Source organism: Dipodomys merriami, unplaced genomic scaffold (genome assembly GCF_024711535.1).
Source record: "Dipodomys merriami isolate MVZ:Mamm:240054 unplaced genomic scaffold, mDipMer1.0.p SCAF_106, whole genome shotgun sequence".
Classification (NCBI taxonomy): domain Eukaryota; kingdom Metazoa; phylum Chordata; class Mammalia; order Rodentia; family Heteromyidae; genus Dipodomys; species Dipodomys merriami.
The window spans coordinates 2926807-3059496 of NW_027202338.1; the positions used below are offsets into that span (position 1 = coordinate 2926807).

Sequence of the window (132690 nt, forward strand, 5' to 3'; positions counted from 1 at the left end):
TCAGGGTCACTCAGCCCACCGGTGGAGACCCACTGCCCCCCCCCTCCGTCCCTCTCTCCCTGGCATCCTCGCAGGAATCCAAGCTTGCAGCCATGGGAAGATACATAGTAGCTAATGAAAACTTACGCAATTCATGTAAGGAGCGGCCGGGGTCCAGGACTTGGAGGTAAGCTGGGGAGTCAAAATAGAAGGGGAAGAAGGGGGGTGGGGGGAAAGGAGTCAGGAACGCGCATGCGCATTAAACCAGGGTACCCACTAGCTCCGAGAGGGGGCTGACAAGGTCTCGTCCCAAGGTAGGGGCCCCGTGCCAAGCTTCAAAGAGTTACTTTGTGCTCCCGGCTGTAATCCTAGCTACTCAGGAGGCTGAGATTTGAGGATCGCGGTTCAAAGCCAGCCCGGGCAGGAAAGTTTCTGAGACTCGATTTCCAATAAACCACCAGAAAACCAGAAGTGGCGCTGTGGCTCAAGTGGTAGAGCGCTTAGCCTTGAGCTGAAGAGCTGAAGAACAGTGTCCAGGCCCAGAGTTCAGGACCCACGACCGACAAAGAAATGTCAGTTTGTGACTAGGTGCGTTGGGAGGGAGGGAGGAAGGGAGGGCGAGAGAGACACAGACACACACAGACTACAAACCAGCACGGTCTGTCCGCGCACGCGCAGCCTGCAAACCAGCACGGTCTGTCCGCGCACGCGCAGACGGCGGCCGGCGAGGTTCGTGGCGCGCGGAGGGCGTGGCCTGGACAGGACGGGTGGGCGGAGCGACGGTGGCTGGGAAGGCTCAAGAGTCATGGAAACGGACCTCAAACAAGAACAAAGACACCCAAAGAACCGGCGGGCCAACAACCCCGGCGCCATGCGGGTAGAGACCGATCACCCACGCGAACAGGCGGCTTCGTTTTCCTGGGGAGCAATTTTGTGAGGAGAGCCCCCCCTCCCCTCCCCAATGGCGCGGAAAGTGACGGGATTTCGCAGTACGCGTTTTCTTCTACCAACGCGCTACGGTGGCCCGGCGGGGGCCAGCGCCACCGGAAGTGGCCTTTCCGGAAGGCGTGGCTAAGCCTCTTTATTTTCTCTCTCTCTCTCCGGCCGGATATAGGCCGTGAAATCTCGCGCGATCGCGCTGGCGCGGTCGGGGACGGGGCGGGACTGGCGGCGGGGGCGGGGACCCGGAGCGGGAAGATGGCGGCGGCGCAGGAGGCGGACGGGGCCGGCAGCGCCGTGGTGGCAGCCGGGGGAGGCTCCGGCTCCGGTCAGGTACGGAGGCCGAGAGGGGACTGAGGGGGGGTTCTTCCTCACCCGGGGGGGAGCCTCGCGTGGGGCGTGTCCCGGTCCCCCTTTCCTCGTCGTCCGGTGCATTGTGTCTGGGGGGGAGCCCTTGCCCGGGGACGGGAGGACGAGGACCTTGAGTGGTGGGGCCCAGACGCGGCCGTGGGGGTACGGGGAGGCCCGGACAGTGGCGGAAACGGGGCTCTGTTGAGCTCTCGGGGTCGCGGACGCTCGCGCCTGGTGGCCTCAGGCCCTTTGCTCGAGCCGGGGAGCCTGGCGCGGAGGGGACGTCGACCCCGTCCGTCCCCCGGTGTCCGGGGTTCCGGACTCTCTGCGATGCTCGGCGCCCCCCAGACCATTGGGTTGAGTGGCTTGGCGCCTCGCTGGGGTGGGGGGTTGGGGTGTCGCTCTGGGCCCCTGCGATGTGAGGCTGGGGCCCAGCGGGGAGTTGTAGTTATTGGGAGTAGCGGGGGATGGGGAAGGGGATGAAATCAGATGAACTCCCCCCCCCCCCCACAGACCCATTTTACAGACTGGCAGCCGAGTCCAAGCCACCCCCAGGCGCTTGCAGAAGAAGGTCGCTGAGTTTGGCATCCATTTCATGTGGAAGCTGACACCCTTGGGTGGTCTGCACCGGAAGAGGGGGGGTGATAGGAATTTCTAGCCTAAAGTGGTCCTGGTACTGATGACTTCTGACCCCCTCTCCCCCCTAAAATAATCAGAGACACTTTCACCCCCCCCCCCCGGCCTCTCTCCAAGAGCTTGCCGACTGAGGTACCCAGACACCATGCAGGCATCTGGGGAATTGATGGGGTGACAGCAAGGTGCTGTGGGACCTGCCCACTGAGCTGTCACTGACATGTGGGAGTCTGCTCCAGGGAGGGGAATGCGGGCTGGGAAGAGGAGCATGAAGTGATTCTGTGTGTGTGTGTGTGTGTGTGTGTGTGTGTGTGTGTGTGTGTGTGTGTGTGTGTGTGTGTGTGTGTGTGTGTGTGTGTGTGTGTGTGTGTGTGTGTGTGTGACCTTGGGTAAATTTCTTCCTGGGGTTCTCCCTCCACGGGAGGGGGGGGAGGGAGGGGGAGGCGGGTGAACAGAAGAGTGCATAGGAGAGCCAACCCTGTGATGAATGGGCCCCTAAGATGGCTTCAGTCACAGCATGTCCTAGCCGGAAAGGAGAGTGAGTGGGATAAGGAGACATCCTTGTAAACAGAGTTATGATCTTGGAATACTGGAGTTGTAAGAAAAGTCTGGATGCAGGGATTCTGGGAGCCTAAGGAGGGGCATATGGAATCATCTTTGAAGGGCAGGAAGGTGGAAATTGTGTGTGAGGAACCCCAGGGCAAGTGACCTGGATGGTCTGGGCTGTAGAAATGTTGGTTAATGTTGTTTTGGTATGAACTCACCTTGTAGGCCTTGTCATCAGGGGCTTTGCATTCTCTCTGAAGGGAGATCTTTTCCTTCTGTGAGTTTCTGTTGATTATGGGGTGGGGGTGGTGGGAGAGAGCAGGTAGGGTTTTGGATTGGCTTGATAGGCCTCACATATCCCATCATCCCTTGTCCCAGCTCTGTGCTTGAAACCTTTCCTTGCTCATCCTTTGGCCTTCAGGATAAAGTACAAGTTTTTTTTTTTCCCCCCCTCAAGCAGATCAAGGTCTTGCATGAGCTGACTCTTGTCTAGAGAGGATTTGTCAAGCTGGACACTATTGACATTTTGAACTGGCTGGTTCTTTGTTGGGGAGCTGTCCTGTGCATCCTAGGATGTCTAGTAGCACCCTGGTCTCTATACATTACATGTGAGCATACACAGCCCTTCTCCAGAAGTTGCCAAGTGTGCCCTGCTGGGCACAATCACCCTGCACAAGAAATAGTGGAGTAAAGTAGGCTCAGCCACTCTGAGCCTGCCTCCTTTGTTTTGTTTTGTTTTGTTTTTCTGCCAGTCCTGGGACTTAAATTCTGGGGCCTGGCTCTACCCCTGAGCTTCTTTTTGCCCAAGGCTAGAGCTCTACCACTTGAGCTACAACACTACTTCCAGCTTTTTTCTGAGTAGTTTATAGGAGATAAGAGTCTCTCAGACTTTCCTGCCCCAGAAAACTGAGATCCTCAGATCTCAGCTTCCTGAGTAGCTAGGATTACGGGCATGAGCCACTGGCACTTGGCCTCTCCCTTTTTTAGTTTCTTTGTTGGTGGTAAAATTGGGCTTTGAACGCAGTGAGCCATGCCTCCAGCACTTTTCTTTTTCTTTTCCTTTCTTTTTTTTTTTTTTTAAGTTTTGTGCTGATCCTGGGTCTCTAACCAGCCTGGGCTCTGTCCCTGAGCTTTTGTGCTCAAGACTAGCACTTTACCAGTTGAGCCATAGCTCCACTTCTGGCCTTTGGGGTGTTTAATTAGAGATAAGAGTCTCAAGGACTTTTCTGCCTAAGCTAGCTTTGAACTTCGATCCTCAGATGTTAGCCTCCTGGGTAGCTAAGCTTACACATGTGAGCCACTGGCACCCAGCAAGCCCCTGGTTTTGATGTTCTGAGAGGGTATTGACTCTGTTCAGGTTTCCTTGAGTTTTCTACGTAGTCTAGGCTGGCCTCAACCTCTCCATCCTCCCATCGCAGACTCCTGAGTGCTAGTATTGCAGGTGTGCACCACCATGTCTGATTACATGTCCTGAGGGAAAGGGCTGGCCCACAGTGTTGCATCTTCATTGCAGTATAACTTAGGATGCTGGCCTTTCTTCCGTTGTTGCCTATGTGGGGTGGTGCATGTCATTGGGCTCTGTGGTAAAGACCAAGGTCCACCGACCTCAGTGGAGTCTCCACAGGTCCCTCGGGCCTCTCCTCCTCAGGACCTGAGTCTTAGCGCTCCTGTTCCTGCTGGATCCACAGCTCCCTGACTTGGGCTATTGAGGCCTGGGACCACTGTGGCAATGGCTGCCACATGGCTGTACCTGCTCACCACACATCAGTTTGAATCCTGGGGTGAAGGCCCCACAGGCCCAGCCACTGTCCATCTCTCCCCTTCATTTTCTTTTGCAGTCACTGTCTGCATTACAAGTTTTGTTTCTTCCGAAAGTGTCGTGTGTGTGTGTGTGTGTGTGTGTGTGTGTGTGTGTGTGTGTGTGTGTGTGTGTGTGTGTGTGTGTGTGTGTGTGTGTGTGTGTGTGTGTGTGTGTGTGTGTGTTGGGGTTGAACTCAGGAGCCTGGACATGCTGCAATTTCTCTATAACCACCATTAGCCCTTGGTCATTCCTCACTCATCCCTGAGCTAGGTTGGAGTCAGGGCCTCCTGTGTGCTAGTGCTCTACATGTTGGTTTGGGGTGCCTCAGCCTGAGTGCTGTCCCTGACCTTTTGTTCTCAAGGCTAGTGCTCTACCACTTGAGCACCACTTCAAGCTTGGTGGTTTATTGGACATAAGAGTCTCATGGACTTTCCTTACCCTGCTGTCTTTGAACTGTGCTCCTCAGATCTCAGCCTTCTGAGTAGCTAGGATTAGAGACGTGAGCCACAAGTATCTTTGTATATTGTTTTTGAGATGGTCTGCTACCCACACTGGCCACCTTGAACTTTCAGTCCTATCTCCATATTACAAGTAGGGTCACCATGCTTGGTTCAAAGACTTTCTTTTTTTCTTTCGGGGGGGGGGGTCCAGTCGTGGGGCCTGAACTCTGGGTCTGGGCGCTATCCCTCAGCTCTTCAGCTCAAGGCTAGCGCTCTACCACTTGAGCCACAGCACCACTTCTGGCTTTTTTCTTATGTGGTGCTGAGGAATTGAACCCACGGCCTCATGCGTGCAAGGCAAGTGCTCTACCACTGAGCCACCTTCCCAGCCCCGGTTCTAAGACTTTCTTACAACACACATATCTTTTTTGTGTCTGGGCAAAAGATCGTGAGACCTGCTGTTCCCTTCTGTGGCTGAGCAGTTTTCTTTGGGCACTGGTTTATTTGCCATTCAATTCAGGATTTTGGCTGGTTGTAGCTTTTGGTCACTACTGTGAACATTTGTGCGGGAGCTTTATTATGGATCTGTTTTGCTGTGAGGGATTGGCTTGCTGGTTTGTATGGTAAGTGGAGTTTAACTTGGGAAGAAGTAACTGCTGCTGGATGCTGGTGGCTCATCCCTGTAATTCTAGCTACTGATGAGGCTGAGATCTGAGGATTGTGGTTCAAAGCCAGCCTGGGCAAGAAAGTCCATGAGACTTCTTTTTGGCAGCTGGGGGCTTGAACTCAGGGTATGGGCCCTATCATTGAGCTCTTTTGCTCAAGGCTAGCATTCTACCAGTTTTCTTTTTTGTCAGTTGTGGTGCCTGAACTCTGGGCCTGGGCGCTGTCCCTCAGCTCTTCAACTCAAGGCTAGTGCTATACTACTTGAGCCACAGTTCCACTTCTGGTTTTTTCTGCTTATGTGGTACTGAGGAATCAAACCCAGGGCCTCATGCATGCAAGGCAAGCACTCTACCACTGAGCCATCTTCCCAGCCCTCTACCAAATTAATTTTTTTTAATTTTTTATTTTTTGTCAGTTGTGGAGTTTGAACTCAGCCTGGGAGCTATCCCTGAGCTCTTCAGCTCAACACCAGCACTCTACCACTTGAGCCACAGAGTGACTTCCAGTTTTGGGGGGTTAATTGGAGATAAGAGTATCAATGGATTTTCCTGCCTGGCTGTCTTTGAACTTCGATCCTCAGATCTCAGCCTCCTGAGTAGCTAGGATGAGATGACAGGCATGAGCCACTAGTGCCCAGCGTGCTCTACCAATTTTAAGCCACAGTGCCACTTGCAATTTTCTAGTGGTTCATTGGAGATAAGAGTCCTATGGCAGGGTGCTAGTGGCTCACTCCTGTAATCCTAGCTACTAAGGAGGCTGAGATCTGAGGATCATGGTTCAAAGCCAGCCCGGGCAAGAAAGTCTGTGAGACTCTTTATCTCTAGTTAACCACCAGAAAACTGGGAGTGGCGCTGTGGCTCAAGCGGTAGAGTGCTTGCCTTGAGCTGAAGAGCACAGGGAAAACACCCAGGCCCAGAGTTCAAGCCTCACAACCAACAACAAAAAAAAAGTCTTCTGGACTTTCCTGCCTTCGCTGGCTTTGAACCACAATCCTCAGATCTCAGTCTCCTGTGTAGCTAGGATTACAGGCGTGACCCACCAGTACCTGGCTCCTTAAGACTCTTATCTCTAATGAACTACCAGAAAACTAGAAGTGGAGCTGTGTCTCAAAGTGGTAGTGCACTACCCTTGAGCAAAAGAGCTCAAAGACAGTGCCTAGGCCCTGAATTCAAGGCCCACAACTGACCAAAAAACAAAAAAGTAACTACCATGTTTTCCAAAACACCTGACATTCCCCCTTCCCCCTCCCTCTTTTTGTTTTTGGTGTGGAAGCTGTCCCTGACCTCTTGCTCAAGGCTAGTACCACTTTGAGCCACAGCTCAGTGGTTAATTGGAGAGAAGAGTCTCATAGACTTTCCTGCTCGGGCTGGCTTTGAACCGTGATCCTCAGATCTCAGCCTCCTTAGTAGCTAGAGTGATAGATATGAGCCACCAGTGCCCAGCTTTATTTTTTTTTAATCATAGGATCTTGCTATGTTGTGGGCCATAGTGCCTGGCTCTGTTACCCCCCTCCCTTTTCTTTTTTCTTTTTTCTTTTTTTTTTTTTTTTGCATAGCCCAGGCTGGCCTGGAACTTCAGGTCCTCCTGACTGAACCACCTGAGTTCTGAGACTACAGGTGTACACCACTGAGCCCAGCTACATTGCTCTATTTTTTCAAATGGACTTTCCTGCCCAGGCTGACTTCAAACCACAGTCCTCAGATGTCAGCATCCTGAGTAGCTAGGATTTCAGGTGTAAGCTAACATTGCCTGGCTCGTTGCTCTTTTTCGTGTGTGTGTGTGTGTGTGTGTGTGTGTGTGTGTGTGTGTGTGTGTGTGTGTGTGTGTGTGTGTGTGTGTGTGTGTGTGTGTGTGTGTGTGTGTGCCAGTCCTGTTGCTTGAACTCAGGCCCAAGTGCTGTCTCTGAGCTGCTTTTTCTCAAGGCTAGCACTCTACCACTTGAGCCACAGTTTCACTTCTAGCCTTCTCTGAGTAGTCTCACAGACTTTCCTGCTTGGGCTTGTTTCGAACCATGATCCTTAGATCTCAGACTTCTGACTAGCTGGGATGACAGATGTGAGCCACTGGCCTGGCTTCATTTCTCATCTTTTTTTTTTTTTTTCTTCTGTTGATCATGGGGCTTGAACTCTGGGCCTGGACGCTGTCACTCAGCTCCTTAGCTCAAGGCTAGCATTCTCTACCACTTGAGCCACAGCGCCACTTCCGGCTTTTTCTGCTTATGTGGTACTGAGGGATTGAACCCAGGGCCTCATGCATGCAAGGCAAGCACTCTACCACTGAGCCACCTTCCCAGCCCCATTTCTCTTCTTTTAATGACCCTGTTTTCTGCTGTGCAGCTTTGCTTCCCTCTAGACTCCGCGCTGGGGCCTGGAGCCCAGCAGGTGTGCGGGAAAGCGGGTTTTGGATGTGTGAAGGACAGGTTTCCAGTGCACGTGGTTCCAATGTTTTCCTAACCTGGGCCAAGTTGCTGTGCCGCCAGGGCTTGTGGGCACAGGACTGGTATGGTCTGATTCACCTGGTCCCTCGCTGTCCTCCATGGCCGTGCGTTTCAGAAAGTAGCAGGACAGAGCTCTCTGGTGGTGGGGTGGGATGATGGCTAGGCTCAGCAGGGCAGCAGGGTGGTGGCCTGGCATCCTGGGCAGAGCCTCGGGAGCAGCCAGGTGCTATGTGCTGTGGACTCCAGAGGAAGCCCCCCTCTCCTCCCACACCTGGCCTCTCCAAGTTGCATGTACTAGGCTGTGAATGGAGCTGGTATGGCCAAGGTGTGGGTGTGGCAGAGCATGGGCACCGCCCACTGTGTTGCTCTGCCCCTGTCCCTTGTGTCTGTCCCACCTACTGGACTAGCAGCCTCTGTGGGCCCTGGCCAGGGACCCTTTGGTTGTCCCCGGTTGCCACCTCTGCTAGGCCCCAGCCCTGGGGAGCAGTGGCTGAGTGTGCACAGCCCATCAGCGAGCTGTGATTCACACTCCATGCTGGCCAGGTGCTGCTCAGGCTCTTGCCTCTGGCCTGCCAGTTCTCGGTCTGTCCAGAAGGGCGGTGCAGGACTGGGTGGGTGCTCCATGTCCCCAGCAGAGGTGCTGTAACTGCTTTTCCCTGAGGGAAGACGTAAGCACTCAGCTTCCTCCTTGTCAGCTGCTGATCTTGCTCTGTATGGGCCCTGCCTGGCAGGCCCTTGGGGGTGCCTAGGGCAGCTCCCAGGTCCCCTTGCCCTCCTCACCCTGTCCTTGTCCACCCCCCCCCAGGTGACCAGCAATGGCAGCATTGGGAGGGACCCGCCGGCGGAGACCCAGCCCCAGAATCCCCCACCACAGCCAGCACCCAATGCCTGGCAGGTTATCAAAGGCGTGCTGTTCAGGTGAGTGGGTGCCCTGGCCTTGAGGAAATGGGGACAAAGGGGGGGCACCTGCTCGCTTGTTCTATGATGAATTAATCTCTGGCTTGTGTGCGTGTGTCAGTCCTGGGCCTGAACTCTGGGCCTGGGCACTGTTGCTCAGCTCTTCAGCTCAAGGCTAGCGCTCTACCACTTGAGCCACAGCGCCACTTCTAGCTTCTGCTTATGTGGTGCTGAGGAATGGAACCCAGGGTCTCATGCATACAAGACAAGCACTCTACCACTGAGCCACCTTCCCAGCCCTGTAGCCTCAAATTCTTGATCCTCCTGCCTCAGCTTCCTTCCTCTAGGATTATAGGCACGTACTACTACAACATGGAACTTAATTAAATGTGATTGTGTGGTGCTGGAGAAAAGTCCTTACACCCTGTCCCCTGGTCCCCAGCTTCTAGCACCCGCTGTTCACGCTCCCTGTGACTCCCAACCACTGCAAGGTAGAGTTCCCGAATTTACCTAGAAAATGTAGCTCCCCATCACGTTCAGGTGTGGGCTGCACCCTCTGTCCCTGGGCCTCCAAGTGTCGTGCAGGAGCCCCAGAGCACAGCTCCCCGCTGTGTTCAGCCCCAGAAGCTGCGTGTCTTCTTTCCCTGTGTGCCCCAAGCTTCTCAGCTGTGGAGCCCGCAGCCCACAGAATGCTGGGATCACACTTCGCTTTTACCATCTCCAAGCAGCTCTGCGTGCCCACCTTTGACCTCTTGTTGCTCCTCACAGTCTTCTTTTTTTTTTTTTTTTTTGGTCCGTCATGGGGCTTGAACTCTGGGCCTGGGCGCTGTCCCTCAGCTCTTCAGCTCAAGGCAAGTGCTCTACCACTTGAGCTACAGCGCCACTTCCGGTTTTTCTGGTGGTTTATTGGAGATAGGAGTCTCACGGTCTCTCCTGCCCGGGCTGGCTTTGAACTGCGATCCTCAGATCTCAGCCTCCTGAGTAGCTAGGATTACAGGCGTGAGCCACCAGCTCCCGGCTCTTTTTTTTTTTGGGTTGGTGGTCGTGGGGCTTGAACTCTGGGCCTGGGTGCTGACCCTGTGCTCTTCAGCTCAAGGCGAGTGTCTACCACTTGAGCCACAGCGCCACTTCCAGTTTTCTGAGTGGTTTATTGGAGATAAGAGTCTCACGGACTTTCTTGCCCCGGGCTGGCGCCCGGCTCTGACAGTCTTCTTTAGCCGTATAGCTGGGGAATCTCTGCAGTATCAGAGCCCTGCCTTACCTCACCTTGTAGGCCCAGGCCACCAAGTGGGTGTGAGGTGGGTACTCACTGCCCATAGCGCTAGAGGTCTTGTCTGTTGGAGACGATCTCCCTGCATAGCCCTCGAACTTGTTATATAGCTCAAGTTGGCTCAGAACTCCTGATCCTCCTGCTTCAGCCTCCTTCGTGCTGGGATGTCCGTTGTGCACTACCAGGTGCAGCAGCGTGTGAAGGAGGGTTTGTGTCTTTGTTGGCTCAAAGAAGTCAAAACCTACCAGACACTGATTGCTGGACGCTTATCATCCTAGCTACTGAGGAGGCTGTGATCTGAGGATTGTGGTTTGAGGCCAGCCCAGGCAGGCAAGCCCATAAGACTCTTATCTCCGGTTAACCAGCAAAAGGTCAGAAGTGGAGATGTGGCTTAAGTAGTAGAGTGCCAGCCTTGAGTGAAAAAGTTCAGGGGTAGTGCTCAGGCTTGAGTTCAAGCCTCACAACTGGCACAATGAGAACAAAAAAAAAAAAGGAAAAGAAATTGGAAAGGCTTAAAGGAGGGTGTGCCTCCTTCAGGCACGCAGGAAGCGAGTGTCCCTGGGCCCTCTGTGTGGTTCCCCAAGCAAGGACAGGCAGGGCCCCCTTCTCCAGAGGACTGGCCCCTGGGAGTCCTGGAGGGCCCCTGTCAGGGACGTTGCTACAAGCACAGCGCCACCTGTGGGCGCCCCGCTCCCAGCGCTCCCTTGGAGTTTTTAATAAATTGGGAGGTGCTGAGCTGTAGGCACCGCTGGCTCCAGCCCTTTGACAGCCACCCTCATCAGGGGCACGTTGGGGAAGCAGCAGATGGCTCAGCTGGCCATGGCCCTTGAGACCCCGGACCCCAGGGCTTCAACAGGCCGAGGCATGTCCCCATGCCTCATTCTGCCTCAACCAATTCGGGCACAGGCAGGAGCCCCTACCCACCTGGGCATTCACTCCTGGTACTTTTCCATTCCAGAGCATTTTTGTTTTTATTTCTGTTCTGCAGTGCTAGGGGAGCCATGCCCAGGCCCTGGGGTGAGATGAGAACCGTGGTTAACACGGGTAAAGCACGTGCTACTCATGTCCCTTCCGGCAGCGATGTCCCCCATGTGTGTGCAAGGGGGCATTTCCTGCTGACAGACAACTGGGGGAAGGGGGCACTGCCGGCAAAAGCAGGAACAGCATGAATTTGAGGCCAGCCTGGGCTCTGTAGTGAACTCGGGGCCCTGAGTTCAAAGCCCAGTGGCAGACAAAAAGCACTAAACCCAGAAGCTCAAACCTAGCCCTTGGTGACTCACTGCTGTCCTCCCAACAGCTCAGCTTCAGCTGAGCTTGGAAGGTTTGTTTTTGTTTTTTTTCTTTTTCTTTTTTGTTTTTGCCCATCCTAGGGCTAGAACTTGATCTGGGCACTGTCCCTGAGCTGCTTTTTGCTCTCTACCACTACTTGAGCCACAACACCACTTTCAGCTTTTTGGAGTAGTTTATTGAAGACTAGTTTCACGGACTTTTCCTGCCCAGGCTGGCTTTGAACCATGATCCTCAGATCTCAGCCTCCTGAGTAGCTAGGCTGACAGGTGTAAGCTATGGGCGCCCGGCTTGAAATTAACCAGCATCAGCTTTGCCCTGAGGACCCTGGAAAAGAGGGCTCAAGCTGGGACCTGCATGCGGCTCCGTGATATCAGGGTCTCTCCTGGACACCCCATGTCAGGCCTGGGGAGAGGAAGGGGAGGCCTGACCACTTCGCTCTTTCCTTCTCAGGATCTTTATCATCTGGGCCATTAGCAGCTGGTTCCGCCGAGGGCCGGCCCCTCAGGACCACACGGGCCCCGGAGGAGCCCCACGTGTCGCCAGCCGCAACCTGTTCCCCAAAGACACTTTAATGGTACTGCAGTGGGGAGGCCAGGGGAGGGCGGTGAGGGTGGTCAGGACAGCGTCCAGCTTGGGGATCAATGAGGAGCCCCAATTGTCATAGCTTGTGATGTGACTACTGCAGGGACGCCAGCAGGAAATGGGCACCTCCTTGGGGGGGCGGTGAGGAGGGTGCAAAAGCTTTGCCTTGTTTAAAAACGGTTACAACGGGGTCCAGGGGTGCTTGCTTGCAAAGCATGCTGGGTCTTTGCAGGTAGGGGGTCCCAGCCTTGGCTGCTCCCAGCAATGGAGGCCAGGTCAGGGCACCTTGCTCCATTCCCCCTGCATTCTGCCTGGCGGGCAGCTCTACTCTAGGTGTTTTTTGAGAGAAGGATGGTGGTGTTCTGAGGTTTGAACTCAGGGCTTCATGCTCGAGCCACGTCTCTAATCCTTATGGGCTTGGTTTTGTTTATGCTGGTATTGGGACTTAAATTCTGAGCATTCAGATTCGTCTCGGGCTGGTCTCAGCTGTGATCCCCTACCTCAGTCTCCTGAGTAGTTAGGATGACAGGTGTGAGCCATGGCGCCTGACTCTGAAGGTATTTTTTTTTCCTCAGTGCTTTTTTGGGGGGGTGAATCCCAGGGTCACATGCTAGACAGGCATTGTGCCCTTGAGCCCCACCCTGTCCCTTCTTTGCTCTTTGATGGCAAGGCAAATAGTGGGCGAGAGTAGAAGAAGGCCAGGGTCCTCTTCCCGGCAGCCCTGAGCCCCCACCTTCACCCCCCCCAACCCCCCCCCCCCCCCCCAGAACCTGCACGTGTACATCTCGGAGCACGAGCACTTTACGGACTTCAATGCCACATCGGCGCTGTTCTGGGAGCAGCACGACCTGGTGTACGGCGACTGGACGAGCGGCGAAAATGCGGACGGCTGCTACGAGCACTTTGCTGAGCTGGACATCCCACAGGTGGGGTGGGGTGCCCCCCCGCGGGCCACCAGCTCAGTAACCCCGGGGAGCCCCCTGCGTCACCCGGGACGCTCCTTCGCGTTGCTTGTGTGCTGCCAGTGGGCTGACCACAAGGAAGCCAATGGGAGGGTGGGGGGCGTGGCCACCTTTCCCAAGGTCTAAGGCCTCACACGCAGTTCTCTGGCTGCGGGCCTGCTAGCTTCAGCTTTAATCCCTGCCTCCCCCAGGAAGCCCTCCACCTGTGGCTTGCCTGAGTGTCATCTCCCTGCCCTCACAGTTGTCAGGGGTCCCCAGCATGGCTCCGTCCACACTGGAACCCCAGTTTTCGGTGGCAGTCTTGTCCCCAAAAGAGCTTGACGCTGGGCTGCATGGTCCCCACTGCTGCCCAGCTGGGGCCTGGCAGAAATCAGTTGACAGGGGAGAGGGGCATTTTCTGGGAGCTCCCCTGGGTTAAGCCCCCATCTCTTGTCCTTAGCTTGTTGGGAATGAGGCCGCCACTTCCTTCTGTCTTTGTGGTCATAGAGAGCACAGTTGGGGGGGCGGTTAAATCAGGCCAGGCCACAGCTGGAGCTGCTCCCTGGAACTGGGAAGCACTCCGTTCAAGCTGGGGGTCTGTGTGGATGTCACAGGCAGGGTCTAGGCCTTGCAGCGCCGCTGGCAGTGGCAAAACACACCAGGAGGGCTTGGGTTCTCCTGTGCCTTCCACACATGCCCAGGGCAGCTTGGCACCTCCCTGTCCCCTCCATGTCTGTGAGCGTGGCGCTCCTGGAGGCAGGCCGAGCTGATGAGCTGCCTGGGACGGCTGGAGTGCGAGGTAGCCTAGGAGAGAGCCCAGTGCATCAGCAGCAAAATGGGGGTCCCACCCAACCCACCCCCTTGCCAGATGACACATGCGTTCTGTGACCTTAGCTCACTGGGATGGGTGAGGCTGCCCTGAGAGCTCAGAGCATCTGCTGAACAACGGGGGACTGCGGGGACCACACTTGGGGCTCTGGATGGCCCTGGCCACAGTGGGGCGGTCTTGAAGCCTGCCCAATCCCTCCCCCCCCCCCCCCCACAGCCGGCCCCGGGCTGCCTCCCACCCACTGCCGCCTGTCCCCACAGAGTGTCCAGCAGAATGGCTCCATCTACATCCACGTCTACTTCACCAAGAGCGGCTTCCACCCAGACCCCCGGCAAAAGGCCCTGTACCGCCGGCTCGCTACAGTCCACATGTCTCGGAGTAAGTCATTCTCATGGGGACCTGGGCCAGAGGGGTGAACAGGTCAGAGCTGGGATGGTTAGAGGGACGCCACATTGTAACTGGGCCTTCACCACCGCGTCTGCTTGAGTGTCTGGTAAATCTTGTGTTTCATGTGAGGGCTGACAGTGCAAACACCCTGCCAGGTCAGCAAAGCCCACGTGTTGGCTCCTGAGTTTCCTAACCCACAGGAATTTCTATGAGTTGAACTCTTGAGTGTTTAGGCCATGTGTGCTCATATATGTAATCCTAGCTATTCAACAAGTAGAGATTGGGAGGACAAGCTTCCAGACCAACCCAAATAAAAACCTGGTGAGAACTGGGCGCTGGTGGCTCACACCTGTAATCCTAGCTACTCAGGAGGCTGAGAGCTGAGGATCACGGTTCAAAGCCAGCCCAGGCAGGAAAGACTGTGAGACTCCTATCTCCAATAAACCACCAGAAAACTGGAAGTGGCGCTGTAGCTCAAGTGGTAGAGCACTCGCCTTGAGCTGAAGAGCTGAGGGACAGTGCCCAGGCCTAGAGTTTAAGCCCCACGACCGACAAAAAAAAAAAACAACTACTGAGATCCCATCTCAGCTAACTGGCTGTACATCGTAGCATATGTCTGTGGTCCCTGTTATACTTAAGGTTGAAGAGATTGTAAGCTGAAGCCATAACCAGGCAAAAACTCAAGACCCTACCTGAGGGCTGGGAAGGTGGCTTAGTGGTAGAGTGCTTGTCTAGCATACATGAAGCCCTGAGTTTGATTACTCAGTACCACATACACAGAAAAAACCAGAAGTGGCACTGTAACTCAAATGATAAGAGTGCTAGCCTTGAGCAAAAGAAGCTCAGGGACAGTGCCCAAGTCCTGAGTTCAAGACCCAGGACTGGTTTAAAAACAAAAAAACACCCTACCTGATAAATAATAGCACAGAAGTAGAAAAGGCTTAAGTCAATGGTAAAGCACAAGGCCTTGCTGGGAAGGTGGCTCAGTGGTAGAGCGCTTGCCTTGTATGCCTGAAGCCCTGGGTTCGATTCCTCAGCACCACATAAGAAAAAAGTAAAGCACAAGGCCTTGAGTTAAAACCCTATACTGGTTTTTAAAAAATTCAAACAAAGCGAGGTGCCGGTGGCTCACATCTGTAATCCTAGCTACTCAGGAGAGTGAGATCTGAGGATCACGGTTCAAAGCCAGCCCGGGCAGGAAACTCCGTGAGACTCTTATCTCCAATAAACCACTAGAAAGCTGGAAGTGGTGCTGTGGCTCAAGCGGTAGAGTGCTTGCCTTGAGCTGAAGAGTACATGGACAGCACCCAAGCCCAGAGATTGACCAAAAAAAAAAAAAAAATTCAAACAAGTCAGGCACTGGTGGCTCACACCTGTAATCCTAGCCACTCAGGAGGCTGAGATCTGAGGATCACGGTTCAAAGCCCACTTGGGCTGGAAAGGCCATGAAGCTTTTTTTTTTTGGTCCGGTCGTGGGGCCTGAACTCTGGGCCTGGGTGCTGTCCTTCAGCTAGCTCTTCAGCTCAAGGCTAGCGTTCTACCACCTGAGCCACAGCGCCACTTCCAGTTTTTTTCTTTTTTGCTTATATGGTGCTGAGGAATCGAACCCAGGGCCTTGAGCATGCAAGGCAAGCGCTCTACCACTGAGCCACCTTCCCAGCCCACCATGAAACTCTTTACCTCCAATAAACCACCGGAAAACCAGAAATGGCACTGTTGCTTAAGTGGTAGAGCACTAGCCTTGAGCTGAAGAGCTGAGGGACAGCACCCAGGCCCAGAGTTCAAGTCCCATGACCAGCAAACAAAAAATTCAAACAATGTTTAAATGTTTTATTTATTGAGTGTCTCACTGTGTAGGCTAGGCTGACCTAGAACTCAAGATCCTCTTGTTTTTAGCCTCACGAGTTTTGGGATTTCAGATATTCACTATACCTTGCTTTTTTCTTTTTCTTTTTTCTTTTTTTCTTTCTGGGTTGGTAGTAGGGCTTGAACTCAGGGCCTGGGGGCTGTCACTGAGCTTTTTTGCTCACTACCACTTTGAGCCACAGTTCCACTTCTGATTTTTCTGGTAGCTAGAGATAAGAGTTTTACATATTTTCCTGCACAGACAGGCTTTGAACCACCACCCTCAGATCTCAGATTCCTGGGTAGCTGGGATTATAGACGTGAGCCACTGGGCGCCCTTCTTTGTTCCTTTTTTCCTCTCTGGTATGGAAGGTTGAATGAACCCATGGTTTGTGTCTCTCCCTCCCCCTCCCCAGGCTACACTTGAAGTCTCCTTAGTGTTTTTTTGTTTGTTTGTTTGTTTGTTTGTTTTTTGTCAGTCATGGGGCTTGAACTCTGGGCCTGGGCGCTGTCCCTCAGCTCAAGGCGAGCGCTCTACCACTTGAGCTACAGCTCCACTTCCGGTTTTCTGGTGGTTTATTGGAGATAGGAGTCTCACGGTCTCTCCTGCCCGGGCTGGCTTTGAACCGCGATCCTCAGATCTCAGCCTCCTGAGTAGCTAGGATTACAGGCGTGAGCCACCAGTGCCCGGCTTTTTCCTCAGTGTTTTTTGTAGAAGTTTTGGGGCCGGTACTGGCAGGGCATCAAGTGCTCACTAGCCTTTCTTGCTCATAGCTGGCACTTCCACTTGAGATGTACTTCTGTCCAGCTTTTTTTGCTGGTTAATGGGAAATAAGAGTCTTATGGCAGGGTTGGGAATCTAGCTTAGTGGTAAAGTGCTTGCCTTTCATACATGAGGCCCTGGGTTCGATTTCTCAGCACCACAAACACAGAAAAAGCCGGAAGTGGCACTGTGGCACAAGTGGTGGAGCACTAGCCTTGGGCTGGAACTGAGAGACAGCGCCCAGGCCCAGAGTTCAAGCCCCATAACTTAACAACAACAACAACAAAAAAGGCGGGGGGGAGCGGGGGACCAAAAGAGTCTTACGAGGCTGGGAATGTGGCTTAGTGGTAGAGTGCTTGCCTTGGATACATGAAGTCCTGGATTTGATTCCTCAGTACCACATACACAGAAAAAGCCAGAAATGACACTGTGGCTCAAGTAGTAGAATATTAGCCTTGAGCAAAAAAAGCTCATGGACAGAGCCTAGGCCCTGAGTTCAAGCCCCAGGACTGGCAAAAAAAGTCTCATGGACTTTGATGTCCACGCTGGCTTTGAACTGTGATCCTCAGATCTCAGCCTCCTGAATGGCTGGGATAACAGGTGTGAGCTGATGCCCAGCAAGCGGTGTTTGGCTCTTGAGTGCTGTTGCGTATATGGCTGTTGGGCATGTCTGACCCACACAGTGAAGCAGATTACTTTCTTTTCCCACCCAACTTCCCAGTTTTCATAAGGTTAATTGTCATCTCTGTACTTGCCTGGCCTTTTGTGACATTTCCTTGAGTCCCTCTGGGTGACAGGTGGCAGTGTGGTCTGTAAGAAGGTTGGGCCTGTGAACCTGGAAAGGTCACAGCCTCAAAGTGGAGCCCTAGGCGCAGCAGGGGGGTAGCGAGAGTGATCAGATGCAGCCCCTCCCTGCAGGCGGTCAGTAGGCGGTGAGGACCCTGCTGGGAGACAGTCCAGGGGCCTCTGTGGGCAGCGCCGTCCTAGGCAGTGTGCAGGGACGGCTGTGGGCTGCTCTGAGCTCAGCTGTGCTTCCATTCCACATGGTTCCAGACACGGGTGAATGTGCTTCCTTCCCTTCCCCCTTCTCCCTTCCCCCTTCCCCCTTTCCTTTTTAGGCTCAGGATTCAGAGTTGTGTGTGTGTCCCACTCCAGCATGCTTCTGCTTGCACCAGCCACGATTTTAGTAGGGCTGGAGGTGGGGCTTGGTGATAGAACACTTCCTAGTGAGTACAAGGTCCTGAGTTCAATCCCCAGTGCTGTCTGAATGAGTGAATTAAAAAAAAAAAAAAAAAGTGAGTAGCCAGCCACCAGTAGCTCACACCTGTAATCCTAGCTACTTAGGAGGCTGAGATCTGAGGATCGCAGTTCAAAGCCAGCCCAGGCGGGAAGTTCCATGAGACTCTTTTTTGTGGGGGGAGGGCGGTTGTGGGGCCTGAACTCTGGGCCTGGGCACTGTCCCTCAGCTCTTCAGCTCAAGGCTAGCGCTCTACCATTTGAGCCACAGCGCCACTGCCGGCTTTTTTCTTTTTGCTTATGTAGTGTTGAGGAATCAAACCCAGGGCCTCAGGCATGCAAGGCAAGCGCTCTACCACTGAGCCACCTTCCCAGGCGCCCCCCTCCCCCATGAGACTCTTATCTCATCTCCTGGAAACCACTAGAAAACTGGAAGTGGTGCTATGGCTCAAGTGGTAGAGTGCTAGCCTTGAGCTGAAGAGCTGAGGGACAGCACCCAGGCCCAGAGTTCAAGACCCACAACAGACCCACCCCCCCCCAAAAAAAAAGAATAAATAAATAAGAAAATGGGGGGCTGGGAAGGTGGCTTAGTGGTAGAGCGCTTGCCTTGCATGCATGAGGCCCTGGGTTTGATTCCTCAGCACCACATAAGCAAAAAGAAAAAAGCCGGAAGTGGTGTTGTGGCTCAGGTGGTAGAGCGCTAGCCTTGTGCTGAAGAGCTGAGGGACAGCGCCCAGGCCCAGAGTTCAGGCCCCATGACCAGACCCCCCCAAAAAAAAAGAAAAAGAAAAAGGGGCTGTGACCTGCAAGGGAGCCAGACCCATCTCAGTCCCACCCACCCCCACATGAGTCAGGACCCCCTCTTCCTCTCCTGAGCCTCCGCAGAACAGGTCCCTGGTGTTGATTCTCAAAGGGTGCTGGTTACAAACAAGCTCATAGTAAGAGAAACAGTGGAGTCCGATGCTCGTGGCTCATGCCTATAATCCTGTACTCAAGAGGCTGAGATCTGAGGATCCCAGTTCAAAGCCAGCTGGGGTAGGAAAGGCTGAGGCTCTTATCTCCAGTTAGCTACCAGAAAACTACACGTGGCTCAAAGTGAGAGAGCACTAGCCTTGAGTGGAAGAGCCCAGGGACAGCAACCAGGCCCTGAGATAAAGCCCCACAGCTGATCAGAAGAAAGAAAAAGTAACAGCAGGGTGGGGTTGGCAGCAGGCGCAGGGCAGTGATGTTACCACTGTCCTTTAGCTTGTGGGAGACCCCTTAGGACTTGAGCCTCGCTCCTGGCTAGCTCTCTATCCCCCATCTCCTGTGCATGGCCAGGCAGTTTTCCTCCCAGCATCACAGACTGGGAGAAGCGCAGGGGCTGGGGCTGTGGGCAGCCCGGCCTTTCCCAGAGGAAGTGAGCTGCATTTGTGGTTGGGGGTTTTCTCATGGCGGTGGTGGCTCTAGGCCCTATCCAGAACCCCACCGTGGTCTTGTGTTGGATGGGCTGTGTGTGAACCTGTGCTCGCATTGCTCAATGCTAATGATAGGCTCCCTCCTGCCACTGGCCGAGGAGACCGTGGCTGAGTAGCCAGTGCCCAGGGCTGGGGTGGCAGGACTTACAGCTGGCGAGCAGGAGGGCTGGCAGCATGTGGCAGAAGGGGCAGCTGACTGGGAACCTGCAGGCAGGTGGCAATGGCAGGGGATGTGTGACGGGGGGCCAGGGTCGCCTGACTGGAGGCCCAGGGTGAGCGGATGAGAGAAGAGGGAGGGAGGGGATGTGTGGGACATGGGGAGTAGAAGATGTTCGCATAAAAAGAATTCTTTGAGGGCTGGGAAGGTGGCTCAGTGGTAGAGCGTTTGCCTTGCATGCCTGAGGCCCTGGGTTCCATTCCTCAGTTCCACATAAGCAGAAAAAAAAAGCCGGAAGTGGCACTGTGGCTCAAGTGGTAGAGTGCTAGCCTTGAGCTGAAGAGCTGAGGGACAGCGCCCAGGCCCAGAGTTCAGGCCCACGACTGGACCCCCCCCCCAAAAAAAAAAAAAGAATTCTTTGAGCTACGTGCAGCAGTATACACCTGTAATCCCAGCATTCAGGAGGCTGAAGCTGGGAGATCATGAGTTCCAGACCAGTCTGGAACTGTATTGCCAGATCTCAAAAAACAAAAAAAAACCCAAAACAAAAGCAAATGGGTAGTGGGAGGCCAGTAAGGAGGTAAGCGCAGTCATCAGGGGAGACCGGAGTTGGGAGGGGTGGCGCCCTCCTTTGGGCTGCTGAGATGGGTTTACTTGTTGTGGCTGGGTGGGTGGTGGCATCCAGTAGAGACAGGGAATGGGTGGCAAGGGTTGGGGTCGGGGAGGAGGCCAGGGGACCTGCTGGTGGCCTCACCCCATCCCCGCCCTTGCCCCTTCCTCAGTGATCAACAAATACAAGCGCCGGCGGTTCCAGAAGACCAAGAACCTGCTCACAGGAGAGACTGAGGCTGACCCAGAAATGATCAAGGTGAGCTGCTGTGGGATGCAAGGATCCTGGGCTGGCAGGCACAGGTGCCATGGAGCCCTGAATGGGCCTGGTCAAGTGAGGTGGCTATGGGAAAGGTCAGGCCAGGCTCTGGATCAGCCAGCCCTGAGATGTGGGTCTTACCCCCATCCCATTGAAAGATGTCCCCTAGCAGGAAGTGGTGGGGCGGGCCCATGCCCAGGGAGCCAGCCCATTGGAGGCCCAGGGAAGGCTTCCAAGCATGGGCTGCTTTCCTGGTGAGCATCACGGAGACTGGAGGCCCCTTCCTTCTTGGGTGTCCCCATGTAGGGCACCAACCCTACCCTGTCCTCCCTGGTCCTCCCCCTCCTGCTCTGTGTGGAGAGGAGAGCCCTGGCTGGTGGAGTGAAGACACATTGGGCCAGCCAGGTGCTGGGCTCAGGGCCGAGCCCTACCCGTGGTGTCCTGAGCGCCATCAGGAGTGCGCGAACACCCAAGGTATGTATATCTGCCCCTGAGACCCAACGTGTGCCCTGTCTCCCCACAGAGGGCCGAGGACTATGGGCCCGTGGAAGTCATCTCCCATTGGCACCCCAACATCACCATCAACATCGTGGATGACCACACGCCCTGGGTGAAGGGCAATGTGCCCCCACCGCTGGACCAGTGTAAGCCCAGCCCTGTGCAGCTTCTGGGGACCCCGTCTCTCCCTGCGAGGCCTTGTGAGGTCTCCACCCTCCTGCGCCCCTACCCTGTCCCACTCCGTCTGTTCTTGGGTGGGTCCTTTGTCCCCGTTGGTGTGCAGGCAGGGGTCACTGAGCTCCGGGTCACTGGCATTCTCTGAGGAGGCCGAGCCACTGTGGCCTCCTGCGGTCCCCTGGGCCCCTGTACTGAGCTCCAGCCCTTCTGCGGGCCGTGGCCCAGCCCAGTGCCTGGTGGGCTGACCGCTGCCCCGCCCGCTGCCCTGCAGACGTGAAGTTCGACGCAGTAAGTGGCGATTACTACCCCATCATCTACTTCAACGACTACTGGAACCTGCAGAAGGACTACTACCCCATCAACGAGAGCCTGGCCAGCCTGCCGCTGCGCGTGTCCTTCTGCCCACTCTCGCTGTGGCGCTGGCAGCTCTATGCTGCGCAGAGCACCAAGTCGCCCTGGAACTTCCTGGGTGACGAACTGTACGAGCAGTCTGATGAGGAGCAGGATTCAGTGAAGGTGGGCGCTGCCTGACACCGTGTGAACTTGGTGCCTCCACCACCCCTTCGTCCCTGAGCCGTGCATGCGGGCGCACACGTGCACGCTCTCTGCACACGTCTCCCTTCTGTCCTGTCCACCTTCCCCATCGTGGGGGAGAGGGGGTCCAAGCTGGCTGACCGTGCTTGTGCCCCTCCTCCAGGTTGCCCTCCTGGAGACCAACCCCTACCTGCTGGCGCTCACCATCATCGTGTCCATCGTGCACAGCGTCTTCGAGTTCCTGGCCTTCAAGAATGGTAAGTTTGGGACCTTGGGGATGGGGAGAGGCCTCACGGCCCCCCCCCAACATGCCCACCCCCTACGTGGGGTCTTGGCTTTATTCTCTGGAGGCCTGGTGAGCGGGGCGGGTGGGGACAGTGGTTCCCAACTTCTCAACCCCACACTGCCCGGCACCGGGTACGGAGGTGAGAAGGGCTGGGCCCGCAGCTGGGGCCGAGGCCAGGGTGGCACCACCAGGAAACTGGGCCGGGGAACTCCAGGGCCAGGAGCAGGGAAGCCCCGGAGCGGTTCCTGCACCCCGCCTGGCAGGCTGCCTGTTGGGGAGGCCCCTGCAGGCCAGCTCTGTCCCCTGAAGGGCCCACCATGCTGGGGGTGAGTGGCCCAGGCCAGGGACTGCGCAGGGCCCTCAGCGGTGCCTGCAAACCTCAGCCACAGCCTGAGGAGCCGGAGGCAGAGGTCAGGGAGGGAGGCCGTGTGCCTTGCAGGAGCCCCCAGCCAGGCATCATCCTGATCGCCGAGCACGCACATGCGAACCAAGGGGTCACGAAAGCCCTCTGCAGCCAGGTCTCTGTTCTGATGAAAGCGAGGCCCCAGGAGCCATTTGGCCAGGGTCACACCCTCCACCTCCCCAGGCGCCGTCTCAGTCCTTTCTTTCTCATCAGGACTAGGGGTGCATCAAGTGGGGGTTGGGGTGGGGGATGGGATGCCAAGCGCTGGGATTAGAGGGCGGCCATGTGTCACCTGCCCAGCTTTGCCTCTGGAGGCCAGGCCCTGTGTGTGGGCCTCCTGGTAGTCCTGGCCCACCGCCCGCCAGCACATCAGATGGCTGTGGCCTTGGGTCTGTTGCCCAGGCTGTCTGAGTGGTAGTCAGAGCATAGGGCTCATCCCATGGAGGTCCGAGGGTTAGTTTCCTCCATGTCAGGAGTGGCGGGGGTAGGGAGGGCATGCTGTGACACAGACCCAGCGTGTCTGGGCTATGCCAGCCCAGGCCACAGGGCCATGGAGACCGCTTCTGTGGTAGGCACTGGCTGTGGACTGCCAAGCTCATCCCTAGATGTGGGGTGCTGGGTGTCCCAGTCCCGCGCGGGGACTGCAGGGGTCCTGCCTGGCTAACATCTGACCCCTCTGCAGACATCCAGTTCTGGAACAGCCGGCAGTCCCTGGAGGGGCTGTCGGTGCGCTCCGTCTTCTTCGGCGTGTTCCAGTCCTTCGTGGTTCTCCTCTACATCCTGGACAACGAGACCAACTTTGTGGTCCAGGTCAGCGTCTTTATCGGAGTCCTCATCGACCTCTGGAAGATCACCAAGGTCATGGACGTGCGGGTGAGTGCGCTCTGGGGGGCAGGGGCGGTGGGGAAGGGTCGTCTGGCCAGCTGCACCCCTGGGGTTTCCCGACGCCGGCCTCGCCCCAAGCCCTAGGGGATTTCACACCAGGGGATTTTTTGGGTCATGCATAGGGCAGGGAACTGGGAAGAGCAGGCAGGCGCAGGGCGGGGCTGGCACAGGGGAAGGGGGTTGTTCAGGCAGGGTCTCGTGTCCCCTCTACCGCCCGCCCCCCTTCCTGCCAGCTGACCTCCATCCCTTTCACAGCTTGACCGGGAGCACCGGTTGGCGGGCATCTTCCCCTGCCCAACCTTTAAGGACAAGTCCACCTACATCGAGTCCTCCACCAAAGTGTACGATGACGTGAGTGTCTGCATGCCCCCCGCCCCACTCCCCCTGCACCCCCGGCACCCCGCTGGGCCCTCTGCCTGCCAGTACCCAGGCTTCCCCTCTAGGGCCCATGTCACACCCTCTGTCCCCTCCCTGCCATGTCTACCTCCTGGCCAAGTCCAGAGTTCCCAGGGCCACCGGGAAATTCCCCTACCGTGGCGTACCAGGTGTGGCGGGTGAAGGTGGGGAGCAGAGTGCCGGGCAGGCCTGTGGAGCTGGTCCCAGCCTGCCCCGCGGCCCCGCAGATGGCGTTCCGGTACCTGTCGTGGATCCTCTTCCCGCTGCTGGGCTGCTACGCCGTCTACAGCCTGCTGTACCTGGAGCACAAGGGCTGGTACTCGTGGGTGCTCAGCATGCTCTACGGCTTCCTGCTGACCTTCGGTGCGCCCTGCAGCCGCGGGGACCAGGGGAGCCAGGAGGGGCGCCTGGCCCCGACGGGGGTCAGGAAGGGCTTGCAGGAGGAGCAGGGCACGTTCCTGTCCCCAGAGGAGCAGTGTACCTGCAGGGGAGCCAGCAAACACAGCCAGGTGGTCAGAGCAAGGGAGGAGGGCAGTGAGTGGCCACGCGTGGGGTGTCTGAGAGGGGCTGGGCGGCATCTCCTAAGAGGACCTTTCAGCTGAGGCTCAGCGTCAGAGGGCAGAGCACATGCAAAGGCCCTGAGGTAGGCAGGGTATGGGTGGGGGGAGGGAAGCTCAGGGCTCAGGGATTCCTCCCTTGTGTCTTCCATCATGGCAGGCTTCATCACCATGACACCCCAGCTCTTCATCAACTACAAGCTCAAGTCTGTGGCCCATTTGCCATGGCGCATGCTCACCTATAAAGCCCTCAACACCTTCATTGATGACCTGTTTGCCTTCGTCATCAAGATGCCCGTCATGTACCGGATCGGCTGCCTGCGGGACGGTGAGACCCCCCGCATCCCGGGTGGGAAGACAGGTGGACTCGGGCCCCAGTGGGCAAGGGGCTTGCACGCTCACACGTGCGTTCGTGGGTGCCTCCCGCAGACGTGGTCTTCTTCATCTACCTCTACCAACGGTGGATCTACCGCGTCGACCCCACCCGCGTGAACGAGTTTGGCATGAGTGGAGAGGACGTAGCCCAGGCCTCCACGGCAGCAGGTGCCCTCACCCCTGTCCCCAGCACGGCCACCACTGCCAGTGCCAGGGAGGAGGCCACAGCCCTGCCTGCCAAGCCCACTCCAGGGGCCGGCTCTGCCAGCGAGCCCCAGGACACCCCTCCAAAGCCAGCAGAGGACAAGAAAAAGGATTAGCCGCTCCGTCCTCGTCCTCTGCAGCTCCTGGTGACACCACCCGCCTCCCGGCCCCTCGCCTCTCTTCCCTACCGCCCTCTCCCCGGACAGATCAGGCCGGGCCAGTGGGAGGCCCCTTAGGCCAGGGCCCAGCACGCGAGGTGGGGCCGGGGAGGCCAGGGTTTGGCTGTGTGCGGAGGCGCCGTCTGTCTGTCTGTCTGTCCTGTGTGTTTCCAGCCGTCGCCCTGCCAGCCCAGTACCATCTGAAATCATGGGGAAGCTGACAGGCGCTGCCGAGGGGGGGGCCGTCGGGGGAGGGGCCGGGCCGGCTGTGGGCCACCTGCGGTCATCCATCGTCTTGTCCCTCGTCCCCACCACCCCTCCTCCCAGACCGCCGCCCTTTAACAGTCTGGATTTAATAAATTCATATGGGTGTTTAACTTAAAACTTGACCTCTGCGCTCCTCCTCCTTCCTGCCGCCTGCATAGCAGTTTGGGGGCCGGGTGCAGGGACCACAGGCTCTCCTGGCCCTAGAGAAAGGACTGGTGGGGACCCCATGTAGGGTCAGATGGCCCGCTCGAGCCTCCTGGCCTGGCATCAGGCTTGGGCAGAGCCGCGCACGCGCACTGCTGCAGTGGGTTCCGCCCAGGCCTAGGACGCCCAAGACTCAGTGGGCCCTGCTGCCTTCCCACATGAATCCCCAGAGCCAGGGGACTTCCTGCGCTTGGCAGAGGGGAGAGGGGACACCCCGAGGGAAGAGACCCTGAGCTAGGACCACGCCAGGGGCTTCCAGGCTCCTCCCGCCATCCTCCCCCACCGCGTACAGCCGGAGGCCCTTGAGGGATGGTGGTCTCCCACGACCCCACTCTGCGCCAGCCTTTCCCAAAGCCCTTGGTGTCCCACAATCACTCGAGTCTTCCATTGGGGCAGGCTCCTCCCTTCTGGAGAGCCCAGCCCAACTTCCTCCATGGCTCTCTCTATCTGTAAAGTATAAGCTTAGCCCTCCTAAACTTGGGGTACCTCAGAAGTGCCCAAGCTCCTAAGGGATGGGAAGCTAGAAGCTTCTTTTTTTGTTTTTTGTTTTTTTGTCGGTCATGGGGCTTGAACTCTGGGCCTGAGCACTGTTCCTTAGCTCTTCAGCTCAAGGCGAGCACTCTACCACTTGAGCTACAACGCCAATTCCGGTTTTTTGATGGTTTATTGGAGATAAGAGTTTTGTGGCCTTTCCTGCACAGTCTGGCTTTGAATCACGTGATCCTCAGATCTCATCCACCTGAGTAGCTAGGATGACAGACGTGAGCCACCAGTGCCGTGCGTGGAGGCTTCTTAACTCCTACAACTTGCTGTCTCACCTCTGTGCCAGCCATGCTGTTCCTTTCTGGACCATGCTGAGTGCACATGCTCAGCTCCTCGTACCTGAGGTCCTTCCCCCATGCCCCATGCCCTCCCTGACCCCCTTAGTCCTCTGTGCACTTGCTCATGACAATGCTGCCCATTCTGGGTTCTCACTGCCTCTAACGGTCCTAGGCCTGTCTTGTTGGCTACCTTGTCCCCAGTACCTGTAAAGCATGTTTACAAAGTGCTTACAATGGCTGACATCAGTGGTGTGGCCCTCCGTAAATAGCCTGCACTTGTGCACCTGCAGACTGACTGAGATGCAGACAACAAAGACGTCTAGGTAGGGGGAAGCACTCCATGTGGTTCAGTATGTTGAACTTCATGTGACTCAATGTCCCCTTCACCCTACAGGCCTGGAACTCTGGCTTTTATTTATTTGTTTGTTTTTGTTGGTTTTGGGGCTTGAACTCAGCCTGGGCGCTGTTTGTGAGCTCTTCAGCTCAAAGCAAGCACTCTACCACTTGAGCCACTTGATTTCTGGTGGTTTACTAAAGAAGAGAGTTTCATGGACTTTCTGGCCTGGGCTGGCTTTGAACTGCAGTCCTCAGATCTCAGCCTCAGAGTAGCTAGGATTACAGGCCACCAGTGCCTGGCTTGGAACTCTGGCTTTATCTCTGCCTCTTCTCTATCAGTCTACCCCAGCTTGCTGTCTGTCCTCCAACATATGATGCTTGAACTGGGTGTGGCAGTGTATGCCTGCCTGTAACCCAGGTCTCAAAAGGCTGAGATAGGGGGATCTTGAGTTCAGGCCAGCCTGGGCTACATAAACTTAAAACTAGAAACAAGCAATCATGAGATGCATGTGATACACAGTTTTCTTTTCCTTTTTCTTTCTTTTTAGTCATTCTCGGGGCTTGAACTCTGGGCCTGGGCACTGTCGCTCAGCTCTTCAGCTCAAGGCCAGTACTCTACCACTTGAGCCATAGTGCCACTTCCGGTTTTCTGAGTGGTTTATTGGAGATAAGAGTTTCATGATCTTTCTCGATCTTTCCCTGCCCTGCTGGCTTTGAGTGCTATCCTCAGATCCCAGCCTCCTGAGTAGGATTACAGGCGTGAACCACCAGTACCCAGCCAGAGTTTTATTTTCTACCTCAGAGCTTTTGCATTCCCTGTACCTGTGCCTGAGTGTGACCCCTGCCTTCAGGTCTCTTCAAATGTTACCTCTTTCAGACCTTCACCAGCCTTCCCTGCACAACCTGCATTGCAAACTTGGGGCACATTGCCTGCTTTGCCCATCGGCTGACACATATTTGTGAAATATTTTCCCCAGTCTTTCACTTGGATTTCTGCTTGATGGCAAAAGCTTTTGTCCTTGAGTTCCCTAGTAGGTCCCCAGCTTTTACACTAAGTGTAAGATGACTGCTGTTAACCTATTTTATTTGTTGGTCGTGGGGCTTGAACTCTGCCTGGGCGCTGTCCCTGCGCTCTTCAGCTCAAGGCGAGTGCTCTACCACTTGAGCTACAGCACCACTTCAGGTTTTCTGGTGGTTCATTGGAGATAAGGATCTCACTGACATTCCTGCTCAGGCTGGCTTTGAACCGTGATCCTCAGATCTCAGCCTCCTGAGGAGCTAGGATGACAGGCGCCCGGCATGTGTTTACCTATTTAGACAATGAATTCTAAAAAGACCCCAGGAGTGCAGCTAGGTGGCAGGGGTGTGGCTAGCGACTTACTCCATGGACTGGGCATCAGTGGCCCCGGGTTTCAATGGTCTCGGCCAGCGCAATGAGCAGCGGGCGCCCGCCCGGCCCCTCCAACGGGGCCCAACCTTCCCTTCCCGGCCGGCCCCGCCCCCTCCATCACGTGACGCGCGGGGGTTTTCCCGTTTCTCTGCCGTGATGTCACGGCGGGGTGTGAGCCAATGAGCGCGCAGGCTGGCGGCGCCGGGGAATTCCGCCGCCCCGCCCCCGCCCGTCGCCCGCCCGGCCCGGCCCGGCGCCCCCCGCAGCCCGGGGCGCCCTGCGTCCAGCCCGGCCCGCGGTTCCCAGTCCCTGCACGGCTCGCGCGACCCGCCATTCCTCCGCGGGCTGTGCTGCCCGGCCAGCCGCGTGCGAGCCTTGGTTTGGGCCGGTCTCCGAGCTGTCCGTCCCCACCGGTCGGGCCATGCCGAGTCGCCGCGTCGTCAGACCGCCCCCTGCGCCCGAGCTGGGGGCCTTGGGTAAGCGGAGCTGAGGTTCCCGGGAGAAGCCTGGGGCGGGGCCGGAGATGTGGGAGCTCCGGGGGTCTCCAGGAGCAAGGCGGGGGTTTCTAAAGGCGCCCAAGGGATCTGGCGCGGGGACACCGTGCTAGGAGGAAGCCGGCGGACGGTACGGGCGAAGGGTCCGGACGAGGTACCGCCGAGGCGTCCCGCGGGAGAGTGGGGAGGGGGCGGGGCCTGCCCCAGAGGCAGCGGAGGGGGCGGGGCCTGGAGACCGGGGGTGGGGCGTGTACTGCTCCGAGGGGGACGGGGCGGGGCCTGCCCTGAGAAGAGGCGGGGCCTTGGCCCTGAGGAACGAGGGGCGTGGCTAGCGGGCATGGAGATAGAAGGAGGGTTCGGAAAACAGGAGAGCCAGGCCTGATGCTGAGAAGGATCCGGTCTGCCAGGACAGTTTGTGAAGGAGTCCCTCAGGCCCATGCCTTAAAGAGGGACAGAGCAGATCTGCAGTGAGGAAGGATGGGACGAAAGGGCGAAACAATGAAGTCTGAAATGTCTGGTCAGGGGAAGAACCTGACCCTAGGGGAGGGACCAAGGGAAGAAAGGAAGTGGGAGCTTGGGAGATTGTCTGGTCTTCTGATGGCCTTTCTGTGAGACCTGCCTCCTTCTTGCAGGGTCCAGTGGTGACCCCTCCTCGCTCTCCCTGGGCATTTCCAGGACCACAGGTGAGCAGTCCTGTCCACCTGTTTGTGGGAGATGGAGTTGGGGGAGCCTCTGTGGAGATGGGTTGGGCACATCTCTGGGGGATTCACCCACGTTCACCTTTCCTTTGATGGGCTGTGACCCTCTATGCCCTGTTGAGCTAGCTTGGTTATCCCTACTTTCTGGAGGTTAGGAACTTCAACTACTTATACTCTTCAGAGGATAATTAATTTAGAAATTCACCTCAGATTATAGCAGACTGACAACCACCACCTTGGGTGTTGAAGCAGGAGTTTATATTCCTCATCCAAGAATGTCTGCAGGTTGCTTTCCCATACCTCAGTTGGCCTGTCTTTACAATGGACTGATATCAGTTCCTTCCTTTTGCTGGTGGGGGATTTTCAATAAGTCCATAATAGACAAACATGGGAGGCAGAAATAGGAAGATCACTGTTCAAAGCTTTGGGAGCCCTACCTGAAAAACAAACTAAAAACTAGAGGACTAACTGGGCGTGTGGCTCAAGTAGTATAAACACTTGTCTAGTAAGTATAAAGGCTCTTTCAAACCCAAGTAGTACCAAAAAAATGGTGGTGGTAATAATTATTACAGTGACTATAACATTTGCATCAGATTCATTAATTAAACCATATGCGTTGGAATCACCAGAAGGCTCATTAAGACAGATTAGTAGGCATTCTATCTAGAGTTTCTGACCCTGTAGGTTTGTGACTGGCCCTGAGAATTTGCATTTTGAGGAAGTTCCCAAGATCTACATGCCTATGTTTAGCTACTCTGGAAGCTGGACCTGAGAATTGAGATTGAAAGCCAATCTGGGCAGGCAAATCCATAGGACTGTTATCTCCAATTAGCCAGCAAAATGCTGGACTAGAGATGTGGTTCAAGTGATAGAGCATCAGCTGTGAGTGAACAAAGTCCAGCAGAATTTGTAGGGCTTGAGGTCAAGTCCTAGTACTGGCATAAGATGAAAAAAAAAAAAAGTAATGTGGGTCAGGCATACTAGTCCATGCCTGTAATCCCAGCTAATCAGGAACAGAGGTAAGGAATTACAGTCCCAAACCAGCTGGGATCCTATCTGAAACTAAAAATGAATAGATTATGGTGTGCCTCAAGTGGTAGGTCAAGGGCCTAGCAAGCACTAGGCCTTGAGTTCACTCTCCAGTACTGTCTGCCACCCCACTTCTCAATTAAAAAAAAAAAAAATTAAGATAGGTAATGGCTGAAGCCAAAGAACTAGCAAGTCAGCAAAGACAAGATTGTAACCAAGGTGTCCATTCTGAGCTACAGCTACTGCTGCCCACGACTTAAGCTTCCTCTGTAATCTGGCAGCCTCTTGAGCACTCTCCCCGCCCCCCCCCCCAAAAAAAATCTATGCCTTTGAGTCCCTTGGTGTGTATAGTACAGATCTTCAAGGACAGTATTCCAGCCAGGTGTGGTAGTGAGCACACCTGTATGTAGTCTCTTCATTCAGGAGTCTAAAGTAAAAGGATTCAGGCCAGCCTGGACAACATAGCCCTGATGAATAGTTTCTGTCTTAATTTTATTTAAAAAATGGTTTTTCCAAGCTGAAGTGACTTGATGTCCCTGCCAGCACCCTCCAGGCATTCTCCCCCAGCCTCAGTATCTCCTCTGCCAGGTGGGAACCTTGCCACCTGCTCATTTCCCCAGATCCATAAGATAAGGGGTGTAAGGAAAGCTGCCTTGCAGGGGGCAAAGTTCTGGCTGTTTGAAGCCACTCCCCGAAGCAGGTAGAGGACAGAGCCGGCCCAGATCAGCCCCCAGCCAGTGGCCTTCAAAGCCCTGGGTGGGGCATAGGCTCAGGCTGCCAGCCAGGCTGTGTGACTCCAGGACCTGCCGGCTCCCTCTGGGCTCGTGGTCTTGACTGTGGAATGATGGGAGGTTGGTTTTGATTTCTGGCCCCCTCTGATATTGCTGTGACACTCTGCCTTCCTGGAAACAAGTGCGGATCCAGGATGTGAGAATGTGCAGGCAGCCTTCTGGACGTAAGAGAGGTTGGCCCAGAAGGGGAAATGGGGACTGGATGGCATCCCAGGGAGTTGCCCTCAGATTTCCCAGGATGGAGGAAGGGGGAAGGGTTATGGGATAGATTGGGTGGGGAACTTCCTTGGAAGATGACTGGTGATGGCCACTCTGAACTCATCTCTCTCTTTCCCTTCTCTGTCTCTCTTTCTCCGTCTCTCTCTCCTTCCACAGATGAATTGGGTGAGTATCTAGAGGCAGGTGGATGGGACGCTTAGGGGGTGCTGATAGAGGGGAGTCTAGGACTTGCCCCTCCAGTGAAGGTCACTGTGATGATGGGTCATTCAGCCACTTGGCAGACTCATTACACCCTCCAGAGTGCCAGGCACGGTTTTCTGAACATTGGGAAACCAGACTTCCCAGAGCAGTGGTCTCTGAGAAGCCCCAGGACTGCAAACACTGAAAGGCCAAGAAATGAATGAACAGGATACAGTTACGTTAGAGCTTGAGAAGGAAAAGAAAAAAAGAAACTGAAGAGGTCAGATGTGGTAGTGCACGCCTATAATCTCAGCACTTGAGAGGCTGACACAGGAGGATCTTGTGCTCAAGACCACCTGGACAAAAGAAATGCCTGAAAACCAAAGTCGGCTGAGCGTGGGGTGGCACATACCTGTGATCTGATGGGAGCTACTGGGGACTGGGGAGGCAGAGATAGGAGAATCAAGGTTCAAGGCCAGCCCAGACCAAAGTTAGTAACATCTTAAAAACAAACAAGCTGGATGTGATGTGTCCAGTCCTGGAATCCCAGATAAGGAGGCAGAGCTGGGCTATTGAAAGAAGAAAGAGAAAAACAAAAACCAAATGCCAAGCTCTATCTGACAAACCAACTAAAAGCAAAAGAGCTTCGGGGGAGATGGGGTGTCTCAAGTTCATAAGCACTTGCCTAGCCAGCAAGAGGCTCTTGAGTTCAAATCTCAGTACTGCTAAAGCAGCAGCAACAACAAAAAAACAACACAAAACCAGAAATGATGATTTCCTAGCCCTGAATTGAGCAAGGGCAGGGTCACGAAGCAATGCAGCCAAACCCTTCCAGATGGTGGCAGGGGGTCCGCAGGTACCCTGTAGGGGTCTAGGCCAAGCAGAGCTTTCCAGCTGAGGCGCTGGGCCTCCGTCCTTACAGCCTTAGGATCAGGGCCCTTCCTGCCTGCAGGTGGAGGGGGGGGGGGTTGGTGGATTCAGGAGCACTAGGGAGGGGAGGGCAGTGAAAAAGGGGGGCGGTTGGAGGAGGAAAGGAATCCGACGACCCTCGGCTTCCAAGCTGTGCGGAGGGGGGAGCTGCGGCCCCGTCCGCAGGAAACACCTCTGGCCGGCGGGGCTGGGAGCCGGTGTGACCCCCGCCTGGGGTTTCAGCCCGCATCCCCGCCGCCCGCGTCGGCTTCTCCCGCAGAGATCATCGACGAGTACATCAAGGAGAACGGCTTCGGCCTGGACGGGGCGCAGCTGGTGCCCCGCGGGGCGGCGGCGCTGAGCACCGTGACCCTGGGCCCCGCCCCGCCGCCCAGCCCGGCCACGCCGCCGCCTTGGGGCTGCGCCCTCAGCCGCCTGGGCCCGCCCGGGCCCGGCCCGCGGCCGCACCTGGTCATCACCGAGCAGCCGAAGCAGCGCGGGATGCGCTTCCGCTACGAGTGCGAGGGCCGCTCGGCCGGCAGCATCCTGGGCGAGAGCAGCACCGAGGCCAGCAAGACGCTGCCCGCCATCGAGGTGGGCGGGGCTGGGGCGGGGCTATGCGCGGGGGCGGGCTGGAGGCGGGGCATCGATGATGGGCGGGCGAGGGGACCTTAGATACGGGGAGGTGGGCGGGGTGGTGGGCGGAGCTTGAAGAGGGGGAGCTGTGGGCGGGCGTAGATGGTAGGGTGGTGGATCGGGAAGGACCTTAGTAGAGTGGGCGGGGCGGAGGGCGGGACTATGGCTGATGGGCGGGTGTGGGGGGGAACCTTAGATGCGGAGAACAGGGACTCCCGGGTGATGGGCAGCATGTGGGCGTGGCAGTGGGCGGGCCTTGTCGGTGGTGGGTGTTGCTGCTGTGGGCCGCGTTTGGAGCTAGGACATTGTAGAGCTGGGCTTTATCATTCTTGCTGTCCTTGCGCCAGGACATAGAGTACCACCTATTTCCAAACCCCAAAAGTAGTAATGAGCTGGGCATGGTGGGGCACCTGTGTAATCTTAGCATATAGGAGGAAGATGAAGCAGGAGGACTAGAGTTCAAGGCCAACCTGGGCTACTTAGCAAGTTCAAGGCCGGCCTGAGATACAAAGGAAGTTCAAGGTCAGCCTGGGCTGTGTAAGAAGTTCAATGGAGTGGTGCCCACAGCTGGGTAAAGATGGAGGGCTGAGGCTGTCTACTGCATCCCTGTTAGCCTGGGCAACAGTGAGGGAGATGCTTCCAGGTTAAACACTGGAAAGCTGGTGAAATAAACCACATGTGCGTGGCACAGCACTGCCCAGAAACAGCAGAGCCCGGGAATGTGTGTCCATACATACGCAGACCCAAAATTCAGAAATGAAGGTGTGCCCCAGGTATTGATGGGAAGGTGTGAACATGCCTGTAATCCCTGCTCTTAGGAGACAGAGACGGAAGAAGAGTTTTAAGCCAACCTGGACTACATAGTGAGACCCTGACTGAGAAAGAAAAAAATAGTAACTACTTCCATTAATTAGTACCCGCAGGGCTAGAGGTGTAGCTCAAGTGGTAAGAACATCAGTTTAGCAAACATGAGTCCCTGAGTTCAAACCCCAGGACTAAGAGAATAAAAACTTCCCTGGAAATCGAATTGTAGACTCCTACACAAGTACTATATTGTTCTTCTGCAGCTGGAAAAGGCCTAGCATATGGTAGGAAGTGGTCTAGCACTGAGTTATAATCCCAGCTCCTATGTTAAAGGGTTTTTTGTTTTTGTTTTTTGTTGGTCATGGGGCTTGAACTCTGGGTCTGGGTGCTGTCACTGTCTATAAGCTCTTTAGCTCACAGAGAGCACTGTACCAGTTGAGCCATAGCACCACTTCCTGTTAAAGGTTTTTTATTTTGTGTGCATGCATGTGTGTGTGCTCATTCGAGCGTGTATACACATGTGCATATACTAGTATTAGGGCTTTAACTCAGAGCCCGGCTTTCACTTGGCTTTTCCCTTACCATTTCTGGCTTTTTGGTGGTTAACTGAAGATAAGAGATTCACAAACTTTTTCTTCCCGGGCTGGTTTTGAACCATAATTCTGAGCCTCCTGAGCAGTTAGGATTACAGGCATGAACCACCAGCACCTGGCTTCCCTGATCTTGAATTCAGGCTTGAATTCAGGGCCTGGGCGCTTTCCCTGAACTTTTCTGCTCAAGGTTAGCGCTCTATCCCTTTGAGTCATAGCTCCACTTCTGGTTTTCTGGCTTTGAACCATGATCCTCAGATCTCAGCCTCCTGAATAGCTAGGATTACAGGCGTGAGCCACCAGAGCCCAGCAACCTGATCTTTTTTTTTTTTTTTTTTGGTCGGTCATGGGGCTTGAACTCTGGGCCTAGGCGCTGTCACTCAGCTCTTCAGCTCAAGGTGAGCACTCTACCACTTGAGCCACAGCGCCACTTCCGGTTTTCTGGTGGTTTATTGGAGATAGGAGTCTGACGATCTCTCCTGCCCGGGCTGGCTTTGAACCGCGATCCTCAGATCTCAGCCACCTGAGTAGCTAGGATGACAGGCGTGAGCCACCAGCGCCCGGCAACCTGATCATTTTTAACAACGCATTTAGAAGTTTTGGATGACACCAACTAGTCATCTGGAACTGCCCCTAATATTAGGAAATGGCAGCTGGGGTCCTAGATACAACCTGTCCCCCAGGAACCTTATCATCCAACACCATCCTCGGTACCCTCTCCAGCCCCTAGAGGGAAGCACTGTACCACAGAGACTCAGATGAATTACCTCTAGTTCCACACTGCCCAAGCTGGCCTTGAACCCTTGAGCTGCCCATCTAGAAATCTGAAATCATATAGTGTCAAATAATTTTAAATTGTAGACTCCAAATTCCTCCAACTTATTTATTTAGGCAGTGCTGAGGATAGAACCCAGGGCTTTGTCCTGAGTTCACAAGCTCTCACAATTTTTATTTATGTTCTTTTATTTTTTTTCTTCCTCTCCAATTCAAGAGCTGATAAAGGGTCATATGGTATGTGCTAATATTGGGGCTTTAACTCACAGTTTTGTACTGTCACTTGACTTTTTTTTTTTTTTTTTTTTTGGTCATGGTGAACTCTGGGCCTGGGCACTGTCCCTCAGCTCTTTAGATCAAGGCTAGTGTGCTCTACCACTTGAGCCACGGCACCACTTCCAGTTTTCTGAGTGGTATTTATTTATTTATTTATTTTTGGGTCTGGTCATGGGGCCTGAACTCTGGGCCTGGGCGCTGTCCCTCAGCTCTTCTGCTCAAAGCTAGCGCTCTACTGAGTGGTTTATTGGAGATAAGAATCACAGACTTGCCGGGAGCTGGTGGCTCACGCCTGTAATCCTAGCTACTCAGGAGGCTGAGATCTGAGGATCTCAGTTCAAAGCCAGCCCGCGCAGGAGAGACCGTGAGACTCCTATTTCCAATAAACCACCAGAAAACCGGAAGTGGCTCTGTAGCTCAAGTGGTAGAGCGCTAGCCTTGAGCTGAAGAGCTGAGGGACAGCGCCCAGGCCCAGAGTTCAAGCCCCACGGCCGACCAAAAAAAAAAAAAAAAAAAAAAGAGTCACAGACTTTCCTGCCCAAGCCCACTTTGGACCTGGATCCTCAGATCTCAGCCTCCTGAGCAGCTAGGATTACAGGCATGAGCCACCAGCACCCAGTTTGGCTGTTTTTTTTTCCTACTCAAGGCTAGCACTGTACCACTTGAGCCCTACACTTCCACTGCCACAGTCATTTGTTATATTTGGTTGTAACTCTTCTGTCTCAGGATTGTTTTTTGAGACAAGATCTCACTGTGTAGCACAGGCTGGCCTTGAACTGTCCATTCTGCCTGAGCCACCTGAGTGCTGGGATTATAGTCTTGTACTACCATACCTGGCCAGTAGAGGGGACTCAACCAGATACCTTTCCATCATCTTGAGGGAGAAGGTCAGGATGCTACAAGGGAGTCCCTGAGAGTTTGATGGAGTTAGGGGATCTGGTATAGGCCACCTGACCAAAAAAAGCTTATTTATCTTTGCGCAGCTCCGGGACTATGGCGGGCTGCGGGAAGTGGAGGTGACTGCATGCCTGGTATGGAAAGACTGGCCGCACCGGGTTCACCCACACAGCCTTGTGGGGAAAGACTGTACGGACGGTGTGTGTAGGGTGCGGCTAAGGCCTCACGTCAGTCCTCGACACAGGTATTTGACTCCCTGGACCTCTGACCCCTCACCCCTAGGCCCTGACCCCTCACCTCTGGTCATAGAGACTCTGAAGGTAAAGATAAACCCAGGGAAATGCAAGGCAGGGGCAAATTGGCCAAACCCTCCCTACAGCATCCATCTTGTGGGTGAGGAAACAGGTCTAGGTGGCAGAGGGCCCCATGTCCCACATTCTCTGTGGGGAGACTGAGGCATGGAGGGAGGTAAGGCACAGATGGTTCACAGCAGAGCTGGGCTTTGACTCCAGATCAGGCTTTTTTTTTTCTTTGCTTGAACTCAGGGCCTGGGCGCTGTCTCTGAGTGTCTTTTTCTCAAGGCTAGCACTCTACCACTTAAGCCACAGCACCACTCCAGGATTTTTTGGTAGTTTATTGGAGATAAGAGTCTCATGAACTTTCCTGCTTAGGTTAGCTTTGAACCAGGATCCTCAGACCTCAGTCTCTTAAATGGCTAGGATGACAGGCATGAGCCACTGGTGCCTGGGTTCTAGACGAGACTTAACTACAAGACCTGATCTTATACTCACTTTGCACTTTATGTACTTTTCGTAAGTAAAAAAATGAAAGGTTCAAGCCAGGTGCATGTAGCTCACACCTGTAATCTTCACTTCCCAGGAAACTAAGATGTAAGGATCATGGTTTAAAACCAGCCCAGGCAGGAAAGTCTGTGAGACTCTTATCTCCAATGAACTACCAAAAAGCCAGGAATGGCATTATGGCTCAGAGTGGTAGAGCGCTAGTCGTTAGCACAAAAGCTCAGAGACATCTCCAGAGTTCAAGCCCCAGGACAGGCACACACAAAGAAAGAGAGAGAGGGGCTGGGACTGTGGCTTAGTAGTAGAGGGCTCGCCTAGCATGCATAAAGCCCTAGATTAGATTCCTCAGTACCACATAAACAGAAAAAGCCAGAAGTGGTGCTGTGGCTCAAGTGGTAGAGTGCTAGCCTTGCACAAAAGCAGCTCAGGGACAGTGCCCAGGCCTGGAGTTCAAGCCCCAAGACCTCCCCCCCCCCAAAAAAAGTCCATTTTTCTAAAATAGTATCCCCCAAATAGCTAGCTTACTCTGGCCTAGAACTCTCCATCTTCCTGCCTCAGCTTCCCAAAGTGCTGGGGTTTCAGGCCTCATTTGCAGTTTTCTGATTATTAGCAACACTGCTTACTCTTTTTATATGGCAAACATACAGTGGGTTTGCCAGGTCTCCTCCAGATTCCTGGTGACACCAAGTACTTGTGGCTCACACCTATAACCTTAGCTATTCAGGTTGCTGAGCTACCAGGATCACAGTTGGAAGCCAGCTCAGGGAAGAAAGTCTGTGAGACTCTTATCTCCAGGTAACCACTAGTGGCGCTGTGTGGCTCAAAGTGGTAGAGCGCTAGCCTTGAGTGAAGTTTAGGGACAGTGCCCAGGCTGTGAGTTCAAGCCCCATGACCAAGAAAAAAAGAAAATCTTGGTAAGCACTGTCAGATGTTTCAACCCCAGGCCCTTTGCTGGGATCTGGGAGGCTGGGGTGTCTGAGCCATCCTGCTGGCCCTCATAAGCAGCTGTCTCTGTCCCCACTCAGCTTTAACAACCTGGGCATCCAGTGTGTCAGGAAAAAGGAGATTGAAGCTGCCATTGAGCGCAAGATTCAGCTGGGCATTGACCCCTACAATGGTGAGCACTTTGCCCTACTCTTTGTCCACCTACTGCATCTCCTGTTGGCCCACTGTCCCCTTCCCTTCCCACCCCCCTTCCTCAGCCATCATGTCTCCCAACAGCGGGCTCCCTGAAGAACCATCAGGAAGTGGACATGAATGTGGTGAGGATCTGTTTTCAGGCGTCATACCGGGACCAGCAAGGACAGATGCGCCGCCTGGACCCTGTGCTCTCTGAGCCTGTCTATGACAAGAGTGAGTGTGCGTGTGTTGGGGAGAGGCAGGGTTCACTAGGACCGTCCTGGGCCTTCCACTTACAAACAGGAAGTCATTTCTCTTATTTTTGTGTGTGTGCTAATACTGGGGCTTGAACTCAGGGCCTGGGTGCCATTCTCGAGCTTTTTTGCTCAAGGCTGATGCTCTGATCACTAGAGGCAGAGATCTACTTTTGGCTTATTGGTAGTTAATTGGAGATGAGTCTCACAGCTTTTTCTGCCTGAGCTGGCTTTGAACTCAGTGGTACCGGTGCCTTATGTGAGGAGTTCATTGTTTGCAGGCACCTGCTCTTACCACTACAGCTCCACTGTTTTTAGCCCAAAGTCTCACAGCTGTCTCTCATTGGTTATTTGCATCTCTCTGACCAGTCAGCTGTGACTAAAGGGAGGTGATGCTCTGATTGGTCAGATGGAGGGTCACATGATCAGTGAGCTAGAGCATGGTTTCAGCCCTGCCCACTCCCCAAGATTGATGTGAGTGTTGGTCCCTTAAAAGAAGTGGGGACTCTTTACAGAATAGTTAGGACCGGCAAACAAATGTCCAGGAAGTGGCACTGTGGCTCAAGTGGTAGAGTGCTAGCTTTGAGCAAAAGAGCTCAGGGATAGCACCTAGGACCTGAGTTCAAGCCCCACAACAGGAAGGAAGGAAAGAAGGAAGGGAAGGAGGAAGTGAGGGAGGGAGGGGAAAAAGAAAAACAAGTGTCCACTAGTTTAGCCATACACCCTCACTCTGGGCCTTCTCTGACCCCTAGTCCCACTAGCTCTCCTGAGCATGACATACACTCAGCTGACCTGAATGGAAGCATGGAAGAGCTGAATGTCATCTTGGCTCCACCAGGACTGTGGGGGCCAGACTGAGCCTTTCTCCATCTCCCACATGACCATAGAATGCCCCTCAAGGTTTGATGACTGAATTCTCGTTTTCCTTCCCAGAGTCCACAAACACATCAGAGCTTCGGATTTGTAGGATTAACAAGGAGAGTGGGCCGTGCACGGGTGGGGAGGAGCTCTACCTGCTGTGCGACAAGGTGCAGAAAGGTGAGGGGTGCCACAGGCTGGGTGGGGCTCAGGAGAACCCACCACCTTGACGCGGATGATTGGTTCACACACCTGCCTGTTACCTGCATAAGGATGGAGGTGGGGCTTATACCTCCCCCCCTCCTCCCCAGGTTCTACACACTTTCATGCCAGAGGCACAAGTGCATAGATGGTTTAGGAGGGGCTGGGGAGCAGCTCAGGCCCTGGATTCTGTCCTCATTACTGGAAAAAAAAACAGATTAATAAAAGCCTGGCACTACTGGCTCATGTTTAAAATCCTAGCTTCTCAGGAGGCTGAGATCTGAGGATCATGGTTTGAAGCCAGCCTGGGCAATTAAGTCCATGAGAAGCTTATCTCCAATTAACCACAAAAAAGCCACAAGTAGAGCCGTGGCGCAAGTGGTAGAGCACCAGCCTTGAGTGAAAAAGCTCAGGGACAGCACCTAGGCCCTGAGTTCAAGTCCCAGGACAGGCACACATACACACAAATCTTAAAAATAAAGGGCTGGGAAGGTGGCTCAGTGGTAGAGCGCTTGCCTTGCATGCATGAGACCCTGGGTTCAATTCCTCAGCACCACATAAGCAGAAAAAAAAAGCCGGATGTGGCGCTGTGGCTCAAGTGGTAGAGCGCTAGCCTTAAGCTGAAGAGCTGAGGGACAGCGCCCAGGCCCAGAGTTCAGGCCCCAAGACCAAACCCAGAAAAACAACAAAAAACTTAAAAAATAAAAAAGATTCTGACAGTGGCTTTAAGGAGTAGGAAAGGTACAAAGGGCGTGGGACAAATGTCTTCAGCTCATCTGCATCTGTCTAAATGTCCTCACATAGGTTTCATAACCAAAACGGAAGAACAACTTCCCTCTAAACAAACAAAAACCTCCAGCCAGGTGCCAGTAGTTCATGCCAGTAAGCTGTAGCTACTCAGGAGGCTGAAATCTGGGGGCTAGTGGCTCCAAGTCAAGCCTGGGCAGCAAAATCCATGAGACTCTTGTTATGTCCCATTAAATAGCAAAAAGCTGGGCTGGAGGTGTGGTTCAAGTGGTGGAGCCCCAGCTGGGATTGAGCCAGTATGAGGATCTCAGTTAAAGTTCTGGTACCAAGACAAAAAAAAAAAAAAAAAAAAACCACATAAATATACAAAATACTTGAGTGATCAGTGTATGATAGAATGTAGGGTTGTTTTTTGGTTCCGTTTTTTTTTTTTTTTTTTTAGGTTGTAGAGTATGAAGTGTAGGTTTGTTTTTTGTTTTGCTTTTTGCTGGTCATAGGGCTTGAATTTAGGGTCTGGGTACTGTTCCTGAGCTCTTTTTGCTTAAGGGTAGTGCTCTACCACTTTGAGCCACAGCACTACTTGTGGTTTTCTAGTGGTTCATTGGACATAAGCATCTCATAGACTTTCCTGCCCGAGCTGGCTTTGAACCTCCATTCTCAGATCAGGTGCCAGTGCCCGGCAAGAGTGTAGTTTTATCCTCAGGAACAGTGGGGTCTGTTTGGAGGATGCTGAGTGGGGTTCGGGCTGGCTGAGGACCCCCCCTCAGCCACTGCCCTGTCCTCCCACAGAGGACATTTCTGTGGTGTTCAGCACGGTTTCCTGGGAGGGCCGGGCCGACTTCTCCCAAGCCGACGTGCACCGGCAGATCGCCATTGTGTTCAAGACCCCTCCCTACGAGGACCTGGAGATCTCAGAGCCCGTCACAGTCAATGTCTTCCTGCAGCGGCTCACAGATGGCGTCTGCAGTGAGCCTCTGCCCTTCACCTACCTGCCTCGGGACCACGGTAACCATGACAACCAGCCCACCAGCCCCAACCAGGTCTTCAGGCTCACTGAAGAAATTCAGCTCGAGTCATTTGATCCTGGGTGCAAATCAGGGAGGCTACTGGTAGAGGGGACAGCTGAGCTGAAGAAAGGAGAATGACTAAGAGGTCTAGTGAGAGTTGAAGGAGGGTATTTTAAGTAGCTTGAAAAGCAAGTGCGAGTGTCCTGAGATAGTATTGTGCTCAGGTGTGTCTGGAAGGGAATTTGGTTTTATCTGATATGGACCATCAACATCTGTTTATTTGCATCGGTTGGTTAGGTACAAGCGCAGTTGGGGTATAGTGGTACCCACCTGTAATCCCAGCACTCTTGAAGTTATGGAAGGAGAGAGGGTCTTTGGTTCCAAGGCCAGCTTGGGCTACATAGCAAAATCTTGACTAAAAGAAAAAAGGCAGCCGGGCACCAATGGCTCATGCCTGTAATCCTAGGTACTCAGGAGGCTGAGACCTGAGGATCCAGGCTTAAAGCCAGCCCAAGAAGGAAAGTCTATGAGACTCTTACCTCCAGTAAACCACTATAAAACCGGAATTGGTGCTGTGGCTCAAGTGGTAAAGTGCTTTCCTTGAGCTGAAAAGCTCAAGGGACAGTGCCCAGGTCCAGAGTTCAAGCCCCATAATGAGAGAGAGAGAAAAAGCTCAGCCACTTTCTAGATGGCTGTATGATTAACCATCAGTTACTGACTGTGATAAATGGTTAAGTGATCATTATTTTGTTGGCTGTATGGCTTGAATTCAGGGCCTGGACTCTGTCCCTGAGCTCTTTTGCTCAAGATGAGCGCTCTACCATTTGAGCCAGAGCACCACTTCTGGTTTTCTGATGGTTTATAGGAGATAAGAGTCTTACATTTTCCTGCCTGGGCTGGCTTTGAACTGTGATCCTCAGATCTCAGCTTCCTGAGTAGCTAGGATGACAGGCCTAGCTGATTAATTACTTTTTTGTATGCTTCTGGTATCTTCCAACAGACAGTTATGGCGTGGACAAAAAGCGGAAACGGGGAATGCCAGATGTCCTTGGGGAGCTGAGCAGTTCTGGTCTGTCCCCTGGACCCCTTTCCACACTTAAGTCCCTGGGAGTGTGTGTGGGAACCCCCCCCCTTTAATACCAGCTCATGGAGGGGGAGCTCTGGGAGTTAAGGGGTCATCTACTCTGCCTCCCTTAGACCCCCATGGCATTGAGAGTAAACGGAGGAAGAAGAAGCCAGCCTTCCTGGACCACTTCCTGCCTGGCCATAGCTCAGGTAGGTCCCAATCCCCTGCCATGAGCTGAGACTAAGTGGCAGCCCTGCTTTGTTGGTCTCTTTACAATGTGTTAAGGATGGCTCCCAGGGGCTGGGAAGGTGGCTCAGTGGTAGAGCACTTGCCTTGCATGCTCGAGGCCCTGGGTTCAATTCCTCAGCACCACATAAGAAAAAAGCCGGAAGTGGCGCTGTGGCTCAAGTGGTAGAGTGCTAGCCTTGAGCTGAAGAGCTGCGGGACAGCACCTAAGCCCAGAGTTCAGGCCCCACAACCGGACCCAAAAAAAAAAAAAAAAAAGGATGGCTCCCAGCTCCGCAGAGTAGGAAGATATGTGTGTGATCTCTGCTGGGCTGTCCACTTGCAGTGTAACCTTTGTCAACCTGGTCTACCACTCTGAGCCTCAGGGACAACTTGGGGAAATCTCAGTGTATACCTACCTGTGTCCTGGGCTTTTACAGTTGAGTGCCCATACCATCCCCATCAGACATCCTGATCTTACGTGATTTCAGGAACTAAGTAGGGTCATGCCTGACTAGTACATGAATGGGAGACTGCTCAGGAATACTGGGTGATACATGCTTTTTGTTGTTGTTCTACCACTTGAGCCACACTTCCAGCCTTTACTTTTCTTTCTTTTTTACTTTCTCTCTTTTTGCAGTTGGCTTAAATTTTTTCTTTTGCCAGTCTTGGTGCTTGAACTCGGGGCCCAGGTACTGTCTCTGAGCTTTTTTGTTCAACGCTGGTGCTTTACTACTTGAGAGCCACAGCTCTACTTACAATTTTTTCTTTTTGTTTTGGTAGTTAATTGGAGATGAGGGTCTCATGGGCTTCCCTGTCCAGACTGGCTCCAAACTTCAATCCTCAAGATCCCAGCCTCTTGAGCAGCTAGGATCATAGGTGTGAGCTATTGATACCTGGCTCCAGAAACTTTTTTTTTTTTTTTTTGCCAGTCCTGGGGCTTGAACTCAGGGACTGGGCACTGTCCCTGAGCTTCTTTTTGTTTAAGGCTAGCACTCCACCACTTGAGCCACAACGCCACTTCTGGTTTTTTCTGTGTATGTGGTACTGAGGAATCAAACTCAGGGCTTCACACATGCTAGGCAAACACTCTATCACTAAGTCATATTCTCAGCTCCCAAAACTTTTTTTTTGGTCGGTCATGGGGCTTGAACTCTGGGCCTGGTGCTGTCCCTGAGCTCTTCAGCTCAAGGCGGGTGCTCTACCACTAAAGCCACAGTGCCACTTCCCGCTTTTTCTGCTTATGTGGTGCTGAGGAATCAAACCCAGGGCCTCATGCATGCACAACAAGCACTCTACCACTGAGCCACCTTCCCAGCCCCCCAAAATATTTTTTAATAAATGTGATGCTAGCGGGGCACTAGTGGCTCATGCTTTAATCCTAGCTACTCAGGAGGCTGAGATCTGAGGATGGGGGTTTGGAACCAGCCCGGGCAGAAAAGTCCCTGAGATACTCTTTTTCTCCAATTAACCACTCAAAAAAAAAAAAAAACAAAACCCCGAAGCCCGGAAGTGGAGCCGTGGGTCCAAATGATAGAGCATGTGCACACACGTTTCCCTCCTGGTTCCACATTAGGACAGCTGTGTGCAGTTATTTTCTCCACTGCCTCCTTCCACTTACGTAGTAGGAATGGTAGGATGACAGTCCTCAGCTGGAACGGAAGGAGATGATCTGATGAGGCCTTTAGCCTGAGGCGAGAGAGGGCCGGGCTGGAAGTTGCTCCAGAAACCAGAGCTAGCTTTCTCTCCCCTTCTCCCCGCAGGCCTGTTCCTCCCTCCCTCCATCCTGCAGACTGACAACGACTTCTTCCCCGGCTCCGTGTCCTTGCCAGGCCTGGAGCCCCCCGGGGGTCCTGACCTCATGGAAGACTTCACCTACGACCCCACAGCCCCCACCCTCTTCACCATGCTGGACCTGCTGCCCCCAGCGCCGCCCCTGGCCAGCGCCGTGTCCAGCAGCGCGGGTGCCGGGCCCTCGGTGGCCGAGTCCCCGGATCCCGAGCCTCTGACCCTGGACTCGTACCCGGCCCCGGGCCTCGGGGACGGAGGCACCGCCAGCCTTGTGGGCAGCAATATGTTTCCCAACCAGTACCGCGAGGCAGCCTTCGGGGGTGGCCTCCTGTCCCCGGGGCCCGAGGCCACGTAGCCCTGGCGATGCCGGGAGGGATGGGGGGTCAGACCTGGGCCCCCTTCGGGTCAGTCTTCCGGTCTCCTCTCCCTGTGCTTCGGACGGACATCTGCAGCGCTGGCGACAGTCTCGGGAACACGGGCTCCCCTCGGGCCTCCGTTTTATATGAGAAATCGGGTTGGAGGAGAGGCTAAGGGGGGGGGAGGCATGGCTCCCCTAGCGGCCCCCACACACGTGGCCACCTTTGGGAGGGGCCCCCGGATTGTGATTGTTCCTAGGGGAGGAGAGGGAAACTCCTTGGCACCCTTGCGGGTGAGAGGAGGTTGTTTGTGCAGAGCCTTCTCAATAAAGAGGAGTTTTTGAACCTTGGGGGGGGCCTCTCTTTGCATGGGGCGTGTGTGTGGCGGGGGACGAGGAACCAGGTCCGGGGGTCAGCAAGGCTCCTAGGCTCCTTCCGGAACGCGCCACGCCCACTCCAGGCACAGGCCACGCCCTCCCGCCGCGCAGGCCCGAGGACGTCATCGTCGCTGTCTTTTAGGCCACGCCCTCACGCCGTCGGAAGCTCCGGCCTTGCCGTCCCTCCCCCCCTCCCTTTTCGCGCGGCCTCCAACTTCCGCTTCCGGTGTGGGCTGAGAGAGCGAGCGCGCGCGCGCGCGTGAGCGCGGGGGAGCGAGCGCAGCAGTAGGAGGCGGCGGCGACCAGCCAGCCGGTGAGTGCAGGCGTCGGGCCCGGACCTCCCGTTTGTTGGGCTGCGTCAGAGCCTCTTGGCTCTCGTCGCGGGTTCTCCCGCGGTGCTGTCCGCGGGGCCCTGGTCCCGAAGCCGGCCTCGCCTGCACCCCCCTTCGTTCCCGACAGGCCTCGGGCCGCGCCGCTGAGGGCCCGGTTCGCGCCGTCGGCCTCGGCCCTGACCAGGTGCTCCAGCCCTGTCCAGACCCTCAGCTTCTCCCCCTGCCCCCCGGGACGCACTCCGCTCCGCCTCCGCGCGGTACCCCACTGTTCCCTGGATACTCTCCTTGCTTCGGGGCCATCCATGTAGACTTCAAGTGCGCCCCAAGACCCCCCCCCCGCTTCTATCCACGCCCTTCACCTGCCCTCGACCCCGCCTCTATATGGCCTCGGGGGGTCCCAGGAGGCTCGCCTGGGATCCTCCCTGGAGGATCACTCGGGTGGGGGAAGCCTTTTCCGTTTTTCCCTTTGGGCGAGTTTCGGCCCGAGCTGCCCTTGGGTGTGCCTCCTCCTCCCTACCCAGAAGGGATTGATTGGGACTCCAGCGCCTGCAATCTGAGGCATGTGCGCACCCCAGAATGCCCTGGCTTCCCGTGAAGAGTACAGTTAGTGGTCTGGGTTACCCATGAATTGTATTCCTTGCTTCTGCAAAGGACTTCCTTCTTCCCTCAACCGAGAGGCTCAGTCACCAGGCTGGTTAATTGACCCAGGCCCACCCTTTTGGTTTTTGCTGCCCATCGGACACTGCCGCTCCCCTCATCCCTCAGGTTGGGGCGCCACGCTTGGCTTCACCACCACCACCACCATGTGGCACGAAGCTCGGAAGCATGAGCGCAAGCTTCGCGGTATGATGGTGGACTACAAGAAGAGGGCCGAGCGGCGTAGGGAGTACTATGAGAAAATTGTGAGTGACCAAGCTTTTTGTCTGGGTTGGGGGAGGGTGGGCTGCCCTTCAGAAAGCAGTCATCAGGATAGGATTGGGGTTTGGAGGCCGCATGGGGTGGCACAAATCTATAATCCCTATTAGGGAGGTGAAGGCGAGGATCTTGAGACCATAGGTTCAGGCCAGCCCAAACCAAGTTAAGTCCAAATCCCTATCTGCAAAACAAAAGGGAAAGCAAAAGGGAAAAGCCAGGGAAACGGCTCAAAGAGTAGAACATTTGCCGAGCAAGTTCAAGGCTCTGGGTCTATCCCCAGTATTGCAAAATAAAAATGAAAAAAAAAATTGAGCTGGGCACCAAGTGGCTCACACTTGTAATCCTAGCTACTCAAGAAGTTGAGATTCGAGTGAGGATCACAGTGGGAAGTCAGCAAGGAGCAGGAAATTCCTCGAGACTTACAATCTCCAGTCAACCATGCAAAAGCCAGAAGTCGAGTTGTGGCTCAAGTGGTACAGTGCTAACTTTGAGGTTGTAAAAAAGCTCAAGGACAATGCCCGGGCCTAGAGTTCAAGTCCTAGGACTGGCACACATGTATGCGCGCACACACACATAGAAAGGAAGAAGAAAAAGGAAAAAAAAAAGCAATTGGGTAGTTGGGTTTATACCAGGCACTCTTTCCTTGGAACAGTGGTCATTCTTTGTGTGGAGGCCGATGTCAGATAAGAGCGTGAGGGGGACTCCATTGGTTGCTGGTTCCTCTGTGTTTGCAAGGCCCCAGAGAGCAGGTCTGGAGTTAAGTGGAAGAAAGGAAAGACTTGTAACCCTGTGCAGTGCACATGTAAGACTCACTGCTCCTAGAACACTCTGTTGCCCGCTGCTGGGTGCCTAGTGCTCAGAAGAGCATGGCCACTCCTGAGGCTTGGCATACAGCAGCAGGATTGTTTGAGTGTCATCTGACCAGGCCACTTTCCTCACTGGTGCTTTGTGATTTTGGAGAAAAGAGCACACCCCATGCCTGGGTTTATGCATGAGGCCCTTGTAATCCCCTCACACCGTCTTACTCCCTGGTGCTTGCAATACCAGCCCAAAATGGCCTTGTGTATGGGCATGGCTCAGGAGATGGGGAATTGCCCAAGCTAAGTGCCAACCCAGCAGTGAGCCCACAAGTGACTTGTGGCCAGTTGGAGAGGGTGAGACCAGCTCTTGGAAGGCTTGGTAGAGAGTTGGTTAGGCACATAGTAGAGTGCCTGTGCCTGAAATTACCATGTGATGTTAGATCTTGTTACTGCCCTCACTACCACTTAATTGTGTGCAGCTCCAGGCCATGTGTATGTGTGTGTGTGTGTGTGAATGTGAATGGAGGGGACCAAGAGGAAAGAAGACTGCATTTGGGACCCTGGGAAGCCCCAGAATTCCCTCCTCCTTAGTAGCAGGGAGCCTCCTGAGCTTGCTTCTCCTTAGGGCGGTGGTGGTGCCAGCACCTCGCTGGTGACAGGACGGGAAGGGCTTCACGAGAGTCTATGGGTGCATTGTGGCAGGGCCCGAACAAGCAGCCAGTGTCCCTGGCTGGGAACGAGATGGGCATTCAGATGTGCTGTGCCAAGCCGTGGGAGCTGGCAGCCACGTGGTGGCTGTCATCTTGCTCTGAGGCTGAGTGGGGAGGCTATAGTGCTGGACCCAGTGGACATGGACGGGCTGGGCGAGTGTGACATCTATGAACAGCCATTCTCTCTGTTCCTGCCTGGGCCTTGGTGCCTGTGGATGTTCCCTACCCTCGGTCATTAGCTGACCCAAGTCTGTCACTGCTCCTGTGCATTGGTTAGATAAAGAAATCGTTGGGCTGGGAATGTGGCTCAGTGGTAGAGCGCTTGCCTTGCATGCATGAGGCCCTGGGTTCGATTCCTCAGCACTACATAAGCAAAAAAGAAAAAAGCCAAAAGTGGTGCTGTGACTCAAGTGGTAGAGCGCTAGCCTTGAGCTGAAGAGCTGAGGGACAGCGCCCAGGCCCAGAGTTCAGGCCCCATGACCGGACCCAAAAAAAAAAAGAAAAGAAGAAATAGTTGCCAGGTGTCAGTGGCTCACTCCTATAATCCTAACTACTCAGGAGGCTAAGGAAGATCTGAGGATTGCTGTTTGATGCCAGTGTGGGGAAGGAAAATCTGTGAGACTCTTACCTCTAATCAACCACCAGAAAACCAGAACTGGAGTTTTTGCTCAAAGTGGTAGAGTGCTAGCCTTGAGCAGAAAAGCTCAGGGACAATGCCTAGACCCAGAGTTCAAGCCCCATGACTGACAAAAAGGAACCAGTCTCCTCCACTGGCCCATGCTGGCAGGGATGGGGCTGTGTCTTTGTCACTGGGAACTGGTGCTTGACTTGATGGGTGGCTCAGAGTCCTTCCATGGCTCTTGTGGCTTCCTCTGATGTGACTCCAGCCAGGGCCTGGCCCTGAGATACACTTCCCACCCCACACAGTCCACTCGTTTAAAGTGAGCATTTGCATGGTCCTGTGCCTGTTTGGTAGCATGAGGTCTTGAGTTCAGACCCTAGTAGCACGAGTAGAATGATTAGGGAAACACAAGTGTGAAGGAGGAGTGTACTGCAGTTTCTGTGTAGGCTGCGCACCATCGTCACAATTATTTTAGAACTTTTGTTTCTTTTTTGTGTGTGTGTGTCAGTTCTGGGGCTTGAACTCAGGGCCTGGGCATTGTCCCTGAGCTGCTTTTGCTCAAGGCTAGCACTCTACCACTTGAACCACAGCACCATTTCTGGCTTTTTTTTTTCTTCTGTGTATGTGGTACTGAGGACTGGAACCCATGCTAGGCAATCACTCTACCACTAGGCCACATTCCCAGACCCTTATTTTAGAACTTTTGGGTGAATGTGGTGGTCCTCTTCTGAAACCTTTAGATCTCAGTCTCCTCAGTAGCTAGGATTACAAGGCTGAGCCACTGGTGCTCAGTACAGACAACAAAATTAAACAAATGCCAGCCAACTTTCTGTTGTTGTTATTGGTCGTGGGGCTTGACCTTTGGGCCTGGGTGTTGTCCCTCAGCTCTCTCAGCTCAAGGCTAGCACTCTGCCACTTGAGCCACAGTGCCACTTCCGGTTTTCTTGTGGTTCATTGGAGATAAGAGTCTCACGGACTTTCCTGCCTGGGTGGCTTTGAACCGTGATCCTCAGATCTCAGCTTCCTGAGTAGCTAGGGTGACAGGCGTGAGCCACCAGCACCCAACTAGTGCCCAGTTTTGTCCTTTCAATTTTTGCCAGTGTAGTAGGTGAGAGTTGGTCCCTTATAGCTGTGCCTGGCATTTTCCTGGTGACAGTGGCATTGGCTCTCTTTCCCTTGTGAGTACACGGGCTTGCTGACTTGGAGGGTGCTCCAGTTCCAGTGCTATACTTGCTCTGGATGGATGGATGGATGGATGGAGGGATGGATGGATGGATGGATGGATGGAGTGAGTGAGTCAAGTGAGTTGAGTGAGTGAGGATTGGGGGTGATATTTTAGGCAGAAGATGGTGGCAGAGGCTGGGAATGTGGCTCAGTGGTAGAGTGCTTGCCTAGCATGCATGAAGCCCTGGGTTCCATTCCTCAGTACCACATACACAGAAAAAGCGGGAAGTGGCACTGTGGCTCAAGTGGTAGAGCGCTAACCTTGAGCAAAAGAAGCTCAGGGACAGTGCTTAGGCCCTGAATTCAAGCCCCAGGACTAGCAAAACAAAAAACAAAAAACATGGTGGTGGCAGAGCTCAGAGCCATTGGCCATCTCCAGGGAAGAAGTGGTCCTTGTGTTGGGCTAGTTGAGCCATCCTGGCTGCACACGGGTTAAATCACCTGTGAGGTAGAGCCTGTGCCACACAGGTTAGCTGGATGTTGGGCCTGCTTGTGGGGCCTGGAGGACTTGGAGCTCAGCTGAATGGTGACCTCCGTCCTGTTCAACCCACAGAAGAAGGACCCAGCTCAGTTCCTGCAGGTGCATGGCCGAGCCTGCAAAGTGCACCTGGATTCTGCTGTGGCCCTGGCTGCTGAGAGCCCTGTGAACATGTAAGATGGTGGGGTGGGGCAGGGAGGCAGCGTCTACAGCAGGGGGTGAGGGGTGCAGCAGAGGAATTGGGGTTGGCCAGACCTTTGGACACTGGCAGGAAAAGGCACAGGGGAAGGTGACAGTCACAGAGTGTGGAGTAGGCAGGCCGACTTAGAGGGGCGGGGCAGGGCTGAGGCACAGGAGACGAGCTCTTCCTACCTGGTTTAAGTGCCCTGCCATTATTGATACTGGAGAAATGGGCTCCTTTCTCCTGAGGCAGTACGGGTGGCATGCTCTAGGCCCAGCTGTAGGAGGGTCTGCGAGCCGGGCCTAGGTGGGTGTCTGAAGCCAGTGAGGGAATCATGGCCATAGGCCGGGCTCCCAGCCACGGAGAACAACAGGTGATGTGTGTGCAGAGCACCCTCCAAGCCTCTGCCGCCCCCTCCGTTTCAGGATGCCCTGGCAGGGTGACACCAACAACATGATTGACCGCTTCGATGTCCGTGCCCACCTGGACCACATCCCCGATTACACCCCCCCACTGCTCACCACCATGTAAGGGGCCTCCCCAGAGGCCCACTCGGCCTGTCCCCTCCTAGCCCCAAGTCCCGGCAGCCCCCCCTGCCCTCTGCCTGCTGCCTCTGACCTGGAGATCTCTGATTCTCCAAGCTCCCCAGAGCAGGAGTCGGATGAGCGGAAGTGCAACTACGAGCGCTACCGAGGCCTGGTGCAGAACGACTTCGCGGGCAGTGAGTGGGAGTGGGGGCCCCCCGAGACTACGAGGCCTCACCAGCAGGGGAGGGGGACCCCAGGGACCTAAAGACCTAGGCAAGCAGGAGCTCTTTAGCACTGTTGTCCTGTGGCAGTGCCCACACCCCAGGCATTCACTGTGCCAGAGATCCCATCTTACAGAAAAGGAAACTGAGGCATGGGGCTTAATCACTGAACTCAGGGTCGCGGGGCAAGTGAGTGATGGAGCTGAGGCTATGCTGTAGTTACTTGTGCCCCAGCAGAGGGGTGATGGTCAGGAAGTGGTGAGTCCACCCCAACCCCTCAACTCCACCATATTCCTGTCTCTAAATTCCCTGTGTCCTAATAACCCTCACCCCCTCGCCCCTTGTCCCCCCTTGCCATAGTCTCGGAGGAGCAGTGCCTGTACCAGATCTACATTGATGAACTATATGGTGGCCTGCAGAGGCCAAGCGAGGATGAGAAGAAGAAGTGAGTTGGCTGGTTGGAAATGTGGCATAGTGGTAGAGTGCTTGCCTAGCATGCAGGAAGCCCTGGGTTTGATTCCTCTGTACCACGTAAAAGGAAAAGGCTGGAAGTGGTGCTGTGGCTCAAGTGGTAGAATGCTAGCCTTGAGCAAAAGCAGTTCAAGGACAACACCCAGGCCCTGAGTTCAAGCCCCAGGACTGACCAAAAAAAAAAAAAAAAATTGGGTTGGAGGCCGGCTGTGGCAGCCTGGGGGGGGGGGGGGGGGAGGAGGCAGGCAGGCCCTCTGGGGATGGGAACTGTGAAGCGGAGGCCCTGGCCCGGAGCTGAGCAGCTAGGGTGGAGTGGTCTGAGTCTGTAGGAGGCTCTTGGGGAGCTGACCTGTGTCAGGGCCTGTGTACGTGGTGGCCAGGGCACTCTAGAAAGCTGGGTCCCCCAGGGGTGGCCGTGGTGACCTGGGTGTCAGCTTTGTGCACTCCTTCCTGTCGGCTCTGCTGGGCACTAGGTCATACTCCCAGAGGCGGCGCGGCACCGGCTGACAAATGAATTCAGCAAAGGCCCCCCAAAGCTCCTGGGAGCAGAGCTAGGCCACATTTTTGCCCAGTGTAACTTGGGACTCTGTGTTCGTGGGACTGGTGCTCAAGCAGACAGACTGCATCCTGGCAGCAGTGACCAGTGTGGGCGGGGCGGGGAGCCCAGGACAGCGCAGAGCGGAGCTGGTGGGTGGGCTGGAGGGTCCCTTCCCTCCCTTCTGCGGGCGCACCCACCCCAGCCGGCCCGCTCCCATCCTAGGCTGGCAGAGAAGAAGGCTTCCATCGGCTACACGTACGAGGACAGCACGGTGGCTGAGGTGGAGAAGGTGGCTGAGAAGCCGGAGGAGGAGGAGTCCCCGGCTGAGGAGGAGAGCAACTCGGATGAAGATGAGGTCATCCCCGACATCGGTGGGGTCCCCTCTCTGCCCTTCCCACCCACAGTCCCTGGGCATCGTTCTTGTGTCTCGACCCTCACCCTCTGTGGGGCACCCCACACTGAGGAGCCCGGTTCCTCCCCCTGTCCCACCGCCCAGGCCTTGGCCTCCTGCCTCCTCCCTGCCACACCCCCTTTTTCCCTTTCCGCCCTCCCCCCATTTCCAGGCCACTTGTCTGATTCTGGGTCCCACGCGGGTGTCACTTCTGCCTCTCCTTCCTGCTTTTCTCTATCCCCTGGGAAACAAGTCCCTTTTTCAGGGCCCCTGTCCCTTACACATCTGTCGGCCCATCCCGGGAGTACCTTGTTCCCCTCCCACCCTGCGCCCATTATGTAGATGCCTCCCGTCTCCATCCTCATCCTGGCGTGCACCCCACCCAACGCATCTGTTTGTGCCCACTAAGGCAGAGCCCTGTACTTCCATCTGTCCTTCCCACCCACATGTTCATGGTCCTCCTCCATCCACCAACTGTCCACCCCATCTTCCCTTCCCCTCCCCACCACACAGCACACCCACTGTGTTGCTACCCAGAGCCGAGCCAGAGCTGCCCCAGACCCTCCTTGAACACTGCTTGGGCTGGCAGCTGTCTATCCCGCTTCTGGGCACTGCCCTGTCCCTCCTCCCCATGGCCTTGGCCCCTGACAGCTTTTCTGTTGGTGCAGACGTGGAGGTGGACGTGGATGAGCTGAACCAGGAACAGGTAGCGGATCTCAACAAACAAGCCACCACCTACGGCATGGCCGATGGCGACTTCGTCAGGTGAGATCTAACCCTGCTACTACCAATGCCAACTTACTGCTGTGCCATGAATATCTGTGACCCTGCTAAAGACGATATTACATAGAATTACTCAGCCAGCCCTGTTCAGTGTGACCTAGGGCAAATGGACTCCCAGTGCTCCAGCACCCTCTAGTGGAGGGCTCCAGCACCAGATCCTTTCTTAGGCCCAAGTTCTTTTGGAGATTGAGTCTTGTGGACTTTTCTGCCAGGGCTGGCTTCAAACTGTGATCCTTTGGATCTCAGCCTCCAGAATAGCTAGGATTACAGGTGTGAGCCATACATTCCCCCCCCCCCCCCAGCTAGTTCTGAATTCTTAACACCTAAACTAAAACTTGTACACATAAGGTGTCTGAAAGTTGCATGAAATATGTATGGGTCCCATCTCCAGTGATTGATTTCCTCCCCTCTGCAGGATGCTTCGGAAAGACAAGGAGGAGGCGGAGGCCATCAAGCACGCCAAGGCCCTGGAGGAGGAAAAAGCCATGTATTCGGTGAGGTCTGGAGAAGGTGATGGGCAGAGGTGGGGCTCATGGAGGGCACACTCCTAATGGGCTTGGCCTCCCTGCCCAGGGCCGTCGCTCCCGGCGCCAGCGGAGAGAGTTCCGGGAGAAGCGGCTGAGGGGGCGTAAGATCAGCCCGCCCAGGTAGGCCTCTCCCCAGGGCCTCCCGTGTCACTGAGGCTTGGGAGAGTGGGCATGGGGCCAGGAAGGCACTATGAAGGCTGCTTTATACACGCGCTTTCACCCATTAAGTGGCCCAAGGTGATGGCTTACGGGGAACACTCCCTGAGGTGACTCTCAGATTGGGCACTGTCCCCTGCAGGAAGGGGACTGAGCCAGTTTCCCTGCTCTCCCTCCTCCCCCTCCAGGTATCAGTGGGGATCTGGGCAGAGCAACCTGGGTTTGGATAGAGTCTCATAGGCCCGTGGTCCAGGGCAAACCCATGCATCTTTTTTTTTTTTTTTTTTTTTTGCCACCTGTGGTAGAGGAGGTTTATGCTGTGGGCTTGGGGCTCAGGTTGGGTATGGCAAAGCCCAGGCCCAAGCCACACCATGTGCTCTGGGTTTGGATAATTGCTCCTTCATTCAGCGGACTAGGGAGTGAATTTGTCTCTTCAGGCCTGGCTCTCATCAGAGTGAGGGGGGGTGGGGGGAAAGAGCCACTAGAAAGCACTTGGCCCACACAGCGCGATCCTGTGTGGGCCTCAGTGAGCTGGGCGGGCAGGTGTGGGGTAGATGAGGGTCAGAGAGGGTCTGATAGGCAACAGAGGAACAGCTGTGCGCCCTCACCTGTCCCCTGTGCTTTCTCTCTAGCTACGCCCGCCGAGACAGCCCCACCTACGACCCCTATAAACGGTGAGTGGGTACCCCACTACACAAGTAGCACAAGGGAGGGTCTGTGGGCTTGCAGGTGCTTAGTGTTTTCTTATGTCAACTTAACTATAATGCACCTTTTTGTGTCATTGGGCAAGTGTGGCAGTAAGGGTCACTTAGAAACTTTAGAATTTTTAGTTCATGGGCTGGGAAGGTGCTCAGTGGTAGAGCGCTTGCCTTGCATGCCTGAGGCCCTGGGTTCGATTCCTCAGCACCACATATGCAAAAGGAGAAAAGCCGGAAGTGGCGCTGTGGCTCAAGTGGTAGAGTGCTAGCCTTGAGCTGAAGAGCTGAGGGACAGCGCCCAGGCCTAGAGTTCAGGCCCCACAACCGGACCCAAAAATAAATAAATAAATAAAATAGAATTTTTAGTTCGTGAGAAGCTCATGTCCTGGGTGCACCAGGGGGAGGGCGCCCCGTGCCCCCAGGTCCTAGGAACTTGGGGTGGTTCAGGCTCGATCACACCCCTCCCCACACCGCTTCTGGTGAACTGGGGTTCAGCTTGCTGTGGAGGGGTGATGACCAGGCATTCGGCACCTTCCCCCCCCACCATCTGCCCTCTACCGGCTCCCTGGCACTCCAGCCACTCCCGGGTGGTGGGCTCCCCGGCTCCCCTGAGCGGCCATGCGGCCGTGCGTGGCCCTCGCTGACCGCCACCTCCCGCAGGTCGCCCTCGGAATCCAGCTCTGAGTCCCGCTCGCGGTCGCGCTCCCCTAGCCCGGGGCGGGAGGAGAAGATCACCTTCATCACCAGCTTCGGGGGCAGTGACGAGGAGGCGGCCGCTGCAGCCGCCGCAGCTGCCGCATCTGGGGCCGTCCCCGGGAAGCCCCCCGCGACCCCCCAGCCCGGCGCGCCGGGACGCAATCCGGGCGCCCGGTCGGTAACTCGCGCCCGCCATCCCTAGGCCGGCCGCCCGGGGAGGGGGCGCGGGCGGCGGGGGGCGCGGGCAGCGGCTGACGGCCTCCCCTCCGTGCCCTCCCCTCCGTGCCCCGCAGCCGCCGCTCCTCCTCCTCCTCCTCGTCCTCAGCCTCGAGGACCTCCAGCTCCCGCTCCAGCTCCCGCTCCAGCTCCCGCTCCCGCCGCGGTGGGGCCCACTACCGCACCAGCCGCCACGCGCACTCCCGCTCTCGCTCCTGGTCCCGCTCCCGATCGCGTTCCCGGCGCTACTCCCGCTCCCGCAGCCGCGGCCGGCGCCACTCCGGTGGGGGCTCCCGAGACGGACACCGCTACTCCCGCTCACCCGCCCGGCGCGGCGGCTACGCGCCCCGCCGCAGAAGCAGGTGGGCAGCCCAGCCCGGTACCGTGGGGTCCCGCGTCCAGTAGGGCCCAGGATGTGCTGGGAGGGAGGTGAGGGAGAGGCCCCGGCAGATTCCCACCATCCCCGCCTCCAGGGCCAACATGGGCCCCGGGGACAGCACTGGCCTGCTGACCCTGCAGGGCAGAGTTGCATGGCGCTTCCCTGCCCTGCCTAAGCACGGACCACGCCTGGGCCGCCTGGGCCCTGGGCCCTGCACTGTCCTCACCCTACTTCTACCGTGCCACCCAGGAGTCGCTCCCGCTCTGGAGACCACTACCGGCGGGGGGCCCGGGGCCCCCGGCACCACAGCAGCAGCCGCAGCCGCAGCAGCTGGTCCCTCAGCCCATCCCGCAGCCGCAGCCTGACCCGCAGCCCCAGCCACAGCCCCAGCCAGCCCCACAGCCGCAGCCCCAGCCGCAGCCGCAGCCACTCGCCGTCGCCCCCGAGGGAGAAGCTGACCCGGCCAGCAGCGTCCCCCGCTGTGGGCGAGAAGCTGAAAAAGTGAGTAGAGAGGACACCAGCCTCAGTGAAGGGCCCCACCCCGCCCCCACTGCGGGTTTCTGAGGGACCGGGGTTCCCCACTGGCCAGGCTGGGGCTCGTGGGGACACAGAGGTCCTGGAGTGCCTTGGTGGCGGAAGGCCAGTTGTAGCCGTGGGTCAGGTGGCACGTGTTTTTTTCTCCACCCAGGACTGAACCTGCCGCTGGTAAAGAGACAGGAGCTGCCAAAGTCAGTAAGAATTTGGAACTCGCCCGTCTAAGTCCCGCCAGCAGCAGTGCCTGAGCTGGGCCCGATGGGCCTGTGGGGGGGCCCGGGGAGCTGGGAGAGCCGCCCTGGGATGGGGAAGGGAGGAGACGGAGGCTTGCCCTTCCCCCGTGTCCCCTCCCCACTTCTGTACACCGGCCGCAGCTGTCCCAGAGCCTCCCGGAGCCTTGTGGCCGTGGTCCCATCTGCCCCTCCCCCGCTTCCCCAAAGTCCCAGGCTCTTGGTGAGGTGGCTTTTGGGGGGCTCTAGGACTCACCCCTCTCTGCCTCTTTCCCTCCCCGCCAGCCCAAGCTGACGCCGCAGGAGAAACTGAAGCTGAGGATGCAGAAGGCACTAAACCGGCAGTGTAGGTCCCACCCTGGCCCTGGGGAGTCCCGAGCCCGCCGGGCGGTGCCCCAGGGACAGGGCCGTGTCCAGGGTAGAGGGCCAGCAGAGCCCTGGAGGCCCCTCAGCCCGTGTCCTCCATGTCCTCTACAGTCAAGGCGGATAAGAAGGCGGCCCAGGAGAAGATGATTCAGCAGGAGCACGAGCGCCAGGTTAGCCCCGGGGGGGGGGGACAGGAGGGGCGTGGCTGCGCCCTGGCCTGGCCTGGCCTGACCAGTCTCTGCTGCAGGAACGGGAGGACGAGCTGCGCGCCATGGCCCGCAAGATCCGCATGAAGTAAGGCTCCCTCCCCGGCCCTGCTCTCTCCCTGACCCCTTGGCAGCCTCCTCCCCGTGACCCCCCCAATTCTCACCTCACCTGGGGACAGCCCCCGTGTGCCTGCTGTGAGGCAGGGGAAGCCGCTCCTACCCCCCACAGGACCCACCCATGGGTGCAGAGTGGCCCCTGGCTGCGGGGAGGCCTGCTGCCTGTCACCCTGTGTGCTTCCTGAACTCACGACTGCCTAGCGCATGCCCATTCTGGGGCCACTGTGGCTGTGCTGTGTGCCAGCCTCAGACAGTGCAGAAGGTTTGAGCAGTGTGGAGCACGCCTGTAACCCCAGCGCTCTGCAGGCAGAGGCAGGACAAGCACTTCAAGGCCTGCCTCAGCTACATACTGAGACCCTGTCTCTAAAGCAAACAAGCGGAGGCAGAGTGTGGAACGGCCAAGCAGTTGGGGTTGCCCCACTGGGCCTTTTCCTATCTGAGCCTTGGTTTGCGGGCCTGCTCATTCCCAGGCTTGGGAATGGGAGGGAGTAGCTCACCCTCCCTGTGCCAGCCGCTGGGGAGGGGCGGTCCTTATGTTTCCCAAAGCCCACAGGTGCTCACCCTGCCCCCTGGTTGCCTCCCCTTTCCCCACGCAGGGAACGGGAGCGTCGAGAGAAGGAGAGGGAAGAGTGGGAACGCCAGTACAGCCGCCAGAGCCGCTCACCCTCGCCCCGCTACAGTGAGTGTCCCCCCAGCCACAAGGTGTTCAGAAAACTAAAGCTGAGGGCTGGGATGTAGCTCAGTGGCAAAGCGCTTGCCTAGCAAGTGCAATGTCCTGGGTTCGATCCCCAGTACCAAAAAAGAAAAGACAAAAAAAAAAATACAGTTAAAAAAGAAAACTACAGCCGGGCGCTGGTGGCTCACGCCTGTAATCCTAGCTACTCAGGAGGCTGAGATCTGAGGATCGCAGTTCAAAGCCAGCCTGGGCAGGAGAGACCGTGAGACTCCTATCTCCAATAAACCACCAGAAAACCGGAAGTGGCGCTGTAGCTCAAATGGTAGTGCGCTCGCCTTGAGCTGAAGAGCTGAGGGACAGCGCCCAGGCCCAGAGTTCAAGCCCCACGACCGACAAAAAAAAAAAAAAAAAAAACTAAAGCTGAGGCAGGAGTGTCAGGTCCGAGACCAGCCTGAGCAGAAAAGAGTATCAGACTGTCTCTGGAATCGCCAGCCAATAGTTGGGCTGGAGATGGGGCTCAAAAGTGCTAGAGCTCCAGTTGAACCAACAAGCCAAAAACTGCCAAACATTTTTTTTTTTTTTTTGTCGGTCGTGGGGCTTGAACTCTGGGCCTGGGCGTTGTCCCTTAGCTCTTCAGCTCAAGGCGAGCGCTCTACCACTTGAGCTACAGCGCCACTTCCGGTTTTCTGGTGGTTTTATTGGAGATAGGAGTCTCACGGTCTCTCCTGCCCGGGCTGGCTTTGAACCGTGATCCTCAGATCTCAGCCTCCTGAGTAGCTAGGATTACAGGCGTGAGCCACCAGGCCCGGCCCAAACATTTTTTTTGTAAAAATTAAGCTGTGTATCTGGGCACTGATGGCTCACACCTACCATCCTAACTGCTCAAAAGGCTGAGATCTGAGGATCACAGTTGGATGCCAACCTGGGCAGGAAAGTCTATGAGATTCTTTTTTTTTTTTTTTTAATTTTATTTTATTTGTGAACATACTGTACAGAGGGGTTACAATTACATGGGCAGGATAATGCGTACATTTCTTACCAAGCATTGCACTCTCCTCCTTTGGTTTACCCTTCACATCCCTTCCCAGCCTCCCCCCTCCCCCCTTCTATGAGATTCTTACGTCCAATAAACTACCCAAAAAAAGAAATGGCTGGGATTCAAGGCTCATGCCTGTAATCTAGCTACTCAGGAGGCTGAGATCTGAGGATCACAGTTCAAAGCCAGCCAGGGAAGGAAACTCCGTGAGACTCTTAATCTCCAATAAACCACTCAGAAAACCAGAAGTGGGGCTGGGAAGGTGGCTCAGTGGTAGAGCACTTGCCTTGCATGCTCGAGGCCCTGGGTTCGATTCCTCAGCACCACATAAGCAAAAAGAAAAAAGCCGGAAGTGGCGCTGTGGCTCAAGTGGTAGAGCACTAGCCTTGAGCTGAAGAGCTGAGGGACAGCGCCCAGGCCCAGAGTTCAGGCCCCACGACTGGACCAAAAAAAAAAAAAGAAAAGAAAACCAGAAGTGGCGCTGTGGCTCAAGTGGTAGAGCACTGGCCTTGAGCTGAAGAGCTGAGGGACAGTGCCCAGGCCCAGAGTTCAAGCCCCATGACTAACAAAAAAAAACAAAAAAAAGATAGTCTGTACCCAGGGGTTTGGGACTCGCCTGGGCAACCGTGGGAGAAGACCTGCTCATGTAGGGTCACCAAAACCACCGGCCTTGTCCGAAGGAGCTTGCCTTAATAGTGCTTGGGGCCCAGAGCGGGTTGTGTGAGTGGTGCAGGCGTGGGTGTGGGTGCCACAGCACACGGGTGGATTTCTGTGGGGACCCTGGCCTTCGGGACCCCACCCTGGTGTAGTGGTCTTGTTGTCCACCCTCCTTTCCCCTTTGCTTTGCAGGTCGAGAATACAGCTCTTCCCGGAGGTGAGGACCCCAGTCCCCATCCCCACCCCGACTTCATCCCAGCCCCACTCCTCCCTCACCCTGCACCCCTGCAGCTGGCAGGACTGGTCCTCTCTGCTGCCACCGGAGTGTGGCCCGGGCATGCTGAGGCGTGCGCACCCTCACAGGCCTGCCCTTCTCTCCGCAGGCGCTCCCGGTCCCGCTCCCGCAGCCCGCACTACCGCCACTAGGCAGAAGAGCCCAGTGTGCGGGGTCACGGGTGGCCGAGCTGCTGTTGCTCTCTAGTGAAATAAAAGTGTATTTAATGCCTTTCTGGGCCTCCTGTCATGTTGGGGGCCTCAAGAGCAGGTGCCCTCGTGGCCAGGCCCGCGTATCTACTGCCTGATTCAACGAGGGTGCAGACCTGCTGCCCAGGGCCTCTGGGGACAGGTCCGGGCCGCTCCCCACCCTCGCCCGGCCCCTGCCCTGGCCTCACCCACCCCAAGAACTGGGCGCGCGGCTTTCTGTGCCAGTCTTGCTGTGCCCCAGGCACTGGGGACCAGCCTCCCCCTCACTCCCCCCGCCTCCAAACCGGTCTGTCCAGCCGTCCACCCCGCAAAGGGGACGCCTTCCACCCCAAGAGAGCCAGAGGCCAGGCACGTGGGAGACAGGGGAGTACTTTTATTGGCAGGAAGGCAAGGCAGGGATGAGTGTGGACAGGCCCCCCCCCCCCCCGGGGCTCAGGCCACCCTGGGGTGCTTCTGCCTCAGGTGCCTGTCCAGCGTGGCGCGCAGGCCAAAGGGCACAGCACAGAGCGGGCACTCGTAGCGGGCGCAGTCGGGCCCGGGGCCGTGCGTGCGGCGGTGTCGGTTGAGCTTGCTGCTCTGCGCACATGTGTAGGGGCACTGGCTGCAGGCGTACGGTCGCTCCCCGGTGTGCGATCGTCGGTGCACCGTCAGGTTGCTGCTGCTGCTGAAGTGACGCCCACAGAACTCGCAGCTGCCCCCAGGCCGGGGCCTCTTGCCCTTGCTCACCGCCTTGGGCATCTTCTTGGGCTCAGCACTCTGGCTCTTGTTGGTGTGGGTGCTCTGTCCTTGGGGGACAGGATCCCATCCATCCCCACCAGGGCCTGCCTGGGCCCCACTGCTGGGCGCGCCGGGCTCCTGCACGCCTGCTGTGGCTGCAGCCCCTGTGCCCTGGGCACCAGGGCTTGTTAGGGCGCTGGCTGGGGCAGCGGCATGGGCTGCGGGCTCAGGTGGGGCAGGGGAGGCCTGCTCCGGGCCTAGGATGGGCAGGGGCCGGTGCGTCTTCTTGTGGCGGTTGAGCTTGCTGCTCTGTGCGCAGGCATAGGAACACTGGTCGCAGGCGTAGGGCCGCTCACCTGTGTGTGAGCGCATGTGCACCTTGAGGTTGCTGAAGGAGCTGAGGGTCTTCTTGCACACTAAGCAGGTGGGGGTCCTCCGGTCGGTGCCACTGGGGCCAGGGGACTTGATCTCTGCTGGGCGCTCCACCTGCGTGGACATGGCTGCAGCTACCTCAGCCAGGCCCAGCAGAGGGGCCTCCGGGGACTCCAGCTCCGTCTGGTAGATGGACAGCCCGTGGTCCCACTGCGCATGGCGAAGCAGCTTCCAGGCTTCTGTGAACTGCCGGCCACAGTGGAGACAGCTCAGGGCCTTCAGATCCAAGCGTTCTGCAAGGGAACAAACAAGGGGCGTGGGTCAGCACTAGTGGCGGGACAGACACAGGTCAGGACCAGCTGAAGACCTGGGAAACACTCCAATGCTGGGGTGAAGGGGGCTCAGGGCTACAATGAAATGTCAGATGCTTCAAGAACCTTCTGGAAAAGAACTTCTGTCGGTAGTGGATGCTGATACTCAGTCCCCTCCACTCCCCATTGTGACCCCAAGCAGGAAATAGAGCCAGGGGTCTACACAGTCAGCACACAGACCTGGCCCACCAGCCAACCACTCTAATCCCATCATAGTACCTCTCCCCCCACCCCCTTTAAGATCCTCCTAGGCCCAGCCCCTAATACAACGTGATTTCCCAAGGCCCAGCAGGGCAGGCCCTGGGGGCTGAGAACCCACCCTGTTTAGATTCCTTCCCAAAGGAAAGAAAGGCCCCTAGGAGTCCAGGACGAGTCCTAGCTAGGAGCTGGGGCTTTTCCCGGCATCTGCCTGAGAGATTTCCCCCAGGGTGGAGGGCCAGAAGCCCTGACACCAGTCCCAAGGGCCTGGCCCAGCCCTGAGGAGACAGGAGGGGCGGCCACCCCTGTTCCAGCTGGCCTCCACCCCCTCCCCACAGGTCCAGCCACCTGGCCAGTTAGTTATTTCTGTCCAAAGAGAAGGAGAAGTGAAACCACATGGGGAAAGTATGGGGGGGGGGTGTCCACAAATCCCCAAGCCACTTAACTATCTGGGGCCAGCCACACCCTGTGGCCAGCTCCCCCTCCTCCAGCCTCAGCTTCACCCCTAGTCCCAGGTCCTGGGGGGGTGGAGGGGGGCACTGGCAAGCAAGTCCTGGCCCGGCCTCGGCTGCACCAGGAGGGGGAATGAGAAAGGGGAAGTGGAGCAGAGCGCACTGCCACTGCCTGGCTGGCCTGTCCACCTCAGCCTCTCTCCCGCAGGAAGTTGGGGGGGGGGGGAGACTGTGCAAAGGGTCACTCACCTGACACCTGCCTGGGGCTGGGACCGCTCGATGGCTGACACCCCAGCTTCTTGTGGTCCACGAAGGCCGTGATGGCGTCCAGCGGGAAGGTCTGCAGGCAGCGGCCGCAGGTCAGCAGATCAGCGTGGTTGTCGGTCCAGCGCTTGTCTGCGGGGAGGGAGGAAGCGGGTGGTGAGCGTGGGTGGAGCCGGACTTGGGGGGGGGTGAGGGAGAGGGGAAACCCGAAAGTCAGAACCGGGCGGAGGGAGGACTGCTGGGGGGCCAGCACGGGGCAAGAGAGAGAGAGGAAAGAGACGGACAGACCACCTGGACAGAGCCCCATCCCCGGCTGAGATCTCCCGAGTCGGGTCTGGGAGGGGAGGCCGGGGCCGGGCCCGGGCCGAGGCGGGGGACTCACCGGTCACGGGCATCCACACGGCCCAGTGGTTCCTGGAGCCCGAGGCTTGGAAGGAGGGCCTGAAACCCGGGGACTGTTCCTGGGGTTCACCCCCGAATCTCCTCTCCGTCGTGGACAACCCATTGTGGACATAGGATCCTAGCCCCAGGGCCCGCAGGAAGTGCGGCTCGGGCTCGGGCTTCACGTCTATGATGAGGTCCGAGGTCTCCATCTCGTCGTCCGGGCCGGAGGCGGCGGCGGCGGCGGTGGCGGCGGCGGGCGCGAGGTCTACTCGGCGGGGCGCGCTGCCGGCCTTGCGGCGGGACATGGGTTGCGCGCCGGCTGGCCGACGAGGCGGGGTGGTGGTGGGAGGAAGGAGGCTGGGGAGGCAGAGGGCTGGAGCGGAGGCCGCGGGCACCGAGGCCACGCAGGACTCCGCGGCCGTGCGCGCTGGGAGCCCGGAGCTCAGGTGAGTGGCTGCGGAGACCCGCGGCGAACTTTTATTACACGTGCTGGCCAGGCATTGGCCACGCCCACCTGGGCGTGGTCTGCCCGCGGCGGGCGTGGCCTTCAGGGAGTGGACGGGGCGGGTCCCGTAGAGGGCCCCAGCGGGACGCCCAGGCTTCCCAACGCTTTTGCCTTTGGGCTTTAGTGATCCGAACCTAAGAATCCCTCTCTATCATCCTTACCTTGCCAAGAAAAAGAAATGGCAGACTGCCCGTTCATATATGCCCAGCGCCTGGTAATCTGGCCCGCGCCATTCATTCCGTGCTAAGACAAAAATACCCAAAAATAAAACATAAAATTGCATTTGGCATCAGTTTGTTGAACGTCTACTAGGGTAGGTACTGGGGCTGTGTGTGTGCGCGCCGGCGCGCAGAGCACTGCCCCAAAAGACCCCGTAGGCAAGATGATGGAGTATAGCCAGTTTAGGAAGAGGCCCCTTTTGTGGTGACAAAGTAGCCTGGAGGACAATAAAGGGAGGAAAGGGAGACTGAGTGACCTTTTACATGGGGTTTCAGTTTTCTCCTCAAAAGGCAGGGTGAGCAGTGGGGGGGGGGGGAGGGGGGAGGGAGTCAGTCCATTAAGGAGTTTAAAAAAAAAAGATCAGGAGTCTAAGGTGGGGGAGAGAGGAGGATAGGGTGTGTGCTTCTGGAAGGGTCTTTGGTCCACTTGAAGGTCATCTGGAGACCAGACTTGTCTCTGGGCTATTTGCAAAAGTTTTGTTGTTTTGTTTTTCAATCCTGGGGTTTGAACTCTAGGCCTGGGCCCTGTCTACTGAGCTCTTTAGCTCAAGGCTAGCATTCTACCACTTGACCACAATGCCACTTTGGGCCTTTTCTATTTATGGGGTGCTGAGGAATCAAACCCAGGACCTCATGCTTGAGCGGCAAGCACTATACCCCTGAACCACCTTCCCAGCCCCTCATTTTTTTTTTCTTCCTTCTATGACTGGGCCAACCACTAAAGCTAAATAGCCAGAGGTCCTACAGCCTGGACTCTGGGCCCCAGGAACTTCCCTCCCTTTGGCATTTTGGTCCAGTCTGGTCTGCTCCTTGTGGTATCTTGACAACCCTGCCCCACCTTAAATCCTTTCAGGACTTCCTATCATGGACCATCACTACTGTTGACTGTCCTGTCCCCCTACCCCCACTCAACGCAAACCCCCTGAGGTTAGGGCCTGGACCTGTCCTCCTCCAGGTGTCCCCAGCCCAGCTGAGAGAATTCCAAGGCGGATCTCCTGGAGTTCTGCATATTGTTATTCAAGTCTTAGCTCCATTGTCCTCCTTGCAGCCCAAGGCCTTTCTGGCCAGCCTATCTAAAGTAGCCCCACCCTGCTGAAGGTCTTGTAAATTAAACAGGATGGTCTCCATCTGTCTCCTTTTTCTCTCTCCAAACCCACTTTCCTCAGCTATCCTGAAGAATCAGGGGACATTGACTAGCTGGTTTTGCAGCTTCCCTCCCCAGCTGGGCAACTTAGGATCCCATCATCCTTTGTTTTACATTTTATGAAATCCTGAAAGATCTTGTTTATGGGCTTATCTAGACACATCCTGTCCTTCCTAGCCCTGCTAAAATATCTTCCTCCCTCCCTCCCTCCCTCCTTCCCTCCCTCCCTCCCTTCCTTCCTTCCTTCCTTCCTTCCTTCCTTCCTTCCTTCCTTCCTTCCTTCCTATGGGATTGCACTAATGCACTCTGGCTGGTCTGGAACTGCAAGCTTCCAGCAATCTTCCTGCCTCAGCCTCTCAAGTAGCTGGGTCCAGCTGGTGCTCTCGGCTCCTGTCTTTCATGAATAAGCCAACACAGATTTATTGAACTCCTACTACTCCCTGGGCATTCTTTATAGCAGAACAGTTCAGTGCCTGTTAGTAAGTAAAAGGGGGGCCTTACAGGGTCTCTGTCTACTCATTCCTCAGGCAGGGCCTCGGTTTCCCCCTTTGTAAACAACAAGGTGTAGGGAGGCCTGGTGAACAAAAATGACCGCCTGTGGTCCATTAGGAGCTGCCTAACTTTAAGCCTTTTTTCGTGATTTTTGAAAGCACGATCACGGTCGCTGGAAGTGGGGGGCAGGCGTGGGATTGTGTAAAAGGGGTGTGTGTGTGTGTGTGTGTGTGTGTGTGTGTGTGTCCCACGGCCATGCTCTGCCCGGAATCCAGGAGGGGAAAATCCCTCGCCGAGCCTCAGTTTCGTGCTCCCTAAAATGGGCTTCCGAGATACCCCCCCCACCCCCGCCCCATTGGCTGAGTTGGGGGGGGGCTGAGCGCGCAGCCGGCGACCACGTGGGGCGGCGGAACCCGGGCCCGGGGGCTCGCGGCGGACCCGGGCGTCTATCTCGGTGGCGCCGCCGGAAGTGGGGTCGCCGCGGGCCGCCGCGGGAGCGCGGTGAGTGCCGGCCGGCCGGCTTTGCGTGGCGGAGCGCGGGCTCGCGTCGGGGATGGCGGGCAGAGGCCGTGGGGCCGCCTCACGCGGTGGAGCGGGCTGGGGGCCCGCGGGGTGGCGGACGATCGTCCTCCAGGCAGTGACCCCCGGACGGTGGCCCCGGACGTCGTAGGCCCCGGGGCGGAATGGCCGCCCGCGACCCCGGGATCTGGGGGCGGGAGCGCGCGGGGGCGGGGGGGCGATGCGGGGGCGGGGGACCCCCACTCTCCCTACTTCGCCCTGGGGGCCCCGGTCTGCACACCTGCCAGCTCTCCTGCACCGAGAGCTCTCCTCACCTTTTTGATTTTTAACTTTCTAGCCTTGGGTTGCTAGGGAACCAGTCCGAGTCCTTCCTTGTGTGCTAGGTCTGCAAACCTCTACTGCTATCCTCCTATTGGCCTATGTATTCATGGTACATAGGGATTTTCCATGCACTTTTTTTTTTCTCCTCTCTTTTTCTGTGCCAGTACTAGGGCTTGAACTCAGGGCCTGGGTGCTGTCCCTCAGTTTTGTTTTTGTTTGTTTTTTGGGGTCCAGTCCTGGGGCCTGAACTCTGGGTCTGGGCGCTGTCCCTCAGCTCTGCAGCTCAAGGCTAGTGCTCTACCCCTTGAGCCACAGCCCCACTTCCGGCTTTTTTCTTTCTTTTTTTTTTTTTTTTTTTTGCTTATGTGGTGCTGGGGAATCAAACCCAGGGCTTCATGCATGCAAGGCAAGCGCTCTACCACTGAGCCACCTTCCCAGCCCTGTCCCTCAGTTTTTACTTATTGTTCAGAGCTACCTAGTGTTCTATCACTTGATCCACAGCTCCAGTTCAGGTTCTTCTGTGCTTCGTTGGAGATAAAGGTCTCCAGGATTAGCCTGACTTTGAACCAAGTTCCTCAGATCTCAGCTTCCTGAATAGCTAGGATTATTGGCACCATTTACAGACACACACTCACTTTTTTTCCTCATCCAGCTTCTTGTACTTTTTTCTTGGGGGGGTGGGGTGGTCATAGGGCTTGAATTCTGGGCCTGGGCACTGTCCCTGAACTTTTTTGCTCAAGGCCAGTGCTCTACCACATTGAGTCACAGTGCCACTTCTGGTTTTCTAGTGGTTTATCAAGATGAGTCCTATGGACTTTCCTGCCCAGGCTGGCTTTGAACTTCCATCCTCAGATCTCAGACCCTTTTTCAAATAGGGTCTCTAGTTTTTGCTGCTGTTGACCTCTGGCCTCAGCTGCCCAGTAATCCTCCTAGTAGCTAAGGTGACCGGCATGCACCATCTCACTTTGTTGAGATAGTGTTCTTTTGTTTTGTTTTGGTCTGGTTGTGGGGCCTGAACTCTGGGCCTGGGCACTGTCCCTTGGCTCTTCAGCTCAAGGCGAGTGCTCTACCACTTGAGCCACAGCACCACTTCTGGCCTTTTTTTTCTGCTTATGTGGTGCTGAGGAATTGAATCCAGGGCTTCATGCATGCAAGGCAAGCGCTCTACCACTGAGCCACATTCCCAGCTCATGAGATAGTATTCTTAATAACTTTTTGCAGGCTCAGAATGTGGCTTAGTAGTAGAGTGCTTGCCTAGCATGCATAAAGCCCTGGGTTCAATTCCTCAGTATCACATAAACAGAAAAAGCTGTAAGTGGTGCTGTGGCTCAAGTGGTAGAGTGCTTGCCTTGAGCACAGAGAGGTTCAAGGACAGTGCCCAGGTCCTGAGTTTAAGCTCCAGGACTAGCAAAATAATAATAATAGTAATAATAACTTTGCCTAGGCTGGCCTCAAACAGAGACCCTCCCAATCTCCACTTCTCAGTCCTTTATTGTTTGTGGGGTTTTTGTTTTTTTTGCCAGTCCTGGGGCTTGAACTCAGGACCTGGGCACTGTTCTTGAGCCTCCCTGTGCTCAAATTGAACCCAAGGCTTCTTGCATGCTAGGCAATGCACACTCTACCCCTAAGCCACATTCCCAGCTACAGGTCCCTTATTGTCTTTTTTTTGGGGGGGGGTCTAGTCGTGGGCTTGAACTCTGGGCCTCGGTGCTGTCCCTCAGCTCTTCAGCTCAAGGCTAGCACTCTAGCACTTGAGCCACAGTGCCACTTCCCGCTTTTTTTTTTCTGCTTATATAGTGCTGAGGAATCAAACCCAGGGCCTCATGCATGCAAGGCAAGTGCTCTACCACTGAGCCACCTTCCCAGCCCCAGTCCCTTATTGTCTTAATGTGAGTTCTGAAACTTGGTTCCTTCACCACTGACCTAAGGGGTGGGGGTGGGAGGGCTCCAGATTCTGATTCCCACCTGGTGGACAATGGGTTTGGATATTTTTCCTCCTTGTTACCTTAAGGGCAGGAAATCCCTGGTTGGGATCCTGAAAGGATTAAGACCTCTGGGCCTGATCTCCTGAGAGCATGGATAATAGGAGGCTGCCCTAGCCTGCTTGTACACACCCTGTGTGGCCTTTCTTAAACTAGTATATATTTTTTCCTTTTAATCAGATCATACCTTCATTCTTGAATCTTTCAGTACTCACTTGTGCTTTGGGAAGATGTCTGCCCTCCTTCCTAGGGCCAGCTCTCCAACCAGTGCTCAGTGGATAGATTAGCCATCTCCTAGCTTCATTTCTACTTTGTGAAAGTGAAGATTACTGACACAGGATGAAATCTGCCACCCCCCTTTTTTTGTCCTAAGTAGAGAGAAAGGGTCTCTACTGTCTTCCCCTCATTTTGTTTGTGTCAGAGACTTAGAACCATTTTTGACCACTGGCTTAATTCTCAGCACTAAGTACTAATCCTAGAGACCTGGGCATTTTGCTTCTTATTTCAGGATGAATCTAGGCTGGAGTGAGGCCCTGTGGACCAAAACTTGACTAAAATGGTGAGGTTTAAAAAACAAATGTAAATAGTCCCTAATCCTACCTAGTGTGGTCTTGTGATCTAGGCCACCCAACAACAACAACAAAAAACCTTTGAGGCCAGTATTGATTGGTTTCTCTTAACCTACAGCCACCTAATCCAATCCCCTTGTCTCATCCTGTCTTGGCAGAGTTCCCACACTCCTCTGGGGGCAGCAGGCAGGCAGGGGCTCTTGGGAAGGCCTGGGCCAGGTCCCTCCTTAATGCTTTCCCTGTTCTTCACTCAGCACCCGGAACAATGCAGTCGCCACCTGCCATCCCTGTGCCTGTGCCTGTGATCCGGCTTCCCCGGGGTCCTGATGGCTTCAGCCGTGGATTTGCCCCTGAAGGACGCAGGGTCCCCCTGAAGTCTGGTGGTTCTGAACTCCAAGAAGGTCCCATGAGCGAAGACTCTCCAGAAACCCAGGAGCAGCGAGCCCGGGCCACACTCCGGGAGCGCTACCTTCGCAGCCTGCTGGCCATGGTGGGCCGTCCAGTGAGCTTCACCCTGCACCAGGGCGTGCTTGTGGCTGCCCTTTTTGGAGCCACTGACCTGGACGTGGCCAACTTCTATGTGTCGAAGCTGCAGACTCCCATAGGTGTGCAGGCTGAGGCATTGCTTCGGTGCAGTGACATTATTTCTTACACCTTCAGGCTCTGAAGAAGAACCTTCCCCCAGCCCTGGCCTTTTAACTGTGTGGCCTAGCCCACCATTCCGGGCCTCCAAAGGGCCCAGGCCAGGACCTTGGCCCATGAAGGTCTCTGCCTCTTTGAGTTCCAAGTCAAGCTCCAGCGCTCTTCCCACCTCCAGGGTCAGTGGAGAGAAACCAGAGCCATGAGTTTTAGGTCCCAAGGGAAGAAACCTGAAAGGTATTCTACCTCAGAACTGGGTCCTGCAGAACCGGGCCTGGTGGGAAGGAGGGCACTGAAGGAAGCCAGCTACCTAAGGGAGCTGTTTATTGAATTGGTTGAAAAGGTCACCTACCCTGAAGATTCTTCTTCTCCCCCTCCCCTCCCCCTCTGATGCCAAAGAAGCTATTTTCCACGGAAAATCCGACTTCTGTCTTTCCTATGTTTATATACAAATGTCTATTTATTGGGTCTAGGGTCTCACTGTAGTCCAGGCTGGCCTTAGAGTCCTTATCTTCTGGGATTACAGGTGTGAACCACTGTATCTGGCTCTCATGTTTTAAGTGTACGTCGTAAGGGATGGAGGAGCTCCATTTAGGAAGGGACTGGGGTAAGGGAATGTCTAGCATCCCCCCCAAATGGGAGGTTGTATTCGGGGGTGGGTAGGGATCAAAAGGCCAGAGGTGTGGCCCATACTGGGTTTAAGATCGCCCGGCCTCCAAGTGACCACCGGATGCGGTGGCGATCATTGAACAAAAGCCACGGATCAGTAGTTCAGGCAAAGCCGCTGTGCTTCATTTGTACCTGGGCGACCTTAGCCTTCCGGCCACAAGAAACCCAGGCAGTTTCTGTCCCCTCCCCAGTCCCTTCAAGATCACAATGCAGGCGAAGCCCTTCCTTGCCGCGGGGAACGGGACCTTCGGGACCTTCGAACGCTGCCGCCACCGCCCGTCCATTCACAGCATCTGCGGCGAGGCCCCGCCCAGCGGCCGGGTGGCCTCGTTCACGGCGTAATTCGCCCCGCCCCGTGTTCGCGTTGCCATGGCAGCAGCCGAATTGGCCGTACCCGAGCGCAGGTTTGAGGTTTCAGGCCCTCCCTCATGCGCAGGCGCGCTGGAGGCAGCTTGACGAAAGTGCCGACGCGAATCGTGGGCTGGCGAAGGCATCGACTCCAGCCGGGCTGGGTGATCCTCCTCCGCCACCTGGTGGTGTTCGGGCCGGTGGAGTCACGCTGCTCGCCTTTTGGGTCTTTGTCTTCTCCCAGGTGTTTTGTATTTTCCCAATCGGATTTGACACTGCTCGCCGAGCGGTTTTTCTCGCTGCAGTTAGGTACTGAGCCAGTTTCTCGCGTGTACGCAGGCAAGCGCTGTGCCACTGAGCCACAGCCTCAGCTCTTCCGTGTTTACGTCGAGGCAGCGTCTCGTTAGGTGGCCCCGAGCCAGCTCAGGCCTGCCTGGAACCTGTGAGCCTCCTGCCTCAACTTTTCCAGTTGGGGGGTTGCAACGTGCACCACGACGTCCAGCCGGGTCTCGACAGTGTAACCCTACTGCATGTATTTCAAACAGTGCTGCCACATTCCTGACAGCCAATGACGACATCCCGTCTGCCAATGAGAGGCCAGAGAATAAACAAGGGGCCAGAGGCTCCGCTTCCAGACGGAAAATCCCTCCCGGTCAGCTGTGCGTCCTCACACAGCGCAGCAGCGCCGGTCCCTTTGTCCTTCCGCATCCCGCAACCCCTTGTTTTCTCCCCACCCCCCTTTCTCCTCGGTTGTTCTGGCTCCCAGGCCTTTGGATCGCTAGCAACCTGTCGTGACGAAAGTGCGGGAGGCGGAGCCTGGACGGAGGCGGAGCGGCTCGGGTCCGCGCGTGCGCGCTGTCCGGGGAGACGGCGTCCAGCTGGGCCCGCCCCTCATTTTCTGCAGTTCGGGCGCCGCAGATTCGCTACTCACGTTTCTCTGGTGTCGTGGCTTTTCCTCTCGTCCGCGGCCCCGCTCTTCCATACCACCCGCGAGACGATCGTGTCCTCAAAGAAGCGGGACACACTTCCCCATTTTCTTCCCGCGCCGCGGGCCCTGCGGCATTTTCGCGAAAGTGCGTCTGCGGATGAGCAGGTGCGCTCGGGACGCGGCGGAGGCGCGCTGGGGCTCCCGGCGACGACGCGGAGAACGGACGCAGGCGGCGCCTGAGGCAGCTGCGGAGCCCATGCCCCGGGACGGCGGGCGGGCCCGGAGAAACGAGTCCGGGGCCCGGGGCATGTCCCCGGGGCCCCCGTGAGCAGGCGGCGGCGGCGGCTATGGAAATCCCGCCGCAGGAGGCGCCGCCCGGGCCGGGCGCCGACGCCGATGCCGACGCGGACGCCGACGCCGAGGAGGCCTCCGCCGAGGCCGGGTCCTCTAGTCCGGCCTCGCCCCCCGCCGACGGCCGCCTCAAGGCAGCGGCCAAGCGCGTCACGTTCCCGTCGGACGAGGATATTGTGTCCGGAGCTGTGGAGCCCAAAGACCCCTGGAGACACGGTAGCTACGGCGGTGGGGAGGGGGGGCGACCCGAGGGGCTCGGGGTGGGGGGCGACCGGGCAGGGTCGGACCCCGGGCCGGGGGGGGGTGCGCCCCCGTCACTTGAATCACCCGACGGGATGGCTGAGAGCCGGAGCTCCGAGGGCTTTGGCGTTGGGAAGGTGGAAAAAAAAAGTCTTGGGTTTCTCGTCTCCCTCCCGACCCGTGACGCCGGCCCGAGCGTTTCTGGATTTTCAAAACGCTGGGAAATGAAAAGTTGGACATCTTGTAAGGTTTGATAGGATGGCAGTCAGCTTTGGGGGGGTCCCCCCCACGCCAGTACCTCCCCCAGCCCTTCCCCCCCACCCCCCAATAAAGAGCAGAGCGGCCCAGGGGCTACGAATGGGTCAGCACTGACCGGAAAAGGGCGGTTGGAGGAGTTGGAGGAGCCCGTGGGGAATGGCACGAGATTAAGCGGGCGCTCTGCAAAGCTCGGGGCCCGGGCGGCCATGCCGATCATGCGATCGCTTTCCTCGGCTGGAAGGAGGAGAAGAGGAGTCAACCCCTGCCGGTGTCCGTAAAGAAATGAGAAAAGTGTGGGGTCGGAGAGGGACGAAAAGGAAGGCAGCCCCCCAGAGAAAGAAGCAGAAATGGTCCGGGCCAGTGTCAGGGCTTGGGATTAAGAAGAAAAGCCACTATGGCCAGAGGTGGGGTGATGCCCACCTGTGATCCCAGCTATCCTGGAGGCCAGAGACAGGATTAGTAGTTGGAGACCAGTCCAGGCAAAGTTAAGGACATTCCGTCTCAAAAACAAGGAAAGGACTGTGGGCGTGGCTTAGGTGGTAGAACCTTGAATATAGGGGGCTGTAGGTTTCATCCCCAGTACCCTGCCCCCAACAAAACCCAACTCCTCTCCCTCCACCACCACCACCACCCCAAAAAAAGGGAAACATGCATCAAATGTTCACTGTCCACAGGCTGAGGGTCTTTGGCAGGTGGCCATGCAAGGACCTTTTTTCCTCCCTGGGAAGGGTGGGGGCAGTGTAAAGCCTGGTGTTGGAGGTGCTGAATAGAAGGTGGGGGGGGGGGATGTATCAGAGCTTGGTGCTGTCTGGGAATTGGGAGGGAAGCAGTCTGTGGGTTTGGGGTCCTCTGGAGGTTGGGCCGGCTTGGAGTAGGGAGGGATGCTGCCGAGTGGGTGGGACTCGGGGAAGGGTGTGTGTAGGGGGGCGACACTGTGCAGCTGGCCTGCCTCAGTGTTGGAGCAAGCCTGTGGGCTTCCACTGGTTGGTCTGCTGGCCTCAGTGGGCATCAGAGGAATCCGTGGCTTTGACAGGAGGGATCTGGCTAGTGGCTGTGAAAAACATGGTGGTGAGTGTAGACTCTGGGTATTCATTGGGAGCCAGCCAGGTCCCAGACTTCAGACAACAGAGCAGGTCAGCCTAGGGTGAGGAATGCTTGCTATCACTGCAGGCTGGCTGGTCAGGACCCAGCTGAGAGGCTAGGAGGGTTGGGGGGGGCACTGCAGAGAGAATAGGAGAGTTGGGGGGTAGCTCTGTGAACCCCTGATGGCACAGGGGTGGCATCTGAGCTGAGGGCCCAGAAAGATGGGTAATGGAAGAGTCCACCTGGGACCTGCTGGGCAGCGTGACCCCAGCCAAGGTCCTGGGTTGGGTGACGGAGGAGTATGAATCGAGAGGCAGGGTCCTCCCCAAGCTTCTCAGTGGAGGTGGAGATTGGGAACCTGTGTGGGTACCCGCCATTTAATCCTCCCTACGGTGTGTACTCCAAAGGGCTGGGGGATCTACCACCTTTGGGGGTCAGATAGCCAGCGCAGGTGAGGCTTTGGGGGGACCTAGGTGGAAATGGAGAGTGAAGGGGGGCTTCAGTGCTTCCAGGCTGGGCACACGGGGGCCAGGGTGGGGCTAATCAGCAGCTTGGGGCGGATCTGTGGTCGCAGCCAACGCTGCTATGCTCCCCGGCACAGCTGAGCTCTGTGGAGATTTCGAGAGGAACTTGGGAACTTGTGATCCAAGCACATGACAGTGGCACAGCCCCCTCCTTTCCTCCCCTCCCTCTCTCCTTCCCTTCCCCTGCAGTGACTCATAGCTGGCTCTGCCCAGAGTCCTGAGAGCGTGTAGGGGTCGCCCACCCAGAGCGTGTCTGGGGAGTGAAGGACATGTCACTGTCCACCTGAGCTTTGGGGCAGTGAGGACGGTGACTGAGCTTTGGGGAGACCTAAGGCTGGTGGTTTTCTCTGGCACCAGCTACACTTTCCTTCTAGAAACTGGTTTGGCAGGTAGAAGTCACCCGCCCAGGCCGAGAGAGGGGGAAGAGGGAGGGGGTCCCCAGGCTTCTCTGTGCCTTGTTTTCTATCTGTGAAGTGCAATGGGGAATGGGGGGAGGCAAGGGGGAGGAGGCTCAGAGAGTCATCAGGAACACTGCCTGTAAGAGGAGCACCCCAGTCCTGCCAGAAGCCACTGAGGCCCAGCCTGAGCCCTGGCTGCCCCATAGGGTCCATGCTGCCTTATGGCCACCTTTCCCTGTCCCCCTGGGCCTGGTGCCCTCCCCCTGCACCCCAGACTCTTGATGTGTGTTCCAGTGATTTCTGTCTGCAGGGGCAGGGGCTATGTGCAGATCGCCTGGTTCACAGGAGCCAGAAGGGCCTTTTCAAGGAGAGCTCGGGGACAATTAAGCAGGTGTGTGACAGGATGGGTTCTTCCTCTGCTCTCCTGAGCTCCAGAGAGAACACATGAAGCTGATCGGTGGTGAACGGCCACTAGGTCACAGCGATGCTAGTGTGATCCTGGGAGCCTAGACTGGCAGCTCCAAAGGCCTAAGAAAAGTGCTGGGGAGCACCCGCTTGGCTGCGCATGTCCTCTCGTTCATCCCTGGATCCCTGAGCTGCCCTGCAGGTCTGGCTGCTGGGGGGCTGCTCTCGGCATCGCTTTGGAGACTAAGGTCAGGCAAGCCCTGAATTGTCTGAACCAGGGAGTCCTAGAAACTCACTGTGTGTGGGGGGTGGGGGGAAAGGGGAACAGCCTGGCCTGGTGGGGGAAGCGAGGCACCCAGTGAGAAGCCCGGCACCAGACCCCTGTAAACTGACTGCAGCCTGTGCAGTGCAGGTGACAGCGCCGGCCTTTCGGGGTGAGGCAAAGGGCACCCCGAGGGGTTCCAGGACAGCTGGGCTGCGCTCCTGCCCCACCCCCCACCTCCAGCTTGCTCTGACCCTGGGTCGTGGGGACGTGCTCTCTGGAACGTGTTCTCCCAGCCACATAGGTGGCAACATGCGTGCCTGCTACACTGATCTTTGCCGCCTGAGTGACTTGGTGACCTGTGACCGGTTGGTCACCTATTCTGCCTGGCCAGGTGGGTGTTAAGGCTGGGGAGAAGACAGGCCCATCCCCATGCATCGGAGTGCGGGAGCCAGCGGCAAACACTTCCCCCTGCCAGAACCAGGCTGGTGTGTCCCTGAGCCCGGGCAGGGCACAGGCGGGGCAGGGACATAATGATAAGAGCTCACAGGAGTCAGCCAGGTGCTGCGCAGTGGGAGTTCGGTGGCAGAGGACAAGGTGGCATGTTCAAGGAACAGGAAGGAGCATGCTTCCTGCAGTGGAGGCAGGGAGGCCACAGGTAAGGCTGGAAAAGGCTGCAGACATGCCCACCTGGGTGGCCAAAGCCCCCAGATTTTGCACAGCTCTGAGATGATGGTTGATCAGGACACCCCGCCCACAGGGGCGAGGGGGTGCACACCCCCTGTGTGACTTCACCCCTGCAGGTCACCACCAGACCAGGCGCCGGGGTCCAGCATCATCTCCATACCCTATCACTCACCAAATCCAGGACGCCTCAGTTCTAGAGCAGGCCTGACCCCAGGATGGGGGTAGAAAATAACCACAGAGGCAGCATCGAACCTGGAGTGTTGAGTCTTAGATCTGGTGCATTTGTGCCCAGGTGGGGGATGAAGTGAGTTAATCTGCAGTCAGGGCAGGGGGCTTCGAGGCCCATTAGCCTCCCTTTTTCCTGCGGGAGAAGTCTTCTGGCCTTGGGGACCTGAGCCCTCGCTGGTGGTCTGGTGCCGGGCCTCCCACCGACCTGCCTTTGCAGATGAGAAGTCTGTCCAAGGCTAGCCCATGCGGGCCCGCTCCCTTTTCCAGGCTGCTGATCTGGTGGCAGAGGGCTGGAGTGGGTTTTCCACCCTCTCCGTGGGCTGCAGCTGGGAGGCTGGGGGCTGGTGTTCAAGTTCAGCGTGGGTGAAAGGCACCCCTCATAGCAAGAGGAGTGGGATTCCTGGAGGCCTCCTTGGGAATGGGGAGCTCGAGAGATGGTCACAGGTTGGCCCCTTTCCTTCTAGGAGGAGGAGGAGGGGGAGGCGTGTGGGGTGGTGGGTGGAGGTTTGCCACGTGCGTCTGCAGTGCTCATGTGACTTGCCCAGCGCTTCCTTCCCTTCCCTGCTGCAGCTGCAGCCGGAGTCCCGCTGGAGATGGCCTCTGGTTGGTCGGGGTGGCCTGTCCGGCTTGAAAGCGGCACCTGGGACCCTCCACCTAGCAGCACCCCTCCCTCCAGCACTCCTGTTCTGGGCACCTTAGGGCCAGGCTGGCAGAGGTGAAAGCGGAGCCGGTAGTGACCTCATGCAGGTTCATGTTTCCCAATGGCCAGGTGATAATGGGACCGGCTAACCAGGGCTTCCTTTCTGGAGCTGTGTGACATTTACTCCCGTCATCTAGTGGAGAAAGGGAAAATGAGCCCTCTCCCCTGGTCCCTGGCTGGGGAGGGAGGCACCGGCTTCCCCCCATGAAGCTTATCAGAAGGCCTGCCTCCCAGGCCTGTCCACGCCCCAGCTCGGTGAGCCCACCCATGTGGCTGTCCAGCTCCCGCCCCACATGGTTCCCCTCCTTCTCCTCCTCCTCTTCATCCTCCTTTCCCCCTTAATCCCCAGATAGTACTGCTTGCCCTGTCCCTGTCCCTATGCGTTCCCGCTGAGCTCCCAAGGCATCTCTGCACTTTGTTGTTATTTGTTTGGGTTCACTTCCCCTCGCTGTTTCAGAAGCTCAGGGGACAGCATCTGAGCTCTGCTGCATCCTCCTCCCCGAGACTGCTCAGAAGTGCCCAGGCATGGGGCTGGCTGCCCCTTGGAGCCAGGGAGACCAGGGTGAGGTGCCTGGACCAGCCATGGATGGGGACCACATTGAACTGTGGAGATCTGCCACGTGGTTTATTTTTGAAGCAGGGCCTCTCCAGGTAGCCACTGCCTTCCTATGTCCACCAGTACTGGTGTGGGGGTGCAGGGGTGGGAGTGGGCTCCACCCCTGCCCCCTCCCAGAGCACCCTCTCCTCACCCCTGCATCGCTGCTCCAGCCCTGGTAGATAGAGCTTGGGAAGTGGGGTTCACAAAAGCCACGGGGACCTTGCTTTGCCAGTGCAGCATGCACTCCTGGTCTCTTCCCAAAAGAAAAAATGAAAAAGCTGGAAAGTCCAGGAAAAAAGAGAGAAAGAGAGAGAGAGAATATGAATATCACTTGTTCATCTTGCCATCTGGGAGTTTTTAAAAATAGCTTTATTGAGATGTGTTTCACATACCATAAAGTTCACCCATTTAAAGCATGGTAGTTCTCAGCATTTCACAGTGGTACATCCATCATCATAATCCAGCGCTGAGCAGTTTGGTTTTTTGTTTTTTGTTTTTTGTTTTTTCTTTCTGCTGGTCCTGGGGCGTGAACTCAGGGTGAGCATTGTTGCTCAAGACTAGCATTCTACCACTTGAGCCACAGCTTCACTTCTGCCTTTTTGCTAATTAATTGAACATAAGAGTCTCTCAAGGGGCTGGGAAGATTGTGCAGTAGTAGAGCGCTTGCCTTGCATGCTTGAGGCCCTGGGTTCAATTCCTCAGCACTACATAAGCAGAAAAAGCCAGAAGTGGCCCTATGGTTCAAGTGGTAGAGTGCTAGCCTTGAGCTGAAGAGCTGAGGGACAGTGCCCAGGCCCAGAGTTCAGGCCACATGACTACCCCCCGCCCCCCCAAAAAAATCTCAATTTTGTCTGCTCAGGCTGGCCTTGAACCCCCATCTTCAGATCTCAGCCTCTTGAATAGCTAGGGTTACAGGGGTGAGCCTCCAGTACCTGGCTAAGTTGAGAGCATTCTAATCAATCAGGAAAGACACCTGCATTGCTACCTGACACTTCCATATTGATGGTCAGGTCCTGGTTTCTTCAAGAGAATCTACTTGCAATGAGTGGAATGTTCTTAAGGTTCAACGGATAGCAGGGGCCGGAACTTCACTCTTTCTCATGGCCAGACGGTGCCTGTTAGAGCAGGCGCTGCCCTGTACTCGCCAGCTCACCCACCGTCCCATTGATGTGCACACTTTCCCGTGGCCGTGCTTTTCTCTCCCTCTCCCATCGGTGTGCAAATGGGTGACCGTGGAACTGCCAGCTGCTTTCCACACCATGTGTGCCCACGTGACACTGCGTGCGTGCAGAGCAGATGAAGGCTCATGCCCCCTTTGTGCCAACACTTGTCATTGTCCTTTCTGTGTGGCTCCCCCAGGAAGCTGGCAGGGGTGCTCGTTGTGGGTGTGGCATGCATTCCCTGGATGGCTTTCATGTGCTTATTGGGCACCTCAGCATCCTCTTTGGAAAGATGTCTTCAGATCTTTTTATGCATTTTTAAGCCGTGTTGTCTTTTTCTTGTTGAGTTGGGGGAGTTCCTGATCCATCGCAGAGGCGTGGCCTTGCTGCCTTGGTGGTTTGTACCCCTGGGATGTTTTCACTGTGAAGGCACAGCTGGGGTGCCTTCCCATCTCCTCTCTGGCGGGACACTGCCACGGCCGGCAGGGTCCTGGTGGGGTGGGACTGTGTGTGCTGCTGCCGCCCCCCCTCCCCCAGCAAACAATGCGACAGTGCGACTAAGCTGTCTGTGTCTACATGGCTGGGCACTTAGGTCCTTCCAGCGTGTGGGCACATGAACAACACCGTGTCTCCATCCTTGTCCCACAGTTCTTCTGCTTGTCACCTGTAGCTTTCTCAGGTGGGGACTTGACTAGGTCAAAGGAGAGGTTTGTTTTTGTTTTTTTTTTTCCAGTCGTGGGGCTACCACCCACCACTTGAGCCACAGCACCACTTTTCTGGTGGTTTATTGGAGATAAAGAGTCTCAGAGGGGCTGGGAAGGTGGCTCAGTGGTAGAGCGCTTGCCTTGCATGCCTGAGGCCCTGGGTTCGATTCCTCAGCACCACATAAGCAAAAAAGAAAAAATAACCGAAGTGGTGCTGTGGCTCAAGTGGTAGAGCACTAGCCTTGAGCTGAAGAGCTGAGGGACAGTGCCCAGGCCCAGAGTTCAGGCCCCACGAACAGCCCAACAACAACAAAAAAAGGCTCAGAGACTTCTCTGCCCCAGCTGGCTTTGAACAGTGATCCTCAGATCTCAGCCTCCTGAGTAGCTAGGATTACAGGTGTGAGCCACCACCCAGGTGTTACTTCTGGTTTTCTGAGTGGTTTATTGGAGATAAGAGTCTCAGAGACTTTCCTGCCCCAGCTAGCTTTGAACTGAGATTCTCAGATCTCAGCCTCCTGAGTAGCTAGGATTACAAGTGTGAGCCACTGGCGCCGGGCAGGAGAAGAATTTGAAGCCCCAACTTCGCTAGGGCTTCTGACCTGTTTGCCTTGAAGATCAGTGTCCCGTGGGGAGCTGGAGGTGGTGAATGGGTGTGTGAGATGAATGAATGAATGTGCAGTCCCGTTAGCTCCCAAACAGACAACGTTAGGGCTTTTTCTAGATTCAGAGAGAAGCAGGGCAGTAAGAAACTGTGGGCCAGCCAACAGTCACATTCCTTGATTCTCAGGTGCGCACTAAAGTGTCTATAGCCTGGCAGTGCCATCAGCCCATTCTGGCAGGGCTGGCTGCATCCTGGTGGGCACCCAGTTCCCCAGAGACCCCATCTCCACGATGGGCGTGAGCACCAGTGCTGGGGAGCATTGAGCCACGACTTGCCAGCATCCAATACCTGCATGCTCCCAGATCTGTGCAGAACGCCGCATGACCTTCTGTTCCCTAGGGGGCAGCTGTGTCTCTGCACCTGGGCACACACCGCACCATGTCACACACACCATGTCACACTGCACAGCACTCGGTCCCCGACTGCAGCCTCCTCCCCTTGCTGAAATCACTGCTGCCCCTCTTGCCGCCGTCACCTCCACCCTGCAGACCTGTGTGCAAGTCTGGGGTCCCCTTAGACAAGGACTGCCTGCTCACCTCAACTTCTGCTGCAGGATGGCAATCCTGCTGGTGGAATCGTGTCATCCCACCCTCGTGCGCTGAAAAGTGATGTGTTTTTCTTGGTTTTGGCTTAAAAAAGTGATATGAGCTGGGTGCTGGTGGCTCACGCCTATAATCCTAGCTACTCAGGAGGCTGAGATCTGAGGATCGTGGTTCAAAACCAGCCCCTGCAGGAAAGTCCGTGAGATTTTTTTTTTCTTTTGTCAGTCATGGGGCTTGAACTCTGGGCCTGAGTGTTGTCCCTCAGCTCTTCAGCTCAAGGCCAGCGCTCTACCACTTGAGCTATAGCACCACTTCCGGTTTTTTAGTGGTTTATTAGAGATAGGAGTCTCACAGACTTTCCTGCAGGGGCTGGCGATCCTCAGATCTCAGCCTCCTAAGTAGCTAGGATTACAGGCATGAGCCACCAGCACCTGGCTTCGGTGAGTTTTTTTTGTTTTGTTTTGTTTTTGGGTCCAGTCGTGGGGCCTGAACGCTGGGCCTGGGCGCTGTCCCTCAGCTCTTCAGCTCAAGGCTAGCACTTGAGCCACAGCGCCACTCCTGGCTTTTTTCTTTTTGCTTATGTGGCGCTGAGGAATCGAACCCAGGGCCTCAGGCATGCAAGGCAAGCGCTCTACCACTGAGCCACCTTCCAGCCCTCAGTGAGATTCTTATCTCCAATAAACTACCAGAAGAATCTGGGTCTTGTGTTTCCTACCACTCTGTTGCCAGTCTCGCAGTCTGGCTCTGTACGGTCTCCCTTGCTTGGCCACAGGGCAGTTTGTATTGGGCAGGAATCTGGGGCCCTCGGCTGGAGCAGAATTGCTGCCTGCGGTTGGTAGCTGTGCTGAGCTGACCTTTTACCTGGCAAACACCTCCCTTCCACCTGTCTCTCCTTCTGCAGGTGCTTAGCAAACACATGCCTTCTAGTGGCCTTTGGTGTTTGAGAACCCCACCTCTGGGAAGTCCCCAGGTTATAGGCGTCGCCTATGTCACCATGCCCGGTGCCCAGCCCAGCCCAGCCTGGCCCATCGCTGTTGGGGAGAGATCCGATTCCTCCTGACCAGGGAGCCCCTGGGGACAGAGGCAGGGTTTATCTTGGATTCTGTCCCAAGCATCGCCTAGCAGGGACCTAGTGAGGCGTCACCCTGGGTTTTCTGTAGAGATGGATCTGGGCCCAGTGCCCAAAGCTCAGCCCTTCCCCAAGTGCCTGGACCCTGATAGATGCCTTTGCTGGCCTGGACCCAGTGACAGAGCTAGCTGACCTGGCCCTGCCTGCACAGCATGAAGACAGTGGCTGGTGCCCGGCTGCATGCCCTCGGCCTTGGGCAGCGCTGACTTGGGCCGCAGCCTGGGACCGTGAGGCCTCACGGCCTCTGGGAGCAACAGGGCTGGTGTGAGCGATCTGGAATTTTGTTTGGCCTTTTGACCTGGCCTCCAACTCGTCTTCCTTCCTCTGCCTCCCTAGTGCTGGGGCTATAGAGCATCATTGCATGGAGGCTGTGGTGGGCTGACAGATCATCAGCAGATGCACCTACTGTGTGCGCCGGGGTTTTGCGCCGGGGTTTATCACGTCCACATGCCAAGGGTCATCCTCCCGAGACAGAGTAGACACCAGGCCCTGCTGTTGCAGCCCCTCCTTTCTCCCCAGCGGAGGGGGACCCCAGCCTTGGATAAATATTTGTCTAAGGGTGGGGGGGCAGAGGGGGAGGTGCAAGAGCACATCGCCTGGTGGAGGTCCTCCTGTGGGAACAGCTGCTGAGCCTGGTTTTGTTTGCTCTGCTCATCCAGGACCTTGTGGCACCTTGTCACCTGGGTGTCAGGTCCTGACAGCGCTGCCTGTTGACAAAGCAGCAGCTTGTTGTGTGTCTGGGTGATGTCACCGGCCGCTGTAGAAGTCTCTGTGTGTCACCAGCTCCACTTTCCAGGCCAGTAGCGCTGAGAGCCAGTGCCGCCGGCGGCGGCAGTGCAGTGGCGCGGGCTCCCAACTTGCCCAGATCAGAATCCACTTGAGGTGCTGTGGACAGGGTCCTGATGGTGTGCTCCTCCCCTCCCCAGGAGGGCCAGGAGGGAGAAGCTGTTGTCACCCAGAAAGTCATGGCGATAGGCTTCCGGAGCAAGGCCTTGGTGGGGACAGATGGCACAAGGCGGGTCCGTGGCAGAGCCTGGCTGGCCAGTGTGTGAACCCAGGAATGGCAGTGGAGGGGGCGTCACTGCATGGAGTGGCCGTCTGGGTGTCCCCCTGCCTGTCCAGGCCTTGGGGTACCCGTCTTGCCACACAACTGCGGCTGAACCCCAGACCCCTGGTGGGTCTGAGGCTCTGTAAAAGCCATTGCTTGCCAACGACATTGAGATCGAGTCACATTGACTTGGCCCAGTAGAGATGGAGGCTGGTCTCCGGAGAGTGCGGTCGCTCGGGACTGCCACCTCGTCTTTGCCTTGGACTAGGGGGTCCCAGTCGTGGGGTGAGACATCCCTGTAGCAGCCTGCACACATGTGCGTGCCATGTGTGGGTGTCCTGAGTAGGGAGCCACCCCCCAACAGCTGGACCTCAGGGTTCCCTCGCCTACCCTCAGGGTGACTTCTGGCAGCGACTCCCCCCGACCCCCACCCCATGACTGGCCTCTCCCCACCAGCTCCCAGCTGGTGAGGCTGCCTGAGTCACCACCGCCCCCTGGTGCCCATCCTGGCTTTACACCTGTGCGCATGCCTGAGCCTCAGCACCCCCACCTGATGCCAGCGTGGGGGTTTCTCCCTGTCCCTTTGTCTGACAGTTGCCCGTCCCAATCCCGGGGCCTGGCCGGAGGGAAAGCCAAAGCAGTACCAGTGTTTATCTCAGAGCCCAGGCCTCCCTCTGCCTCTCTCAGTTCAGGGTCCCCTGCAGCCCCTACACCTGGGGACAGTGAAGCCAGGCCCTGGGTTCTGAGCAGGCCAGGCCTGCCCCTTCCTGGCCTAGTGGCTTGGGTGATGTCTTGCTTTCTGGCTTGCTTTCCTTTATGAAATGGAGATGGAATTGCACCAGGCTTTTTGGATCACAGGGCTGGCTGAATGAGCTCGTTCGAGGAAAGCACTCTGTGTCCGGCCTGCCTTACACTGCATCTGGGCCTGGGCCTGGGCCTGGGCCTGGGCCTGGGGCCTTGCAGAGTGCACCCCACTGTCATCAGCTTCCGCCCCCCCCTTTTTTTTTTTGGTCAGTCGCAGGGCTTGAACTCTGGGCCTGGGCGCTGTCCCCGCGCTCTTCAGCTCAAGGCATGCGCTCTACCACTTGAGCCACACAGCGCCACTTCTGGTTTTCTAGTGGTTTATTGGAGATAAAGAGTCTCACATTTAGGGGCTGGGAAGGTGGCTCAGTGGTAGAGCGCTTGCCTCGCATGCAGGAGGCCCTGGGTTCGATTCCTCAGCACCACATAAGCAAAAAGGAAAAAAAGCCGGAAGTGGCGCTGTGGCTCAAGTGGTAGAGTGCTAGCCTTGAGCTGAAGAGCTGAGGGACAGCGCTTAGGCCCAGAGTTCAGGCCCCACGACCGGAACCAAAAAAAAAAGTCTCACATTTATACCCTCTTCCTTTCCCATCGGATCTGAATGCTGGTCTTGGTGGTCCTAAAAGAGGGAAAGTGATAGTGAAGCTCGCTCATACTGCGTTGCAGTCTGGCATAACACGTGAGCTTATTTCAAACAGGATATTAAAAAAAAAAAAAGAGTCTCACATTTCTGCCCGGGCTGGCTTTGAACCTCAATCCTCAGATCTCAGCCTCCTGAGTAGCTAGGATTATAGGCGTGAGCCACCGGCGCTGGCTTCCGTTTTCTTTCTCTGCTGTCTCCTGCTGACTGAGCACCAGCACGGGGCCAGCTACTTCTTGGGTCTCCTTGTGTCCTATCACCTGAGACTATAGATGTCGCTTTCAGAGAGGGAAGAGCAATCACTATGACAATCATTGTCATAGCTGCAGCAGGACAGGGAATGGGAATGTGGGTCTTACTTAAAGCTTACTGTGGTTTTGTTGTTGTTGTTGTTGGTCATGTGGCTTGAACTCTGGGCCTGGGTGCTGTCCCTCAGCTCTTCAGTTCAAGGCAAGCACTCTACCACTTGAGCCACATCACCACTTCCAGTTTTTTCTGCTTATGTGGTGCTGAGGAATCAAACCAAGGCCACATGCGTGCAAGGCGAGCACTCAACCACTGAGCCACCTTCCCAGTCTTTTTTTTTTTTTTTTGTCAGTCATGTGGCTTGAACTCGGCCTGGTCGCTGTCCCTGAGCTCTTCAGCTTAAGGCGAGCTCTCTACCTCTTGGGCCACAGTGCCACTTCCGGTTCTCTGGTAGTTAATTGGAGATAAGAGTCTCACAGATATTCCTGCAGGGGCTGGCTTTGAACTGTGATCCTCAGATCTCAGCCTCCTGAGTAGCTAGAATTACAGGCATGAGCCACCAAAGCCCAGCCTAAAGCTTACTTTTGAAGACACAGAAGCCAGGAGTCGGCTGATCATGCCTGTAGTCCTAGCTACTCAGGAGGCTGAGATCTGAAGATTGTGGTTTGAAGCCAGCAGGACAGACAAATCTAAGACATTCTATCTCTAAACACCCAGCAAAAATCTGGAACTTGGGCTGGGAAGGTGGCTCAATGGTAGAGCATGCATGGAGCCCTGGGTTCGATTCCTCAGTACCACATAAGCAGAAAAAGCTGGAAGTGGCACTGTGGCTAGCCTTGAGCTGAAGAGCTGAGAGACAGCGCCCAGGCCCAGAGTTCAGGCCCCACAACTGGTCAAAAAAAAAAAAATCTGGAATTTGGAAGTGTGGCTCAAGTTGTAGAGCACCAGCCTTGAGCAACCAAGCCAACCAAAGAGCTTGAGCCACCAGAATTCAAGCCCCAATACGGACACGTGCGTGTGCACACTCTCTCTCTTTCTTGTCTCTCTGTCTCTCTCTGTCTCTCTCTCTCTCTACCTTTTAGACTTGGATCTGGTATTTGTTTTCCCAAAGGCCTCATGAACTAACTGTGACCATTCTCGTCAGTTCCTGGGAACGTTCACATCTTCAAGGGTGCAAACCAAATCTCCTTTCCTTCCTGGGGTGCTGTGGTTGCGTCTTGCTTGTGCTAGACAAGCACTCTACCCAAAGCCATATCCCCAGCCCCGTGTCATCCCCAGCTCTGTGTCAGTGGAGATGTCTCTCAGTCTGATTTAGTTTTGTTCATTTGTTTTCTTTTTTTGGTTGTTCCCAGAACCTCCCCCTTGAAAAAAACTAAACCCTCAAGCATTTTTGTTTCTTGTTTTGTCAGTTGTGGGACTTGAACTCAGGACCTTGAGGCTGTCACTGAGCCTGTTTATGCCCAAACCCAGCGTTCTACCACTTGTGCCACAGTGCCCCCTTCTGTTTTTGAGTGGTTAATTGGAGATAAGCATCTCATGGGGACTTAACTTCCAGGGCTGGCTTTGAACTTTGATCCTCAGATCTCAGCCTCCTCAATAGCTAAAATTACAGGTGTGCGCCTCCGATAACCAGCAGAAACCAGAATCTATGGGAGCACACGGCAGACTCTATCTGAGCTATAGAGAGAGACCCTCTCTCCAACCAAGAGAGACAGAGGAAAAATAAATCCCCCCTGGGTGCCCATGGCTCATGCCTGTTATAACATCACTGGAGGATCTGCTAAGTAGTTATTTTCTTTCTTCCTTATCTGGCCTATGTTAATTAGAAGGAAATGCTAGGTTTCACATTAGGGAAATAAAGAGCTCATTTTTCCCCCCTCAATTGGATGTAACTGGTTGATTAAGACCAGGGCATGGCGTGGTGCCTGCCGAGCGAGAACAAGGCTCTGGACTGAACCCCAGGTATTGCGGGAAAAACCCTCACAGCCTCTTTTCCTCTGCCCACAGCCCAGAACGTGACCGTGGATGAGGTGATCAGCGCCTACAGACAGGCATGCCAGAAACTGAACTGCCGGCAGATCCCCAAGCTCCTCCGGCAGCTGCAGGTAAGGGGTCGGGGTGGGAAGGCCTCTGTTCCACAACTTTAGGCTCATGCCAATAATCCTGGCTGCTTAGGAGACTGAGATCTGAGGATCATGGATTGAAGCCAGCCCAGGTAGGAAAGTCCTTGTGACTTTATCTCCAATGATCCACAAAAAGGCCAGAAGTAGGGCTCTGGTTCAAGTGGTAGTGTGATAATCTTAAGCAAAAGGAGCTTTGGGACAGTGCCTGTGCCCTGAGTTCAAGCACCGTGACTGGCAAAAGAAAACAAAAGAAGCTATTCTGCAGTGGAAAGCCATGCATACAATTCCCATAAGTCTGGGGATCTAGGCAGAAGGCATGAGACCCTTTCCAGAAGATAAAGCAAAAAGGTGGCCTGGGAATGTGGCTTAGTGGCAGAGTGCTTGCCTAGCATGCATGAAGCCCTGGGTTTGATTCTTCAGTACCACATACACAGAAAAAGCCAGAAGTGGCGCTGTGCTTCAAGTGGTAGAGTGCTAGCCTTGAGCAAAAGAAGCTCAGGGACAGTGCTCAGGCCCTGAGTTCAAGCCCCAGGATTGAAAAGGCTCAAGTGGTAGAGCCACCTGCCTGGCAAGCATAAGTCCCTGAATTCAAACCTCAGTACAAGAAGAAGAAGAAGAGGAGGAAGAGGAAGAAGTTGTTGTTTATTGAAGTTGTTAAAATATAGATGAGAAAGCAAATCTAAGCCGGGTGCCAGTGGCTCACGCCTGTAATCCTAGCTACTTAGGAGGCTGAGATCTGAGGATGGCAGTTCAAAGACAGCCTGGGCAGAAAAGTCCATGAGACTCTTATCTCCAGTGAACCACCAGAAAACCTGAAGTGGCGCTGTGGCTCAAGCGGTAGAGCGCTCGCCTTGAGCTGAGGAGCTGAGGGACAGCGCCTAGGCCCAGAGTTCAAGTCCCACAGCCAACAAAAAAATAAATAATCTACTTTAAATTTCAGAGTGCCCCTATGGAGATGAGTCCCCTCCCTAGGAGGGGAGGGCAGCTGTAGGGGAGGTTACCAGTTCCAAGGGCTGTTCAGTGTTTACTCAGCGCCCTCCTGTAGCCAGCTGTGCTGCCCTCTCTGCCCCGAGGCTTGGGTTCCATATAACACCAGAAGGGGGCGCTCCATGCAGGGCTGAGCCAGGACGAAGTGCACGCTGGGCCCTGCCTCACCTCAGCCCCTCACGCGGGCTGTGCCCTCGGCCTAGCCGTCCACCAGTAGCCTGCGCCCTCACTTGGTCTAGCAGGCCTGCCTGGCTCCTGGTGGGCCCATCCTGGGTTTGGAGCACCGCCATCCCGCTGTTGGGTAGCCTGGCATCTGGGGTGTCTTTCTGCCCCGAGCACAGACCGCCCCTACTTTTCTAGGAGTTCACGGACCTCGAGCACCGCATTGACTGCCTGGACCTGAAAGGTGGGATGAGCGCAGAGACACGGGAGCCCAGGCAGGGCTGGGGCCTGCGCGGGCTGAGGGCAGGGTAGGGGCAATGCCCACCGGGGAGCTCCCCCTCCCCAGCGCTCGCAGGCCATCTTGGACACCTCCACCGTCCCTGCCTCCTCCTCTCAGGGGAGAAGCTGGACTACAAGGCCTGCGAGGCCCTGGAGGAGGTCTTCAAGCGGCTGCAGTTCAAGATGGTGGACCTGGAGCAGACCAGCCTGGATGAAGATGTGAGCACAAAGGAGGGAGGGTGACCTAGCAGGTGGGGGTGGGGCCACCAGAAGTCATGTGGAAGCCCCCCGTCCCCTGCTTCCCCCCCCCCCCCACAGGCCCAGGTGCCTGTCCTCATCTGCCTAGAGCCCCAGGCACCCAATGTCAAGAGATGTGAGAGGGAGCTGGGAAGGTGGCTCAGTGGTAGAACGCTTGCCTTGCATGCATGAGGCCCTGGGTTCCATTCCTCAGCACCACATAAGCAAGAAGAAAAAAGCCGGAAGTGGCGCTGTGGCTCAAGTGGTAGAGCGCTAGCCTTGAGCTGAGTAGCTGAGGGACAGCGCCCAGGCCCAGAGTTCAGGCCCCATGACCAGACTCCCCCCCCCCCCCAAAAAAAAAAAGAGATGTGAGAGGCCCCAGGAGGGGCATGGTGGCGGGCAGAGCCCAGGCTGCCCTGGTCACCTGGTATACCAGCTGGGACCGAGGCCAGGGCACCGGCTGGCCTAGCCACCTGGGCAGAGGCTGAACTGCCGTCTCTGTCCCCAGGGCGCCTCGGCCCTCTTCGACATGATCGAGTATTATGAGTCCGCCACACACCTCAACATCTCCTTCAACAAGCACATTGGCACCCGGGGCTGGCAGGCCGCCGCCCACATGATGCGCAAGGTGCGGCCCTCCTGCGCCCCCTGCCCCTGAGAGGTGGCCATGCTGCTGCCTGTGGCCAGAGAGGGCTGGAGCCAAGCCTGACACCCCCGTCCCCTGTCCCCGTCAGACAAGCTGCCTGCAGTACCTGGACGCTCGCAGCACGCCCCTGCTGGACCATTCAGCGCCCTTCGTGGCGCGGGCCCTGCGCATCCGCAGCAGCCTGGCGGTGCTGCACCTGGAAAACGCCAGCCTGTCGGGGCGGCCCCTCGTGCTGCTTGGTGAGCCCCGCCTCCCACCCCAGCGCCCCTGGGTCTTTGTGAGCCGGCCGCTGGGCTGCCAGCCACACACCCACCCCCCCATCCTGCAGCCACAGCCCTGAAGATGAACCTGAACCTGCGGGAGCTCTACCTGGCTGACAACAAGCTGAACGGCCTGCAGGACTCGGCCCACCTGGGCAACCTGCTCAAGTTCAACTGCTCCCTGCAGACCCTGGACCTGCGCAACAACCACGTGCTCGACTCAGGTGAGCCCAGCCCTGTGGAGCGGCGCTGGGCACCCAGGTGTGCACCCCAACCCCCCAGACTTCATACTGCCCTCCAGGGCTTGAAGTGAGTCCCAGATTGGGGCCTGAGCAAGTCAAGGGTACCCTGGCTGGGCTCAGGTCACGGGGTTCCCTGGAGTGGAAAGGAGTTGTTGGATGAAAAGTTGTGGCAATTCTGCTCTGCAAAGCCTGACAGGAAGGTGCGTTTTCAGAGTGAGGGTGTGCTGTGAAGATGGGCGGGGCCGCAGGGCCTGCGCAGGGAAGGAGGCATTGCAGGGAGCAGGGGCAAAGGCCCTGGGTGGAAACTAGCTCAGACACTCCATGCAGGGAGAAGGTCAGCGAGCAGGTGGGGAGAGGGGGAGAGTTCTGGTTCCTCCCTGCCTCTCTGTTGAGCAGAGTCCCTAGCTACTGTAAGGGCTGCGGGGCAGAGAGGGCACTGCTTAAGCACCCACCTTGGGGCTCAGCCTGGAGGGAGCAGTGAGTGAAATGCCATCTGCCAGAGGGCGAGACACGTGGCAGCCGTCATTGGGGCCCAGGGTCCCAAGCAGTTCAAGTCCAGGGTTTGGGGGGCTGTCCAGGCCAGAGACAGTAGGCTGGGCAGGCCAGGGACAGCGAGAAGAAATGTCCCCTGGGGACAGACATCCCAGAGCCACAGGCTGGGCCCTGACCTCCCTTAGGTCTGGCCTACATCTGCGAGGGTCTCAAGGAGCAGAGGAAAGGGCTGGCAACCCTGGTGCTGTGGAACAACCAGCTCACGCACACGGGCATGGCCTTCCTGGGCATGGCGCTGGTGAGTCCCCGAGCCCGCCCGGCTCCGTGCCATTTCTTTCATTGCCATTGTGGGCCAGACGGCGGCATGGCCCTGTGCACATTTGCCTAAAGATGGTGCTGGCGAGGGCTTGGTCCTCCCGTTGTGTAGCGCGGAAAGCAAGGCGAGCAGCTGCGGGGCTGGCAGGACAGGACCCGGCCGAGTGCCCCGCACAGGCTGGCCCGCGGGCGGGGCACCCACACACGCGGCGGGGAGCGGCCCTGTCCGCTTCTGCACCAGCCTCTTTCCTGATGCGTCTTTGGTGGGGGGGGGGGGGGGGGACCCTGCCTACCCCCCCATGGGCTTTGCCCTTCCAGCCACACACACAGAGTCTGGAGACGCTGAACCTAGGCCACAACCCTATCGGGAACGAGGGCGTGCGCAACCTCAAGAACGGGCTCATCGGCAACCGCAGCGTGGTGCGCCTGGGCCTGGCCTCCACCAAGCTCACCTGCGAGGGTAGGGTGTGAGCCGGGGCGCGGGGGGGGGGGGGGGGTGAGGGGGCGGCCAGCCAGCCTGGGGCCCCATGGCCAGCCCTTCGGTCCCCCTCCCAGGCGCGGTGGCGGTGGCCGAGTTCATCGCTGAGTGCCCCCGCCTCCTGAGACTGGACCTGCGGGAAAACGAGATCAAGACAGGCGGGCTCATGGCACTGTCGTTGGCCCTCAAGGTGAACCACTCGCTGCTGCGCCTGGACCTCGACCGGGAGCCCAAGAAGGAGGCGGTGAGCGGGGTTCTGCCTGGCCCAGGCCCCAGGGTGGGGAGGGTGGCACCCGTGGCCTAGCACCCTAACCAGGCCATGCCACCCGCAGGTCAAGAGCTTCATCGAGACGCAGAAGGCCCTGCTCACTGAGATCCAGAACGGCTGCAAGCGCAACTTTGTGCTGGCGCGGGAGCGGGAGGAGAAGGAGCAGCAGCTGCAGCTGTCTGCATCTATGCCCGAGATCACCATCACCCAGCCCCAGCCCCTCGAGGAGTCCGGGGACCCCACCACCACCACCACAGGGGCACATAACGGGGCCACGAGCCCCAGGTCCCTACCCGACTCGGACTCGGACTCAGACTCAGAGGCGGAGGAGGAAGAGGAGGATGGCGAGGAGGAGGAAGACGACAGGCAGAGGGAAGAGGCCCACTGTGACCAGAGCCCTTCAGCCCCCTGCCCTGCCCTGGTTCCCCCCACGGACTCCCTGAGCCCCGAGGAGCCGAAGTCCCCAGGCAGCCCCTCCTCGCCCACGGAACAGCGGATTTCCGTGTCCAGCCCGGGCCGCGGCCACAAAGTGTTTGTGGTGACCCGGGTAGAGAGTCCACCAGAGAGGGCAGAGCCCCCGGTGCCCCCCGCCTGTGCCTCCCTGCCACCCTCCTCTCCTCCCTCTCCCCCTGTCCTGCCACCAGTGCAGCCCATCGGCACACAGGACTCAGGGGTGCCCGAGTCCCAGCCGGAGGCGCCCCCATCAGGACCGGCGCTGCCCAACGGCCTGAAGCCCGAGTTTGCCCTGGCGCTGCCCCCAGAGCCACCTCCGGGGTCAGAGGCCAAGGGGGGCAGCTGCGGCCTGGAGCACGGTGAGGCGCTGGGGGACCCAGGCCGGCACTGCTGGGGACGAGAGGGGTGCCCCCCAGAGCTGTCCCCGGGGTGGGGGGCCGGCGCCCGTGCGGGCCGGCCACTCACTGTGGGCGCCGCCCGCACAGAGCTGCGCTGCGCCCAGGACGAGCGGGAGCTGGAGGAGCTGCTGCGGGACGCCAGCCAGGAGGCGGCACAGCACACACTGTGACACTTTAGGTGGGTGCAGCCCCCCGGGGGCGGGGCGGGCGTAGGAGCCCCCTGCTCTGACGCCCCCTCTTCATCTCTGTCCCCCAGTTCCTCTTTTTTTTTTTTCCGGTCAGTCTTGGACAAGCTGAGGCCAGAGCCATGAGAACCCGCTCATCCCCCCCAGCCCCCCCACACCCCCGGGGGACCAGGGCAGGGCCCACACGAGCTGCGGGACTGGGCAGCTCCCACGGACTCCGCCCTTGTGCTTACATGTGTCTGTGCCGACACGGACTCGGGGCTCTGGGGGGGACTGGGGGGGGGCTCCATGGACACAGGCCGCCCTGGTTCCAGAGCGCCCGCCGCACAAGGCCCGCCCTGCGCGGCCCAGCGGCGCGGCGGCAGCTGGAAGCGGGCGGGCAGGGCCGCCGAGGGCCGGAGCTTTCCTTTTCTTACGTGCAATAAAATCTATCAGGGAGCCGGGGCTGGCAGCCATGGGGTTCTGAGGCTGCGCCCTGGAAGGCACTACAGTGGGGTTGGGGGGGCAGCGGGGTGCAGGCGGGGGCGGGCAGGGCCAAGGCTGTGGGGGGGTCACTCCTGTCCGTGCTGCTCTGTCCACACCTTTTCTAATAAACCGGGGCTGGGTTCACCACTTGCCCCTCTGCTTTCTGCTCACCCCGGTGCTCCTGCTGGGGGCTAGGCAGAGTTCCTGGCCCCTGTGTGACCCCAGCCATGGCTCCCCCCACCTACCTCCATTATGGGGGTCTAGCATAGCCCCACCCATTGGTCTCCCAGGCCCAAAGCCCCAGAAGCCCACAGGCCACTGCTCCATCACAAGTGCCTTGCAGTGGCTCAGCACTGCTGGGAATATCCCCCACCCCACCCCGTAGAGCTTGCGGTCACTGGTAAGGAAAGGCCATGACCCCCACTGCTGCTGTCCTGTGTGGCCTGCTGTGGGACAGAGGTGTCCTCGGTCTCTGCGCTGACCTCCCCTGTGTGTCGGTGACAGCGCCCTTCCCACTGAACACACCGCAGGCCTGTGTGCAGGGCACAGGTAGCCACTACGAGCCATGTCACCTGCCTGCCCTGCCTTGCCCCTCAAACCCGACTCCAGCACCGCTGTGAGCCCTGGCTCCCCCCCACCCCTTGCTGCTGTGGCCATCCATGTCAGAGGGGGCTGGGAAGAGCCCCCCCATCCAGGCTGCCCTGGTTCCAACCTCTTCGTTAAAGATAGTCCACCCTTGGTGCCCAACTAGGGAGAACCCCAATGTGAGGCCATCCAGACAGTGTTGGTTAGGGAGCATAGTACAGTGGTGTGTGTGTGTGCCTGTCATTCAGCCGAGCTGGAGGCCCTAAGTAGGAGGGTCATGGTCTGAAGCTCTCCTGGGCACAGTGCACGCCCCTGAGAAGCCTGACAGTGCCGAGGGCATGGCTCAATGGAAGGGAGCCTGTCCAGCAAGCTCCAGGCCTTGACTTCAAGCCCCTGTAGCTCCAAAACAGTGAGGAGCTTTGGGCTGGGGGCCTAGGACAAGCATGCCTGGGCCCTGGGTTCCATCCCTAATCACACAAAAGACAACCCAAGCGCAGGGCCAGTGACTCAGGCCTGTCATCCTAGCTACTGTGGAGGCTGAGATCTGAGGATTGCAGTTTAAAACCAGCCCGGGCAGGAAAGTCCATTAGACTCTTACCTCTGATTACCTACCAGAAAACCAGAAGTGGAGCTGTGTGGCTCAAAATAGTAGAGCTGGGGCTAGGAAGGTGGCTCAGTGGTAGAACACTTGCCTTGCATGCATGAGGCCCTGGGTTCAACTCCTCAGCACCACATAAGCAAAAAGAAAAAAGCCGGAAGTGGCACTGTGGCTCAAGTGGTAGAGCGCTAGCCTTGAGCTGAAGAGCTGAGGGACAGCGCCCAGGCCCAGAGTTCAGGCCCCGTGACCTACACAACCTAGGTGTTCACTTGTAGTCCCCATGCCAGAAGGCTTGAGTTCAGGGCCGGCCTGGCCAACCCAGAGAAGACTCAGGAAAAGGAGGGGCCTGGCCACAAAACTGGCCTGTGAAGGCAAACTGGGGCCTCGTCCACAAGACTGGGAAGGTCAAGGTCACCAGCTGGGAGCCAGAAGCCTGGAGGAGCAGTAAGAGCGCCCCCCCCCCCTTTACCTTGAACTTGAAGCCTGCAGCCCTGCCAAGCAATAAACGTCTGCAGTTCTAAATCATCTTGTCTGTGGGACTTGGTTGTGACATCTGGGGGGAAGAGCTAGCTGTTCTCTGGGGGTTCTGAGTTGGGGGCTGGAGGCAGAGGGAACCCCTTGGCTTCCCCATAGCTAGTTCTAGGAGAGCTGGAGGTGTGTACAGGGCCATGTGTGTCCTGGTGGCAGAGTCACCCACTCCTACATACAGGTATCTCAAGTCCTACATTGGTTTTTACCAAGTAACTAACACCCCATGCCACCACAGGCCAGCAAAGCTGCAGCTTTTGACAGCTGGGCTGCACTTGTGCCAGCTCCCACCTGACCCCCGGGCACTGGGACCCGCTTGTCCAGCCCCCACTGGGCTAGGGGAGGGGACAGGAGACACTGACCTGATGGGGTTGCATGGCCCCCAGCACCTCACAGCTCCTTGAAGGTCACCGGGACTGACCTGTGTCCATCTGTCTGGTAGCCACTGGCCTGGGAGCTGAGTAACGTGAGCTCAGTTTTCCAACCCTGGGCCACGTGACCTGAAAGTACCTTCAACTTGCTGGGAGGGGGGGGCCCTCTGGGACTCTCAGTCCTCAGGGTGCTGGCTCAGTGACACCCTCCTGTTCCTGGCTGTCTCTTGTGCACTCCACAGAGAACAGCCTACCTGGGGATGAGCCTCCCTGCCCCATGTGTCCCATTCCTATGCCTCAACTTCCCCAAAATCTGGATTGGGGGGTTGGGGGCTTGAGCAAGTGATGGGCCCGCAGACAATAACTGCTTCTGGGAGGCGGCGCCACCCAGCCATGCTGACTGAGACCTCAGTAACCCCCATGGTGAGGCAAGGCGGTCTCCCAGCCCCTTGGGAAATGCCAGCTCCTGCCCATGGAGGCCAGGCCAGGGTGTGGGGGCGAGGGCTGGGATCGCTTGAGGCCTGGGTGCTCCCTTTGCCTGAGTCAACCTGGCCGTCCGCCTTCATCGTCTCTGCCCCCACAGCCCCGCCCATTGCCTCCTCAACCCTCTTGCCACCCAGGATGTCAGCTTGGGTAGCTCAGAGACCTGGCAAACGGAGGAAGTGAGCTGGGGCAGGGTGAGGCAGGCCTGGTTCCGGGCCTCCTGGAGCCAGGAAATCCAGGCCATGGAGACCAACCCAGCTTTCCACATCTTTTATTGCACTCGAACTCCGTGTCCTCCACTGGCCCTTCCCTTGGCGCTCAGTGACACAGGTCCACTTCTGGAGGCCACAGCCTGCCTCTCCCACTGGGGCTCTCAGAGCCATCCAGGGGTATGTGGTCACCAATGGCCTCCTCCATGTGGGGCCTGAGGCCCAGTCCCACCCCTGCCCCTGTCATCCAGGCGGGAGGCCCCCATTCCAGGACCCCTGGGGGTTTGGGAACTCAAACTACTGGCCTCAACTTGGCCCCAGAGGCCCAGTCCCGAGCGTGGACTGCATTGGCCTGCCTTGATATCTGTCCAGCTGGGGCTGCCCCCAACTCGTCGTTGGCTCTGTTGGCTGCATGGGAGGCATCCGGGGTGGCGGGGGACCTGGGCGGGCTGGGGGGCTTGAGGGCACTGACGGCCCGGATGAGCCCCATGCGACGGCGGATGGAGTGGTCCAGGTTGACCGTGCATCGGAGCAGGCTCTGCGCTTCGGCCACGGTGAAGGGAAAATCGCCCCCCAGGAAACGCTCGAAGAGCTCAGGGTCCCCGTCCAGGTCCAGCACGTTCCGCAGAGCCTTGGTCATGGTGTGCAGCTCGCGACTGTTGTCGCAGAACACGTCCCAGAGGCGTGCGCGGCCGTCAGGCGCGCCCCCGGCCTGCTGCCGGTCCTCCAGGCACTGCAACACCCAGCTGAGGCGACAAGGCCACTGGTTGGCGAGCACCACCCAGGCCACGGCCTGGCGCGGCGTGGGCCCCAGGCACTCGGCCTGCTGCTGCTGCTGCTGCAGCAGGCGCACGGTGATGGGCACCGTGTTGACGATGCGCCGCATGGACACCACGTTGTCGGGCACGTACTCGTAGAGACAGTCGCGCTCGTCGTGCAGGCAGAGCAGCGCCTCGTGGATGCGGCGCGCCGCCTCCTCGTCGATGTGGCCTTGCGAGCGCGCGCCCTCGACCGTCTGCGTCTCCACCGCCAGCAGCTGCACCACCTCGCCGCCCGCGCCTGCGCCCTCGCCCACCACCGGCAGCCGCAGCTTGCGCGTAATCTCACGATACAACAGGTCGTCGCGACTCTGCACGGCGTCGTGCAGGAACTGCAGCTTGGTGCGGCGGCCCATGATGGGCACGGAGAAGGGCAGCGTGACCGTGCGGTTGAGGAAGAGGTAGCCGTTATCCGCCGTGCCTTTCATGTTCCCCGCGCTCTCCAGGCAGGCGGCCAGGATGCTGGGATCCACCACCAGGATGAAGATGAAGGGCGCGTGGCTGTCGGAGAGCAGCGTGTTGATGGCGTTGAGCACGCCCACCACGCGCTCCGGGTAGCACGTATCCAGCCCGGTGACCTCGAGCACCACGCGCAGCCGGCGCCGCTGGTAGATCTCCAGGAAGCACAGGAAGTCCGTCAGCAGCTCCACCTCCTTCTTCACCTCGCACATGAAGCCCAGCTGGCTGCCGAACTTCTCGCGAGACACCAGCCGCTCGATCTTCTTGCGCTGGCTCACGAACAGGTGCTTGCCCACCGAGTACACGGCCATCAGCAGCCCCGAGCCCGACAGCGTGGTGGCCGCGCCGCCGAACACCTTGAGCAGGTGGCCGCCGGCCACCGCGCCGTGGCCCCCCGCGTGGCTGCTGCCCAGGGACAGGTAGAGCAGCCCCACGCCCAGGCCCAGCGCCGCCACCAGCGCCACCAGCGCCAGGCACACGCGAACCCGGCAGTGCCACTCGCGCTGGCAGAAGCTCGTCGCCGTCGTGGTGGGTTTGTTCCCCAGCACCGAGTACACGCTGAAGGGCAGCGCGCCGTAGTGGTGGCGGATGCCCTCGCACAGCGTGGTCACCAGCCCGGCCCACAGCTTGTCAGTGCCCGCGTACTGCCAGGCGCTGAAGCGGATGAAGAGGAACTGCACGTTCTTGCGTCGCAGGTGCACTTCGGTGATGATGGGCTGCAGGAACACCAGGTACCACAGCAGCTGCGGGACGCCCCAGCCCCGAACCTGCCGCGGTCTCCACTGCACTCGCTGCAGCTCCTCCGTTTCGCGCTGAGCGGCCTCCTGCTGCATCAGCACTGCAGGGGGGGGGAGGAGAGGGAGGAGCTTAGGGCGCGGGAAGTCCTGTGAATGGCGGATGCGCTGGAGGCGTGGCCAGATGAGGGGCGTGGCTGTCAGGGCGGTACTGGGGAAAGGCATTGTCGGACTGGAGAGGGGGCGTGGCTGGAGAAGGGGTGGAACTCAAATGGGTGATTTACAGGAGGGGCGTGGTTTATCTGAAAAGTGCGGTCAGAGGCGTGGCTTGGTGGCCTGGGCGTGGTTATAAAGGGATGTGGCGCTTCTGAAGAGACCGGCTAAGCAAAGCGGAGACCAGGACCTGAAAGCGAAGCCGACTTAGCCCACCTTAAAGAGCTGAGAGCGGGTGCAAGTGGGGTGTGGGAAGTCTGGTGCCCCCCTTTGCACCTGCATTGTTAGAAGGCAAAGCCAGAGAGCAAGGGCAGAAGCAGAGCAGATGGGGAGGCAAGAGGACCAGGAGAAAGAGCTAGGACTGGTGTCCCTCTCCTGTGGGAGGCTGTAAGTTCTGTGTGTGTGTGTGGGGGGGTGTTCTGTGGGGCCACAAGGAATGAATGAATGAATGAATGAATGAGGCAGCTGAGACACCGCCTGGGGCTGTTTTCCTGGCTCTGTCCTCTCCTGCTGCTGATTGCCTGGGTTCTTCCCACTTTGTGTCATCAGTGTCCGAGACAAATCTGACTGTCCTCCTGGACCGTGAGCCAAGGACAGGAAGGGCCCTCTAATCTTGGTCACCACTGAGTCCTCTGCACCAAGAAGATGCTGGAAATGTCTAAACGTTGGATCAAAGGCTGGAGGCATGGCTTAAGTGGTAGAACATCAACCTATGAGCAAAACTACCAGGTGCTGAGTTCAAGTTCTGCTTCAAAAAAAAAAACTTTTAAAGTTGGATCATAAAAAGTCCAGGACTGGATCTTTGAGGCCAGTGAGTAAAAGAGCAGGACGGTCACCTCCCATGCCACTAAGCTCAGGGTGGGACTTTTTGGACCCTTCCTTTTTCCAGACCCCCATGTGTCCCTGTGACCATCCAGGTGCAGATCTGTGCCAGTAGAGGCATGAAAGCTTTCTCGCCAGGGTGCTGGGGATCATGGGATTGTAGAATGCTAACAGAGGAGGAACAGGACAGTCATTATTTTAGGAAGATCCCTTGAAGTGGACGCAGCAAGGATGGAGGCCACAAGGAAAGGATGGGACTCTGAGGCATCCAGGAAGCCAGGATGTTGAGCAAGCCAGGGACCAGGTGGAGTCTGTGTGCCTGGGAAGGACCTGGTGGCTGCTGAGTCACAGCTCTTTGGGCTGGGACAGGCTGGCTTTGGGAGAGCGGGGCTAGGGGCAGCCTGGAGCTGGGCAGGGACCCAAAGGCTCCTTTTCTCATGTCTCCCACCCGCCCTCAACACCGAAATGCTCACTGGTTATCTTGTCTAACATCATGTGCAGGCGGCAGCCGAAGGGGGCATAGAAACCCACGGTCACAGGGACTGGCACGTGGCACAGAGTCTTGGCCAGGCAGCTGCAGTAGACATCATCCTCAGTCAGGATGTCTGAAGGGCGGGGTGGGGAAACTGAGTCAGTGAGGCTGGCTGGGTGCCACCCTCCCTCCTCCCATCTGCCCTCCCCTGGCCCCACATCCAGCCCCGCCAGGCCTCAGCATCCTCTGCCTGACAGGTAGAGGTGACTCAGGTCACCATGGAGGATTCTTATCTCACACATGTGCCATGTGTGGCCAGGGAGGAGGCTGACCCTGGATCCCCTGAGCGAAGCGGGCAGGCTGGCCATGCCACCCTTGGAGGTTGTGGGGTTCAGCTGGCCTAGGAAGCCTTCCTGCCCCCCCCCACAGCTCCCACTGTTCCAAATCACCACTCTGCTAGCCTGACCCCCAATATCCAGAGTCCTCCTGCCTCTCTTGTACTCCTTCCTGTCCTCCCCCGGCTCCCTCCCGGCCTCTGCCCTGCCAGTAACGGGTGCACACTTGCCTTTCAATCTTAGCCCCCCCCCCAACTTTCTCTACAGGGGTATGGGAAGTGACCTCTGAGAGACCACGAGAAGACAGCAGGCCAGACAAGGGGACAGGCCAGCCACATCATCAGTCCCTGGGTGTGGAATTGGAGTGAAGGAAAGTTAAGGCTCAATCATGGGGGAGGGGGAGGGAGGGTTGTAACCCCCCACTTCCCGAGGCACCTAGAAGGAACCTGCTAGGAAGATGGAGGTCAGCTGAGGTGGCCAGGGTGGACCTAATCAATAGGTATGCTTGCTTCATCAATGATGGGTGACCTGGTCTTACTCAGCCTCTATTTTCCTGCGTGAAATAGACATCCTGGCCCCAGGGCTCCAGGAACAAGGGTGCCTGATCTAGACCTGCGTCCCCATCCAGCATGTCACGCTACCGTCAAACCAGACCTTAAAACAACTCTGTCCCCACCTCCGCGCCGCCACCCTGCCCAGGCCGCCAGCACCTCCTGCTCTACTCAGCCGCTGCCGGCTTGCCAGGCACCTGCCTGGGCCCCCTCTCTCCGTGTTACACCCCAAGTCAGCATACGTCTCTCCTTGGCTTGGGAGCCATCTGGGGTTCCTGCCATCTAGGGCTGCCCCGGAAGAAGCTACCTCAGGGCCTCGGCTGCCCCTGCCTCCCAACGGCCAGTCTCATGTGCAGCTCTGCCGTCCCTACCTCTCCCTGTGCGGGTCACACGGTGTCACCTCAGTACAATGCCACTTACCTGGTGCCCACCCCCACCCCCAGCACAGCTCCACGAAGACACGTGGGGCAGCTTCCATGAATCCCTGCTCCTCCCCCAGCCAGCCCTGTACCCCCGTTCCTGTACCTCCATGTTTCACCCATCTCCCCCACCCCTGAGCAGGCCAAGAAGCTGCCCCCAGTCAGTGCTGCCACCCCCCTGCCCCGTGGCCTTCCCTTGGCCTCCTGGGTCAAGGGAGACAGGGAGGGCGGCTGGGGACAGAGAAAGCAGAGCAGAGGGACAGGCTCAGGCCTGGCCCGGAAGCCATGAGCCCAACGGGGGCGAGGCAGAGGCGACCACCTAGGACCCAGCCCCGCCCCCCCAAAAGGGACCAGAGTGCGGGAATGCAGACAGGCCCTAACCAGGCACCAGTCAGGGAGCAAGAGGCCCAGGCAAAGCGAGGCAGGAGCCCCCCAAAAAGCCTGGCTGGGCACCGGCGCCGTAGGTGAAGGAGCCGCAGGCTGCGGGAGCCGGCAGGGGCCGGGCTTCTGTGGGCTCGCTGGGCTCCAGGAGGGCGCCGGGTGCCAAGGGCTCTGTTGGGCCGCTGCTGGTCGTGCTGGGTGCTGCACTGGGTGACGTGGTGGGTTTGGGGGGCAGCTGGGGGGCGCTGACAGGTGTTGGGGGAGTGGTGGCGGCTGTGGGCAGCCCCTTCGGGGCCCCGTGCACTGGGCAGATGCGCTGCCGTACGGGGCTGGGGGGCGGGGGCTGCCGCCGCCGCTGCTGCTGCTGCTGCTGCTGCTGCTGCAGAACCGGGGACAGGGGGCCCCGGTGCCAGCTGCTGCCCCCCCGGTGTCTGTGGTAGGCCTGCTGCCAGTGTGATTGGGGGGAAGGCCGACAGGGCCCATGGGCTCGAGGCGCCGCAGGGTCCTGACGTGACCGGTGACAGCATCCTGGAAGGAAGGAAGTGGGGGTGACTGGGCCTGGGCCCCCCGAGCCCTGGGGGTGGGCACTGGCACCAATCAGGCTGAGTGTGCAGGTGAACGCTGTGTTGGAGGAGTATTTGGGGGCAAGTCAGGGACACCAGCAAGGAGGGTATGGCAGAGAAGGGGGCCGTACCCCCTCCAGCACCGGGGGGGGGGGTCAGCCAGGTGAGGGTGGGAGAGGACACAGGTCCCACTCAAGACTTGTGCCGCCTGCCATCCTCATGTCCTGCCCTGCTTCCTTGGGGGGCTCTGGCTGGAGGCCAGGGGACTGGCGGTGGCCACGGAGGGGGGGTAACCAGGGAGAGGGAGGGGTGGGTTTTGCTCCTGGGTTCAGGCTGGGCTGCAAGGAGATGCTGGCCCTCGTGGTCAGGAGCCCGCAGGACTCCGGGGAGGCTGGACCAGGCTATGGCCCCTCCTCATCCCACATTCATTCCCCTCTCCCTCTCCCTGTGCTGTTCCCCGACATGGGGGCTGTCGCCCAAGCCTGGGGATTTGGAGCAAACCTCCCTGCTCCTCTCCTAGAGCAGGCTCCCATGTTTGGTCCCCCCCAGACCCTGTCTGAGACCCACCCTCCAGGGACGGGCGGGCACCTGCGTCTCCAGCTTCTGGGAGTCTGGGCCCAGCTTAGGAAACAGACCACACACACACACACACACACACACACACACACACACACACACACACACACACACACACACACACACACACACACACACACACACACACACACACACACACACACACACACACACACACACACACACCCTTAGGAAACAGACCCTGTCTCACACACACACACACACACAGCCTCTACAGGTGACTTTTGACCCCTGAACCAAAAGTTCTGCCTCTCCATCACCTACGATGCACCCTTAGGCTTCCCTCTCTCTGCCATCCTCTCCCCCAAAAAACTGAACCCTTACCTCTTTGATGCCCCGCTTCAGGATCCAAGAAGCAGCGTTCGGCAGAGGTCCGGGCGCCCTTGGTGAACTGGGCTGCATAGTGCTTTTGCATGGTGGGCGGCGGTGTCCGGGCCTGTGCCTAGGCCAGGGACACACAGGACAGTCTTAGTGCCCGGCCCCTGGGGGGCAGGAATCGGGGGAGGGGGGCTAAGGGCTGAGTCCCTGCCTTGCCTCGGGATGGCCCTGTGTGGCCTTGCACAGGTGAGGGCCCCCGTCCTGAGTCTCTGAGCCACCAGGATGGGTACCCAAAGGAATTGGTACCCAAGGGGAGACGGGCAACCGCTGGGGTGTCGGGGTGACGCTGGGACTGAAGAGTACGGAGCAGATGCGCGCTGGGGAAATGGGGGTCCACGGGGGGCTGGGGAAAACCAGGGAGCAGCAGAGGGTGAGCCCTGTACCCTCAAGGGCTGAACCCAGCAGGTAGAGGGAGGGCAGATCTGGGGGAGCCTTGAAACATGGGCAGATTAGTTCACAGGGAGGCTCAGCAAACCCGGGGTGGGGGGGAGGGGGGAACAGGCTGGAAGAGAAGAGGATGGAAGCATGGCCGGGGTGAGGAAGGGAATTCTGTGGGCCTTCAGAGACAGATGAGGCTGGGGGGCGAGGGGGGGGGGTAGACCAGGGCTGGTGAGGGTTGGAGGCCGGGTGGGGGCCCTGCCTGCCCCCTCCCCTGGTCCGGGGTCGGGCTACGTACCTGGCGGCGGCCTCGCGGCCCCAGCTCCCTGCCTGTGGCCTTGAGCTGCCCGGCAAGCCCCACAACTATCGGCGCAGGCCCAGCAGGTGCCCGCGCCGCCCGCCCGCCCCGCCCGCCTGACCGGTTTGCCAGCCTGACCCCACCCCCCTTGGCAGCCGCCTGGCCTGGTGCTCTCTAGGACTGGCACCCCAACAGGGCACGCTGTACCCCGGGAGAGGGATGATGGAGACACAAAGCCAGCTAGGCCCCTAGCCCTTGGCCACCGGGCCGGCCCCTGGCGTCTGGACACTCTTAATGGAGGTCAAGGGGCCCGACAGGGGAGGATGGAGATGCACAGCTAAGGCTATGTGACCTTAGGCAAATGACTTCACCCCTCTGGGCCTCGGCTTCCTCATTGCTGAGTGGGCCAGGCGGGGGCCTGCCTCCCCAGGTTGTCAGGAGGGCCTTTAGCAGTGGCAGCCGCTGACCCAGTTACCTGGGATGCTTGGAATATCACCCCAGCGACAGCACACGCGTGGAGCAGCCCCGGGGCCTGGTCACCCGGTGACCTGTGCCCTCGGCCCAGCCCACAGCTGCGGCGCTGCCCACCACACATGAGGAAACTGAGGCAGAGGTGGGAGACCGCTTGCCACACAGAGTGGAGAATTAAAGGCAAGAGCTCTCCTGCCTCGGAGGGGGAGGCATTGACACCCCATCCCCCGCCCCCCCCGCCCCCCGCTGTCCAGGGTCATCTGCCCACGGTGGCTGGCGTGTCAGGATACGATGTCCCTTCACCAGTGGCGTGGTCTGCCGGGCGAAGGAACTCGGTATGGCCTTCCTTGGAGGTCTGGCCAGGGCTGAGCCCTGTCCCCCCCCCCAGCTCCCCCAGCCCCCGGGGGGTGGCAGGGGTGGCAAGCCCGGGCCTGGGATGTGTGTGGTGGGTCACTGTGCCTGCCACTGCCCCGCGCTCAGGTTGAGGTGGTGGCTGGGTGGGCAGCGGTGGCGAGGGGGCTCTTGGAAGATGGGGAGTGGGGTTGGGAAGTGGGCATGAGGCAGGTGCCTGGCATGATCCCCAGGGAGGGGCTCCGGTGCCCTTCACCATGCCAAGGGCAGTACCGGGCTGGGTGACGAGCAGAGAGCCTGGGAGAGGCTGGGGAGCGGGGTGCGGACGGAGAGGTTACAGGGGGGGTCAGGACAGTCCGCTCTACTTTTGATTCCACACAAAGAATCTTTATTGAGCGCCTGCCACCCAGCGTGACGCACCCAGGTCCCTCCGTAACAGCCCCGACTGCGTGGACCCCCGGGACTCGAAACCACCAGCCCTAAGACCCCCCCACCCCCCTGTGCAGCTCAGGGCTGGATGGCTGGGCTCAGACCGGACCATCTCCCGGGAGGTGGGGGGCTGGGCAGCCTGGGCTCATCAGGACTTGAGGATCACCACCTGGAACCTACCTGGAAAGGAGAGAAGGCTGCTTTACCTGGAGGTTAGGATGGGGGGGGCGGGCAGAGGGCACCCACCCAGCTCAGACTTCACCCCTGCCCTGCACTGGCAGCCTGGGTGGCCCAGGCCGCACACCTCAAGAGGATGATGGGTGAGTGGATCAAAGGGGGGGGTGCTGCGCCCGCCCACCCCACACCTGGCCTGCACCTGGGCTGTGTGGGCGGCGGGGTGGAGCCAGCCAGGCCTCTGTGGCTCGGCTCTGTGCAGGCCCCGCCCACCAGACCCCACCAGGGGACGGGAAGTGGGGGGGCTTCTCACAGGCTGCCCTTGGCAGGAAGGGGACTCTGGCTGATCAGTTAGGGGGGGGACCTGTAGGTGGGCCCCAACTTCCCACCCACCTACCCTGATACCAGCCACCCCAGGAGGGGTCCCCGCCTCTAGGTTCTGTGCTGGAGGAAATGTTGGGGAATTGCCACACAATTTATTCCCAGCCTGAGCTGGAGAAAAAAAAAAATTTCTCTGAGCTTCAACTTCTCCGTCTGTCCCTTGGGGCTTGGTCTCTGGGCTCCCCCCCTCCCCCAGTCCCCAGCACACTCACGGGACAAGGGCCCCCCCCACTCACAGGCAGGCAGGGTGGTCACGGAGGCGGTGACCAGGCTCTGGACGCCCAGGGTACGCAGCGTGCCACACAGAAGGCCACAGGTGAACGCCAGGAACTGGGGTGGGGGCGGGGAGGACACAGACCACTGTGGGGAGGGGGAGAGGCCAGCACCCAGGTCCCCAGCCTGGAAGAGGCCTAACATGGGGTGGGGGAGGCAGACAGGGGATGGGCAGGGCATGCTCCCACCCCCATACCTTGGGTGCTTCCTCCAGGTACTGAAGGCCGGAGGCCATGGGCACCAGGAGAGGGAAGTTGTTGTCCTGCAGGATGTAAGTCCCCTGGAGGCAGAGGAGCGGCCATGGGGGTCCCATTCCCACCCACTCCTGCCTGCATGGTATCCCCATGTGGGGCTCAATCCTCAGAACTGCAGGAGGGCCCGAGGCTGACTTGGGCTTGACTGACCCACCAAGGCAGCCTAGGCTGTCAATGGGAACAGGGACAAGGGGCCTGGGCCACGCCCCCACCGGCCACGCCCACCCCAGCCACGCCCCCTAACCCAGGCTGTCACCAAGGCCGTGCTGGTGCTCACTGTGCAGCCCTAGCTCCCCACAGGGAAGGAGGGGGAGCTGTCTTTGGAAGGGGAGGGGGGGGTCCCACTCTTCCCAGCACCCCCAACCTGGTGGTTGGTGCGGAGCCCGTCCATCTGCTTTTGGAACACAGCTACCCACAGGTCCTTGCACAGGAACTTGAGGACATCCAGCTCCTCCCTGAAGGCCAGGGTCTCCCGGGGCAGCCTGGCGGAGGGGGGCAGGTGGGCCTCGCTGATGCTGGGGGGTGTGGGTTAGGGGCAGAGCCAGTGGAGGGGGGGGCGGGGAGGGCACTCACCTCTCACCCAGAGCCTGGCCCACACGGAAGCCGATGCCCTCCAGGACAGACAGGCTGGTCTTCTGTCCCTACAAGGCCAGGGGGGGAGAGACTCAGGGGCCCCTGGCCACCTCTCCAGCAGCAGCCATTAGAGGAATGAGAACCCTGGCCGGGGAGGCTGAGTTTTGGGGCTCTGCACCCAGCACCCCGTGGCCCCCTGTGCAGAGAGGCTCTCCAATTTGTCCCAGCATGCCAGAGAATATCTCTGTCCTCCAAGGGCTCATCTGCCAGGCCTCAGTGAGGTGACAGGCGCCCCAACAATGCCCACTGACAATGGGTTTGGACCCCTGGGGCAGCTTATCTCGGGGACCCGTGTCTCAGTTTCCCCACATGCAGTGGGGCTCACTACCTGTGGTGGCGGTGAGCTGTGGTCACTGCTATTGGGGGAACCATGGAGAGGGACAGAGACAGAAGGAAGAGGGGGAGCGCCTCCTCCCTGCCTCACCCCAGTCGCCTCACTACCCCTGGAAGCTCACAGAAAGAAAACCAGAACTTGCTGACAAGTCCTTGCAAAGCTCTTAGGCACTGGGGCGGGGGGGACTGCCATGCTCCCAGAAAGTCCAAGGTAGGGACTCTCCCATTCCTGTGAATAGGCTAGAGCCTGGCTCAGAGTCAAAGGCTTTTCTGGGGTGCACCACACCTGTTTCCCAAGGGAAAGGAAAGGACATCATGGTGTGGAGGGGACCCCTTCAAGGACAGGATCCAGGTGGGGGACAGTTCCCCAGTCACCTGGGCAACTTGGGTTTTCATTTTGCCTCTGACTGGCCAATCCTGTGTGGCCTCAGAAAAGACCCTTCTCCTCTTCCTAGCTCCAGCCCCGTCTGCATAAAAGGCAGGCAGGCATGATAGTACACGCCTGTAATCCCAACACTCAGGAGGTGGAGACAGGATTGCTGAATTCCAGGCCAGCCTGGGTTAGTTACATAGTCAGATCCTGTTACAACACAAAACCCAGGGCAATGATACCCATCTTGGAGGCTGGTTTTAAGGACTCAGATAAAACCTTTCTCCCTCAGGACCCCAGGATAAAAATCCAAGGAGGCTCAGGCCCTTCATAGGAATTAGTGTGTGCCCAGAACCTACAGAGTCTCCCACAGACTAGACATTTTCATTTTTGCAGTGCTGGGGTTGGAACCCAAGACCTTTTCACCTGCTAGGCAAACCCTCTAACCCAGAGCCAACACCCAGCCCTTCCATAGACTGTAAATCAGATCTAAATGATTATAATGCAAATGACTGGTGAGATTTCATATTCCATAGCATTTGCATAGCATCAAGTACTACGACGTTTACAAGACAAATTATATGTATATAGTTGTTATACTGTATTGTTTAGGAAATGACACGTTGCTCATTCATGCCTGTAATTCCAGCTACTTGGCAGGCAGAGATCCAGAGGCCAGCTAGGGCAAAAAAGTTAGTGAGATTCTATCTCTACAGCAAGTCAAGCATATTGACACAGCTTGTGTGTTGTCTCAGCTACTCAAGAGGCAAAAGATTTTGGTTGAAGGCTGGCACGAGCAAAAGTGTGAGACTATCTGAAAAACCATCTACGAGAAAAACAACTAGGATTTATGGCTCAAGTGGTAGAATACCTGCCTAAACAATCTTAAGGAGGGCTGGGAAGGGGCTCAGTGGTAGAGCGCTTGCCTTGCATGCGTGAGGCCCTGAGTTCGATTCCTCAGCACCACATAAGCAAGAAAAAAAAAAGCTGGAAGTGGCAATGTGGCTCATAAGTGGTAGAGCGCTAGCCTTGAGCTGAAGAGCTGAGGGATAGCACCCAGGCCAGAGTTCAGGCCCCACAACCGGACCCCCCCCCAAAAAAAAAAATCTTAAGGAGTAAAGTTCAAATTTTTCTTTTTGTTGGTTGTGGGGCCTGAACTCAGGGCCTAGGCACTGTCCCTGAGCCTATTTGTGCTCAAGGCTAGAGCTCTACCAGTGCAACCATAGTACCACTTCCAGTTTTTGAGTGGTTCATTGGAGATAAGAGTCTCTCGGGAGCGAGGCACCGGTAGCTCTTGTCTATCTTAGCTAATCAAGAGGTTGAGATCTGAGGATCACGGTTCAAAGCTAGCCTGGGATGACTCTTATCTCCACTTAACCACTAGAAAACTGGAAGTGGCGCTGTGGCTCAAGTGGTAGAGCGCTTGCCTTGAGCTGAAGAACTGAGGGACAGCGCCCAGGTCCAGAGTTCAAGCCCCACAACCTACCAAAAAAAAAAAAAAAAAAAGTTTCACAGGGACTTTTCTGCCCGGGCTGGCTTCGAACATCGATCCTCAGATCTCACAGCAGCCAACTGTGAAGTTCAATTTTTAAAAATGTCACTAATAGAGCTGGGTGCTGATGACTCACGCCTGTAATCCTAGCTACTCAAGAGGCTGAGAGCTGAGGATCATGAGTCAAAGCCAGCCCAGGAAGAAAAGTCTAGGAGACTCTTATCACCAATGAACCACTAGAAAACTGGAAGTGGTGCTATGGCTCAAAGTGGTGGAGTGTTAGCCTGAAGTGGAAAAAGCTTAGGAACAGCGCTCAGGCCCTGGTTCAAGCCCCACTACTGACCAAAAAAAAAAAGGAACATTATGGGTGTCCCTGTCAGATGTCACAGAGGAAGTGCTTGTTCAAGCCACAGGACACAATGAAGGAACCATCAGATAAGGCATTAGGAGCCCAGTCAATCAGGCAAATGGTCAATACAGAGAAATCAGGTGGATCAGAATCTCAAGGATGTAGCTGAAAGCTTGGCTCAGCAGTAGGACACCTACGTAGCAAGAGCAGACCTGAGTTCAAGCGCGCGCGTGTACACGTGCACACACACGCACACAGTTTCATGGATGTTTCCTGCATAGGCTGGCTTCAAACCCATGACCCTCAAATCTCAGCCTCCTAGCTAGGATTACAGGTATAAGCCGTAAACAGATTTCTCTCCTCTGACCTCTCCCCTTCCCCAGCCCCCTGGCAGTACTGAGGATTGGACTTAGAGCTTCATGCTTACTAGGCAAGGTGCTCTACCACTTGAACCCTCCCTCCAGATCTTTTGCTTCTTAGTGTGCGTGCCCGTGTGTGTTTAGGGTGTCACGCTCTTGCCCACTCTGGTCTCGGTCCTCCAAGCTTCTCCTTCTCCTGAACCCCAGTACCGGCCCTCCTTGCAGGTCTTTGCCAAAGTCTGTCGGGTGAATTCATGAACCGCGATGACCGTGATGGTCACCCGGACGCTCACTCTGAGAGGTCGGGGCTGCCCGACGTCCACGTTTTCCGAGGTCATTCAAACACGAAGATTAAGTCACTGAGTGCGTGCGTGGTGGAGGCGAGCCCTCCTCGCGCCCCAGATTCGCCAATTATTATAATTACCGCCAGGGCTTCACCCTGAGTCACGTCACTCAACCCCTGCAACATCCGGCGAGCCAGAGGCCGGGCCGCGGGTTCGAACCCGCGCACCCCAAGAAACTTCCACCCGGGCCTGACGATCCGATCCTCGCCTCTCCCCCACTCCACCCTTCCAGGACCCGGAGCTCACCCCCGGGCCGGGGTGGAGGTCCGCAGCCCACAGCTCCGCCACCATCTCGGTGTGCAGAAACTCGAACAAAACCGTGTCCGCCATGCGCCAGACTCCCGCGCCGAACGACCGCCCAGCGCCCCCAGCTCCAATTGGTCTAGTTTCAAAAGCCCCGCCTCCCGTGGACCGCCCACTCCGGTTCCTATTGGTGTTTTAAACTAGCCCCGCCCTCCTCGATGGGCACACGCGGCGGACGCGTGAGCGTGTGAGACAAAAGCTCAAGACTTTCTCTGTTTTTTTCATTGGCTAAACGTCTTAGCTTCTTCCGCCCGTAACTGGAAGGCTTCGCCGTTTCCGAGTCCTCGAGCATTCCCATTGGCTGCATCACGATAGACACGTACACCCTCAGGTTTACAAGAACCCTATTTGTCCACTGCAGCACGTTTCTGGAAGCACAACACGGAAGCACCTACCCAGCCCTTGCCCCCTATTGGTCACGCTTGAATTCACGTGACTCCGTTGCTTCCACGCCCTCAAAGCCGGTTACTGAGGGCTGATTGGTTACTGATTGGTAGCTGAGCTGTCCGTCATGCCTTGGTCGCTCACGCCCACCCAGCCTGTTGCTCTCCTATTGGCTAGAATTGTAGCCCGCCCATCTCCCACAGTGAAGCTTCACTTCCGCCAAGCAGCTCGCCTCGCAGGTTGTCTGAGCTTCGGAGACGTGGTACGGCCTGGGCGTGGGGTGGGGTGGGGGGGTCGCGGCGGATCCGGGACCCGCGGGAGTGCGTCCTCCCTCCGGGCGTGGCCGTCCTTCCTGTGACAGGCCGTGGGGCGGCTCCCCACGGTTCCCCGCGTGCTTCCGGGTGTGCGGTGCGGAGGGTGTGGCCTGTGGTGGGAGGCAAATTCGGAAAGAGCTCGGGTGGGAGAGAGCCTGGGAGCCGGGCCCGGGGAGCTTCGGTGGGCCCGCGCCTCAGTTTCCCCAGCCGTCGCCCCCCGCCGTTCACGTCGAGAATTCCTCAGCCTGGGAATCGGGTTTCCCGCCGACCCCTCGCTCCTCTTCCCTCCCCTCTCCCAACAGCCGCGCGCCATGGCGTCCCGGGGTCGTCGGCGGAGGCCGGGCACGGTGGTGCCGGGGGAGGCGGCCGAGACGGACTCGGAGCTGTCGGCGTCGTCCTCGGAGGAGGAGCTGTACCTGGGCCCGGCGGGGCCGACGCGCGGCCGCCCCACGGGGCTGCGGGTGGCCGGGGAGGCGGCGGAGACGGACTCGGAGGGCGAGGCGGAGCCGGCGGCGGCGCCCGGGGACCTGCCTCCGCTCGTGGTGCAGCGCGGCGCGGCGGGCGAGGCCTGGGCGGCGGAGGAGAGCCCGGCCGCCGCGCCCGCGCGCTCGCTGCTGCAGCTCCGGCTGGCCGAGAGCCAGGCGCGGCTGGACCACGACGTGGCGGCCGCCGTGAGCGGCGTGTACCGCCGCGCGGGCCGCGACGTGGCCGCCCTGGCCGGGAGGCTGGCGGCCGCGCAGGCGGCGGGGCTGGCGGCCGCCCACAGCGTGCGCCTGGCGCGCGGGGACCTCAGCGCGCTGGCCGAGCGCCTGGACATCGTGGCTGGCTGTCGCCTGCTGCCGGACATCCGCGGGGTGCCGGGGACCGAACCCGAGCAAGACCCGGGGCCGCGGGCCTAGCCGGGCCCGGTGCGTGTGTCTGTGTGTCTCCCCCCTCCCCCCCCCCCCCCCCGCACCCGTGATCACCTGATTGCTGCCTCTGGGGCCTGGCTCTGTCCCGTGCCACCCACCTGTCACTACCCCTCTCCTGGTCATGCTGGGACTTGAGGGCTAATCTGGACTCCCTCCCTGGAGAGAGCTCTGATTTCTCTCCTTGGATCTCACACCACTCCTGCCCCTCTCTGCCTTTTGTTTGATTCTGTTCGTACCCGTGCTGGGGCTTGAACTCAGGGCCTGGGTGCTGCCTCTGAGACCTTTTTTTTCCCCTCCGCTCAAGGCTGGTGCTCTACCCCTCGACCCACAGCTCCACTTCCAGATCAGAGTCTTACAGATCTTCCTGCCCTGGCCGGCTTCAAACTTTAATCCTCGGGAGCTCAACCTCCTTCCTGTGTAGCTGCGATTTACAACTGTGAGCCGCCAGCTCACACTGCCTGGCTGGCCAACGTCTTCATCTCAGCCTCAGGATGGAGAGGGGAGGAAGAGGCCGATGGACACATCAAACCTCAAACCTTTCCTTCTCCTGGTCAGTGCCTCTTGCTTCCCACCTGAGCCAGGAATCAAGCAAGCTGGTGATTTTCCCTCAGACCTCTAGCCCTGACTTGTGGAAGGCGAGGTCTCCCTCACTGTTTGCCCTGGTTGTGCATTTGTTTGTATTAAATTAATTCAACACACCGTTTTGGAGGTCCCAGGCCTATCCCAACTGCCAGTCTCTGCCCACACAGAACTCACAGTGCAGTGAGGGAGGAATAGACCTTCATAAAACATTCTATTAATAGTCTGGGTAATCACAATTGATGGCATAGACGGATTTCCTCTTGCACTATGATTAGAATCCTAAACGTGTAGGTGTGACAGACTGACTTGGCCTGGGGAGGGGGTGGTCACATGACTTCCCTGAGGCCTGATCAACAGGTGAGAGGGAGTGAGCTGGAGAAAACCAACCTGAATTGTATGTGCAAAGGCCATTGTATGTGATCAGCCAGGCTGTAAGCCCAGTGTGTTAGCTTCCCACGCACTGTGACACAGTGCTTGAGGTAATCAGCCTACAGCACAGAAAGGTTTATATTGGCCGATGGTTTCAGAGGGCTCAGTCCACCGTCACGTGGCTCTGTGGCAGGAGGCTCTTCATGGTATGCACGAGGCACTTGGTGATGAAGCAAAGGGCTGGAGTCCCAATCAATATCTCCTTCCAGTCCGTGCCCCACCCCATGACCTAACTTCCTTCCATTAGGCCCCTCCCCTAAAGGTGCCACTATGTCCCAATAGTGCCACAGATTGGGGACCTAGCCTTGGGATTCATGTAAAGACTCCCCTGCCCCCAGCCCCATCTTTCAAGTTACAAAGAGCACATGGAAATCGCACAGGCCAGAACGGCAGAGTGGACTTGAAAAGACCGTTTGACAATTCTGCCAATGCGGAAATGCAGGACCTTGGGCTAGGCTGTTTGGGAAGAAACAGAGGCCCCTGTGTGAACCACAGTGCACTGAAGACCTGCGGATGCTTTTCTTCCTTGGTGTTTGGAGACTGTGTCAGGCTGGCCTTGAACTTGCGATCTTCCTACCTCAGTCTCTGGAGTGCTGGGAATACAGGGCTGAGCCTCCATGCCTGGCCTGATGGAATCAGTTCTGGGTCCCACAGCACTGGGCTAGGCCCTTGGCTGAGTCTCCAGGGGGGACTTCCTGTGTGGACGAGGGGCAGGGCTCTGAGCAGAAGGAACAAGGACTCAGTAGACACATCTTGAACCACTATGTGCATAATGGCAGGAAAGCATGACTGGAAATTTTCTATCTCTAGGAAGAGAAGCGAGGCTCTGCTAAGGCATCAGCCAGCTCTGAACTCCTACAACACTGGCCACTTGGAGCAGAGTCTACTGGGCTCCGTGCTGCCCCTAGAGCTGGCACCTGTACATCCTGCTCCTGCAGGGACCAGGGAGGCCCAGGGAACAGCCTGGACAGCAGAACTGTATTAGCCCTTTTCTCTGACTCTCTACCGCCCTCTACTGGAAAGCCTGTATAGAACACAGCAGTCTCCACAGTTCCCAACCCCGCACAGTGGTTCAAGTTGAGCCTGGTTCTGACCTTCCATTTTTCCCTTCATGCTAACTTTAAGGACATGGTAGCACTGTAGCTTGTTTAAATTTTTCTTCTCTGTTTACGTCCATTGAACCCAAGGTTTGGGGCCTGGTAGGCAAATGCCCTAACTCTGAGCCACATTTGCTGGCTTATTTGTTATTCTTATGATACTAGAATTTGAACTCAGGGCCTCATGCTCTCACTAAACTTTCTTGGCTCAAAGCTAGATCTAGCCTCCTTAATATCTGGCATTACAAGTGTGAACCACCAGGGCCTGGCTGCACATAATTAGTTCAATTTTCCTATCTGTTGCACTAACTCAGAATTAGTCCTTGGAGAAAATGTAACCATTCCACAGGGAAAAAGACATACAGTGTCATCTTTTCCTTAAAGTTTTTCAGCATTAAAGGAATAAAACTCTATGAACATAAATTTAAAAGTTGACTCTTTTTTTTCTTGCTTTCCTAGTCATAGAATAACGTGAAAATACAGTTTTCTTGGCCAGCCTCGTTAGAAAAGTCCTTGAGATTCCATTTCCAATTAACCAGAAAAAGCCAGGCAAGAGGTGTGGCCACATGTTAGAGTTCTGCCTGGCACGCAAACTTGAGACTTCTGGGGGGGAGAGGGGGAAGGACTTCATGTTGACCTTGTAATGTCAGATTCATAAACAACACAAAGATTACAGCAGGAAGCCTCCACTTCACCACACATTATTTAGAATTCTGAAATAGTGCCAGGTGTGGCAGCATATGCCTATAATCCCAGTACTCAGGAGGACGAGGTTGGAGGATCAGTTCTAGGTTAGTTTGTGCTACACAGTAAGACCACCTATCTGGGGAAAAACAAACCCCAAACACCAGGGCTGGGAATGTGGCTCAGTGGTAGAGTGCTTGCCTAGCATGCATGAAGCCCTGGGTTCGATTCCTCAGTACCACATACACAGAAAAAGCTGGGTGGCACTGTGGTTCAAGTGGTAGAGTGCTAACCTTGAGCAAAAGAAGCTCAGGGACAGTGCTGAGGCCTTGAGCTCAAGCCCCAGAACTGGCCAAAAAAAAAGTAAAACAAAAACAGAAAACACTACCCCCTTCAAATATAAGATTCCAGCCAGGCACAGGTGGCTCACGCCTGTCATCCTTAGCTACTCAAGAGGCTGAGATCTGAGGATCACAGTTCAAAGCCAGCCCGGGCAGGAAAGTCCATGAGACTCTTACCTCCAATAAACCACCAGAAAACTGGAAATGGCACTGTGACTCAAGTGGTAGAGTGCTCGCCTTGAGCTGAAGAGCTCAGAGTTCAAGCCCCATGACTGACAAAAAAAATAAGATTCCAGGCTGGGAATGTGGCTTAGTGGTAGAGTTCTTGCTTAGCATGCATGAGGCTCTGGGTTTGATTCCTTGGTACCACATAAATAAATTTTTTAAAAAAAGTAAGATTCCCACTTCTATTGTAGCTGTACTGGGATTTGAACTCAGGGCTTGTGATCTTGTTAAGGCCTAAACTCAGTGACTTGAGCCACACCCCCAGGTAGCCACGCCTCTGCTTCTAATTGGTTTTTCTTGGGTTAGGGGCGTGGCTCAAGTGACAGCTGGGGAAGGTGGAACTCCAGGACTTAATCCCATATTATAGATAGATAGATAGATAGATAGATAGATAGATAGATATAGATATATAGATATATATACATATATACACATACATACATATATATATATATATATATATATATATATTTATATATATGCTCGTCCTTTTTCTCGGCTGATCCGGTGCTCCGTGACTTAGTTATCCACTCGCACGTGAGCGGGCATTTGGGTTGTTTGCCCTCCCCGGGTGTGCATTACAGGTAAAACGCGTATCTGCACAGGTGTTTCCTCTCTCCTAGGTTGGTACCTGAGGGCCCCATGACGCCACCGTGTGGTCAGTGCGAGTAACTTCAGGGAACGAAGTAATTTTTCCGCTGTGGGTTTTAAAATTTTATTTTGTGCCAGTCATGGGCCTTGAATTCAGGTCCTGGGAGCTGTTTCTGGGCTTTTTTTTTTTTTTTTCCACTCAAAGCTAGCACTCTACCCTTTGAGCCACAGATCTACTTCTAGCTTTTTAGTGATTGATTAGAGAGAGAGTCTCATGGATTTTCTTGTCCCCCACTGGCTTTGAACCTTGATCCTTAGATCTCAGCCTTCTGAGTAGCTAGGATGACATGTATGAGCCAACGAAGCCTGGCTCTTCTAGGACTTTTAGAATTGTTGGTTTTATGTATAGAGCTGTAATCCATTTTCAGTTACCTGTTGTATAGAAGATCTTTATGTTTAAAGCACATTTCTTTCATTTTTATTGCTATTTGTTGAGAGAGGGTCCTTTTCTCTCCATCTCTCCTGCTGGGATTTACAGGTGTACATTACCATGACCAGCTAACACACAGTTGTTTGGGACAGCATATGTTTGGACTTTATGCAGACTGACAATCTTTGTCTTGTGATGAATTAGATGTTTGCACAGTTTGGGTCCAATGTGATAATCTGTACAGACCCGTGTAAATAGATTCCTTGTCTATTTTTTTATGTCTCTCTCTCATCTGGTATGTATATACAAACACACACACACACACACACACACACACACACACACACACACACTATTTTTGACCAGTCCTGGGGCTTGAACTCGGGGCCTACGCACAATCCCGAGCCTCTCTATGCTCAAGGCTAGCGCTCTACCATTAAAGTCACAGCACCACTTCCAGTCTTTTCTGTTTATGTACTGAGGAATTGAACCCAGGGCTTCATGCATGCTAGGCAAGCACTCCACCACTAAGCCACATTCCCAGTCCTATATATAGGTATATTTTTAAATTTATTTTTCCATTTGGTCTTTGTTGTCCTCTTTTCATATTCTTTTGGATTCATGAGATTTTTCATGATCCCATTTTATTTTCTTTGTAGGTTTATTTTAGTTCTGACTCTTCATTTTGTTATTCCAGCGGCTCCTTTGGATTGTGGAACATCTGTGGCTGGTCATGGATGCCTTCGGGGGTCAGGGCATCCGTTCACACTGGCACGCGAACCTCAGGAGTGGCCTACCCCTCCTCCCGCATGGGCTGTATGCTGGCTCCTTTCCTACGGTTCATCTCTTCATCTCATGGTGCATTAGAATTATTTTTGTTTAAATAGAAAAGGTTTAGTTGGGGGCTGGGAAGGTGGCTCAGTGGTAGAGCGCTTGCCTTGCATGCCTGAGGCCCTGGGTTCGATTCCTCAGCACCACATAAGCAAAAAGAAAAAAGCCAGAAATGGCACTATGGCTCAAGTGGTAGAGCGCTAGCCTTGAGCTGAAACACTGAGGGACGCCGCCCAGGCCCAGAGTTCAGGCCCCACGACCGGACCCAAAAAAAAAAAAAAAAAAAGAAAAGGTTTAGTTGGGAAGTGGTGGCTTAAAGTGGTAGAGCACTAGTCTTGAGCAAAAGAGCTTGAGAATCCCAAGTTCAAGGATAGTCTGGGTAGAAAACTCCTCCAGACTCTCTCTCCAATTAGTTAGCCAAAAAGCTGGGCTGGAGGTGTGGCCCAAATGATAACAGGACAAGCTGAGCTACCAAACAAAACCTATCAAGCGAGAGGTGCTGAGCCTCACAAGACCCTATTTGGGAGAGTTTTTTTAAAAAAAAAGCAAATTTTTAAAATAGAGCAAAATTCAACTCCATTGGACTGGGAAGATGGCTCAGTGGTAGAGCACTTGCCTTGCATGAATGAGGCTCTGGGTTCCATTCCTCAGTACCACGTAAGCAGAAAAAGCCAGAAGTGGCCCTGTGGCTCAGTGGTAGAGCTTTCCCCTTGAGCTGAAGAGCTGAGGGACAGTGCCTAGGCCCAGAGTTCAAGCCCCACGACCGAAAAAAAAAAAAATCCAGCCCCATGCTGTTTACAAAAGTCAGCTATTACAAAATATTTTCTCTGTCCTGACAGAAATCAATAACAGGAAGATAGCTCAAAAAAAAAAAAAAAAAAAACCACAAGTATTTGCAAAGTAAATAACCCAGAGGTCAAAAAAAAAGAGAGAAAATAAAAATGGCCTAAAACTAAATTAAAAAAAGAAAATTGCAGCTGGGGTAATGGTGAACCTCATCCCTAGCTTTGCCAATTAAAAAACAAAATCAAATTAAAAAAAAAGAAAGTCAGGCTTGGCCATGGTCTCCGGCAATTCCAGAATCTGTTAACATGCCAGCAGTTATTTACCACTAAATAACTAAGCTAAGCATGTGGACATTGGGTTATTATGAGTTCTCCATGTTCAGCTACTGAGTATTGAACTTGGGCCTTCTGCTGGCTGGGCAGAGCGGCTCAACACTTTAGCCACGCCCAGAGACACGCCCCCATGGAAACCACGCCCCGCCAATGCCCCGCCCACAAAGCCACGCCCCCTAACCTCTCCATTTCTTTCGTTTGGATTCCGCTGTCCAAGTACTTGTTCTTGTCAACCTGCTTAGTCATCGTTGTGTGGTTCTCTTTGAATAATTCCAACACCGAAGAATGCTGACATCTTTCAGGAACGTACTGAGTATTTATTTATATATCTTGTTTATGAAGCATCCAAGGCATGTGGTGATCATTGAAAACCTCAGAAAATAGGCAAATTCCTGCTCGCAGCTGAGCCTGACAATTTTGCCAACTGCTCTGTCTGCATTTTTTATGATAATTATTTGATTTTACTTAGATTTTATACTGTTAAAAATTACCTTGGATATACTGGGGTTTGAACTCAGGACCTCGTACTCACTGGGCTGGGTTGCTCATCTGGTGCTTTGCTCCTTGAGCCACACCACCAGTCTAGCATTTTGCTAGTTAATTAGAAATAGAGTGTAATAAACTTTCCTGTATGGCTCTGAACAATGATCCTCCAGAGCTCAGCCTCCTGAGTACCTTTCGTTCTATTCCAGATTAGCCTCAAAGTTACTATCTAGCCCAAACTGGTCTTGAACTTGAGATCTTCAGGCCTCAGTAGGTTTCCTTGAGTGCTGGGATCACAGATGTTCAACACCATGCCTGGCTGAACTGTTGCATGGGCTTGCTCTTGAGAGAACACCCGAAGTTAGGTGGTTGTAATTTGTAGATCTTTCTGTGTATCCTGCTTTCTACAGGAGTTCCTTCCCGCCAGCCCCCCACTCCTTCCCCCCCCCCCCCCCCCCGCCAGGGCTTGAACTCTGGGCCTGGGCACTCTCTCCAAGCTTTTTTGCACAAGGCTAGTGCTCTACCGCTTGAGCCACAACACTTCTGGTTTTCTGGTGGTTCATTGGAGATAAGAGTCTCAGAGACGGGCTGGGAAGGTGGCTCAGTGGTAGAGCGCTTGCCTTGCATGCATGAGGCCCTGGGTTTGATTCCTCAGCACCACATAAGCAAAAAGAAAAAAGCCGGAAGTGGTGCTGTGGCTCAAGTGGTAGAGTGCTAGCCTTGAGCTGAAGAGCTGAGGGACAGCACCCAGGCCCAGAGTTCAGGCCCCACAACCGGACCCCAAAAAAAAAAAAAAAAAAGAGTCTCAAAGACTTCCCTGCCTAGGTTGGCTTTGAACTTCAAGCCTCAGATCTCAGCCTCCTGAGTAGCTGGGATTACAGGTGTGAGCCACCAGCACCTCCCAAATTACAGTTGTGTGTGTGTGTGTGTGTGTGTGTGTGTGTGTGTGTATGTATGTGTGTGTGTCAGTCATGGGGCCTGAACTCAGAGCCTGGGTGCTGTCCCTCAGCTCTTCAGCTCAAGGCTAGTGCTGTATCACTTGAGCCACAGCACCACTTCCAGCTTTTTAGCAATCTACCACTGAGCCACCTTCCCAGCCTGTTTTTTTTTTCCCTTTTCCAAGCAACATAATCTATGGCTTAGAAGGGGGATCAAGCAGTGTCTACCTGCAGGTCTAATGGAGCTGAAGATGTCCCCAGTGAACCCTGCTTCTCACTGGACAATGTAGAGCCCGTAACAGATGAGAAAGCCAAGAGCTTTCATCCGTTCCACTGTGCACATTGAGACAGGAGGTTCAGATTCAGAGCAGCTGACGCAGCTCCCTCCACCTCTGTTACATAGTTTGGAGTTTGAACTCAGGCCTGGGAGTTTGCTGGGCTGGTGCTCTACCACCAGAGCAGCGCCTCCAGCCCTAAGGTTTTCTCGTGTAAAGCACACCCGGGTACACACTGGGGAGAATGCATACAGAGGTGAGTCGTGTGCTCCTTCCAAGGGCTTGAACTAAGGCTGCCACTCTACCACTTGAACCACACCTCCTCTTCTGCCTTTTGGCAGGGCTTTCCTTGCCTGGGCTGGCTTTGAACCCCTTGGATGGCAGGCCTGAGCCACGTGGGTGCCCAGCCTCATTCCCCCCTCTCCCCACCCCAGAATGGGGGAAGGGAAGGCCAAGCCCCCCCCCAGGCCCCCTCTCCCCGCAGCCTGGAGGGGGACCCCTTCCTCCCCAGCCCGGGGCGGACCCCGGGCTCCTCCTCCACTTCAGGGGTTCTCAGGGAAGAAGAAGCAAACAAGCACCTCCAGGGCCGGCGAGGCCAGGAAGCATCCATCACCAGGCTGTCGGGCCCGGGGAAGGCGCCCGGGGGTCAAGCGGCTCAGGGGCCCCCGCGGGCCGCCCTGGGGCCGGGGAGGGGGGGTGTGAGAGGCTGGAAACTTTCCCACCCCGAACCTTCCGGTGTCAACCCAGGAGGGCGCCCTGGATGCCGCCAACCCGCCCCCCACCTCCTTCCTCTCCGGGCGGGGCGGCGGGACGCGGCTTCCCGCCAAGGATGGCCGCGGGGATGGGAGGCGGGAGGGGGGCCGATGCGGGGGGGGGGGAGGGAGGGCCGCGCCCCCCCCCCGGCCCCGCGCCCATCGGGACCCCAGCCCGGCCTTGGGCAGGGGGGGTGACCGGCCCTTGGCCCGGGGCCTGCACCCCAGCCCCCCCTCTTCCTCCCCCCCACACTCGGGACTCAGCCCTTCCTCGTGTTAAATAGAAACCTCTTTATTCTAAGTATCGAACATTCCTTCACGGGTTGGATGGGGGCCCGGCCTGGAGGGGGGGGGAGCCCCGGGATGTTTCTGTGGGTAGAACCTTCCAGAGTGCCCCCCGCCCCCCCCCGCGCCAGGCTCGGGGGAGGGGAGGCTCAAGGACTTGGGGTCGGCGTCCCGGGCCGGGGGGGCCGGGGGGCGCTGGGCCGGGGGGCCTCAGCGCCGCGCTCCCGCCGCCGCCGGGGCCCCGGGCCGAGGACGCACGGACAGGCGAGCCAGACGCGGCCCGGACACCGGGAGGCGCCCCAGCAGCAGCGGGAAACTGAGGCAGAAGGACGGGCGGGCCACGGGGATGTCGGCGAAGAAGGCGCGGGCGCGGGCGGGCGGCGCGCCGGCCTCCGACAGCTCCAGGTCCCGGGCCACCGCCAGGATCTCCTGGCGGCCCGCGGCGCGCGGGAAGCCGCGCACGTCCAGCAGCGCCGCCACGTGCTTGCGCCTGCGGGGAGAGGCGGGGCCAGTCCCGGGGAGCCGGGGGGGGGGGACCCCCACTCCTGCTCCCCACCCCACCCCACCCCCGCCATGACCACCCGGAGCTCCCCAAAAACGCTAGTGGAGGTTCAAGGTCACCCCGGAGACCCTCTCCCTATCCCCAAGCCTCATCCTCAAAGCCGACTCCCTGGGGCTAGCGGGGAGGCCCAAGGGGTAGAAGCACCAGCCCAGCAAGGACTCTGAGAGGCCCTGAGTTCAAATCCCAGGATCACCCCCCAAAAAGTGTTTTAAAACAAAACCACAGGGCTGGGAAGGTGGCTCAGTGGTAGAGCGCTTGCCTTGCATGCCTGAGGCCCTGGGTTCCATTCCTCAGCACCACATAAGAAAAAAGAGACAGAAGTGGTGCTGTGGCTCAAGTGGTAGAGCGCTAGCCTTGAGCTGAAGAGCTGAGGGACAGCGCCCAGGCCCAGAGTTCAGGCCCCACCACTGGACCCAAAAAACAAAACAAAACCACAAGCACCCTGCCCTATTCTGCACCCCCCCACCCTTTCCCAAAAATGGACTCCCCTCAACACCACAGCAGGGCATCACCAAGGGCTGGTCTGCTCCCTGGGTCCAAGTCCCAGGGTCCTCACGGCCTACAGATCATACTGCAGACATGCACATTTTTGCATGTGACCCATGAAGTTACTTTGGGTATCCCCTCCCACCCCCCTTTCTTTGGGCTATACCAGAATTTGAACTCAGGTCCTCAAGCTTGTTTGGCTGGCACTTTACCACCTGAGCCACACCTCCAGCCCAGCTTTCCAGCTGTTTTGTTTTAGTTTGATGCCCATAGGGTAGTTTGACCTCAGCATCTAGGCGCTGGCCCTGAGTGTGTTCACTCAAGTCTGAAGCTCTACCACTTGTGCCACAGCTCTGCTTCCTACTTTTTGCTGATTAATTGGAGATTGGAGTCTCACAGACTTTTCTGCCCAGGCTGGCTTTGAACCACAGTCCTCAGATCTCAGCCTCCTGAGTAGCCAGCATGACAGGCAAGAGCCACAGGCAGCCAGCTAATTTTCTCAAACAACTTTTTTGTGTGTTGGTTGTGGGGCTTGAACTCGGCCTGGGCACTGTCCCTCAGCTCTTCAGCTCAAGGCTAGCGCTCTACCACTTGAGCCACAGCGCCACTTCCGGTTTTCTGGTGGTTTACTGGAGATAAGAGTCTCACAGACTTTCCTGCTTAGGCTGGCTCTGAACTGAGATCCTCAGATCTCAGTCTCCTGAGTAGTTAGGATGACAGGCGAGCCACAGATGCCCAGCTTTTCTCTCAGTACTTCTGGGGAGCAGAAGCAAATGGCCCTCAGGACTGGATGGCGCTCCATGCCGGCCTGCCTGTGCTGTCCTGAGTCCCCCCTGCTGGGCCAGCCCTTCCTCTCTGCCCCCCTGCCCAGCGCCCCACTGCCCCGGCTTCCTGTAGCCGCCTGTTTGTTTGCGAGCCCGGTGGCGGCGGCACTGGTGGCGGTGGGAGGAGGGAAATCGTTTTAATATTGCCCAGTTCCAGCAGGAAACAGCCGCAGACACGCTTGCCGCCTCCCTCCCGCGCCTGGAAGGGGGGCGGGGCAGGAAATGGGGGGACGATGCCAAGGCTTGGGGGAGGGCAGGGGGCTCACCTGATGTCTGGGTAGTCCCGCACCAGCACCCCCACCTCCACCTGGATGCTGGGTGTGTCTTCCAGCTGCAGGACCTCCGCCAGGTGTGGCACCACCGCGTCCAGCCAGGAGGCCTGGGACTCCTGTAGTGAGGGGAAGGGGCACAGCCCACTGCTCATACTTTGCCCAGCGGACCCATCCCGCCCCCCCCCCCCCCCGTCTGTGAAGGGGCGCAGAAGGGGCAGGGACTAATTGAAGGAAAATCTATAATCTATCTCTCCACTAGGTAACAGCCTTCAAAACCTATCCCAAGCCCAGTGCTGAGGGGCATGCCTGTAATCCCTGCCTGTGAAAACTGAGCTAAGAGGATCCAGAGTTACAAACTGGCCAGGGCTACACGATGAGACCCTTTCTCAAAAGAGACAGAAGCCGGGGACAGGTGGCTCATGCCTGTCATCATAGCTGCTCAGGAGGCTGAGATCTGAGGATCCCGGTTCAAAGCCAGCACTGGCAGCAAATTCCAGGAGATTCCTATCTCCAGTTAACCATTAGAAAACTGGAAGAGGCGCTGTGGCTCAAAATGGTAGAGCACTAGCCTTGAGCAAAAAAGCTCAGGGAAGTCAGGTGCCAGAGGCTCACAACTGTACTCCTAGCTACCCAGGAGGCTGAGATCTGAGGATGGCAGTTCAGAGCCATCCCAAGTGGAAAACTCCTGGTGAGACTCTTATCCCCAATTAACCACTCAAAAACCTGAAATGGTACTGTGGCTCAATTGATAGAGAGCCAGAGACAATTCCGAGGGCCGCCAGGGTGACCCAGGGTGGAGGGTTGGTCTGGCAGGAGAGGCGGCGGTGGAGGGGGCGGTGGAGAGGGCACGGATCCTTTTGCAAGTTTGCAAAATGTTACAGGAGGGGAAGACAAGATAGAGCGCGCACAGGCCGCTCTGTGTTCGCTGTGTTGGTTTCCTGGCCGCTGTGTCAATCTAATCTCAGAGAGTGTGTACAAAGTTTCAAGGACTCCCAGGCTGGACGCTGGAAGAGGGGTGGCGGGGCACCCCAGATGACAGCTGGGGATGAGGAGGATTGGGGTGCTCTGCATGCTGGGTTTGGGAGATTCTGGGTTCCCCGGACACCTAGCCTTTTTTTTTCTTCTTCTTCAATTTTTGTTGATGAAAATATGTTCTATCAGTTGTGGCAAGAATGGCTACGGTTTTCCGGTTACAGCCCAGGAATTCACCGAAGCGCTGGGTGCAGACCATTTGTTCCCGATTCCAGCTTTAAAGCCCAGGCGCCCTGGGCTTAGAACTCTGCACCTTGCACTTTTGAAGCAGGTGCTCTACCACTTTAGCCATGCCCCCCTCCCCACTTCCCTCTACTGTTCTTTTTTTTTTTTTTTTTTTTTTTTTTGCTGCTCCCGGGGCCTGAACTCTGGGCCTGGGCATTGTCCCTCAGCTCAAGGCGAGTGTTCTATCACTTGAGCCACAGGGCCGCTTCTGTTTTTTTCTGTTTATATGGTGCTCAGGAATTGAACCCAGAGCCTCATGCATGCAAGGCGCAAGCACTCTGCCACTGAGCCACCTTCCCAGCCCCCCTCTACTGTTCTTATCCATCCATTTTCCCAGTCAGATCTCTCTTGCTGCCCAGGCCGGCTGGGGGCCAGCCAGCTCCCCATGTAACTGGGATGGCAGGTGTGTACCGCTGCGCCCGGCCTTGTATGGGGGTTGAGATGAGGTGTCCCAAACCTGGAGGACTGGTCCTGCCCTTCCCCGCTTCGCCACCCCCCCCCCCCCCCCGGTCTCACTCACCAGCCGCCGGAAGAGACGCTGGAGCTGCGCCGCATCCTCACGCAGCCTCCCGGCCATGCGGCTGCGGGTTCGAGCCGAGCGGCAGCGCAGACGGCCCCGGAGCAGGGGCCGCACGTACTCCACCAGCGCGCGCCGGTGCAGCTCCGCCACCAGCGCCTGCGGGGAGGGGGGGAGGTCACCCCGGGTCACCCCTGCACTCCCCGGGGGGGGGTCCCTGCGAGGGGGCACCCCGCGCCCACCCTCCCCGCACCTGGTACGGCTCGTCCTGCATGCGGCGCAGGGCCAGCGCCTGGGCGCCCAGCGTGCCCACGATGCCATCCAGCGCCTCGGAGCTGCTCAGCCACTTCCTGCGCATCAGCTTGTTGAAGTGCGGCTGGCGGGGGGAGGAGGGGGAGGACGGGGCGTGGGGGGTCAGCCCTGCCCTCCCCCACCTGGGGGCAGAACCACCCTGTCCTTCCTCCGCATCCTCCCGAGGCAGCGCATGCAGCCGCCACCAGGGGCGCACAGGCCCAGCAGGGCAGGAAGCCCAGAAGGGATGCCCAGTGGCGGGGAGAATCCCGGAGGGCTTCCTGGAGGAAAGGGGTGGAGGCCCCAGGGTGATTCTGATAAGCAGGTGAGGGCTGAGGAAAGGACTGGGGCAGGGGCTGCAGGATGGAGCCTAGCAGCTTGGGCAAAAACCACCTACAGAATTTGCCTGAATAGCACATGATGCACACGGGGACCCTCACTCAACCATGAAGGGTTTTAGCCAGATATGGTGATGCACACCTGTCATCCCAGCTACACAGGAAGATGGAGGTAGGAGGATGGAGATTCAGGACCAGTGCAGGCCCTATCACAAAAACAAACTACAGCTGAACAGGTGGCTCACACCTGTCATCCCAGCTCCGCAGGAGGCTGAGAGCTGAGGATTGTGCTTTGAATCTAACCAGGCATGAAAATCTGAGAGACTCTAATCTCCGGTTAACCACCAAAATTCTGGAAGTGGAGCTGTGGCTCAAGTAGTAGTGTCAGCCTTGAGTTTAAAAAAAAAAAAAAGCAGGGCACCGGGGGCTCACATCTGTCATCCTAGCTACTCAGGAGGCTGAGATCTGAGGATCGAGGTTCAAAGCTAGCCCTGGCAGGAAAGTCCATGAGACTCTTATCTCCAATGAACCACCATTGGCGCTGTGGCTCAAGTGGTAGAGCCTTGAACTGGGAAGCTGAGGGACAGCGCCCAGGCCCAGAGCTCAAGCCCCATGTCACACCAAAAAAGTGCAGTGTGCTGGAGGCATGGCTCGATTGTAGGGGGCTTGTGGATGGGGTGTAGTCTATGCTGGGGGGTGTACCTTTGCAGTGGAGCCTCTGCCCAGAATGTACCAGGCTGGGTCTCCATCCCCCGCTGATACCTGTAATCCTAGCTGCTCAGGAGGCTGGGCTGAGACTACAGGTATATGGCACTGGGCTGGCTCAAGCAGCTGCAGAATGACAGGAGAAAGCCTCATGGACAGGTTGATGCTTCAAGTCAGGACTTGAAAGAGGTGAGAGGGAGTTATGCCAAGGGAGCATTCTAGGCAGCAAGAGCAGCAGGTACCAAGGTCCTGAGGCAGGAAGGCCCTGGCTTTGTTTGGGGCAGCAGAGGGGCTGGCAGGCCTAGGGGTGGGGGTGAGAGCGTGACTCAGTGGGCAGATGGAGATGAAGTCTGCAAAGGGAGGGGCCTGGGGACCAGGATAAGGTGGGCCTGGAGCCCGGAGAATTATTCTGATCAGAGAAGGGGGGGAGTGAATGGCCAGCTGGGCCCCATGTGTCATTCATGAAGGGTCCCACCTTGATGATGTAGGGAGTCCCACCCAAGTTCCCCTCCCCATCCTAGTAATTCTACCCTTATCCCCTCCTTTCCCCCTTTCTGACCCCCCCCTTTCCCCACCTGCTTCCTGAGGCCCCCTGTCCCCGCCCCCAGCCCCGCCCACTCACCTGCAGCTCCTGGAACAGCAGGTCGATGAGGACGCGGTGGCAGAGCCGGGTCACGCGGTCCAGGGCGCAGGCCGAGGCTTCCCGAGCGGGCTCGCTCTCAGGGGGACCCACCCTGGCCAGACGCTCTGCCAGAGCCCTGCAAGGTCCAAGGGAACTGAAAGTCAGTTTTTTTGTGTCCGTTGTGGGGCTTGAACTCTGGGTGCTGTCCCTCAGCTCTTCAGCTCAAGGTGAGCGCTCTACCACTTGAGCCACAGCTCCACTTCCAGATTTTTGGTGGTTCATTGGAGATGAGTCTCACAGACTTTCCTGCCTGGGCTGGTTTTGAACCACAATCCTCAGATCTCAGCCTCCTGAGTAGCTAGGATGACAGGCGTGAGCCACCAGGGCATGGATGTTGTTTTCTTTTTTTAAAAAAAAGGGAAAAAAAATCCAATTCATCCAGGCACTCGTGGCTCATGCCTATATGCTAGCTACTCAGGAGGCAGAGATATGAGGATCACAATTAAAAGTCAGCCCAGGGCTGGGAAGGTGGCTTGGTGGTAGAGTGCTTGCCTTGCATGCCTGAGGTCCTGGGTTCGATTCCTCAGCACCACATAAGCAAAAAGAAAAAAAGCCGGAAGTGGCGCTGTAGCTCAAGTGGTAGAGCGCTAGCCTTGAGCTGAAGAGCTGAGGGACAGCGCCCAGGCCCAGAGTTCAGGCCCCACGACCGCAAAAAACAAACAAATAAAAAAAATAGCCAGCCCGGCCAGAAAAGTCCCCTGAGACTCTTATGTGCAATTAACCGCTCAAAAGCCAGTGGTGCTGTGGCTCAAAGTAGTAGAGTGCTGTCCTTGAGCATAAGAGCATAAGAGCTTGGAAACAGTGCCCAGGCCCTGAGTTCAAGCCTCAAGATCAACCACCCTCTCCCCTCCTCCTCCCTCCCCCCTGCCAAAAACAAAAATCTAGAAAATCAGTTTGAAGCTAGCAGGGGGAAGACATCTGTAGGACTCTTATCTCCAGGTAACTAGCAAAATGCCAGATTGGAGACCTGGCTCACATGGTAGAGCGCCAGCTCAGCAAGCAAGCCCAGAGAACATGAAGCCCTGAGTTCAAATCCCAGTATTGAAGGGGAAGAAGTATATACATGACATGTATGCTTCTAGAACTTCCAGGTCCTATGTGGACGTCTCCTGGGTCAGTGCTGGGATTTTCCACCTGGCACCTGGGCATCTCTGTTGAGCAGCCTCTGGGGTGTCCACATGCAGTAGGGGGTGTCTCACCTCAGGGGGGGCCCGCAGTTGACCAGGGCGATGGTCCTGCTGATGTAGATATCTGTGGGCAGCTCCCGGATTCCTGGGTTCTCATGGAAACGCTCCACTCGCTGCTGGAAACTAGGGTGGAGAGGAGCAGGGCACCTCGCTGGGGTCAGAACCCCATCTTTCTTCTTTTTTTTTTTTTTTTCTGGTGGTTGTGGGGCTTGATTCTGGGCCTGGGAGCTGTCCTTGAACTCTTCAGCTCAAGGCGAGCGCTCTACCACTTGAGCCACAGCACCACTTCCGGTTTTCTGGTGGCTCACTGGAGATTAGAGTCTCATGGACTTTCCTCCCCAGGCTGGCTTTGAACCTGGATCCTCAGATCTCAGCCTCCTGAGTAGCTGACAGGCATAAGCCACCAGCACCCCCATCTTCTATCTGTCACTCCCCGTCCCCCCCCCAGCCCTGTCCCCCTTTGCTCCTAACCTTTGCAGGAACTCTGCCAGCCCGCCCAGGCAGCAGTGCGCCATGCGCTCCCCAAACTCCTTGCTGATGCGGGGCGCTCTTTCTGTGTGCTCTTCCAGCAGCTGTGCCAGCCATGAGGAAGAGGAGAGTTGGGGGCGGGCTCGCCATCCTCCCGCCCATCCCGTGGGGGTGCAGCTGATCCCCGTCTTCCCAGGGACGGCCTACCTCACACACGTCCTGTGCCAGGCCGCTGGGCTGGTCCTCTAGGCAGCTCCAGCGCTCCTCGTCCTCCTGAAGCACTCGAAGTAGGGCTGCCCGCGTCTGAGCCTGCCGGGAGGAGTCGGGGGTGGGGGGGGCTGGCTGGGGTGAGGGTCTTTCTCTTTCCTCCTGCCACATCATCGTCCCCTGACCCCTGGAGCTTCAAGTGCTTTTATTTATTTATTTATTTTTGTCGGTCGTCGGGCTTGAACTCTGGGCCTGGGCGCTGCCCCTCAGCTCTTCAGCTCAAGGCGAGCGCTCTACCACTTGAGCTACAGCACCACTTCTGGTTTTCTGGTGGTTTATTAGAGATAGGAGTCTCACGGTCTCTCCTGCCTGGGCTGGCTTTGAATCGCGATCCTCAGATCTCAGCCTCCTGAGTAACTAGGATTACAGGCGTGAGCCATCAGCGCCCGGCTCAAGTGCTTTTATTTATTTATATGTTTTTGGTTTTTCATTCAAGGCCACAGCTCTACCACATTGAGCCACAGCTCCACTTCGGGCTTTCTGGTGGTTTCATTGGCAAATCTCCCAGACTTTCCTGCCTGGGCTGGCTTTGAACCTGGATCCTCAGATCTCAAGCCTCCTGAGTAGCTGGGATGACAGGTGTGAGCCATTCAGGTCTTTTCAGATCGCACTTGAGAGGCCACCAAGTTCAAGGACACCTGCTCCATTCAGCCCTCGCTTCCCTCCTGCCTAAGGAGAGCTCATGAGCGCGGGAGAGAGTAGTGGCTTTGAGCTCACCACTTTTAACAGCCAATGGGCTCAAAGATCTTTATTTTATTGGCTCCTCTCCCACCAAACAGTTTAAAGTTGTCAGATTCTCCACGCCTGTCATTCTAGCTACTCAGGAAGCTGAGACCTGAAGATTCAAAGCCAGCCAGGGCAGGAAAGACCATGAGACTCTTCTCTCCAATGAACCACCAAAAGAAAAAGAAAAGCCAAAAGTGGTGCTGTGGCTCAAGTAGATCACTAGCCTTGAGGAAGAAAACGAAGGGACAGTGCCCAGGTCTTGAATTCAAGCCGCAGGACTGGCACATAGAAAAAAAAAAAAAATATATATATATATATATTTTTTTTTTTTTGGGTCCGGTCGTGGGGCCTGAACTTTGGGCCTGGGCGCTGTCCCTCAGCTCTTCAGCTCAAGTCTAGCACTCTACCACTTGAGCCACAGTGCCACTTCAGGTTTTCTGATGGTTTATTGGAGATAAGAGTCTCATGGACTTTCCTGCCCGGGCTGGCTTTGAACCATGATCCTCAGATCTCAGCCACTTGAGTAGCTAGGGTTACAGGTGTGAGCCACCGGCGTCTGGCTAGATTCTTGGTTTCTATGATTCAGGAATTCCAAAGCATTGCTCATCTCCTGATTGCTGGCCTACTGCAAACACCAGTTTGCAGGAGCTAGACAAATGTGGGTCTACTGGGATCTAGAATCCCAAGGCTCAGGGTCCTGGGGCTGGGCTCACCATCCACGGGGGACACCCCTCTGTGGCTGGGGGCCGCCTGTGTGCAGAAAGGTCATTGGCTTTTTCAGGCTCTAGGATTCCAAGGATCTGATGTGTCCCAACCTCTGAGCATCTGTGTCCCTCCCCCTCCCCTGGCATGCGCACTGGGGAGGAGAGAAGGAACGCAGAAATAACCCTGAGAGCTCAGGTATTCCCACAGCAAAAGGGAGACAGACACCATGAACCAAGGAGGGGAGAACCCCCCCCAACCCGCAGTGACCCCCATCATGGCCAATGTGGAGTCTAGATACCTTGACATCTGTGACACATTCGTCCTCCAAGCCCAGCAGGGTGCCAGGGGACAGAAGGGGTCCCAGCTCCCCGTTCTCCAGGGCCACCATGTCCACCAGCCCTAGGACCTCCCTGAGGGAGAGGGGAAGAGAAACGGGGAGGCCCGTGAGGGGTGAGGCCGGGCGATGGGCCCCTGTCCTAGCCCACACCACCTCCGCCTGTGTGACCCTGGGCCTCTCCCTTCCTCTCCTGGGACCCAGCTTTGCTCATCCGCCGAGAGACATGGCTGCGATTGTGTCTCGCCTGTCTCCAGCTCTGAGTCAGCTCCGTGATGGATGGTGTCCGGACAAGACACGGAGGTCAAGTTGAGACCCGAGGACCTGACACGCGAGGCCTCACCCACGATCCGATCCATCTATGTTCCTAGGTAGGCCCCATGTCACCCCAACCCCATCTGTGCCCCCCGACATGGCTAGGCATGGCTAGGTTGAGCCAGGGTATCAATCCCCCCTAACACCCCCCCACCATCCACCCTCCCACTAGCCTTTTGCTCAGAGTCTCCACTCAGTCCAGGCCAAGCATGGGAGCTCACAGCTGTAATCCCAGCCCCTGGCTTTTTCACTCAAGGCTAGCTTTCTACCACTTGAGCCATGCCTCCAGTCCAGCTTTTACTAGTTAATTAGAGATAAGAGTCTCACAGACTTTCCTGATCCACTTTTTTTTTCTTTGTTGGTTGTGGGGCTTGAACTCTGGGCCTGGGCGCTGTCCCTGAGCTCTTTTGCTCAAGGCTATTGCTCTACCACCTTGAGCCACAGCGCCACTTCCAGTTTTCTGGTGGTTCATGGGAGATAAGAGTCTCACAAATTTGCCTACAAACTTGACTGCCCAGGCTAGCTTTGAACTGGGATCCTCAGATCTCAGACTCCTGAGTAGTAGCTAGGATTACAGGCGTAAGCTACCAGCACCTGGCTCTTTTGGTCTTTTTCTTATTCTGTAGCCCAAGCTGGCCTGGAACTCAGAATCCTCCTTCCTCAGTCTCCTGAGTGCCGGGATGTCATGCATGTACCCCAACCCAGACTTGTTCATTGAGATGGGGTTTGAGGGAGGATCTTGCTAACTTTTTCCCAGGCTTAGCTTCAACCTAGGGTCCTGGTAGCTGGGATTACAGGCATGAACTTCACTGACTGAGCTAGTAGAACTTGTGTGGGTCCAGGGTGCTGAGGGTTGAGAACTGGAGTAGGGCCTCTTAAAAGTCTAGGGCTTAGGTTAGGAAGGTGGCTCACTGGTAGAGTGCTTGCCTAGCATGCATGAAGCCCTGGTTTCGATTCCTCAGTACCACATAAACAGAAAAAGCCAGAAGTAGTGCTGTGGCTCAAGTGGTAGAGTTCTAGCCTTGAGCAAAAAAGAAGCTCAGGGACAGTGCCCAGGCCCTGAGTTCAAGCCCCAGGCTGGCACCGCTAACCCCCCCTCCCCCAATAAACTGTACAGGTAGGTGGGAAAACAAAGTCTAGAAGATTCCAGGAGCCTGAGATTCCCCCCCCCCCTAGCTCTAGGTGGGAAAGGGGAGGGATGTCAGGATGGATGTGTGGAAGGTGGGCTGTTCTGTCTCAGGGGCTGGGGGGGGTGGATCCTGGCTGTCTCAGGGGCTGAGCTGGGGGGGATCCTGGCTGGCTCTGGGCCTGGGAATAGGTGGGTCCTGGCTGTTTCAGGGCTTGGGCTGGGGGGGGGGGGGTCCTGGCTGGCTCTGGGCCTGGGCCTGGGGGGTCCTGGCTGTCTCAGGGCTTGGGCTGGGGGGGGGGTCCTGGCTGTCTCAGGGGCTGGGCTGGGGGGGGTCCTGGCTGGCTCTGGGCCTGGGACTGGGGGGTCCGGGTTGTCTCAGGGCTTGGGCTGGGGGGGGGTCCTGGCTGTCTCAGGGGCTGGGCTGGGTGGTGGGATCCTGGCTGGCTCTGGGCCTGGGACTGGGGGGGGGGAATCCTGGCTGTCTCAGGGGCTGGGCTGGGTGGTGGGATCCTGGCTGGCTCTGGGCCTGGGAATGAGGGGGTCCTGGCTGTCTCAGGGGCTGAGCTGGGGGGGGGGGTCCTGGCTGTCTCAGGGCCTGGGACTGGGGGGGATCCTGGCTGGCTCTGGGCCTGGGAATAGGTGGGTCCTGGCTGTTTCAGGGCTTGGGCTGGGGGGGGGGTCCTGGCTGGCTCTGGGCCTGGGACTGGGGGGTCCTGGCTGTCTCAGGGCTTGGGCTGGGGGGGTCCTGGCTGTCTCAGGGGCTGGGCTGGGGGGGGGTCCTGGCTGGCTCTGGGCCTGGGACTGGGGGGGGATCCTGGCTGGCTCTGGGCCTGGGACTGGGGGGTCCGGGTTGTCTCAGGGCTTGGGCTGGGGGGGGGTCCTGGCTGGCTCGGCCCCTGCTCCCCTCACCTGGGGTACACCTGGTTGTGCCAGTGGAGGAGCGCGTAGCGGTCGGCCAGCGGCAGCCTGCGGCGCGCGGCGGCGCCCAGCCACTCGGCCAGCGCGCCGTGGTAGCCGCGCAGGTAGACGCCGAAGGCGCCCAGGCCGGCGGGGTAGGCGGGCGCCAGGCGGCCGCGCACCACCGCCAGGTCCTCCAGCAGCCGCGCCCGCAGCGCCTCCAGCCGCCCGGCCAGGCCGCCGCCGGGGGCCCCGGGGGCCGCCGCCTCCAGGCGCTCGCGGGCCGCCCGCGCCACCGCCTCGGCCCAGCGCGCGCGCAGCCGGCGGGCGGCGCCCGGCCCCCGGCGCCCGTCGGCCGCCTCCTCCTGCACCAGCACCTGGCCCAGCTGCGCCACGGCGCCCGGCCCGACGCCCGCGCCCGGCCCGGGCCCCGCCAGCGTCTCCCGCACCAGCGCCCACAGCTCGCGCTGCAGGGCCTCGTACAGCAGCGCCACGTCCCGCGCCCGCCGGCCGCCGCCCGCGCCCGGGGCCTGGGGGGGGCCCGGGGCGCCGCCCCCCGACGACGCCAGCTCCTCCGCCTCCAGCTCCAAGATGTGCTCGTCCGCCCGCGCCAGCTCGCGCCGCTGGATCAGGCTCAGGATCTCCAACACTGTGGGGGCACAAAGCGCAGAGGGGGGGGTGGGGGGGTCCCAGATCAGGATCCCCAAGGGGATGCCTGGTGGGGGGCGCCCCTGGAGGGGGGGGTGGAAGACCTGGAGAGAAGGCTAGGGAAGAGAGAGCCAGTAAGAGAGACAGAGTGAAAAATCTAGGGCTAAGCCAGAGGCCGGTGGCTCCCGCCTGTCATCCTAGCTACCCAGGAGACTGAGATCTGAGGATCGGGATTCAAAGCCAGCCCAAACAAGAAGGTCCATGAGACTCTGATCTCTCCAATGAACCACCAGAAAACTGGAAGTGGTGCTGTGGCTCAGACAGCTAGCCTTGAGCTGAAGAGCTGAGGGACAGCGCCCAAGCCCAGAGTTCAAGCCCCTCGACCAACTAATAAAAAAGAAAGAAAAATCTAGGTGATGGCACCCAGTATGGTGGTGACCGCCTGTAATTCCAGAGCTAACCGGGAAGCAGAAGTAGGAGGATCATGAGTTCAAGGCCGGTCTCAATGAAGTCTAGGGAGACTCTGCCTCAGAAACAAAACACAGCCTCCATGTCTCACGCTTGTCATCCTAGCTACTCTGGAGGCTGAGATCTGAGGATTGTGGTCCAAAGTCAGCAGGGGAAAGAAAAATCTCTGAGACTCTAATCTCCAATTAACTACCAAAAAGACAGAAGTAGAGAAGTGTGGCTGATGTGCTAGAGTGCCAGTCTTGAGTGAAAACGCTTAGGGACAGCACCCAGGTCCTGAGTTCAAGCCCCAGGACTGGCACAAAACAAACCCACACTAGATAGAGAGAGAGATGTGAGCTACGGTCAGAGCCAGGAGGGGACAGAGCAGGGGGCAGGTGAGGAGGCAGATCTGGAGGTGACTTGGGGTGCTTGGGG

General features: G+C 57.0%; 10 protein-coding genes and 1 non-coding gene across 21 annotated transcripts in view; 7 read left to right on the forward strand and 4 right to left on the reverse strand.

Annotated features, from left to right (window-relative positions):
• Nucleotides 1-769: 769 nt before the first annotated feature.
• On the forward strand, nt 770-24842 carry LOC138813868 (putative lipid scramblase CLPTM1). Of its 2 annotated transcripts, none has more exons than XM_070002416.1 (14): nt 770-856; nt 8598-8710; nt 11700-11823; nt 12599-12757; nt 13862-13979; nt 20229-20314; nt 20838-20958; nt 21261-21505; nt 21687-21780; nt 22895-23085; nt 23353-23448; nt 23721-23856; nt 24211-24378; nt 24480-24842. In XM_070002416.1, exons 1-14 carry the CDS (start codon nt 785-787, stop codon nt 24743-24745), a joined length of 1989 nt encoding a protein of 662 aa, XP_069858517.1. In that variant the 5' UTR covers nt 770-784; the 3' UTR covers nt 24746-24842. The 2 variants fall into 2 exon arrangements, with proteins under 2 accessions (XP_069858517.1, XP_069858509.1); XM_070002408.1 differs by lacking the exon at nt 770-856 and adding an exon at nt 1155-1251.
• A 3305-nt stretch (nt 24843-28147) lies between these two features.
• Nucleotides 28148-44876, forward strand: LOC138813882 (transcription factor RelB). Its single transcript, XM_070002429.1, has 12 exons — nt 28148-28281; nt 28932-28982; nt 31193-31201; nt 32406-32719; nt 36189-36346; nt 37928-38019; nt 38124-38255; nt 39209-39313; nt 40871-41086; nt 42089-42157; nt 42286-42363; nt 44143-44876. Exons 1-12 carry the CDS (start codon nt 28227-28229, stop codon nt 44523-44525), a joined length of 1662 nt encoding a protein of 553 aa, XP_069858530.1. The 5' UTR covers nt 28148-28226; the 3' UTR covers nt 44526-44876.
• A 252-nt stretch (nt 44877-45128) lies between these two features.
• LOC138813889 (CLK4-associating serine/arginine rich protein) lies at nt 45129-60095 on the forward strand. Of its 7 annotated transcripts, none has more exons than XM_070002460.1 (21): nt 45129-45216; nt 46001-46137; nt 50060-50157; nt 50591-50692; nt 50807-50886; nt 51274-51358; nt 52145-52293; nt 52982-53078; nt 53512-53590; nt 53670-53743; nt 54412-54453; nt 55138-55347; nt 55467-55751; nt 56018-56269; nt 56457-56496; nt 56818-56878; nt 57010-57068; nt 57146-57192; nt 57794-57900; nt 59783-59807; nt 59974-60095. In XM_070002460.1, exons 2-21 carry the CDS (start codon nt 46039-46041, stop codon nt 60014-60016), a joined length of 2034 nt encoding a protein of 677 aa, XP_069858561.1. In that variant the 5' UTR covers nt 45129-45216; nt 46001-46038; the 3' UTR covers nt 60017-60095. The 7 variants fall into 7 exon arrangements, with proteins under 7 accessions (XP_069858561.1, XP_069858581.1, XP_069858570.1 ...); XM_070002480.1 differs by having other exon boundaries at nt 45183-45216; nt 45887-46137; XM_070002469.1 differs by lacking the exon at nt 45129-45216 and adding an exon at nt 45265-45419 and having other exon boundaries at nt 45887-46137.
• A 338-nt stretch (nt 60096-60433) lies between these two features.
• Nucleotides 60434-63261, reverse strand: LOC138813914 (zinc finger protein 296-like). The gene is made up of 3 exons (XM_070002511.1): nt 62830-63261; nt 62433-62579; nt 60434-61455 (listed from the first exon to the last, which is right to left on the reverse strand). The coding sequence occupies exons 1-3, from the start codon at nt 63134-63136 to the stop codon at nt 60506-60508; spliced, it is 1404 nt and encodes a 467-aa protein (XP_069858612.1). The 5' UTR covers nt 63137-63261; the 3' UTR covers nt 60434-60505.
• Nucleotides 62444-69766, forward strand: LOC138813924 (gem-associated protein 7-like). Of its 3 annotated transcripts, XM_070002528.1 has the most exons (3): nt 65653-65691; nt 68521-68571; nt 68836-69766. In XM_070002528.1, exon 3 carries the CDS (start codon nt 68847-68849, stop codon nt 69246-69248), a length of 402 nt encoding a protein of 133 aa, XP_069858629.1. In that variant the 5' UTR covers nt 65653-65691; nt 68521-68571; nt 68836-68846; the 3' UTR covers nt 69249-69766. The 3 variants fall into 3 exon arrangements, with proteins under 3 accessions (XP_069858638.1, XP_069858623.1, XP_069858629.1); XM_070002537.1 differs by lacking the exons at nt 65653-65691; nt 68521-68571 and adding an exon at nt 62444-62542; XM_070002522.1 differs by lacking the exon at nt 68521-68571 and having other exon boundaries at nt 65618-65691.
• Nucleotides 69767-71289: 1523 nt separating this feature from the next.
• On the forward strand, nt 71290-91847 carry LOC138813943 (protein phosphatase 1 regulatory subunit 37-like). Its single transcript, XM_070002551.1, has 13 exons — nt 71290-71732; nt 85835-85932; nt 87298-87343; nt 87497-87597; nt 88124-88243; nt 88350-88500; nt 88590-88745; nt 89441-89553; nt 89889-90030; nt 90126-90292; nt 90381-91128; nt 91255-91345; nt 91424-91847. The coding sequence occupies exons 1-12, from the start codon at nt 71513-71515 to the stop codon at nt 91335-91337; spliced, it is 2145 nt and encodes a 714-aa protein (XP_069858652.1). The 5' UTR covers nt 71290-71512; the 3' UTR covers nt 91338-91345; nt 91424-91847.
• Nucleotides 83516-83641, forward strand: LOC138814670 (small nucleolar RNA SNORA61). Its single transcript, XR_011368047.1, has one exon. It is a non-coding gene; the product is annotated as a small nucleolar RNA SNORA61 (small nucleolar RNA).
• Nucleotides 91848-94642: 2795 nt separating the features above from the next.
• Nucleotides 94643-102078, reverse strand: LOC138811825 (NTPase KAP family P-loop domain-containing protein 1-like). The gene is made up of 4 exons (XM_069999705.1): nt 102010-102078; nt 101280-101397; nt 98111-98242; nt 94643-96706 (listed from the first exon to the last, which is right to left on the reverse strand). The coding sequence occupies exons 2-4, from the start codon at nt 101368-101370 to the stop codon at nt 94884-94886; spliced, it is 2046 nt and encodes a 681-aa protein (XP_069855806.1). The 5' UTR covers nt 101371-101397; nt 102010-102078; the 3' UTR covers nt 94643-94883.
• A 1118-nt stretch (nt 102079-103196) lies between these two features.
• On the reverse strand, nt 103197-108585 carry LOC138811831 (trafficking protein particle complex subunit 6A). Of its 2 annotated transcripts, none has more exons than XM_069999727.1 (6): nt 108469-108585; nt 104916-104983; nt 104707-104824; nt 104285-104368; nt 104052-104145; nt 103197-103436 (listed from the first exon to the last, which is right to left on the reverse strand). In XM_069999727.1, the coding sequence occupies exons 1-6, from the start codon at nt 108550-108552 to the stop codon at nt 103423-103425; spliced, it is 462 nt and encodes a 153-aa protein (XP_069855828.1). In that variant the 5' UTR covers nt 108553-108585; the 3' UTR covers nt 103197-103422. The 2 variants fall into 2 exon arrangements, with proteins under 2 accessions (XP_069855828.1, XP_069855819.1); XM_069999718.1 differs by having other exon boundaries at nt 103197-103440.
• A 538-nt stretch (nt 108586-109123) lies between these two features.
• On the forward strand, nt 109124-112677 carry LOC138813950 (biogenesis of lysosome-related organelles complex 1 subunit 3). Its single transcript, XM_070002563.1, has 3 exons — nt 109124-109171; nt 109526-110131; nt 110439-112677. Exon 2 carries the CDS (start codon nt 109535-109537, stop codon nt 110120-110122), a length of 588 nt encoding a protein of 195 aa, XP_069858664.1. The 5' UTR covers nt 109124-109171; nt 109526-109534; the 3' UTR covers nt 110123-110131; nt 110439-112677.
• Nucleotides 112678-119181: 6504 nt separating this feature from the next.
• LOC138811841 (exocyst complex component 3-like protein 2) overlaps nt 119182-132690 on the reverse strand; it is a 21415-nt gene continuing 7906 nt past the window's right edge. The window contains exons 3-12 of the mRNA XM_069999741.1: nt 131170-131806; nt 128781-128892; nt 126992-127093; nt 126788-126888; nt 126329-126439; nt 125070-125205; nt 123367-123489; nt 123117-123272; nt 121334-121455; nt 119182-119685 (exon numbers count right to left, since the gene is read on the reverse strand). Of these exons, the coding sequence (XP_069855842.1) occupies nt 119406-119685; nt 121334-121455; nt 123117-123272; nt 123367-123489; nt 125070-125205; nt 126329-126439; nt 126788-126888; nt 126992-127093; nt 128781-128892; nt 131170-131806 (1880 nt within the window). The 3' untranslated portion in view covers nt 119182-119405. The remainder of the gene's footprint in view (nt 119686-121333; nt 121456-123116; nt 123273-123366; nt 123490-125069; nt 125206-126328; nt 126440-126787; nt 126889-126991; nt 127094-128780; nt 128893-131169; nt 131807-132690) is intronic.

What these genes read in the sequence shown, in the direction of transcription:
- LOC138813868 (XM_070002408.1), top strand. Translation starts at nt 1,177, where the DNA reads ATGGCGGCGGCGCAGGAGGCGGACGGGGCCGGCAGCGCCGTGGTGGCA. An exon ending in CCAAGGTCATGGACGTGCGG is followed by an intron (nt 23,086 to 23,352) that starts GTGAGTGCGCTC and finishes TCCCTTTCACAG; the next exon opens with CTTGACCGGGAGCACCGGTT. An exon ending in CCACCAAAGTGTACGATGAC is followed by an intron (nt 23,449 to 23,720) that starts GTGAGTGTCTGC and finishes GCGGCCCCGCAG; the next exon opens with ATGGCGTTCCGGTACCTGTC.
- LOC138813882 (XM_070002429.1), top strand. Translation starts at nt 28,227, where the DNA reads ATGCCGAGTCGCCGCGTCGTCAGACCGCCCCCTGCGCCCGAGCTGGGG. An exon ending in AGACGCTGCCCGCCATCGAG is followed by an intron (nt 32,720 to 36,188) that starts GTGGGCGGGGCT and finishes ATCTTTGCGCAG; the next exon opens with CTCCGGGACTATGGCGGGCT. An exon ending in CACGTCAGTCCTCGACACAG is followed by an intron (nt 36,347 to 37,927) that starts GTATTTGACTCC and finishes GTCCCCACTCAG; the next exon opens with CTTTAACAACCTGGGCATCC.
- LOC138813889 (XM_070002442.1), top strand. Translation starts at nt 45,859, where the DNA reads ATGAATTGTATTCCTTGCTTCTGCAAAGGACTTCCTTCTTCCCTCAAC. An exon ending in GGGAGTACTATGAGAAAATT is followed by an intron (nt 46,138 to 50,059) that starts GTGAGTGACCAA and finishes TTCAACCCACAG; the next exon opens with AAGAAGGACCCAGCTCAGTT. An exon ending in GCGCCCCGCCGCAGAAGCAG is followed by an intron (nt 55,752 to 56,017) that starts GTGGGCAGCCCA and finishes CGTGCCACCCAG; the next exon opens with GAGTCGCTCCCGCTCTGGAG.
- LOC138813914 (XM_070002511.1), bottom strand. Translation starts at nt 63,136, where the DNA reads ATGTCCCGCCGCAAGGCCGGCAGCGCGCCCCGCCGAGTAGACCTCGCG. An exon ending in CGTGTGGATGCCCGTGACCG is followed by an intron (nt 62,580 to 62,829) that starts GTGAGTCCCCCG and finishes CCCTCCCCGCAG; the next exon opens with ACAAGCGCTGGACCGACAAC. An exon ending in CAGCCCCAGGCAGGTGTCAG is followed by an intron (nt 61,456 to 62,432) that starts GTGAGTGACCCT and finishes GTTCCCTTGCAG; the next exon opens with AACGCTTGGATCTGAAGGCC.
- LOC138813924 (XM_070002537.1), top strand. Translation starts at nt 68,847, where the DNA reads ATGCAGTCGCCACCTGCCATCCCTGTGCCTGTGCCTGTGATCCGGCTT.
- LOC138813943 (XM_070002551.1), top strand. Translation starts at nt 71,513, where the DNA reads ATGGAAATCCCGCCGCAGGAGGCGCCGCCCGGGCCGGGCGCCGACGCC. An exon ending in CAAAGACCCCTGGAGACACG is followed by an intron (nt 71,733 to 85,834) that starts GTAGCTACGGCG and finishes CTCTGCCCACAG; the next exon opens with CCCAGAACGTGACCGTGGAT. An exon ending in CAACCACGTGCTCGACTCAG is followed by an intron (nt 88,746 to 89,440) that starts GTGAGCCCAGCC and finishes GACCTCCCTTAG; the next exon opens with GTCTGGCCTACATCTGCGAG.
- LOC138811825 (XM_069999705.1), bottom strand. Translation starts at nt 101,370, where the DNA reads ATGCAAAAGCACTATGCAGCCCAGTTCACCAAGGGCGCCCGGACCTCT. An exon ending in TGAAGCGGGGCATCAAAGAG is followed by an intron (nt 98,243 to 101,279) that starts GTAAGGGTTCAG and finishes CCCGCCCTTCAG; the next exon opens with ACATCCTGACTGAGGATGAT. An exon ending in GATGTTAGACAAGATAACCA is followed by an intron (nt 96,707 to 98,110) that starts GTGAGCATTTCG and finishes CCCCCCCTGCAG; the next exon opens with TGCTGATGCAGCAGGAGGCC.
- LOC138811831 (XM_069999718.1), bottom strand. Translation starts at nt 108,552, where the DNA reads ATGGCGGACACGGTTTTGTTCGAGTTTCTGCACACCGAGATGGTGGCG. An exon ending in ACCTCCACCCCGGCCCGGGG is followed by an intron (nt 104,984 to 108,468) that starts GTGAGCTCCGGG and finishes CTGGCCTTGTAG; the next exon opens with GGACAGAAGACCAGCCTGTC. An exon ending in GGCTCCGCACCAACCACCAG is followed by an intron (nt 104,369 to 104,706) that starts GTTGGGGGTGCT and finishes CTCTGCCTCCAG; the next exon opens with GGGACTTACATCCTGCAGGA.
- LOC138813950 (XM_070002563.1), top strand. Translation starts at nt 109,535, where the DNA reads ATGGCGTCCCGGGGTCGTCGGCGGAGGCCGGGCACGGTGGTGCCGGGG.